At 40.4% G+C, this 124,513-nt stretch overlaps 2 protein-coding genes across 3 annotated transcripts; both read right to left on the reverse strand.

The window, feature by feature from the left end:
* Window positions 1-7,141: 7,141 nt before the first annotated feature.
* Window positions 7,142-75,487, reverse strand: coro6 (coronin 6). Its single transcript, XM_084073309.1, has 11 exons — window positions 75,334-75,487; window positions 65,870-66,069; window positions 25,328-25,450; window positions 13,335-13,464; window positions 12,299-12,477; window positions 11,843-11,962; window positions 10,981-11,085; window positions 10,481-10,626; window positions 9,861-9,918; window positions 9,068-9,295; window positions 7,142-8,161 (listed from the first exon to the last, which is right to left on the reverse strand). Exons 2-11 carry the CDS (start codon window positions 66,065-66,067, stop codon window positions 8,039-8,041), a joined length of 1,410 nt encoding a protein of 469 aa, XP_083929435.1. The 5' UTR covers window positions 66,068-66,069; window positions 75,334-75,487; the 3' UTR covers window positions 7,142-8,038.
* Window positions 75,488-79,367: 3,880 nt separating this feature from the next.
* Window positions 79,368-121,523, reverse strand: ssh2b (slingshot protein phosphatase 2b). 2 transcript variants are annotated; one of them, XM_084073281.1, is made up of 15 exons: window positions 121,300-121,523; window positions 113,735-113,778; window positions 93,171-93,283; window positions 92,767-92,831; window positions 92,192-92,313; window positions 91,992-92,057; window positions 90,694-90,759; window positions 89,797-89,991; window positions 87,437-87,530; window positions 87,119-87,247; window positions 86,003-86,049; window positions 85,457-85,603; window positions 84,593-84,793; window positions 83,366-84,485; window positions 79,368-82,839 (listed from the first exon to the last, which is right to left on the reverse strand). In XM_084073281.1, exons 1-15 carry the CDS (start codon window positions 121,360-121,362, stop codon window positions 81,448-81,450), a joined length of 3,864 nt encoding a protein of 1,287 aa, XP_083929407.1. In that variant the 5' UTR covers window positions 121,363-121,523; the 3' UTR covers window positions 79,368-81,447. The 2 variants fall into 2 exon arrangements, with proteins under 2 accessions (XP_083929407.1, XP_083929408.1); XM_084073282.1 differs by lacking the exons at window positions 113,735-113,778; window positions 121,300-121,523 and adding an exon at window positions 98,986-99,285.
* Between the last annotated feature and the right edge of the window lie 2,990 nt (window positions 121,524-124,513).

Raw genomic sequence — 124,513 nt, forward strand, 5'->3', positions numbered from 1 at the left:
GATTTGCGTTGTACCGTTTCAGGTTATTGGCATTGCGTCATTTGCGGGTAAAGCTTCATCGCATCAGGCCACATCACATACGATCATGTGACCACTATGTGATGTGGATTTATGTAATTTTGTGATTATTTCACGACATTTGCGGATAGCTCGTCATTCACATCGTTCGGCAAATGTTTGTTTAGGTCAGAACAGGAAGAGATGTAGGCCTATCATTCACATTATATGCATTTAATCACTTTGGTTATTGCTGTTGCTTGTGTTGTATGTTGTGTACTAATGTCATTCATAGTGTTGTATGTTGTACACTAATGTCATTCATAGTGTTGTATGTTGTGTACTAATGTCATTCATGCTGTTGCTGTATTGCTAACAAATATTGGCACAATTGATTTTGCGTTGCGTCATTTGCTGGTAAAAGCTACATCACATAATGATGATAATAATAATAATAATAATATAATATGGTCATAATATGACCAGTATGTGACGCATGTCGGCATGTGCATCACGTATAGTTTCTCGTTATTTGCGCGGTCATTTGCGAGCAAAGCTTCACGTATTTTGCGGACAATGCTCGTCATTTGTGAAGCATATCAAGAAAGGACTGGACCAGTGTTTTTTATTGGGTGACGGCCAGCGTTCATGCGATTTATGTCTCGTATCGCTGCGCGTCATTTGCGTTGCGTAATTTGATTTGCGTCGTGTGTCTCAGGATTACACGTCCGTCAGGTAAGTCTTCATCACGTTAGCCACATCACATAAGCCCATGGTGTAGTGTAGTGTAGTATGTGATGTGCATTTATGTGATGTATTTGTTGTGTAATTTCACAACATATGCGGGTAAAGCTTGCGTCGTCTTATCATTTCACGGCACATCCGTCATGTGCAGGTAAGGCTGCATCACGTCAGCCCACATCACATATGACCATACAGGGCCGTATGTGATGTGGATTGATGTGATGTATGTGTTTTGTCATTTCACAACATATGCGGGTAAAATATAGTTTCTCGTTATTTGCGCGGTCATTTGCGAGTAAAGCTTCATGTATTTTGCGTACAATGCTCGTCATTTGGCAGAAGAATAATGAAATTAAGGACTGATGCTGGACTGAGACTGAGAAAATGAAGCAAAGAATGCTGCTGCCATGGCGTCATTCAGCCTTGTTTAATTTACGTCAATCGTTCACAAATGACATGAATTATGAGTCTCCCTCTCTCTCTCTTATCTCTCTATCTCTCCCCCCGGTGAGTAGGTTGTGGCGGCTGTGGCTCAGGAGGTAGAGCAGGTTGTCCAATGATCCCGTGGGTCGGCGGTTCGAATCCCGGCTCCTCCTGTCCACATGTCGAAGTGTCCTTGGGCAAGACACTGAACCCTACATTGCCTCCAATGAGTCGGTCGGCGCTAGCTTGCCACCATTGGTGTGTGAATGTGGGAAAGGTGAGGATGCTGGCGTCGACTGTTCGCCGCTTCACCTCCCAATGCCCCCCCCCCCCCCCCCGTATGAATGAATGAACCATTGTAATGTGCTTTGAGCACTTGGAAAATTAGGTTGGTGAATGTTATGCACATTATAAAGTGCTTTGGTTACAGCCACCGTGACGCTGTGTAAGAGGCAGTTCAGTCACTGTAGACTCTATTACTTCTGGAAATAAAATGAACATTATTCATAACTGCGTATTTGCATTCTATACAGTAGTCATAACTGTGATTGCATTCTAAATATTACAGTCATAACTGTGTGATTGCATTCTAAACGTCATAACTGATGTCATTCAGAATTTGTAAGCTCTATATTTAACTGCTACCAGGCATTGAGCCACTCTAGAGGTCCCAAACCTTTTAGGTCGGGACCCAAACTAGTGAAAATAATAGATTTGCAAGCTCACAACGAGCTTGTAAATCTATTGTCACAACCTCTTTTTTTTGTTTCTAATTTATTGCTTAGATTTGTTTTGTTTTCATGAAATGCACATGTTCTATTTTTGCGTACGTTTTATGTACTTTCAATTCATTTTAATTTTACTATTTGACCCCAGGATAGAACAGTAAACTAATGAATCTGGATCTGAAATTAACAATAAACAAACATTGGCAAAAACACACTGGGATGTAAACATTTCAGTGTAAGAGTATATAACCTTTTAGCTCAAGACCCAAAAGAGAATGTGATGTCTCCCTGGGACCTAGTGAAAATTTAATTATTTTTAATATTTTAAGTACAATTTATTTGATTTGTTTTAAATAAAACTATTTTATAACCCTAACCTTTATTTAAAAACTTTTAGGAAACTAAAGGGAAAAAGAGGAATATGTACTGACTGTAGCTGGTCTCAAAAACAAAGCAAAACTGGCAGAAATAAAGACTCACTCCACAAAAACCTTAAGGAAAACTCCTTAGACGGAGACTTAGAAAATCTATTTTTATTTTATTTGTTTCATGATCATACAGTGCTCCAAGTGTTCAAAGTGAAAAGTGCAGCAACACACATTTAGGTCATAGGACCATCGTCAATGCTATATCATCAGATATAATCATATGCGTTTAAAGCTTCATTACGTCAGTCCACAGCACATAATGACCGTAGCGTATGTGTGGTGTACTGTAGTGTAGTATGTGATGTGGACTTATGTCTCGTATCATTTTGCATAATTTGATTTGCGTCTCGTCTTATCTTTTCAAGACACTTAAGTCATTTGCAAGTCTTCATCACGTCAGTCCACACCACATATGACCATAGGCCATGTATGTGATGTGGATTTATGTGTTGTCATTTGCGGGTAAAGCTTCATTATTCACGCTGGTCAGTAGGCGACGCACTGACGATGGTCCTTTGACCAAAACGTTTGCTGCTGCATTTTTCACTTTGAGCACTTGGAGCTCTTTATGAGCATGAAAAAATAAAACGCTAATATATTTGCTTAGTCTCTGTTTAAGGAGTTTTTCTTAAGGTTTTTGTGGAGTGAGTCTCTTCTTCAACCGATTTTCCTTTTGTATAAAGATGGTAACATGGCTACCCATTTATGGTCTGTAAATGATTACATTATTACAATTTTCCAAAAAGAAAATTGTTCGGAGCAGTCAAGATTTTATTTCACACTTCTAGTTCTGTGGATATTTTTGTTTTTTGATAAAGAATATGATCTATATATAGTTTACCCGATTAAAATAATTATCAGGTTTTTATTAAAACAAAGTAAAATAATTTCCACAGAGCTTTAAAATTGTTGAATAAAATATAGTTCCTCTAAAAATTATCTTAATTGTGAAACTTAATTACATGTTGCACATGTACAGAGCGTTAATCGATAGGGTTATGTTTTCATCTGCTGTAGTTGTAGATCTTTGAAATGTGTAAACCAGTGCCTCTCAACCTTATTCTGGATCTGACCACTTAACATGGCAGCCGTGTTAAGTGGACAGATGGGTGGGCCTTTTCAGAGCATGCTTTAAAGGCCAATCAATCCATTGGATCTAACTTAGTACGACGTTATTTATTTGGTAACTTTTTTATATTAAATCTTGATGTTTTTGCCAATTATTTAGGCTGAGAACCACTGGTTTAAATGTCAACTAAATGTAAGTTGTATGTTAAACAAATGAGAAAAATAAATAAATGTATGCTAATACCTTTTTTCTTTTTCCCTACTTTATGGAATTGCTTCTCTTTTTTTAATTTACTTTATGAAATTCGTGTGAGCTTGTAGATCTTCACTCTTGTAGATTTTCATTTTCTTTTCTTTATGGAATTTCTTATTTAGCATTTTCTTAAATTACATTCTTTTGATTATTTTCGTGACATTGATCTTGTACATCGGCTATTTTCACTTTTTATAATGTTTTTTGGACATCAACAATATTCCAATGTGTCATATCTGCTCCATGCAGAACAAACTGATGTCATTTTCAAATGTACTTAAACATTACAATGTTCAATGAACTGTAATCCACGGGCCAATCACCTGCTGGAAGCTTTGATTGAATACTTAAATAACAGGTTTGGGGGAGGGGATTTATTTACTCATGACCCAAGAAAATGTGTCCACGACCCACTATTGAGTCCCGACCCATAACTTGGGAAACAGTGGACCAGGGTCCATTTGGTTCCATTTGTTGTCTTAAAGGTTCCTTTGAAAAATGAACTTTTTAATTCCTTAAATATTTGTATCATTTGTTTTAATTGTAGGAAACTAAAAGGAAAAAGAGGAATATTTACTGACTGTAGCTGGTCTCAAAAACAAAACAAAACTGGCAGAAAAAAAGACTCCCTCCACAAATTCCTTAGACGGAGACAAAGAAAATCTATTTTTGTTTTATTTGTTTCATGTTCATAAAGTGCTCCAGGTGCTCCAAGTGAAAAGTGCAGCAACACACGTTTAGGTCATAGGACCATCGTCAGTGCTATATAATCATTTGTGGTTAAAGCTTCATTACGTCAGTCCACATCACATATGACCATAGTGTACGTGAGTGTAGTGTAGTGTAGTGTAGTGTAGTATGTGATGTGGACTTATGTCTAGTATCGTTTCGCGTAATTTGATTTGCGTCTCGTCTTATCATTTCACGTCACTTCAGTCATGTGCAGGTAAGTCTTCATCACGTCAGTCCACATCACATATGACCATAGGCCCTGTATGTGATGTGGATTTATGTGTTGTCATTTGCGGGTAAAGCTTCATTATTCACGCCGGTCAGTAGGCGAGGCACTGACGATGGTCCTTTGACCCAAACGTTTGCTGCTGCACTTTTTACTTTTAGCACTTGGAACACTTTATGAGCATGAACAAATAAAATGCAAATATATTTTCTTAGTCTCTGTCTAAGGAGTTTTCCTTAAGGTTTTTGTGGAGTGAAAACATGGCTACCTATTTATGGTCTGCTCATGAATTTTCCATGGAAAGTCATTTGGGATCAATGTAAGTAGGAAAAAAAGGCTGTTATTCTAGTCCGGGCTTGTCCTTTAACATGGCAGCCTTAAGTGGATAAACTAAATTGGTAAATGGATGAACTATGACGGGATAGATGAGGGGGGTCAGCAACAGTTTTGTGCAAATATTAATTTGAATATCTGTTCGTTTATTGTATCTATTATCTGTATTTTGTTTTAATTTTTCTCCTTTTTATTGTTGTACTGTTAATTATTGACATATTTTGTGCTGTTGTTTTCCCGTTTTCTTATTGGTCGTCATGACTTCATAGGCCTGTCAAAATTACATAATAGCATTAGTCTTTGATGGATAATATCATTGGAAATGATGTAATATTTGCACAAAAAATATTTCAGTTGTAATGTATGTTTTGTTTTAACTTTGTTTTGTTTTTTTAATTGTATTGTTTATGTATTGCTTTCTTTTTTTTATAAAGGCGCTATATCACTAAACATTACCGTATCTAATCTCAATAGGCTCATTATCTGTAACTGTACAGCTGTGCTGCTTCAGGAATTCTATGTGACCAACAGCGTAACTCATCATTGTCAGACTCCACCTCAGCCTGTAGCACTTCGACGCATTTTGAGCTTGTAGATCTGCTATTTTCAAATAGCTAAAGTTTAAATAGGGTTAATGTTTGTATGTTTTGTAGTAATAATCAAAATCTACAAAGTAACTAAAGGTTTCAAATAATTGTAGTGGAGTAAAAGTACAATATTTGCCTCTGAGATGTGGTGGAGTAGAAGTAAAAGTACTGAAAATTGAAAATACATTTGTTGACCTGGCACCTATAGTTTCTATGTACAGATTATTCATTTATTATACTGTTTAGACTGATGCTAGGTTCTTGGTTTACCTGTGATCCTAGTGTATGTGTTTACCTTGTTTATTGTAAATCACTCTGGATAAAGAGTATAGATGAATATCTACATTGAAAATTGTGAAGTGACTTTACTGTTGAAATGTAAATGAGTGAATGTTACCATGTGATTGTTTTAAATGAGTGTGAATGTTACCATGTGATTGTAATAAATAACAACACAAAAACAAAGGCTCTGGTGTGGTTCTCCTGGTTTACTGGGATGGGGTTCAAATCCCTGCAGTGCCCTACTCATAGTGTTGTATTTACCATTTATATGGTCTGTTTTATTTATGTTCATAGTGTTGTATTTACCCTTTCTATGGTTTTATGTTTTATTCTTTATGTTCTTTGTGTTGTATTTACCCTTACATGGTTTGTTTTATTCTTTGTTCATAGTGTTGTATTTACCCTTATGTGGTTTATTTTCTTTATGTTCATAATGTTGTATTTACCCTTACATGGTTTATGTTTTATTCTTTATGTTCATTGTGTTGTATTTACCCTTACATGGTTTGTTATTATTTATGTTCATTGTGTTGTATTTACCCTTACATGGTTTGTTTTATTTTTATATTCATTGTGTTGTATTTACCTAGTTTATTCTTTATGTTCATTGAATAGGGTTGGGATCCTTCATTATCATTATAATTGTTGATGACCAAATGGACCATTACAGGTCTGTAACTCTTTAGTGTACAAATGGAACCAAATGGACCCGTTATGGTGGTCCTTGAAATGTAAAAGTTTGAGGACCACTGGAATTGTAATGGATACTGTTCCAAATGCTAACGCAGCTACAAGCTCTTAGCCTGTCTCAAAGTGGGGTCCGGGGACCCCCATGGGTCATTGGCGGGATTTCAGGGGGTTCCCAGCTAAAGTAGTTAAGGTAGCATCATAAACATTTTAACCACTTTATCCATTTATACGTTTGCTATTCAAAAATAGCAGATCTACAAACTCACAGCGCGTCACTTCGTACATATTATGTTCTCCAAGCCTTCGATAACAATTGTCGCATTTCCATCCTATAACTCAAGGAGTGCATTGCTTGCTGATTAACCACTTGAACCCCTGTGTCCCTATATGGGCATGTCATAATAGGCGAACATTCGCCAAAAATAGTCAAGAGTGTTGAAAATAGCTGAAAATAGATCTACAAACTCACGACGCGTTGCCTTGCACTGTGAGCTTATAGACCCATTTTCCACCTATTTTCGGTGAATAGATTTGGTGTAGAGGGAAAAAAGGGGGCAAGTATTGCCTGCAGGGAAATAAGGAGATGGAAAATATCAATGATCAAACCAAGAGGATGAACGAGGCAAGTCTTTTTAAAAAAGGTTGTTTTTTTATTTACTGTATTACTGATATCCTCACGTGTCTCATCTATATCCCTTTACAGAACACACAAAAATGTTCACTTTTTTTGGTTTTCACATTTGATATAAGTTCTTTTTTTTACTTTTTTGCTTTGTCACTATTTACATTCTGAAACGTTTGTCAGAGACTCAGAGAAATGCATTTTATGACGTTGGTCAGTGATATTCAGATAAGGGGGCGGGGCAGGGTTTGTGTGTGTATGAATGCGAGTCTGGATATTCGCTGTGAAGTCGGGATTTGCATGTGCGTGCGTGCGTGTGTGTGTATGTGTGTGTGTGCGTGTGCGCGTTTGGTGGAGGTGCACGTATATTTATGGCGTTATGGCTCAGAGAGTTTATATTAGGAACCAAATTTCCGAAATTTGTTGCAGACATTCGTTGCAAGACAACTGATCAATATACAATGTACACAGTAAAATCCCCAGTGTTAATTTAGCTATTTGTAACTCTGAGAGTGTTCAAATGTAATGTTAAATTAACTCTATGGATTTTACTGTGTATGGTATGTTACCTACTTGCAAGAATTATCATCCATCTTCCTTTCTCGCTACCCTTCTTGCCCATTTCAGAAGACTTTACCACTTATTATTATTATGTATTTATCACTTATAAGGTATCAATCAATAGCTTTGAATGGGAAGTTCAGCCATAACGTCATAGAGTTGCCACAGGGGCCGGATGGTTAGAGATTACAAGGCAGTAGCGGACTTATTGAATGTGAATGCAGGGCCAATGGTTCCTGACAAAAATATGAATATACCGTAATTCAGATCAGGTCTTTAGCAGGTGTGTGTGTGTGTGTGTGTGTGTGTGTGTGTGTGTGTGTGTGTGTGTGTGTGCGCGCGCATGTGGGAGGGTGTGTGCATGTCATTCAGTGCCATTGGTGTACTGGGAGAGCTTATTCTCCAGGTCACAGATTCTCTTCTCCTGAGACAAAACTGTGGCCTTCAGATTCTGTATCTCCTCCAGCAACCTCTCAATCAGCTGAGGCTGGAGAGGAGAAGATAGGAGAGGAAAGGATGGGAGGAGAGATGGGGAGTGGAAAAGACAGGAGAGGAGAGGAGAGGACAAGAGGAGGGCAGAGGAGATGACGAGAGGAGGTGAGAGGAGAGGAGGGAGAATAGACAAGAAGATGGGAGATGAGAAGAAAGGAGATGTGAAGGAGGAAGGGAGAACCAGAAGGACAGTTGAGAAGTTTGAGGTAGAAAGGTTAGAAAACGTGTAAGACAAGGCAAGAGGAGCCAGGGAGAGGTACAGGAGAGATGAGAAGGAAATTAGAAAAAATAGCATGAGAAGAAAGGTGGAGAAGAAAAGAAATAGGAAGGGAAGGAACAAAGGCAGGACAAAAGAACAAAAGAGGAAAGGACAGGTCAAGGATAAATCAAACCAGGGAGGAGCTTGAAGCAAAGCTTTAGGATAAAGTAAACAGGTACAAAAGGAGGAGAGATAAACAGAAAAGTGTTCAACCATGACAGAAAGATGAATATTTGTCATATAAGGTAACCAAGGCATGATAAACATCATCTGAATATAATATTATTGAATGTTGGCTAACATATGACCGTACCTGTGGTCTGGCATGTTTAGCCCATTGAGTACTACTACTCACATTATACGTGACACTTGACAGAACAAAAATAACCTATTACTTTGTCTATTATTGTGCATATTCTGTATTTTTGCATAGACTATAATGCCTAGCAACTTCGTAGCAGGCTCTGGTTTACATTGCAAGAGCGTTTGTGTAAGGGAGCTTGTTGGCAAGTTTTGCAATGGGAAACAGGTTAGTGCTAAACAACTTCTTGCTACAGACGCTACTTCTGACAAGGGTTACTATTATGGAGAGCGGCTAGGCATTATGGACCATGTAAGACAACTGAAGGCTAGACAACTTACCGGCAGACTGTTGGCGTCGCAGGTGGACATGCTGCGACGGGTCGAGGGTCTGGAGTCCAGAACGTTCTTCTTGGACACTTTTAGTTCGCGACTCTTGGGCGGCACGTAGCCCTGCCTCAAGGACACCAGGATGGGGTCGTCATCCCGGCCTTCCAGCCACTCCTCTGGCTCCATGGCTGGCTCTGGCCCTGCCGTGTCGGGGTACAGGTCATCCTGGAACAGGTCCGACTAGTCGAGAGAGGAAGGGCGGAGAGGGAATGAAGAGGTACATTTATTTTGTGTGTCATCGAATCACGTGGGCACTGTGATTTGTTTACATAACGTCAGGGTGACGATCGCATGGGACAAATTCCCGACACGAAAGAAAAAAGGAAAATAAGACGGGTAAGGGGAAGCACAATGGTGCGACCGAGTGAGTACACAGTAAAATCCTCAGTGGGAATTGACAGTAAATCTGCAGTTGGTAAGTTTCATGTCCATGACCCGGGTGGGTTGTAGCAGATCTACATGCTTGTAGCGCGGCACTCGGTGCCACGCTATGAGCTTGTAGATCTGCTATTTTTGAATAGCCAAAATATAAAGTATGGATAAAGGGGTTCAAATGATTGTGACGCTTTATTAACACATTTAGCTGCTGGTAGCTCTAATGCCTGACAGCGAGTCGCAAGTTTGATTCCGTCCTGAGCCCGATGACCTTTGCTGCGTGTCACCTCTTTTTAGTTTGAGATTGGTCCACTTTTGTAGGGATACACATAGTGTCTGGCCTCTGTGGAAAATGTTTGTGTTTACGTACCTTTCTGGGAACTGTCATTGTGATCGGTTCACACTTCTTATCAAGGAGCTTGTACAACCTGAGAGGAGAGGAGAGGATTAAGCCATTAAGACCGGGAAAGAATCTGTGTCATTTTAGATTTCTTTGGCGATTCAAAAATAACAGATCTACAAGCTCATTACATTACTACGAGCTTGTAAATCTTCTATTTTAGAAAAATCGAACTTTGAATATATATATTATTTTTTAACTCAAATCTTTGCTTCTGGTGGGGGTCCCTGGAACAAAATATTATGAGATGGGAGTCCGCGGCCAAATACATAATTAATAAGTTTGGGGGTCCTTGACATGAAAAACGCTTGAGAACCACTGATATTATAGCAACATACGTTTTTTCAAAAAACTGATTTAGAAGACATTATGTAGAATCCCCAGAAGCAAAGATTCAAATTAAAATGTTAGCTTTAAAAAATATATTGATGATACTGACATCATTACGATGGTGTGCCGAATATAACTTTAACACCGTTATACAATGTTATAAATCAGACTTGAAAAAGTTTAGTCTTGTCACAAAACTCTGAACTGTCTGAACTAGGCTTTATAATGTCACATCATTGTACAGCAGGGCGGTACGTTACCTGGCGATCTCACACTTGGTGACGTCCACACCTCTCTTAGGCATGAAGCCCATGCCTCTCTGTGGTTCCTTACTGCTGAAGGTACTTAGGTAGTGCACAAATGGAGGCTCCTCTGTTATCTCAAAGTAACGGATACTGCTGTCCCCCTACAAGCATACACACACACACACACACACACACACACACACACACACACACACACACACACACACACACACACACACACACACACACACACACACACACACAAATGAACATATGTACAATGTATACATGTAAATAGCACAAATGCTTGTGAACATATTGTAGACACACATGGTATCCCTATTTGTCATACAACAAAGTATACTGTACACTGTAGGACTTGTGATTAAAGAAAGTGAAAACGTGTTCTCAGAGGTTCTGGTTAAAATAAACATACATTATGCTTACAAACATTTATAATGTTGGACTTTGTCAGGGAACACCTTGTCCATAATGAACCTGGCAGTGATTGGTACCTTTCCAGAGAGGTAGACCATGTTGGCATCTGGGTCATAATATGGTAACATGACTCCGTTGCTTGTGTCCAATTCCAGCAGTGCAATAGGATCCTCGAAATTAGTCTGTGGAGAGGACAAAAACATTATTAATGTTTTGGGGTAATTATTTTGTGTCCATATGGTTTAGTTTTATTCAAAGGGACCGAATTTAGGACTAAAATGTCTGGTTTTCTTCAATATTTGAGGAATAATGGCATTTTGGTGTAACTGTAAAACGTTGTACAAATAATTTAAAAAAGGGGAAATTATTAATAAAACACCCAACCTTTTATTTACAACTCACTTTACATTCTTGCAAATCTCAAAGTGCTACAGGGTTTAAAAACGGCATAGGCAACCAAACAATTACATGGGACCCTACTAGGCTAAACTAAAGGGTCAAATTAAATACTAGGTAAAAACAGGGCATAGACAAAAAAAGGCCCAAGAATAATTAAGAAAACGCTTTGTTAAAAAGGTAGGTTTTAGAAGGTTAATTTAACTACCGTAAAAAAAAAAAAGAAAGAAAAAAAAAGGACCCCTTTAATAGGTCTGGATTTCACTAAGTGTGCACTTGTTTGCATGTGTGTTAATGTGTGCACATTTGTATGCAAATGGCTAAGAGGGCATGTATGGTCATTCCAGATGTGTTACAGCATACAGTATGTGTGCACAGTACAGTGCATGTGCATTCAATGGACCACAACGGATGTGGATGATTTGTGGTGTCCTTTTAGCATAACCTTCGACAGTACTACCTGTACTGTTAAAAACTGCGTTGATAAAGTATGCAATCAATCCATCAATGTACAGAGCGTGCACAGTGCATGATGCCCATTACCGGGTCCCAGAGTCCCAGCTCTCTCTGGCTCATCCTCGTGAACCCTGTTGTGAAGATGTTTCCATCTCTGGTGAAGATAGCTCTCATTGGTCGAATCCCCTCGTGTGGAGCCAGACGTTCCTATTGGTCAAGCAGGGGAGGGGGAGGAGACATCACCAAAGGCTAATTTACACTTTGATTTAATTGTCAAAAAGATACATAAAAGATACGTCATTTTTGTCAGGGTTGAAAGGGACAGACAAACAGAGATTCATGACCCTCTCCACAGGGTGCGCTAAAAATGTCTAGTACCGCCTGATTTATACTTGGATGCTCACTAGTGTCACATACCGAAAATAGCAGATCTAAAAGCTCACAAGGTGTTGGGATGCAACGCGTTGTGTGCTTGTAGATCTGCTGTTTTGCTTGCGCAACACCAGAAGTATAAATCACCCTTAAAAATACCGACTGACTCACCGCGACCACCTCCCTCTTGCGGGGGTCGCAGACACGCAACCGTCGGTCCTTGCAGGTTGTGCAGAACAGGCTGCCGTTTCGGTTCCAGCTGACGTTGTAGATGAGGTCCGGGTGGTCGTCCATGGAGATGAGGGGCTCCCCCGTGCCCACGTTCCAGACGATTATCAGGTTATCACTGCCTGAGGGTGGAAGGAGGGCACATGGGAGAGACATGGACTTAAGGAGGGAAAGGATGAAGCTTTCGGTTGCAGGGTGTGAACATCTAAGGCTATGTTTACAATGGCAGCCCACATCCGATTTTGGGCCTATCCAGATTGGAATCAAAACAAAGCAAAGCAAAAACACATAGAAACAGATATTTGTGAATCAGATTTGAACTACATTCCGAGTTGGTGTCAAATGTGATTCGAATCGGGCTTCGAAAGAAGACTGGACACTCAGACACTGAAGCCTGATTAAAAAAAAAATAATAATAATACATTTTATTTATAACGCACTTAAAAATGTAGCAAATCTCAAAGTGCTAATATATCTTGTCATACGACACAGTATAAGTTACCCACGAGTCACGCCTATGTCATTACGTTGTTACCACAGCAACCAACGCAGATAGATCAACAACGTCTGAATACACAAATGGTCTACCTCTCTGGAAAGGTACCAATCACTGCCAGGTTCATTATGGACAATGTGTTGGACAATGTGTTCAACATTATAAATGTCTGTAAGCATAATGTATGTTTATTTCAACCGGAACCTCTTGAGAACACGTTTTCACTTTCTTTAATCACCAAAGTCCTACAGTGTATACTTTGTTGTATGACAAATAGGGATACCATGTGTGTCTACAATATGTTCACAAGCATTTGTGCTATTTACATTTATACATTGTACATATGTTAATTCATGTGTGTGTGTGTGTGTGTGTGTGTGTGTGTGTGTGTGTGTGTGTGTGTGTGTGTGTGTGTGTGTGTGTGTGTGTGTGTGTGTGTGTGTGTGTGTGCGTGTGCGTGTGTGTGTGTGAGAGAGCGAATACCCGCAGTGAGTAGTATGTTGCGTGCGGTAGGGTGCCAAGTGATGATGCCAACACGTTTCGAGTGTCCCTCCAGGACCACGATGGGCTCTGTGACAGGAAGATTCAGCAGCTTATCTGGGATCTGCCACACCTAGCAGGACACACAAAACACTGTTACAGTACACACGGATGGACTACTGTGCGTGTGTGTGTGTGTGTGTGTGTGTGTGTGTGTGTGTGTGTGTGTGTGCGTGCACGCCCGCCCACGCACAGTAAAATCCTCAGTGTTAAAGTTGCAATCCATAACTTTGATGTCCTACCACCACAGATTCTAACCCTGGTCTCCAACATGAGACACCAAAGTCAACCCCTGCTTGAAATATTGCACTTAATGAGCTTCAGGCAGTACTGCTTGTCAACAAGTGGGTGTTCCACCCAGCACCAGGCTCTAAACGTCTCAATGGAAAAGTAGGAAGTCCACCTCCAGCCATAACAAACTCTACCATTGGTTAAAATAACATTGGAATCATTAAAATAAGGTATGGATTGCAGCTTGGATTTAACTCTGATAGTAGCTGAGGATTATGCTCTGTGTGTGTGTGTGTGTGTGTGTGTGTGTGTGTGTGTGTGTGTGTGTGTGTATGGGGGGATCAAATAGATTAATTTCAATCCAGAAGTGCAAGGGCACCTACAGTAGATTTCACACGTTAAGGCGACAAAGCCACATTTCTACATACTGCACGTGATATGGTTCATCCACTTATTTGGACGTGTGCCCTGGGGTTCGAAAACAAACGCACACACACACAAGCCGCACGCGCACACGCTGCTCTTAAACCCCTGGACTCGCCTGGCACGGCCCCGCACATAAACAGGTTCTAAAGATAGCCATTTTAAACCACAGATTTATACTTTGTCATATGACGGTGTCGCATGCTCAAAATAGGCAATCTGAAAGTTCACAACATATTGCGGATGCGACACGTTGTGAGATTATAGATTGGCTATTTTTGGTCCGCAACGTCATCATACAAACTACTAGGCTTTAGACAAAGATGAATCCCTCTAAAGCGGGTGATATCACAGTTGGAGTGCCGCCTGCCATGGTCCTGGTAACGGCTACAGAGCCACTCCAGGACAGCTGCAAGCCACCGTCCACTTATAGCATGTTGTACGTAAAGATTAAAGTACACACTTGTTGTTCTACCACAAGCATAGCCTTTTTATAATTGTTCCATTAAAAGTATGGCTATACAAGTCGGCGCCGGCAGGCCACAATATGTGACAATGAGTGACATGCATTAAAAAAACAAGTAAATATCTTTAAATGTTTTAATGCACAGTTCATAATAAACTTACATACACTCTCACTCCGCACTCACACTGAACGGTGAATGCCCACACACAGAAACACGCACACAGATGCACCCACGTTCCTTACATTGTCCTTGTGATGTAATATATTATCTATAAACTCTCACACACATGCACACACAAAACAAAGTCAAAGGTGATGTATCACTGAATATCCCTGCATCTTTAAGGGTATTGATTGATGTACTTTATTTAGTAAGACATGAGAACAACAGTACATGGAAGTACAAATTCACAATACGAGGTCTACTAAACTGGAAGACTCATTAAAGCACTGGGCTTGTTTCAAATGAGTTCCCCACGCACACAAATCATGATGACATATAAGAGACAGACAGATATACACACTACTACACACTACTACAAAAACTAACTACCACACAAGATCACAGTTTTGGGCCCAGCCACATACAGTAGTTATCACCATAACAACTACAGCCCATGGCAGCAGCCCAATTACTGTCAGCCTTATTTGTCCTCCATTGTAACAGGGCTGATTAAATGTACTTATTGATATTGGTCATACTCATAACTAGGCTGATGATGGAAAAAGGTTCAATAGTGATGAACAGCTATTTGGGTACTTTAAGAATGAGTATATATTGATATTATCAATTACACTTATCTCCACCTGGCCAGAACAGCAGGGCGGCGATTATGGCAAGCTAATCTCAACTACAACACACACGTGCACGTGTGTCGGACGCAGATGGAGAAAGCGAGTGAGACGAGTGAAAAAATAAAGCTCACAACGTGTGGCGTTGCAAGATTGGCTTTTTCTGCAAAGGTACTTAGTGTAGAGCGAAAACACGAGGGGGCCTAGACAAGTATAGAGCCTTTTTGGGAATCCGGTCAAGTATAGTGTTTAAGTGGTTAAAATCATGCCAAGTCTGAAGACAGAACAACTGAAACACCTTTTCACTGCTATAGAGCACGTCGACGTGACACAGTTTCATGCTGAGCCATGCTGGTATGTGAAAGAAAGTATGCTGGGTCACAAACATTGAGCTTTTGCACAGACATGCACAGGCGGATGCACGTTATGCTAAACTAAACTAAACTAAACCACAGGGGTTCTTGTGGAGTTTCCAGGGGGTCTCCAGCAAACTGAGCCAACAGTATTAACACTTCAATTCTATTTGATTTTACCGCTAGTAGCTAAGCTTAAAAGTCTTGACAAAACTTCTCTTATGGGGGTACCTAATACAAAATCGGTAGCACTTTACAATAATGACCCGTTATAAAGCATTTATAAACGTTTATAAGTAGTTTGTAGACTATTAACAAATCATTAACAACCTGTTTGTTGACATTTGTAAATGATTACTAAAACCTTTATAACTACAGTTACAAATCATTTGTAAAGTATTAGTAAGTAGTGAACTATTCATGAATAAGCCATTTATATAAATCTGTAAAAGATTATTAAATCATTTGTAACGACCCATTCTAAAGCATTTATAAACGTTTATAAGCAGTTTGTAGACTATTAACAACCTGTTTATTGACATTCGTAAATGATTACTAAAACCTTTATAACTACAGTTACAAATCATCTATAAAGGTATTAGTAACTATTCATGAATAAGCCATGTATAATACATCTGTAAATGATTATTAAATCATTTGTAACTGATGTTACATAATATATACAAGCTATTGGTAGCTCGTTCATGTTTAACATATGCTTTGTTAAACATTCCTAAAGTATCTATAAATCCTTAGTACATGTTATTATGTGCCCTATAGTAAAGTGAAGACAGTTCATCATTTACAACTGTCTGTTAATGTGTTTGTTCATGTTTAACATGCTTTGTAAAACATTCCTAAAATATCTATAAATCCTTTGTACATGTTATTATGTGCCCTACAGTAAAGTGAAGACAGTTCATCATTTATGACTGTCTGTTAATGTGGACTTTCTCCTTACCTGTTGCAAACTACCTGGCTTTCATGAATGCAGACACCAAACAATTACTATAATTATCATTCATGTTAAGCAAATGATGCGTAAGACATTCGTAAAGAGTATGTAAACCATTTGCAGACGTTATCATGAGCCTGAGCCTAGTTGCTTCTTTTGGGCTTGTTTTCATAGACCTGTCCGCTTGTTTCTTTTGCAAAATCTGGCAACACACTGATTACCTGCATTACACCTGCAGTAGCCTACTAGGGAGGAAGTGAACAGTGATGCAGTTGCAGACTGGACAGAAATATGTCTAATTCATGTTTTATGTGTTTTAACTGTCTTGTTGCAGGTGATCGAGGTAACATAAAATGGCTAATCTTACACACATGAAGTAGCATTATGACTAGGGGGTATTTTGATGGTGGCTGTTTGTATCCACAATGTTTGTTTTGATGTGTAGGCTAGTAATGTCCTCCATGCTTAGCAGTTTAGCTTAGCAGCTAAAGCTAACTTGCACTGGGAGGTGGTGACTGCAGAGGCTCCAAGCTGCTACTCTGTGATTCTGTTGTGATTAATTTATTTGTTTAAATGTCAGTGTGTGTGCTGTGGCCAAGAGTTGCTACATTTTATATCTTAATAAATTGTTGTATACTTGTATACTATATAACGTTACTTTTGCCACTTTTTGATGTCACATGTTTTACTAATCACTGTTAAACATGAAATAATAATGCATAGTCTTCACTTTACAACAAGGCCCATGATAACGTTAGCAAATGGTCAACACACTCTTTACGAATGTCTTACGAATCATATATTAAACATGAAAGATAATTCTAGTAATTGTTTGGCATCTGCATTCATGAAAGCCAGGTAGTTTGCAACAGGTAAGGAGAAAGTCACATTAACAGACAGTTGTAAATGATGAACTGTCTTCACTTTACTATAGGGCACATAACATGTACTAAGGATTTATAGATATTTTACTCTACTCAGAGTCATAAGTTTACAAAATGTACTAAAGTACAGTGAACGTCTGTGCGGTTTGTCTTCATCACTGAAAATAACGTACATGTAAACTGATATAAAACTACTGTCATGTGCAGCTGGGGTGAAGAAACACAACCATTTCACTCCTAATAATACCTATTTGATTTGACATCCTGACTTGCTGCTGTAGCTGAGGCTTGAACCTGTTACCTGCGGCTCACTAGTCAGTGACTCTATCCATTCACCTACAGCTGTTTCCTTGGAATCTGTGGTTCCGAAACATTTTGTTGTCAACCCCCCAAATTGACATGTATTTGGGCAGTGGACCCCAATGTGAAAAGATGTAGTGTCAGGGCCCCCCATGAAAAAGATTTATATTTATGCTGTAACACATTTTTTTAAAGTTATTTGTCTTGTTTGTTGTTCAAGTCAAAGCACCAGGAAGGCTGTACTTGTCAGCCATCTGTTAGCTCAATGGGTTGAGATGCAGTATTCATGATCCAGAGGCCATGAGTTCAAATCCCATTGATGTCTTTCCTATGATTCTTTCCTTTGCAGACTGGCTTCCAGAAGATCAACTGAAAACTACTAGGAAGGCTATGTTTGTCATCCAACTGTTAGCTCAATGGGTTGAGACGCAGTATACATGATCCAGAGGCCATGAGTTCAAATCCCATTGATGTCTTTCTTATGATTCTTTCCTTTGCAGACTGGCTTCCAGAAGATCAACTGAAAACTACCTGGAAGGCTGTACTTGTCAGCCATCTGTTAGCTCAATGGGTTGAGACGCAGTATTCATGATCCAGAGGCCATGAGTTCAAATCCCATTGATGTCTTTCCTATGATTCTTTCCTTGAGTGGGTTCGATTCCCACTCCGAGTCATGTGTCCCCGGTAACTTCGGGCAACGGATAAATTGACTGATATCCTTAGTGATGCTTCCCTTTGCAGACTAACTTCTAGAAAAACAAGTTAAAACCACCAGGAAACCTGTAACTCTCAGCCAACAGCATAGCTCGACTGGTAGAGCGTCTGTCCAATAACATGACTTGACTTGACTTGAGTGGGTTCGATTCCCACTTGAGTCAAGTGTCCCAGGTAACTTGGGGCAACGGATACATTTTTTAAAAAGTTACCGGGGACACTTGACTCAAGTGGGAATCGAACCCACTCAAGTCAAGTCAAGTCATGTTATTGGACAGACGCTCTACCAGTCGAGCTATGCTGTTGGCTGAGAGTTACAGGTTTCCTGGTGGTTTTAACTTGTTTTTCTAGAAGTTAGTCTGCAAAGGGAAGCATCACTAAGGATAACATGACTTGACTTGACTTGAGTGGGTTCGATTCCCACTTGAGTCAAGTGTCCCAGGTAACTTGGGGCAACGGATACATTTTTTAAAAAGTTACCGGGGACACTTGACTCAAGTGGGAATCGAACCCACTCAAGTCAAGTCAAGTCATGTTATTGGACAGACGCTCTACCAGTCGAGCTATGCTGTTGGCTGAGAGTTACAGGTTTCCTGGTGGTTTTAACTTGTTTTTCTAGAAGTTAGTCTGCAAAGGGAAGCATCACTAAGGATAACATGACTTGACTTGACTTGAGTGGGTTCGATTCCCACTTGAGTCAAGTGTCCCAGGTAACTTGGGGCAACGGATACATTTTTTAAAAAGTTACCGGGGACACTTGACTCAAGTGGGAATCGAACCCACTCAAGTCAAGTCAAGTCATGTTATTGGACAAACGCTCCACCAGTCGAGCTATGCTGTTGGCTGAGAGTTACAGGTTTCCTGGTGGTTTTAACTTGTTTTTCTAGAAGTTAGTCTGCAAAGGGAAGCATCACTAAGGATATCAGTCAATTTATCCGTTGCCCCAAGTTACCTGGGACACATGACTCGGAGTGGGAATCGAACCCACTCAAGGAAAGAATCATAGGAAAGACATCAATGGGATTTGAACTCATGGCCTCTGGATCATGAATACTGCGTCTCAACACATTGAGCTAACAGATGGCTGACAAGTACAGCCTTCCTGGTAGTTTTCAGTTGATCTTCTGGAAGCCAGTCTGCAAAGGAAAGAATCATAGGAAAGACATCAATGGGATTTGAACTCATGGCCTCTGGATCATGAATACTGCGTCTCAACCCATTGAGCTAACAGATGGCTGACAAGTACAGCCTTCCTGGTAGTTTTCAGTTGATCTTCTGGAAGCCAGTCTGCAAAGGAAAGAATCATAGGAAAGACATCAATGGGATTTGAACTCATGGCCTCTGGATCATGTATACTGCGTCTCAACCCATTGAGCTAACAGTTGGATGACAAATATAGCCTTCCTAGTAGTTTTCAGTTGATCTTCTGGAAGCCAGTCTGCAAAGGATATAATCATAGGAAAGACATCAATGGGATTTGAACTCATGGCCTCTGGATCATGAATACTGCGTCTCAACCATTGAGCTAACAGATGGCTGACAAATACAGCCTTCCTGGTGCTTTGACTTGAACAACAAACAAGACAAATAACTTTAAAAAAATGTGTTACAGCATAAATATAAATCTTTTTCATGGGGGGCCCTGACACTACATCTTTTCACATTGGGGTCCACTGCCCAAATACATGTCAATTTGGGGGGTTGACAACAAAATGTTTCGGAACCACAGATTCCAAGGAAACAGCTGTAGGTGAATGGATAGAGTCACTGACTAGTGAGCCGCAGGTAACAGGTTCAAGCCTCAGCTACAGCAGCAAGTCAGGATGTCAAATCAAATAGGTATTATTAGGAGTGAAATGGTTGTGTTTCTTCACCCCAACTGCACATGACAGCAGTTTTATATCAGTTTACATGTACGTTATTTTCAGTGATGAAGACAAACCGCAGACGTTCACTGTACTTTAGTACATTTTGTAAACTTATGACTCTGAGTAGAGTAAAATATCTATAAATCCTTAGTACATGTTATTATGTGCCCTATAGTAAAGTGAAGACAGTTCATCATTTACAACTGTCTGTTAATGTGACTTTCTCCTTACCTGTTGCAAACTACCTGGCTTTCATGAATGCAGATGCCAAACAATTACTAGAATTATCTTTCATGTTTAATATATGATTCGTAAGACATTCGTAAAGAGTGTGTTGACCATTTGCTAACGTTATCATGGGCCTTGTTGTAAAGTGAAGACTATGCATTATTATTTCATGTTTAACAGTGATTAGTAAAACATATGACATCAAAAAGTGGCAAAAGTAACGTTATATAGTATACAAGTATACAACAATTTATTAAGATATAAAATGTAGCAACTCTTGGCCACAGCACACACACTGACATTTAAACAAATAAATTAATCACAACAGAATCACAGAGTAGCAGCTTGGAGCCTCTGCAGTCACCACCTCCCAGTGCAAGTTAGCTTTAGCTGCTAAGCTAAACTGCTAAGCATGGAGGACATTACTAGCCTACACATCAAAACAAACATTGTGGATACAAACAGCCACCATCAAAATACCCCCTAGTCATAATGCTACTTCATGTGTGTAAGATTAGCCATTTTATGTTACCTCGATCACCTGCAACAAGACAGTTAAAACACATAAAACATGAATTAGACATATTTATGTCCAGTCTGCAACTGCATCACTGTTCACTTCCTCCCTAGTAGGCTACTGCAGGTGTAATGCAGGTAATCAGTGTGTTGCCAGATTTTGCAAAAGAAACAAGCGGACAGGTCTATGAAAACAAGCCCAAAAGAAGCAACTAGGCTCAGGCTCATGATAACGTCTGCAAATGGTTTACATACTCTTTACGAATGTCTTACGCATCATTTGCTTAACATGAATGATAATTATAGTAATTGTTTGGTGTCTGCATTCATGAAAGCCAGGTAGTTTGCAATAGGTAAGGAGAAAGTCCACATTAACAGACAGTCATAAATGATGAACTGTCTTCACTTTACTGTAGGGCACATAATAACCTGTACAAAGGATTTATAGATATTTTAGGAATGTTTTACAAAGCATGTTAAACATGAACAAACACATTAACAGACAGTTGTAAATGATGAACTGTCTTCACTTTACTATAGGGCACATAATAACATGTACTAAGGATTTATAGATACTTTAGGAATGTTTAACAAAGCATATGTTAAATATGAACAAGCTACCAATAGCTTGTATATATTATGTAACATCAGTTACAAATGATTTAATAATCATTTACAGATGTATTATACATGGCTTATTCATGAATAGTTACTAATACCTTTATAGATGATTTGTAACTGTAGTTATAAAGGTTTTAGTAATCATTTACGAATGTCAATAAACAGGTTGTTAATGATTTGTTAATAGTCTACAAACTGCTTATAAACGTTTATAAATGCTTTATAACGGGTCATTATTGTAAAGTGCTACCACAAAATCTTCTGAAATGGGGGTCTAGGGCCAAATACATTCGGGGGTCCTTGACATGAAAATGTTTGAGGACCACTGTGCTATTGTGTCATTTTAGTCCATAGATCCACAGCAGATACCGTTCCATGTATCCTACACATGTTTGTGTAGGTGACAAGACAATATACAACACTACTTTGCAATGTGCTCATTTTCCTAAGAGTTGTTATCATTGCCTGTCACTCTGGTTGCACTACAAACAGGGTGAAAAAGAAAAAAACAGAGATGGGGACTTCGTATGACAAGTAGCAAAAACAGCCAAAACGATTGTATTTAGTGTAGAAGCAGGGATAAAACATATCCCCACTGGCTATAAAGCAAAACAATACATACACAATAAACAGGGGGGAAAAAACAGCAACTCTCAGTCTGAATCATCGAAAGCCAAGGAGTACAAGTGAGTTTACAAGCGTGATTTAAACACAAGCAAGGTTTGAGACACTCTAACATGGGGTGGAAGATCATTCCACAGTTTGGGCGCTACAGTGGAAAAGGATCTATCCCCGGGCCCCAACCCCAAAACATTGTCATCACATGGCCCAGAGGCCCAGACAGACAGACAGACAGACAGACAGACAGACAGACAGACAGACAGATGGAGATTGGGCATCCTCCTCGAGGAGATTTACACTCCACTGGGTGCACCTTTATCTTTTCATCTGTGTTAATAGAATGCTTACAATGCTTCCATTTTAACCCTCCCAGAGTTAATGACAGGATTACTATGGGATCATTATCACAGGATCCCTATCAGAGGATTTTACTGTTTAACGACTCCCATGGACAAGTGTCCATTTCCTTCACACACAAGCATACTGAACACAGATGCGTCATACATGTTAAATAGATGTTTTTCCATCTATTGCCCAAAAATCACTTGACATGATGCAACAGCGACCCCAGCTGGAAAGCTTAAGACATTTCATGCTTGCCACAACTTTATGAATTACCATATTTATTCTAGGGGTGTGAGTCAGACATACGCAGTAAAATAGTCAATGTTGAATTATTATGAGAGTTGAATTAGGTGCTTATACACAGTGACACAGCTGTTCTCCGGATTGTGTCACGACACACACAAACACACCCACCCACGCACGCACACGCACGCACACATGCACGCGCACACGCGCACGCACGCACGCACGCACACACACACACACACACACACACACACACACACACACACACACACACACACACACACAGAGTGTGATGTGCGGTGTTGAGACGGGTCAGAACCACAGGATTTGCAGGCTCTAATCCTGTAAATGAAGGCCAGACAAGATCACACAAGGAACCACTGAACGTCATGGAATATGATGAACACCCACTGAGGGATGGAGAAGACACATGGTGTGAACACACTAATGTATTGATAGATGGGTTCTTCATCTGCCAGGCAGTCACGATGAACACACACACACACACACACACACACACACACACACACACACACACACACACTGAGCTAAGGACCACTGGGCCGACAATTATCTGAGTCAGCTGCACACCAAATATTTGTCACACGTACTTTACTGTCTCTCTTTAGCTATCTCACACACGCGCGCCCGCACAAGCCACTCTCTCTCTCTCTCTCTCTCTCTCTCTCTCTCTCTCTCTCTCTCTCTCTCTCTCTCTCTCTCTCTCTCTGTCACACAGACATGCACACACAAGGCTGTCATAAAGCAGTGGGAAGTGATAGTGATTTGTGGGTCCCAAGGTTAAATGGGGCCTCACATTATTAATGTCATCGCCAGAATGTTGTAGCCACTTAAGCCCTGCATACTTTGTCATGTGATGAATGGCAAAAAACAGCAGTACAAGCTCACATTTTTGAAAATATCCCCCAGTTTGACCCGATGAGGAGCCTTGGCTCGAAACGTTGTCATTGAATTACATTGGAGCAGATGAGTGCAGGTTTATTCTTTCTCTTCATGATCTTTTTCCAACCCAGCACCTCAAGCAAATGATGTGTATTCTATTAGTTTTTTCTTATGAAAATATTCCCCTGCATGCAATGACAGTGGTCAAGTGTCAATGTTACCGGACCGATGGGCCTTGGGGTCTGGGCACCTATAGGCTCAATGTAGCCTGACGGTGCATCACGGGTTCGAGTCCCGTTCCTGACGATCTTTACTGCATGTCTCTCCCCATCTCTCTCTCCCTGTTTCCTGTCTGTCTTCACTATACGTTATAAATAAAGGCATAAAAAGCCTATCAATGTTCAACATTGATAGGCATCAACATCAATGTTAATGAGGCCCAGAATTCCTGGCACCAGCCCTGCATGCACACGCACGCACGCACTACACACATTACACACATTTCGAGCAGTGTTGCCATGTATGCCACTTATTAGCGACTTTGGGCTTGTTTTTCAGTAATGTCGCTTGTAAATATTGGTAGTTGTGGGTTGCAGTCTTTTGGGCTTGTTTCTAAAGTGTAGTTGCTTATTGGGTTTGCTTCCTAAATTTTTTAACCAGTGGTTCTCAAACATTTTCATGTCAAGGACCCCCAAATTGAAATGCATTTGGCCGCGGACCCCCATCTGAAACACTTAAGATTTTTTTTTTTTAAAACATGTAACAAAATAGTAGATTTACAAGCTTGTTGTGCGCTGCAAGCTTGCTGCTATTATCTGCTATTTTTGAAAAGCCAATGTATAAAATATGGATAAAGGGGTTAAAATGTATTGACACGTTTTGCTGGGGACCCCCTGGAACCCCCTCAAGGACCCCGGGAGTCCCCAGACCCAACTTGACATACTTTGTCATATGATGAATGGCAAAAAATAGCAAAAATTGCAGATCTACAGTGCTGCACAAAGCTCACGTTTTTTTAAATGTCCCCCAGTTTGACCCGATGAAGAGCCTTGGCTCGAAATGTCATAAAATTACATCGGAGCAGAGAGTTTGCAGATTTATTCTTTCTCTTCATGATCTTTTTCCAACTGAGCGCCTCAAGCAGATGATGTGCGTATTCTGTTCCCCTGCACTGACTGTGGTTAAGTGTCAATGTTAATGAGGCCCAGAATTCCTAGCACCAGGCATGCGCGCGCACGCACGCACACGCACACGCACACACACACACACACACACACACACACACACACACACACACACACACACACACACACACACACACACACACACACACTTCGAGCAGTGTTGCCATGTATGCTTCAGGGACACCCACTTTTTTCCCAAGATCTTTTTGTGAAAATAGCAGAATAGAAGCTCACAACGTGTCGCAACGTGTAAAATCTGGCAATACTGATTTCAAGGTAGTCTTACCATAGCAGTGGTGTCCTCGGAGCCGCTGGCTATGATATTGTCATTGTGAGGGCACCAGTCGATATCAAGGACAGGTCCAGAGTGCCCCGTCACCAGCGGGTAGTTCTTATCCACACGACCTGTCTGCAACACACAGCAGAAACAAAACTCCTTGTTAGATACTGTGTACATTATCTTGCACTGGCATTGCTACAAGTCTCATTACTACAATAGCTCTGTATAACTGTGATAGAATCAATATTAGAATTGGTATTGGTATTAGTATTAATATTAGTATTAGTAAGCATAAATATTAATATTATTAGAAAACTACTTTAAAAATGTAGAAGCTCTTTATAATAAATACCGAGCTACACTAAAAGCTCTCTTTTAAAATAAGTAGCTAGTAGCCTACACTGTAAGTTACTTACTGTAGTAAAAGTAGCTAGGTACATTGAAGCGATGTTGTACCTAATGCAGTTGGTAATGCAGCTGAGGACATGTTATGACATCGAGTAGTTATTTAACAAAACATAAAACTGTGCAAAAGCTACAAATTATAGAAATTAGTGATGGTCAAATTGCTCCCAAAACTCAGCTGTTTTATGTGGATGTGCAACTGAAAATGTACTTTTTGTCAAGTTAGTACGGTCCTGAGTTCAAATCCCGCAAGGACATCTTTCTAACTTTTACCCTGGGCTTTTACCTTTATCTAATCTTTCAGAAAATTACACGCAAGTCAACAGAACAGGTAAGGACCTCTCTGGTGCAGTGGTTTAAATACAGCACTTGCGACCAGAAGATTCCCGGTTCAAATCCAACTGGCGCACTTTTTTTTCCCCCCAAGACTCAAGACCCAAAAGAGTCTTGAGTAGAACTAATTACTCCCGCGGAGACATCAAATTTCTATTTTGGGCCTTGAGTCTTGGGACTCAAGGCCCAAAAGAGAAATTTGATGTCTCCGCGGGAGTAATTGGTTCGACTCAAGACCCAAAAGAAGGTGAACTGACTGTAAAGATTCAAAATGTCATATATAGAATAGAAACCCCATTCAAACTTTAAAATGTTCATCTTACTGTGGACATGTTTGCCTGAAAGGGAATCTTTGAAATGTTTAATAGTTTTAGAATTGTACTCCTTTAAAAGTTCAGAGATTTATAATGGAGGTCGATGGACGAATTTGGGACCTCAAAAAAACACTTTCACCTAGAAACTCCATTCACAGTTCAAAAATTCCACCTTACTGTGGACATGCATGCTTGAGATTTTTTTTTGGGGAAATCATTTATAGTTTGGGAGATATTTAACTTTAAGCGCCCCATGCATTGTCGATGCGGCAATGGATATTTAAAGGGAAACGAGTACAGGCTACTAATCTTACATACTTACTGCTAGTAACCCCATTCATACTTTAAAATGTTCATCTTACTGTGGTCATGTTTGCCTGAAAAGGAATCTTTGAAATGTTTAATAGTTTTAGAATTGTACTCCTTTAAAAGTTCAGATATTTAGAATGGAGGTCGATGGACGAATTTGGGACCTCAAAAAAACACTTTCACCTAGAAACTCCATTCACAGTTCAAAAATTCCACCTTACTGTGGACATGCATGCTTGAGATTTCTTCTTTTGAAATCATTTGTAGTTTTGGAGATATTTAACTTTAAGCGCCCCATTCATTGTCGATGCGGCAATGGACATTTAAAGGCAGGCTTACAACTACATACTTACGCCTAGTAACCTCATTCATACTTTAAAATTTTCATCTTACTCTGGACATGTTTGCCTGAAAAGGAATCTTTGAAATGTTGCATAGTTTTAGAATTGTACTCCTTTAAAAGTTCAGAGATTTAGAATGGAGGCGGATGGAAGGTTAGGGTTAGGGTATAGGGACCTCAAAAAAACACGTTCACCTAGAAACTCCATTCACAGTTCAAAAATTCCACCTTACTGTGGACATGCATGCTTGAGATTTTTTCTTATGAAATCATTTGTAGTTTTGGAGATATTTAACTTTAAGCGCCCCATTCATTGTCGATGCGGCAATGGACATTTAAAGGCAGGCTTACAACTACATACTTACGCCTAGTAACCTCATTCATACTTTAAAATGTTCGTCTTACTCTGGACATGTTTGCCTGAAAAGGAATCTTTGAAATGTTGCATAGTTTTAGAATTGTACTCCTTTAAAAGTTCAGAGATTTAGAATGGAGGCGGATGGAAGGTAAGGGTTAGGGTATAGGGACCTCAAAAAAACACGTTCACCTAGAAACTCCATTCACAGTTCAAAATTTCCACCTTACTGTGGACATGCATGCTTGAGATTTTTTCTTATGAAATCATTTGTAGTTTTGGAGATATTTAACTTTAAGCGCCCCATTCATTGTCGATGCGGCAATGGACATTTAAAGGCAGGCTTACAACTACATACTTACGCCTAGTAACCTCATTCATACTTTAAAATGTTCGTCTTACTCTGGACATGTTTGCCTGAAAAGGAATCTTTGAAATGTTGCATAGTTTTAGAATTGTACTCCTTTAAAAGTTCAGAGATTTAGAATGGAGGCGGATGGAAGGTAAGGGTTAGGGTATAGGGACCTCAAAAAAACACGTTCACCTAGAAACTCCATTCACAGTTCAAAAATTCCACCTTACTGTGGACATGCATGCTTGAGATTTTTTCTTATGAAATCATTTGTAGTTTTGGAGATATTTAACTTTAAGCGCCCCATTCATTGTCGATGCGGCAATGGACATTTAAAGGCAGGCTTACAACTACATACTTACGCCTAGTAACCTCATTCATACTTTAAAATGTTCGTCTTACTCTGGACATGTTTGCCTGAAAAGGAATCTTTGAAATGTTTAATAGTTTTAGAATTGTACTCCTTTAAAAGTTCAGAGATTTAGAATGGAGGTCGATGGACGAATTTGGGACCTCAAAAAAACACTTTCACCTAGAAACTCCATTCACAGTTCAAAAAATTCCACCTTACTGTGGACATGCATGCTTGAGATTTTTTCTTTTGAAATCATTTGTAGTTTTGGAGATATTTAACTTTAAGCGCCCCATTCATTGTCGATGCGGCAATGGACATTTAAAGGCAGGCTTACAACTACATACTTACGCCTAGTAACCTCATTCATACTTTAAAATGTTCGTCTTACTCTGGACATGTTTGCCTGAAAAGGAATCTTTGAAATGTTGCATAGTTTTAGAATTGTACTCCTTTAAAAGTTCAGAGATTTAGAATGGAGGCGGATGGAAGGTTAGGGTTAGGGTATAGGGACCTCAAAAAAACACGTTCACCTAGAAACTCCATTCACAGTTCAAAAATTCCACCTTACTGTGGACATGCATGCTTGAGATTTTTTCTTATGAAATCATTTGTAGTTTTGGAGATATTTAACTTTAAGCGCCCCATTCATTGTCGATGCGGCAATGGACATTTAAAGGCAGGCTTACAACTACATACTTACGCCTAGTAACCTCATTCATACTTTAAAATGTTCGTCTTACTCTGGACATGTTTGCCTGAAAAGGAATCTTTGAAATGTTGCATAGTTTTAGAATTGTACTCCTTTAAAAGTTCAGAGATTTAGAATGGAGGCGGATGGAAGGTAAGGGTTAGGGTATAGGGACCTCAAAAAAACACGTTCACCTAGAAACTCCATTCACAGTTCAAAAATTCCACCTTACTGTGGACATGCATGCTTGAGATTTTTTCTTATGAAATCATTTGTAGTTTTGGAGATATTTAACTTTAAGCGCCCCATTCATTGTCGATGCGGCAATGGACATTTAAAGGCAGGCTTACAACTACATACTTACGCCTAGTAACCTCATTCATACTTTAAAATGTTCGTCTTACTCTGGACATGTTTGCCTGAAAAGGAATCTTTGAAATGTTTAATAGTTTTAGAATTGTACTCCTTTAAAAGTTCAGAGATTTAGAATGGAGGTCGATGGACGAATTTGGGACCTCAAAAAAACACTTTCACCTAGAAACTCCATTCACAGTTCAAAAATTCCACCTTACTGTGGACATGCATGCTTGAGATTTTGTCTTTTGAAATCATTTGTAGTTTTGGAGATATTTAACTTTAAGCGCCCCATTCATTGTCGATGCGGCAATGGACATTTAAAGGCAGGCTTACAACTACATACTTACGCCTAGTAACCTCATTCATACTTTAAAATGTTCGTCTTACTCTGGACATGTTTGCCTGAAAAGGAATCTTTGAAATGTTGCATAGTTTTAGAATTGTACTCCTTTAAAAGTTCAGAGATTTAGAATGGAGGCGGATGGAAGGTTAGGGTTAGGGTATAGGGACCTCAAAAAAACACGTTCACCTAGAAACTCCATTCACAGTTCAAAAATTCCACCTTACTGTGGACATGCATGCTTGAGATTTTTTCTTATGAAATCATTTGTAGTTTTGGAGATATTTAACTTTAAGCGCCCCATTCATTGTCGATGCGGCAATGGACATTTAAAGGCAGGCTTACAACTACATACTTACGCCTAGTAACCTCATTCATACTTTAAAATGTTCGTCTTACTCTGGACATGTTTGCCTGAAAAGGAATCTTTGAAATGTTTAATAGTTTTAGAATTGTACTCCTTTAAAAGTTCAGAGATTTAGAATGGAGGTCGATGGACGAATTTGGGACCTCAAAAAAACACTTTCACCTAGAAACTCCATTCACAGTTCAAAAATTCCACCTTACTGTTGACATGCATGCTTGAGATTTTTTCTTTTGAAATCATTTGTAGTTTTGGAGATATTTAACTTTAAGCGCCCCATTCATTGTCGATGCGGCAATGGACATTTAAAGGCAGGCTTACAACTACATACTTACGCCTAGTAACCTCATTCATACTTTAAAATGTTCGTCTTACTCTGGACATGTTTGCCTGAAAAGGAATCTTTGAAATGTTGCATAGTTTTAGAATTGTACTCCTTTAAAAGTTCAGAGATTTAGAATGGAGGCGGATGGAAGGTAAGGGTTAGGGTATAGGGACCTAAAAAAAACACGTTCACCTAGAAACTCCATTCACAGTTCAAAAATTCCACCTTACTGTGGACATGCATGCTTGAGATTTTTTCTTATGAAATCATTTGTAGTTTTGGAGATATTTAACTTTAAGCGCCCCGTTCATTGTCGATGCGGCAATGGACATTTAAAGGCAGGCTTACAACTACATACTTACGCCTAGTAACCTCATTCATACTTTAAAATGTTCGTCTTACTCTGGACATGTTTGCCTGAAAAGGAATCTTTGAAATGTTGCATAGTTTTAGAATTGTACTCCTTTAAAAGTTCAGAGATTTAGAATGGAGGCGGATGGAAGGTAAGGGTTAGGGTATAGGGACCTCAAAAAAACACGTTCACCTAGAAACTCCATTCACAGTTCAAAAATTCCACCTTACTGTGGACATGCATGCTTGAGATTTTTTCTTATGAAATCATTTGTAGTTTTGGAGATATTTAACTTTAAGCGCCCCATTCATTGTCGATGCGGCAATGGACATTTAAAGGCAGGCTTACAACTACATACTTACGCCTAGTAACCTCATTCATACTTTAAAATGTTCGTCTTACTCTGGACATGTTTGCCTGAAAAGGAATCTTTGAAATGTTTAATAGTTTTAGAATTGTACTCCTTTAAAAGTTCAGAGATTTAGAATGGAGGTCGATGGACGAATTTGGGACCTCAAAAAAACACTTTCACCTAGAAACTCCATTCACAGTTCAAAAATTCCACCTTACTGTGGACATGCATGCTTGAGATTTTTTCTTTTGAAATCATTTGTAGTTTTGGAGATATTTAACTTTAAGCGCCCCATTCATTGTCGATGCGGCAATGGACATTTAAAGGCAGGCTTACAACTACATACTTACGCCTAGTAACCTCATTCATACTTTAAAATGTTCGTCTTACTCTGGACATGTTTGCCTGAAAAGGAATCTTTGAAATGTTGCATAGTTTTAGAATTGTACTCCTTTAAAAGTTCAGAGATTTAGAATGGAGGCGGGTGGAAGGTTTTGGGACCTCAAAAAAACACTTTCACCTAGAAACTCCATTCACAGTTCAAAAAATCCCCCTTACTGTGGACATGCATCCTTGAGATGTTATACCTTTTAAAGATTTGTAGTTTTTGAAATATTTAACTTTAAGCGCCTAATGCATTGTCAATGGCAATGGATATTTAAAGGGAAAAGGGTACAAAGTTATCAAGGCTAAGTTAACAGAACAAGTCAGAACCTCTGTGGTGCAGTGGTTTAGATACAGGACCTGCAACCAGAAGGTTACTGGTTCAAATCCAACCAGGACAGGTTTCCAACAAATACCTGACTCTTGCACCTTTATCTGATCTTTCAGTGAACAGCATGTAAGACACCATAGAAAGTATGTACCATGATGGAGCAGTGGTTAAGATTCAGGCCTTATACACTGAAGGTCCTGAGTTCAAATCTCGCAAGGACATCTTTCTAACTTTTACCTGGGGCTTTTACCTTTATATAATCTTTCAGACAAATTCCACAGAAGTCAACAGAACATGTAAGGACCTCTGTGGTGCAGTGGTTTAGATACAGGACTTGCAACCAGAAGATTCCTGGTTCAAATCCAACTGGCACACTTTTTTTTTCTTTCCCAAGACTCAAGACCCAAAAGAGTCTTGAGTCGAACCAATTACTCCCGCGGAGACATCAAATTTCTCTGTTGGGCCTTGAGTCCCAAGACTCAAAGCCCAAAAGAGAAATTTGATGTCTCCGCGGGAGTAATTGGTTCGACTCAAGACCCAAAAGAAGGTGAACTGACTGTGATGATTCAAAATGTCATATATAGAATAGAAACCCCATTCAAACTTTAAAATGTTCATCTTACTGTGGACATGTTTGCCTGAAAGGGAATCTTTGAAATGTTTAATAGTTTTAGAATTGTACTCCTTTAAAAGTTCAGAGATTTAGAATGGAGGTCGATGGACGAATTTGGGACCTCAAAAAAACACTTTCACCTAGAAACTCCATTCACAGTTCAAAAATTCCACCTTACTGTGGACATGCATGCTTGAGATTTTTTCTTTTGAAATCATTTGTAGTTTTGGAGATATTTAACTTTAAGCGCCCCATTCATTGTCGATGCGGCAATGGACATTTAAAGGCAGGCTTACAACTACATACTTACGCGTAGTAACCTCATTCATACTTTAAAATGTTCGTCTTACTCTGGACATGTTTGCCTGAAAAGGAATCTTTGAAATGTTGCATAGTTTTAGAATTGTACTCCTTTAAAAGTTCAGAGATTTAGAATGGAGGCGGATGGAAGGTTAGGGTTAGGGTATAGGGACCTCAAAAAAACACGTTCACCTAGAAACTCCATTCACAGTTCAAAAATTCCACCTTACTGTGGACATGCATGCTTGAGATTTTTTCTTATGAAATCATTTGTAGTTTTGGAGATATTTAACTTTAAGCGCCCCATTCATTGTCGATGCGGCAATGGACATTTAAAGGCAGGCTTACAACTACATACTTACGCCTAGTAACCTCATTCATACTTTAAAATGTTCGTCTTACTCTGGACATGTTTGCCTGAAAAGGAATCTTTGAAATGTTTAATAGTTTTAGAATTGTACTCCTTTAAAAGTTCAGAGATTTAGAATGGAGGTCGATGGACGAATTTGGGACCTCAAAAAAACACTTTCACCTAGAAACTCCATTCACAGTTCAAAAATTCCACCTTACTGTGGACATGCATGCTTGAGATTTTTTCTTTTGAAATCATTTGTAGTTTTGGAGATATTTAACTTTAAGCGCCCCATTCATTGTCGATGCGGCAATGGACATTTAAAGGCAGGCTTACAACTACATACTTACGCCTAGTAACCTCATTCATACTTTAAAATGTTCGTCTTACTCTGGACATGTTTGCCTGAAAAGGAATCTTTGAAATGTTGCATAGTTTTAGAATTGTACTCCTTTAAAAGTTCAGAGATTTAGAATGGAGGCGGATGGAAGGTTAGGGTTAGGGTATAGGGACCTCAAAAAAACACGTTCACCTAGAAACTCCATTCACAGTTCAAAAATTCCACCTTACTGTGGACATGCATGCTTGAGATTTTTTCTTATGAAATCATTTGTAGTTTTGGAGATATTTAACTTTAAGCGCCCCATTCATTGTCGATGCGGCAATGGACATTTAAAGGCAGGCTTACAACTACATACTTACGCCTAGTAACCTCATTCATACTTTAAAATGTTCGTCTTACTCTGGACATGTTTGCCTGAAAAGGAATCTTTGAAATGTTGCATAGTTTTAGAATTGTACTCCTTTAAAAGTTCAGAGATTTAGAATGGAGGCGGATGGAAGGTAAGGGTTAGGGTATAGGGACCTCAAAAAAACACGTTCACCTAGAAACTCCATTCACAGTTCAAAAATTCCACCTTACTGTGGACATGCATGCTTGAGATTTTTTCTTATGAAATCATTTGTAGTTTTGGAGATATTTAACTTTAAGCGCCCCATTCATTGTCGATGCGGCAATGGACATTTAAAGGCAGGCTTACAACTACATACTTACGCCTAGTAACCTCATTCATACTTTAAAATGTTCGTCTTACTCTGGACATGTTTGCCTGAAAAGGAATCTTTGAAATGTTTAATAGTTTTAGAATTGTACTCCTTTAAAAGTTCAGAGATTTAGAATGGAGGTCGATGGACGAATTTGGGACCTCAAAAAAACACTTTCACCTAGAAACTCCATTCACAGTTCAAAAATTCCACCTTACTGTGGACATGCATGCTTGAGATTTTTTCTTTTGAAATCATTTGTAGTTTTGGAGATATTTAACTTTAAGCGCCCCATTCATTGTCGATGCGGCAATGGACATTTAAAGGCAGGCTTACAACTACATACTTACGCCTAGTAACCTCATTCATACTTTAAAATGTTCGTCTTACTCTGGACATGTTTGCCTGAAAAGGAATCTTTGAAATGTTGCATAGTTTTAGAATTGTACTCCTTTAAAAGTTCAGAGATTTAGAATGGAGGCGGGTGGAAGGTTTTGGGACCTCAAAAAAACACTTTCACCTAGAAACTCCATTCACAGTTCAAAAAATTACTGTGGACATGCATCCTTGAGATGTTATACCTTTTAAAGATTTGTAGTTTTTGAAATATTTAACTTTAAGCGCCTAATGCATTGTCAATGGCAATGGATATTTAAAGGGAAAAGGGTACAAAGTTATCAAGGCTAAGTTAACAGAACAAGTCAGAACCTCTGTGGTGCAGTGGTTTAGATACAGGACCTGCAACCAGAAGGTTACTGGTTCAAATCCAACCAGGACAGGTTTCCAACAAATACCTGACTCTTGCACCTTTATCTGATCTTTCAGTGAACAGCATGTAAGACACCATAGAAAGTATGTACCATGATGGAGCAGTGGTTAAGATTCAGGCCTTATACACTGAAGGTCCTGAGTTCAAATCTCGCAAGGACATCTTTCTAACTTTTACCTGGGGCTTTTACCTTTATATAATCTTTCAGACAAATTCCACAGAAGTCAACAGAACATGTAAGGACCTCTGTGGTGCAGTGGTTTAGATACAGGACTTGCAACCAGAAGATTCCTGGTTCAAATCCAACTGGCACACTTTTTTTTTCTTTCCCAAGACTCAAGACCCAAAAGAGTCTTGAGTCGAACCAATTACTCCCGCGGAGACATCAAATTTCTCTGTTGGGCCTTGAGTCCCAAAACTCAAAGCCCAAAAGAGAAATTTGATGTCTCCGTGGGAGTAATTGGTTCGACTCAAGACCCAAAAGAAGGTGAACTGACTGTGATGATTCAAAATGTCATATATAGAATAGAAACCCCATTCAAACTTTAAAATGTTCATCTTACTGTGGACATGTTTGCCTGAAAGGGAATCTTTGAAATGTTTAATAGTTTTAGAATTGTACTCCTTTAAAAGTTCAGAGATTTATAATGGAGGTCGATGGACGAATTTGGGACCTCAAAAAAACACTTTCACCTAGAAACTCCATTCACAGTTCAAAAATTCCACCTTACTGTGGACATGCATGCTTGAGATTTTTTCTTTTGAAATCATTTGTAGTTTTGGAGATATTTAACTTTAAGCGCCCCATTCATTGTCGATGCGGCAATGGACATTTAAAGGCAGGCTTACAACTACATACTTACGCGTAGTAACCTCATTCACACCTTAAAATGTTCGTCTTACTCTGGACATGTTTGCCTGAAAAGGAATCTTTGAAATGTTGCATAGTTTTAGAATTGTACTCCTTTAAAAGTTCAGAGATTTAGAATGGAGGCGGATGGAAGGTTAGGGTTAGGGTATAGGGACCTCAAAAAAACACGTTCACCTAGAAACTCCATTCACAGTTCAAAAATTCCACCTTACTGTGGACATGCATGCTTGAGATTTTTTCTTATGAAATCATTTGTAGTTTTGGAGATATTTAACTTTAAGCGCCCCATTCATTGTCGATGCGGCAATGGACATTTAAAGGCAGGCTTACAACTACATACTTACGCCTAGTAACCTCATTCATACTTTAAAATGTTCGTCTTACTCTGGACATGTTTGCCTGAAAAGGAATCTTTGAAATGTTTAATAGTTTTAGAATTGTACTCCTTTAAAAGTTCAGAGATTTAGAATGGAGGTCGATGGACGAATTTGGGACCTCAAAAAAACACTTTCACCTAGAAACTCCATTCACAGTTCAAAAATTCCACCTTACTGTGGACATGCATGCTTGAGATTTTTTCTTATGAAATCATTTGTAGTTTTGGAGATATTTAACTTTAAGCGCCCCATTCATTGTCGATGCGGCAATGGACATTTAAAGGCAGGCTTACAGCTACATACTTACGCCTAGTAACCTCATTCATACTTTAAAATGTTCGTCTTACTCTGGACATGTTTGCCTGAAAAGGAATCTTTGAAATGTTGCATAGTTTTAGAATTGTACTCCTTTAAAAGTTCAGAGATTTAGAATGGAGGCGGATGGAAGGTAAGGGTTAGGGTATAGGGACCTAAAAAAAACACGTTCACCTAGAAACTCCATTCACAGTTAAAAAATTCCACCTTACTGTGGACATGCATGCTTGAGATTTTTTCTTATGAAATCATTTGTAGTTTTGGAGATATTTAACTTTAAGCGCCCCGTTCATTGTCGATGCGGCAATGGACATTTAAAGGCAGGCTTACAACTACATACTTACGCCTAGTAACCTCATTCATACTTTAAAATGTTCGTCTTACTCTGGACATGTTTGCCTGAAAAGGAATCTTTGAAATGTTGCATAGTTTTAGAATTGTACTCCTTTAAAAGTTCAGAGATTTAGAATGGAGGCGGATGGACGAATTTGGGACCTCAAAAAAACACTTTCACCTAGAAACTCCATTCACAGTTCAAAAATTCCACCTTACTGTGGACATGCATGCTTGAGATTTTTTCTTTTGAAATCATTTGTAGTTTTGGAGATATTTAACTTTAAGCGCCCCATTCATTGTCGATGCGGCAATGGACATTTAAAGGCAGGCTTACAACTACATACTTACGCGTAGTAACCTCATTCACACCTTAAAATGTTCGTCTTACTCTGGACATGTTTGCCTGAAAAGGAATCTTTGAAATGTTGCATAGTTTTAGAATTGTACTCCTTTAAAAGTTCAGAGATTTAGAATGGAGGCGGATGGAAGGTAAGGGTTAGGGTATAGGGACCTCAAAAAAACACGTTCACCTAGAAACTCCATTCACAGTTCAAAAATTCCACCTTACTGTGGACATGCATGCTTGAGATTTTTTCTTATGAAATCATTTGTAGTTTTGGATATATTTAACTTTAAGCGCCCCATTCATTGTCGATGCGGCAATGGACATTTAAAGGCAGGCTTACAACTACATACTTACGCCTAGTAACCTCATTCATACTTTAAAATGTTCGTCTTACTCTGGACATGTTTGCCTGAAAAGGAATCTTTGAAATGTTTAATAGTTTTAGAATTGTACTCCTTTAAAAGTTCAGAGATTTAGAATGGAGGTCGATGGACGAATTTGGGACCTCAAAAAAACACTTTCACCTAGAAACTCCATTCACAGTTCAAAAATTCCACCTTACTGTGGACATGCATGCTTGAGATTTTTTCTTATGAAATCATTTGTAGTTTTGGAGATATTTAACTTTAAGCGCCCCATTCATTGTCGATGCGGCAATGGACATTTAAAGGCAGGCTTACAGCTACATACTTACGCCTAGTAACCTCATTCATACTTTAAAATGTTCGTCTTACTCTGGACATGTTTGCCTGAAAAGGAATCTTTGAAATGTTGCATAGTTTTAGAATTGTACTCCTTTAAAAGTTCAGAGATTTAGAATGGAGGCGGATGGAAGGTAAGGGTTAGGGTATAGGGACCTCAAAAAAACACGTTCACCTAGAAACTCCATTCACAGTTCAAAAATTCCACCTTACTGTGGACATGCATGCTTGAGATTTTTTCTTATGAAATCATTTGTAGTTTTGGAGATATTTAACTTTAAGCGCCCCGTTCATTGTCGATGCGGCAATGGACATTTAAAGGCAGGCTTACAACTACATACTTACGCCTAGTAACCTCATTCATACTTTAAAATGTTCGTCTTACTCTGGACATGTTTGCCTGAAAAGGAATCTTTGAAATGTTGCATAGTTTTAGAATTGTACTCCTTTAAAAGTTCAGAGATTTAGAATGGAGGCGGATGGAAGGTAAGGGTTAGGGTATAGGGACCTCAAAAAAACACGTTCACCTAGAAACTCCATTCACAGTTCAAAAATTCCACCTTACTGTGGACATGCATGCTTGAGATTTTTTCTTATGAAATCATTTGTAGTTTTGGAGATATTTAACTTTAAGCGCCCCATTCATTGTCGATGCGGCAATGGACATTTAAAGGCAGGCTTACAACTACATACTTACGCCTAGTAACCTCATTCATACTTTAAAATGTTCGTCTTACTCTGGACATGTTTGCCTGAAAAGGAATCTTTGAAATGTTTAATAGTTTTAGAATTGTACTCCTTTAAAAGTTCAGAGATTTAGAATGGAGGTCGATGGACGAATTTGGGACCTCAAAAAAACACTTTCACCTAGAAACTCCATTCACAGTTCAAAAATTCCACCTTACTGTGGACATGCATGCTTGAGATTTTTTCTTTTGAAATCATTTGTAGTTTTGGAGATATTTAACTTTAAGCGCCCCATTCATTGTCGATGCGGCAATGGACATTTAAAGGCAGGCTTACAACTACATACTTACGCCTAGTAACCTCATTCATACTTTAAAATGTTCGTCTTACTCTGGACATGTTTGCCTGAAAAGGAATCTTTGAAATGTTGCATAGTTTTAGAATTGTACTCCTTTAAAAGTTCAGAGATTTAGAATGGAGGCGGGTGGAAGGTTTTGGGACCTCAAAAAAACACTTTCACCTAGAAACTCCATTCACAGTTCAAAAAATCCCCCTTACTGTGGACATGCATCCTTGAGATGTTATACCTTTTAAAGATTTGTAGTTTTTGAAATATTTAACTTTAAGCGCCTAATGCATTGTCAATGGCAATGGATATTTAAAGGGAAAAGGGTACAAAGTTATCAAGGCTAAGTTAACAGAACAAGTCAGAACCTCTGTGGTGCAGTGGTTTAGATACAGGACCTGCAACCAGAAGGTTACTGGTTCAAATCCAACCAGGACAGGTTTCCAACAAATACCTGACTCTTGCACCTTTATCTGATCTTTCAGTGAACAGCATGTAAGACACCATAGAAAGTATGTACCATGATGGAGCAGTGGTTAAGATTCAGGCCTTATACACTGAAGGTCCTGAGTTCAAATCTCGCAAGGACATCTTTCTAACTTTTACCTGGGGCTTTTACCTTTATATAATCTTTCAGACAAATTCCACAGAAGTCAACAGAACATGTAAGGACCTCTGTGGTGCAGTGGTTTAGATACAGGACTTGCAACCAGAAGATTCCTGGTTCAAATCCAACTGGCACACTTTTTTTTTCTTTCCCAAGACTCAAGACCCAAAAGAGTCTTGAGTCGAACCAATTACTCCCGCGGAGACATCAAATTTCTCTGTTGGGCCTTGAGTCCCAAGACTCAAAGCCCAAAAGAGAAATTTGATGTCTCCGCGGGAGTAATTGGTTCGACTCAAGACCCAAAAGAAGGTGAACTGACTGTGATGATTCAAAATGTCATATATAGAATAGAAACCCCATTCAAACTTTAAAATGTTCATCTTACTGTGGACATGTTTGCCTGAAAGGGAATCTTTGAAATGTTTAATAGTTTTAGAATTGTACTCCTTTAAAAGTTCAGAGATTTATAATGGAGGTCGATGGACGAATTTGGGACCTCAAAAAAACACTTTCACCTAGAAACTCCATTCACAGTTCAAAAATTCCACCTTACTGTGGACATGCATGCTTGAGATTTTTTCTTTTGAAATCATTTGTAGTTTTGGAGATAGTTAACTTTAAGCGCCCCATTCATTGTCGATGCGGCAATGGACATTTAAAGGCAGGCTTACAACTACATACTTACGCGTAGTAACCTCATTCATACTTTAAAATGTTCGTCTTACTCTGGACATGTTTGCCTGAAAAGGAATCTTTGAAATGTTGCATAGTTTTAGAATTGTACTCCTTTAAAAGTTCAGAGATTTAGAATGGAGGCGGATGGAAGGTTAGGGTTAGGGTATAGGGACCTCAAAAAAACACGTTCACCTAGAAACTCCATTCACAGTTCAAAAATTCCACCTTACTGTGGACATGCATGCTTGAGATTTTTTCTTTTGAAATCATTTGTAGTTTTGGAGATATTTAACTTTAAGCGCCCCATTCATTGTCGATGCGGCAATGGACATTTAAAGGCAGGCTTACAACTACATACTTACGCCTAGTAACCTCATTCATACTTTAAAATGTTCGTCTTACTCTGGACATGTTTGCCTGAAAAGGAATCTTTGAAATGTTTAATAGTTTTAGAATTGTACTCCTTTAAAAGTTCAGAGATTTAGAATGGAGGTCGATGGACGAATTTGGGACCTCAAAAAAACACTTTCACCTAGAAACTCCATTCACAGTTCAACAATTCCACCTTACTGTGGACATGCATGCTTGAGATTTTTTCTTTTGAAATCATTTGTAGTTTTGGAGATATTTAACTTTAAGCGCCCCATTCATTGTCGATGCGGCAATGGACATTTAAAGGCAGGCTTACAACTACATACTTACGCCTAGTAACCTCATTCATACTTTAAAATGTTCGTCTTACTCTGGACATGTTTGCCTGAAAAGGAATCTTTGAAATGTTGCATAGTTTTAGAATTGTACTCCTTTAAAAGTTCAGAGATTTAGAATGGAGGCGGATGGAAGGTTAGGGTTAGGGTATAGGGACCTCAAAAAAACACGTTCACCTAGAAACTCCATTCACAGTTCAAAAATTCCACCTTACTGTGGACATGCATGCTTGAGATTTTTTCTTATGAAATCATTTGTAGTTTTGGAGATATTTAACTTTAAGCGCCCCATTCATTGTCGATGCGGCAATGGACATTTAAAGGCAGGCTTACAACTACATACTTACGCCTAGTAACCTCATTCATACTTTAAAATGTTCGTCTTACTCTGGACATGTTTGCCTGAAAAGGAATCTTTGAAATGTTTAATAGTTTTAGAATTGTACTCCTTTAAAAGTTCAGAGATTTAGAATGGAGGTCGATGGACGAATTTGGGACCTCAAAAAAACACTTTCACCTAGAAACTCCATTCACAGTTCAAAAATTCCACCTTACTGTGGACATGCATGCTTGAGATTTTTTCTTTTGAAATCATTTGTAGTTTTGGAGATATTTAACTTTAAGCGCCCCATTCATTGTCGATGCGGCAATGGACATTTAAAGGCAGGCTTACAACTACATACTTACGCCTAGTAACCTCATTCATACTTTAAAATGTTCGTCTTACTCTGGACATGTTTGCCTGAAAAGGAATCTTTGAAATGTTGCATAGTTTTAGAATTGTACTCCTTTAAAAGTTCAGAGATTTAGAATGGAGGCGGATGGAAGGTAAGGGTTAGGGTATAGGGACCTCAAAAAAACACGTTCACCTAGAAACTCCATTCACAGTTCAAAAATTCCACCTTACTGTGGACATGCATGCTTGAGATTTTTTCTTATGAAATCATTTGTAGTTTTGGAGATATTTAACTTTAAGCGCCCCGTTCATTGTCGATGCGGCAATGGACATTTAAAGGCAGGCTTACAACTACATACTTACGCCTAGTAACCTCATTCATACTTTAAAATGTTCGTCTTACTCTGGACATGTTTGCCTGAAAAGGAATCTTTGAAATGTTGCATAGTTTTAGAATTGTACTCCTTTAAAAGTTCAGAGATTTAGAATGGAGGCGGATGGAAGGTAAGGGTTAGGGTATAGGGACCTCAAAAAAACACGTTCACCTAGAAACTCCATTCACAGTTCAAAAATTCCACCTTACTGTGGACATGCATGCTTGAGATTTTTTCTTATGAAATCATTTGTAGTTTTGGAGATATTTAACTTTAAGCGCCCCGTTCATTGTCGATGCGGCAATGGACATTTAAAGGCAGGCTTACAACTACATACTTACGCCTAGTAACCTCATTCATACTTTAAAATGTTCGTCTTACTCTGGACATGTTTGCCTGAAAAGGAATCTTTGAAATGTTGCATAGTTTTAGAATTGTACTCCTTTAAAAGTTCAGAGATTTAGAATGGAGGCGGATGGAAGGTAAGGGTTAGGGTATAGGGACCTCAAAAAAACACGTTCACCTAGAAACTCCATTCACAGTTCAAAAATTCCACCTTACTGTGGACATGCATGCTTGAGATTTTTTCTTATGAAATCATTTGTAGTTTTGGAGATATTTAACTTTAAGCGCCCCATTCATTGTCGATGCGGCAATGGACATTTAAAGGCAGGCTTACAACTACATACTTACGCCTAGTAACCTCATTCATACTTTAAAATGTTCGTCTTACTCTGGACATGTTTGCCTGAAAAGGAATCTTTGAAATGTTTAATAGTTTTAGAATTGTACTCCTTTAAAAGTTCAGAGATTTAGAATGGAGGTCGATGGACGAATTTGGGACCTCAAAAAAACACTTTCACCTAGAAACTCCATTCACAGTTCAAAAATTCCACCTTACTGTGGACATGCATGCTTGAGATTTTTTCTTTTGAAATCATTTGTAGTTTTGGAGATATTTAACTTTAAGCGCCCCATTCATTGTCGATGCGGCAATGGACATTTAAAGGCAGGCTTACAACTACATACTTACGCCTAGTAACCTCATTCATACTTTAAAATGTTCGTCTTACTCTGGACATGTTTGCCTGAAAAGGAATCTTTGAAATGTTGCATAGTTTTAGAATTGTACTCCTTTAAAAGTTCAGAGATTTAGAATGGAGGCGGGTGGAAGGTTTTGGGACCTCAAAAAAACACTTTCACCTAGAAACTCCATTCACAGTTCAAAAAATCCCCCTTACTGTGGACATGCATCCTTGAGATGTTATACCTTTTAAAGATTTGTAGTTTTTGAAATATTTAACTTTAAGCGCCTAATGCATTGTCAATGGCAATGGATATTTAAAGGGAAAAGGGTACAAAGTTATCAAGGCTAAGTTAACAGAACAAGTCAGAACCTCTGTGGTGCAGTGGTTTAGATACAGGACCTGCAACCAGAAGGTTACTGGTTCAAATCCAACCAGGACAGGTTTCCAACAAATACCTGACTCTTGCACCTTTATCTGATCTTTCAGTGAACAGCATGTAAGACACCATAGAAAGTATGTACCATGATGGAGCAGTGGTTAAGATTCAGGCCTTATACACTGAAGGTCCTGAGTTCAAATCTCGCAAGGACATCTTTCTAACTTTTACCTGGGGCTTTTACCTTTATATAATCTTTCAGACAAATTCCACAGAAGTCAACAGAACATGTAAGGACCTCTGTGGTGCAGTGGTTTAGATACAGGACTTGCAACCAGAAGATTCCTGGTTCAAATCCAACTGGCACACTTTTTTTTTCTTTCCCAAGACTCAAGACCCAAAAGAGTCTTGAGTCGAACCAATTACTCCCGCGGAGACATCAAATTTCTCTGTTGGGCCTTGAGTCCCAAAACTCAAAGCCCAAAAGAGAAATTTGATGTCTCCGTGGGAGTAATTGGTTCGACTCAAGACCCAAAAGAAGGTGAACTGACTGTGATGATTCAAAATGTCATATATAGAATAGAAACCCCATTCAAACTTTAAAATGTTCATCTTACTGTGGACATGTTTGCCTGAAAGGGAATCTTTGAAATGTTTAATAGTTTTAGAATTGTACTCCTTTAAAAGTTCAGAGATTTATAATGGAGGTCGATGGACGAATTTGGGACCTCAAAAAAACACTTTCACCTAGAAACTCCATTCACAGTTCAAAAATTCCACCTTACTGTGGACATGCATGCTTGAGATTTTTTCTTTTGAAATCATTTGTAGTTTTGGAGATATTTAACTTTAAGCGCCCCATTCATTGTCGATGCGGCAATGGACATTTAAAGGCAGGCTTACAACTACATACTTACGCGTAGTAACCTCATTCACACCTTAAAATGTTCGTCTTACTCTGGACATGTTTGCCTGAAAAGGAATCTTTGAAATGTTGCATAGTTTTAGAATTGTACTCCTTTAAAAGTTCAGAGATTTAGAATGGAGGCGGATGGAAGGTTAGGGTTAGGGTATAGGGACCTCAAAAAAACACGTTCACCTAGAAACTCCATTCACAGTTCAAAAATTCCACCTTACTGTGGACATGCATGCTTGAGATTTTTTCTTATGAAATCATTTGTAGTTTTGGAGATATTTAACTTTAAGCGCCCCATTCATTGTCGATGCGGCAATGGACATTTAAAGGCAGGCTTACAACTACATACTTACGCCTAGTAACCTCATTCATACTTTAAAATGTTCGTCTTACTCTGGACATGTTTGCCTGAAAAGGAATCTTTGAAATGTTTAATAGTTTTAGAATTGTACTCCTTTAAAAGTTCAGAGATTTAGAATGGAGGTCGATGGACGAATTTGGGACCTCAAAAAAACACTTTCACCTAGAAACTCCATTCACAGTTCAAAAATTCCACCTTACTGTGGACATGCATGCTTGAGATTTTTTCTTATGAAATCATTTGTAGTTTTGGAGATATTTAACTTTAAGCGCCCCATTCATTGTCGATGCGGCAATGGACATTTAAAGGCAGGCTTACAACTACATACTTACGCCTAGTAACCTCATTCATACTTTAAAATGTTCGTCTTACTCTGGACATGTTTGCCTGAAAAGGAATCTTTGAAATGTTGCATAGTTTTAGAATTGTACTCCTTTAAAAGTTCAGAGATTTAGAATGGAGGCGGATGGAAGGTAAGGGTTAGGGTATAGGGACCTAAAAAAAACACGTTCACCTAGAAACTCCATTCACAGTTCAAAAATTCCACCTTACTGTGGACATGCATGCTTGAGATTTTTTCTTATGAAATCATTTGTAGTTTTGGAGATATTTAACTTTAAGCGCCCCGTTCATTGTCGATGCGGCAATGGACATTTAAAGGCAGGCTTACAACTACATACTTACGCCTAGTAACCTCATTCATACTTTAAAATGTTCGTCTTACTCTGGACATGTTTGCCTGAAAAGGAATCTTTGAAATGTTGCATAGTTTTAGAATTGTACTCCTTTAAAAGTTCAGAGATTTAGAATGGAGGCGGATGGACGAATTTGGGACCTCAAAAAAACACTTTCACCTAGAAACTCCATTCACAGTTCAAAAATTCCACCTTACTGTGGACATGCATGCTTGAGATTTTTTCTTTTGAAATCATTTGTAGTTTTGGAGATATTTAACTTTAAGCGCCCCATTCATTGTCGATGCGGCAATGGACATTTAAAGGCAGGCTTACAACTACATACTTACGCCTAGTAACCTCATTCATACTTTAAAATGTTCGTCTTACTCTGGACATGTTTGCCTGAAAAGGAATCTTTGAAATGTTGCATAGTTTTAGAATTGTACTCCTTTAAAAGTTCAGAGATTTAGAATGGAGGCGGATGGAAGGTAAGGGTTAGGGTATAGGGACCTCAAAAAAACACGTTCACCTAGAAACTCCATTCACAGTTCAAAAATTCCACCTTACTGTGGACATGCATGCTTGAGATTTTTTCTTATGAAATCATTTGTAGTTTTGGAGATATTTAACTTTAAGCGCCCCGTTCATTGTCGATGCGGCAATGGACATTTAAAGGCAGGCTTACAACTACATACTTACGCCTAGTAACCTCATTCATACTTTAAAATGTTCGTCTTACTCTGGACATGTTTGCCTGAAAAGGAATCTTTGAAATGTTGCATAGTTTTAGAATTGTACTCCTTTAAAAGTTCAGAGATTTAGAATGGAGGCGGATGGAAGGTAAGGGTTAGGGTATAGGGACCTCAAAAAAACACGTTCACCTAGAAACTCCATTCACAGTTCAAAAATTCCACCTTACTGTGGACATGCATGCTTGAGATTTTTTCTTATGAAATCATTTGTAGTTTTGGAGATATTTAACTTTAAGCGCCCCATTCATTGTCGATGCGGCAATGGACATTTAAAGGCAGGCTTACAACTACATACTTACGCCTAGTAACCTCATTCATACTTTAAAATGTTCGTCTTACTCTGGACATGTTTGCCTGAAAAGGAATCTTTGAAATGTTTAATAGTTTTAGAATTGTACTCCTTTAAAAGTTCAGAGATTTAGAATGGAGGTCGATGGACGAATTTGGGACCTCAAAAAAACACTTTCACCTAGAAACTCCATTCACAGTTCAAAAATTCCACCTTACTGTGGACATGCATGCTTGAGATTTTTTCTTTTGAAATCATTTGTAGTTTTGGAGATATTTAACTTTAAGCGCCCCATTCATTGTCGATGCGGCAATGGACATTTAAAGGCAGGCTTACAACTACATACTTACGCCTAGTAACCTCATTCATACTTTAAAATGTTCGTCTTACTCTGGACATGTTTGCCTGAAAAGGAATCTTTGAAATGTTGCATAGTTTTAGAATTGTACTCCTTTAAAAGTTCAGAGATTTAGAATGGAGGCGGGTGGAAGGTTTTGGGACCTCAAAAAAACACTTTCACCTAGAAACTCCATTCACAGTTCAAAAAATCCCCCTTACTGTGGACATGCATCCTTGAGATGTTATACCTTTTAAAGATTTGTAGTTTTTGAAATATTTAACTTTAAGCGCCTAATGCATTGTCAATGGCAATGGATATTTAAAGGGAAAAGGGTACAAAGTTATCAAGGCTAAGTTAACAGAACAAGTCAGAACCTCTGTGGTGCAGTGGTTTAGATACAGGACCTGCAACCAGAAGGTTACTGGTTCAAATCCAACCAGGACAGGTTTCCAACAAATACCTGACTCTTGCACCTTTATCTGATCTTTCAGTGAACAGCATGTAAGACACCATAGAAAGTATGTACCATGATGGAGCAGTGGTTAAGATTCAGGCCTTATACACTGAAGGTCCTGAGTTCAAATCTCGCAAGGACATCTTTCTAACTTTTACCTGGGGCTTTTACCTTTATATAATCTTTCAGACAAATTCCACAGAAGTCAACAGAACATGTAAGGACCTCTGTGGTGCAGTGGTTTAGATACAGGACTTGCAACCAGAAGATTCCTGGTTCAAATCCAACTGGCACACTTTTTTTTTCTTTCCCAAGACTCAAGACCCAAAAGAGTCTTGAGTCGAACCAATTACTCCCGCGGAGACATCAAATTTCTCTGTTGGGCCTTGAGTCCCAAGACTCAAAGCCCAAAAGAGAAATTTGATGTCTCCGCGGGAGTAATTGGTTCGACTCAAGACCCAAAAGAAGGTGAACTGACTGTGATGATTCAAAATGTCATATATAGAATAGAAACCCCATTCAAACTTTAAAATGTTCATCTTACTGTGGACATGTTTGCCTGAAAGGGAATCTTTGAAATGTTTAATAGTTTTAGAATTGTACTCCTTTAAAAGTTCAGAGATTTAGAATGGAGGTCGATGGACGAATTTGGGACCTCAAAAAAACACTTTCACCTAGAAACTCCATTCACAGTTCAAAAATTCCACCTTACTGTGGACATGCATGCTTGAGATTTTTTCTTTTGAAATCATTTGTAGTTTTGGAGATATTTAACTTTAAGCGCCCCATTCATTGTCGATGCGGCAATGGACATTTAAAGGCAGGCTTACAACTACATACTTACGCGTAGTAACCTCATTCATACTTTAAAATGTTCGTCTTACTCTGGACATGTTTGCCTGAAAAGGAATCTTTGAAATGTTGCATAGTTTTAGAATTGTACTCCTTTAAAAGTTCAGAGATTTAGAATGGAGGCGGATGGAAGGTTAGGGTTAGGGTATAGGGACCTCAAAAAAACACGTTCACCTAGAAACTCCATTCACAGTTCAAAAATTCCACCTTACTGTGGACATGCATGCTTGAGATTTTTTCTTTTGAAATCATTTGTAGTTTTGGAGATATTTAACTTTAAGCGCCCCATTCATTGTCGATGCGGCAATGGACATTTAAAGGCAGGCTTACAACTACATACTTACGCCTAGTAACCTCATTCATACTTTAAAATGTTCGTCTTACTCTGGACATGTTTGCCTGAAAAGGAATCTTTGAAATGTTTAATAGTTTTAGAATTGTACTCCTTTAAAAGTTCAGAGATTTAGAATGGAGGTCGATGGACGAATTTGGGACCTCAAAAAAACACTTTCACCTAGAAACTCCATTCACAGTTCAACAATTCCACCTTACTGTGGACATGCATGCTTGAGATTTTTTCTTTTGAAATCATTTGTAGTTTTGGAGATATTTAACTTTAAGCGCCCCATTCATTGTCGATGCGGCAATGGAAATTTAAAGGCAGGCTTACAACTACATACTTACGCCTAGTAACCTCATTCATACTTTAAAATGTTCATCTTACTCTGGACATGTTTGCCTGAAAAGGAATCTTTGAAATGTTGCATAGTTTTAGAATTGTACTCCTTTAAAAGTTCCGAAACTAACAATTTACCGAAACTACAGTTTCAGGCAATTTAGAGTTGAATGGTAGTACTTTGTAGTGACTTTTTTTTTTTGTCCCTAACATTCATCGAGCTCTGGACTTAGTACATTTTTTTCCGTTTCGGTAGTGACACTACCGAAACGAAAAAATAATTGTTCCCCCAAAAACCTGTTAGGAGTACGTTTCAGGCAATTTAAAGTTGATTGGTAGTGACTTTTTTTTTGGTCCCTAACATTCATCGAGCTCTGGACTTAGTAATTTTTTTTCCGTTTCGGTAGTGACACAATGGTGTCACTACCGAAACGAAAAAAAAATTGTTCCCCCAAAAACCTGTTAGGAGTACGTTTAAGGCAATTTAAAGTTGATTGGTAGTGACTTTTTTTTTGGTCCCTAACATTCATCGAGCTCTGGACTTAGTAATTTTTTTTCCGTTTCGGTAGTGACACTACCGAAACGAAAAAAAAATTGTTCTGCCAAAAACCTGTTAGGAGTACGTTTCAGGCAATTTAAAGTTGATTGGTAGTGACTTTGTTTTTGGTCCCTAACATTCATCGAGCTCTGGACTTCGTAAAAAAAAATTCCGTTTCGGTAGTGACACTACCGAAACGAAAAAAAAAATGTCCCCCCAAAAACCTGTTAGGAGTACGTTTCAGGCAATTTAAAGTTGATTGGTAGTGACTTTGTTTTTGGTCCCTAACATTCATCGAGCTCTGGACTTAGTCATTTTTTTTCCGTTTCGGTAGTGACACTACCGAAACGGAAAAAAAATTGTTCCCCCAAAAACCTGTTAGGAGTACGTTTCAGGCAATTTCAAGTGGATTGGTAGTGACTTTTTTTGTGATTTTTTTTTTCCGTTTCGGTAGTGACACTACCGAAACGGAAACAAAATTGTTCCCCCAAAAACCTGTTAGGAGTACGTTTCAGGCAATTTCAAGTGGATTGGTAGTAGGGCTGTCAAAAAAAATCGATTCATGAATAAATCGCGATTCTTAATGCCACGATTTTAAAAATCGATTCAAAATATTAAAATCGATTTTTTTTTTTTTTTAAATATTTTTTTTTATTTTATTTTTTTTTAATTTTTTATTTATTTTTATAAAATCGCAATAAATCGCAGAATCGAATATCAATTAATCGCATAATCGCAATTTTAATCGAATCGGCACCCTAGAAAATCACAATAAATCGCAGAATCGCAATTTTAATCGAATCGGCACCCTAGAAAATCGCAATAAATCGCAGAATCGAATCGAATATCAATTAATCGCAGAATCGCAATTTGAATCGAATCGGCACCCTAGGAATCGATTTTGAATCGAATCGTGAGGTAAGTGAATCGTGACACCCCTAATTGGTAGTGACTTTTTTTGTGTTAGGAGTACGTTTCAGCAAATTTCAAGTGGATTGGTAGTGACTTTTTTTGTGATTTTTTTTTCCGTTTCGGTAGTGACACTACCAAAACGAGAAAAAAAATTGTTCCCCCAAAAACCTGTTAGGAGTACGTTTCAGGCAATTTCAAGTGGATTGGTAGTGACTTTTTTTGCGATTTTTTTTTTCCGTTTCGGTAGTGACGAAAAAAAAATTGGTGACGAAAAAATTGGTGACGAAAAAAAAATTGGTAGTGACGAAAAAAAAATTGTTCCCCCAAAAACCTGTTAGAAGTACGTTTCAGGCAATTTCAAGTGGATTGGTAGTGACTTTTTTTGTGATTTTTTTTTCCGTTTCGGTAGTGACACTACCGAAACGAAAAGAAAAAAAAGTTCCCCCAAAAACCTGTTAGGAGTACGTTTCAGGCAATTTCAAGTGGATTGGTAGTGACTTTTTTTGTGATTTTTTTTTTCCGTTTCGGTAGTGACACTACCGAAACGAAAAAAAAATTGTTCCCCCAAAAACCTGTTAGGAGTACGTTTCAGGCAATTTCAAGTGGATTGGTAGTGACTTTCTTTGTGATTTTTTTTCCCGTTTCGGTAGTGACACTACCGAAACGAAAAAAAAAAATGTTCCCCCAAAAACCTGTTAGGAGTACGTTTCAGGCAATTTCAAGTGGATTGGTAGTGTCTTTTTTTGTGATTTTTTTTTTCCGTTTCGGTAGTGACACTACCGAAACGAAAAAAAAATGGTTCCCCCAAAAACCTGTTAGGAGTACGTTTCAGCAAATTTCAAGTGGATTGGTAGTGACTTTTTTTGTGAATTTTTTTTCCGTTTCGGTAGTGACACTACCAAAACGAGAAAAAAAATTGTTCCCCCAAAAACCTGTTAGGAGTACGTTTCAGGCAATTTCAAGTGGATTGGTAGTGACTTTTTTTGTGATTTTTTTTGTGATTTTTTTTTTTCCGTTTCGGTAGTGACGAAAAAAAAATTGGTGACGAAAAAATTGGTGACGAAAAAAAAATTGGTAGTGACGAAAAAAAATTGTTCCCCCAAAAACCTGTTAGGAGTACGTTTCAGGCAATTTCAAGTGGATTGGTAGTGACTTTTTTTTTCCGTTTCGGTAGTGACGAAAAAAAAATTGGTGACGAATAAAAAAGTTGTTAGTGACGAAAAAAAAAATGTTCCCCCAAAAACCTGTTAGGAGTACGTTTCAGGCAATTTCAAGTGGATTGGTAGTGACTTTTTTTGTGAATTTTTTTTTCCGTTTCGGTAGTGACACTACCGAAACGAAAAAATAATTGTTCCCCCAAAAACCTGTTAGGAGTACGTTTCAGGCAATTTCAAGTGGATTGGTAGTGACTTTTTTTGTGATTTTTTTTTTCCGTTTCGGTAGTGACACTACCGAAACGAGAAAAAAACAATGTTCCCCCAAAAACCTGTTAGGAGTACGTTTCTGGCAATTTCAAGTGGATTGGTAGTGACTTTTTTTGTGAATTTTTTTTCCGTTTCGGTAGTGACACTACCGAAACGAAAAAAAAATTGTTCCCCCAAAAACCTGTTAGGAGTACGTTTCAGGCAATTTCAAGTGGATTGGTAGTGACTTTTTTTGTGATTTTTTTTTTCCGTTTCGGTAGTGACGAAAAAAAAATTGGTGACGAAAAAATTGGTGACAAAAAAAATTGGTAGTGACGAAAAAAAAAAAATTCCCCCAAAAACCTGTTAGGAGTACGTTTCAGGCAATTTCAAGTGGATTGGTAGTGACTTTTTTTGTGAATTTTTTTTTCCGTTTCGGTAGTGACACTACCGAAACGAGAAAAAAAATGTTCCCCCAAAAACCTGTTAGGAGTACGTTTCAGGCAATTTAAAGTTGATTGGTAGTGACTTTTTTTTTGGTCCCTAACATTAATCGAGCTCTGGACTTAGTAATTTTTTTTTCGTTTCGGTAGTGACACTACCGAAACGGAAAAAAAAATGTTCCCCCAAAAACCTGTTAGGAGTACGTTTCAGGCAATTCAAAGTTGATTGGTAGTGACTTTTTTTTTGGTCCCTAACATTCATCGAGCTCTGGACTTAGTAATTTTTTTTCCGTTTCGGTAGTGACACTACCGAAACGAAAAATAAAATGTTCCCCCAAAAACCTGTTAGGAGTAAGTTTCAGGCAATTTAAAGTTGATTGGTAGTGACTTTTTTTTTGGTCCCTAACATTCATCGAGCTCTGGACTGAGTAATTTTTTTTCCGTTTCGGTAGTGACAAAATGGTGTCACTACCGAAACGAAAAAAAAATGTGTTCCCCCAAAAACCTGTTAGGAGTACGTTTCAGGCAATTTAAAGTTGATTGGTAGTGACTTTTTTTTTGGTCCCTAACATTCATCGAGCTCTGGACTTAGTAATTTTTTTTCCGTTTCGGTAGTGATCAATGGTGTCACTACCGAAACGAAAAAAAAAATGTTCCCCCAAAAACCTGTTAGGAGTACGTTTCAGGCAATTTAAAGTTGATTGGTAGTGACTTTTTTTTTAGTCATTTTTTTTCCGTTTCGGTAGTGACACTTCCAAAACGAAAAAAAAAATGTTCCCCCAAAAACCTGTTAGGAGTACGTTTCAGGCAATATAAAGTTGATTGGTAGTGAATTTTTTTTTGGTCCCTAACATTCATCGAGCTCTGGACTTAGTCATTTTTTTTCCGTTTCGGTAGTGACACAATGGTGTCAGTACCGAAACGAAACGAAAAAAAAATGGTTCCCCCAAAAACCTGTTAGGAGTACGTTTCAGGCAATTTAAAGTTGATTGGTAGTGACTTTTTTTTTGGTCCCTAACATTCATCGAGCTCTGGACTTAGTAAATTTATTTTTTCACCATTGGGTCACTACCGAAACGAAACCGAAACGACAGTTAAATCCGAAAAAATCACTAAGTGTGTAGGCCAAAATCGTCCCCCCGAAAACCTGTTAGGAGTACGTTTCAGGCAATTTAGAGTTGATTGGTAGTACTTTGTATTGACACTTTTTTTGGTCCCTAACATTCATTGAGCTCTGGACTTAGTAAATTTATTTTTTCACCATTGGGTCACTACCGAAACGAAACAGAAACGAAAGTTAAATCCTAAAAAATCACTAAGTGTGGAGGCCAAAATCGTCCCCCCGAAAACCTGTTAGGAGTACGTTTCAGGCAATTTAAAGTTGATTGGTAGTGACTTTTTTTGTGGTCCCTAACATTCATCGAGCTCTGGACTTAGTACATTTATTTTTTCACCATTGGGTCACTACCGAAACGAAAGTTAAATCCGAAAAAAATCACTAAGTGTGGAGGCCAAAATCGTCCCCCCGAAAACCTGTTAGGAGTACGTTTCAGGCAATTTAGAGTTGATTGGTAGTACTTTGTAGTGACACTTTTTTTGGTCCCTAACATTCATCGAGCTCTGGACTTAGTAAATTTATTTTTTCACCATTGGGTCACTACCGAAACGAAACCGAAACGAAAGTTAAATCCGAAAAAATCACACAAAGTGTGGAGGCCAAAATCGTCCCCCCGAAAACCTGTTAGGAGTACGTTTCAGGCAATTTAGAGTTGATTGGTAGTACTTTGTAGTGACACTTTTTTTGGTCCCTAACATTCATCGAGCTCTGGACTTAGTAAATTTATTTTTTCACCATTGGGTCACTACCGAAACGAAACCGAAACGAAAGTTAAATCCGAAAAAATCACTAAGTGTGGAGGCCAAAATCGTCCCCCCGAAAACCTGTTAGGAGTACGTTTCAGGCAATTTAGAGTTGATTGGTAGTACTTTGTAGTGACACTTTTTTTGGTCCCTAACATTCATCGAGCTCTGGACTTAGTACATTTATTTTTTCACCATTGGGTCACTACCGAAACGAAACCGAAACGAAAGTTAAATGCGAAAAAATCACTAAGTGTGGAGGCCAAAATCGTCCCCCCGAAAACCTGTTAGGAGTACGTTTCAGGCAATTTAGAGTTGATTGGTAGTACTTTGTAGTGACACTTTTTTTGGTCCCTAACATTCATCGAGCTCTGGAGCTCAGGACATTCAAAGTTAAAAAATTCCACCTTACTGTGGACATGCATGCTTGAGATTTTTTTTTTTTTTAATGATTTGTAGTTTTGGAGATATTTAACTTTAAGCGCCCCATGTATTGTCGATGCGGCAATGGACATTTAAAGGCAGGGCTACAACTACATACTTACGCCTAGTAACCTCATTCATACTTTAAAATGTTCATCTTACTGTGGACATGTTTGCCTGAAAAGGAATCTTTGAAATGTTGCATAGTTTTAGAATTGTACTCCTTTAAAAGTTCAGAGATTTAGAATGGAGGCGGATGGAAGGTTTTGGGACCTCAAAAAAACACTTTCACCTAGAAACTCCATTCACAGTTCAAAAAGTCCACCTTACTGTGGACATCCATGCTTGAGATTTAAAAAAAAAAATCATTTGTAGTTTTGGAGATATTTAACTTCAAGCGCCCCATGCATTGTCGATGCGGCAATGGACATTTAAAGGCAGGCTTACAACTACATACTTACGCCTAGTAACCTCATTCATACTTTAAAATGTTCATCTTACTGTGGACATGTTTGCCTGAAAAGGAATCTTTGAATGTTGCATAGTTTTAGAATTGTACTCCTTTAAAAGTTCAGAGATTTATAATGCAGGCGGATGGAAGGTTTTGGGACCTCAAAAAAGCACTTTCACCCAGTGACTTTTTTTTTGGTCCCTAACATTCATCGAGCTCTGGACTTAGTAAATTTATTTTTTCACCATTGGGTCACTACCGAAACGAAACCGAAACGACAGTTAAATCCGAAAAAATCACTAAGTGTGTAGGCCAAAATCGTCCCCCCGAAAACCTGTTAGGAGTACGTTTCAGGCAATTTAGAGTTGATTGGTAGTACTTTGTATTGACACTTTTTTTGGTCCCTAACATTCATTGAGCTCTGGACTTAGTAAATTTATTTTTTCACCATTGGGTCACTACCGAAACGAAACAGAAACGAAAGTTAAATCCTAAAAAATCACTAAGTGTGGAGGCCAAAATCGTCCCCCCGAAAACCTGTTAGGAGTACGTTTCAGGCAATTTAAAGTTGATTGGTAGTGACTTTTTTTGTGGTCCCTAACATTCATCGAGCTCTGGACTTAGTACATTTATTTTTTCACCATTGGGTCACTACCGAAACGAAAGTTAAATCCGAAAAAAAACACTAAGTGTGGAGGCCAAAATCGTCCCCCCGAAAACCTGTTAGGAGTACGTTTCAGGCAATTTAGAGTTGATTGGTAGTACTTTGTAGTGACACTTTTTTTGGTCCCTAACATTCATCGAGCTCTGGACTTAGTAAATTTATTTTTTCACCATTGGGTCACTACCGAAACGAAACCGAAACGAAAGTTAAATCCGAAAAAATCACACAAAGTGTGGAGGCCAAAATCGTCCCCCGAAAACCTGTTAGGAGTACGTTTCAGGCAATTTAGAGTTGATTGGTAGTACTTTGTAGTGACACTTTTTTTGGTCCCTAACATTCATCGAGCTCTGGAGCTCAGGACATTCAAAGTTAAAAAATTCCACCTTACTGTGGACATGCATGCTTGAGATTTTTTTTTTTTTTAATGATTTGTAGTTTTGGAGATATTTAACTTTAAGCGCCCCATGTATTGTCGATGCGGCAATGGACATTTAAAGGCAGGGCTACAACTACATACTTACGCCTAGTAACCTCATTCATACTTTAAAATGTTCATCTTACTGTGGACATGTTTGCCTGAAAAGGAATCTTTGAAATGTTGCATAGTTTTAGAATTGTACTCCTTTAAAAGTTCAGAGATTTAGAATGGAGGCGGATGGAAGGTTTTGGGACCTCAAAAAAACACTTTCACCTAGAAACTCCATTCACAGTTCAAAAAGTCCACCTTACTGTGGACATCCATGCTTGAGATTTAAAAAAAAAAATCATTTGTAGTTTTGGAGATATTTAACTTCAAGCGCCCCATGCATTGTCGATGCGGCAATGGACATTTAAAGGCAGGCTTACAACTACATACTTACGCCTAGTAACCTCATTCATACTTTAAAATGTTCATCTTACTGTGGACATGTTTGCCTGAAAAGGAATCTTTGAATGTTGCATAGTTTTAGAATTGTACTCCTTTAAAAGTTCAGAGATTTATAATGCAGGCGGATGGAAGGTTTTGGGACCTCAAAAAAGCACTTTCACCTAGAAACTCCATTCACAGTTCAAACATTCCACCTTACTGTGGACATGCATCCTTGAGATGTTTTACTTTGAAATGATTTGTAGTTTTTGAAATATTTAACTTTAAGCGCCCCATGCATTGTCGATGGCAATGGATATTTAAAGGGAAAAGGGTACAAAGTTTGGCAGGCCAAGTTAACAAAAAAGTCAGAACCTCTGTGGTGCAATGGTTTAGATACAGGACTAGCAACCAGAAGGTTACCGGTTCAAATCCAACTAGAACAGGTTTCCAACTACTACCCGACTCTTGCACCTTTATCTGATCTTTCACTGAAGAGCGTGCAAGAGACCATAGAAAGTATGTGCCATGGTGGAGCAGTGGTTAAGATTCAGGCCTTGCATATTGAAGGTCCTGAGTTCAAATCCCGCAAGGACATCTTTCTAACTTTTACCTGGGGCTTTTACCTTTATCTAACCTTTCACTGAAGAGCACGCGTGTGGACAGCATGAGCATGAACCGTTGTGGTGCAGTTGTTTAGATACAGGGCTTGCAACCAGAAGGATCCTGGTTCAAATCCAGCCAGATCTTTTCTCCAACTTTTACCTGGCGCTTTTACCTTTATCTAATCTTTCAGTGAATAGCATGCAAGTGAACATGATAAGTAAGAACCACTGTGTCAATCTCAAGCATACATGTCCACAGTAAGGTGGATTTTTTAAATTGTGAATCAAGTTAAAGTATGTAGGAGCAGAGAGGTGCCAAAGTTTTCAGATGTACGTTTTAAAACTTAAATATCTCAAAAACTACAAAACATTTCAAAGTAAAAAGTTCAAGCATTTGTGTCCACAGTAAGATGAATTATAAAAAGTGTGAATGGAGTTTCTAGGTGAAAGCGTTGTTTGAGGTACCAAAACTATTAAGGGAGTACAATTCAAAAACTACGAAACATTTCAAAGATTCGAATTAAGGCAAACATGTTCACAGTAAGATGAACATTTTAAAGTTTGAATGGGGTTTCTGGGCGTAAGCATGTAGGACTAGTAGCCTGCCAAAGTTTGTACTTTTCCCCCTAACATCTGAAAAAAGAGTGACGGTCAATGGCAAAATGGACAAGAGTTTCTAGGTGAAAGTGTTTTTTTGAGGTCCCAAAGTCTTCCATCGGCCTTCCATATTTTTTTCCCTTTAAATGTCCATTTTGCCATTGTCCTACATACTTACACCTAGAGCCCCCATTCAAACTTTAAAATGTTCATCTTAACGTGGACATGTTTGCCTGAAAAGGAATCCTTGAAATGTTGCATAGTTTTAGAATTGTACTCCTTTAAAAGTTCAGAGATTTATAATGGAGGCGGATGGAAGGTTTTGGGACCTCAAAAAAATACTTTCACCTAGAAACTCCATTCACAGTTCATAAATTCCACCTCACTGTGGACATGCATGCTTGAGATTTTTTCTTTGAAATCATTTGTAGTTTTGGAGATATTTAACTTTAAGCGTCCAATGCATTGTCAGTGCGGCAATGGACATTTAAAGGCAGGCTTACAACTACATACTTACGCCTAGTAACCTCATTCATACTTTAAATTGTTCATCTTACTGTGGACATGTTTGCCTGAAAAGGAATCTTTGAAATGTTTAATAGTTTTAGAATTGTACTCCTTTAAAAGTTCAGAGATTTATAATGGAGGTCGATGGACGATTTTGGGACCTCAAAAAAACACTTCCACCTAGAAACTCCATTCACAGTTCAAAAATTCCACCTTAGTGTGGACATGCATGCTTGAGATTTTTTCATTTAAATCATTTGTAGTTTTGAAGATATTTAACTTTAAGCGCCCAATGCATTGTCAATGCGGCAATGGACATTTAACCCACCTTTCAGAATTTAGATGGAGAGTGAAAAAGTTCTTTAGGAGTTTTGAACCCTTAACAACCGGTTTAAAAATCACTGATTTATCTCACATGCTAGCTGGCATGGAAGATGCAACTAGGAATGTAATACTTAACTCGTCTTTTAGAATTTAGATGGAAAGTCAAAAATATTTTTTGGGTGTTTTGAACCCAGAACCTTCAGGTTATGAACCCCTGATTTATCATTTGAGCCATGGTTTGTACTCCTGACATCACATGCCATGCTAGCATGCAAGATGCAATTGAGAATGTAATGATTAACTGAGAACGTAATACTTCACCCACCTTTGAGAATTAAGACGGAGAGTGATTTTTTTCCTTCTGGAGTTTTGGTCAACCTTAAACCTTTAAAACCTTTAGAACCTTTAGAACCTTAGACCTTTAATAGAACCTTAAACCTTTCAAACCTTAAACCTTTCAAACCTTAAACCTTTAGACCTTTAAAACCTTAAACCTTTCAAACCTTTCAAACCTTTCAAACCTTTCAAACCTTTCAAACCTTTAGAACCTAAAACCTTTAGAACCTCTTAAACCTTTATCACTACTAATACTTTAACATCTTTAACACTTACAACTATCAATACTATCAACATTCCTAGTGATCCCACACTGTTTCTTCAGGAACAGTCCTTTCTAGTTATTATTATTGTTACACTATAATAGTATATATTCTAAACAAATAATAATAACTTACTTTGTTATACCTTGCTATTATTTCAAACTATTGTGCATCTCCTCTGCTGTATAAAATGTTCTTGCGTCTTTTCCTTCTACTGTATGTCAAATTCAAATTCAAAATAAATAAAAACAAGAATGACAAGTCATAATAAAGCCGCATGCGGCAGGCTTTTTTGGCCCCAATCTTGTCAACAACACAACATTTAACTACAAAGAAATGAAGATGACAAAAGACAGCTAATGGTTGTCAGGTGATGGACAATTAACACGTTGCAGAATGAATGAAAGATGCAATCAGAGTGATGCACAGCGAGCCACACAGTATAGGCAAAATAATAATAGTATTGAAATAGTAACTTTAAGGCTACTAATCATTTATAGAGTTCTCAACGGGCCTGAAAATGAAGGCTCGGCCCTAACTGGGCCCGACTGGGCCGGCCCGGGGCTCGGCCCGAACCCGACTATTGCCATCATGTTAGGCCCAAAACCCGAAAAAAAAGAAAAGAAGATTTTTTGTTTTATTAAATATTTTTAATATTATTATTCTGTTCTGAATATATATGTATCTATTATGAAGATGGCGCTGACGGCAGCGGACATTAACTTACACTGTGCTTACACTGTGCTGATTTAAATGAAGTTAAATCCTTATCTTGCTCACGCACCTCTGTGCAATGTGATGCATCGTCTGCATTTCTCTGCCTCTCTCGACCGAGTCTTTGTCTCCCCCCCCCCCCCCTGACTGTTTGAGACCGACTCAAGACTGTTGTTAACCTATTAGCTTAAGTTTACACGCGTTGGGTGAACACTTTTATAATACTGAACTAAACGCGGGTGGATTACATTGTATTGTGAAAATCAGAAAGCACCGTTTCTGCCACTTGTGTAACTTAACGCAACACGACGGCATAGAGCACGCCGGTCAGTTATCGTAACTCACAAAAACACATTGAACAGCCTGTTATACCTTCAAATTAAAACCATCTGAAAACGTCAACAACGACACATGTGTAGTGTACTGCGTGTATGCACGTTCTCGCGCGTGGCTTGCTATATATGGAAAACTCGCTCCTGCGTTCTTCAATTGATTTCTGAACGAACCTGACCACTGAATGTACACTATTGTTGAAGGCTGGTGTACTGTAGACCGAAATTGCCGTGGGTTTTTGTATTAAAAGGGCCCTTGATATGGATGCATCATGCGGTAGGCAGTAGCCCTGAAACATGAATATGAACCATGGCTACATATGCGGAAATGGATTACAAGAACGCTCGTCCCCAAACACACTCGCCCGGGTCTAATCCGGCGGCCTCTGTCCGCGAAATGAATGGGGGTGAGTGTGTTTTGGGGCGAGTGTTCTGTTTACCTCGCCCAGAATCGCTTTTTTTTTACTCTCTCTCACATGGTTAATACATTTGATTTTGGGATGTACAATACATGAAAATTACGGGATTAATAACGCAACTTGCGTCGAGAACTAATGGAGAGTGGACATTACCGCGTTTGGCTAAAAACAGTTAGTAACATCATACAAGCATACAAGCTAACTATTAGCCAAATTCGGCTAGCACTCAGACGAATCCACTGAGAGAGGCGTGTCTAGTCCCATAGCTTGGGAGGACGAGTATCCCATTGGCTTAAACGACAGCCAATCACGCAAAAAAAGTGTTGCAAACATGAATACATGTCGGAAATCTGTCGGGTCAGAGTCAGACTGAATACAGAGCCGCTATGCTTTTCAGCATGCGGCTAAAAAGAGTCAAATTCCTCATACAGTAGTATGTGAACAATACAGCACCTGGCCAATAAACTGTTTCTGATTCTGAGAATTGAGAAAGCACAACCTATAGAAATGCTTTTACTGTAGGTCTTTAGAGGACTGAAGATGCTTATGAAAAAAATCTATGCCCGAATAAACTGTTAAAAATAAATGAAAATCTACCCTGTCCAAATCCACTGTGCCATGGTGTTTGCCCAGAGCGAAGGCAAACCCAGCTGCGTGAATATGAACGCTTAAAGGCATAGTTCACCCCAAAATGACTTATTTTCTATCAATTAGTCACCCCAAGGAACCGCTGCCTACCGGTACCCTGCAACGAAAACTACAAAAATATCCACAAATTCAAGTCTCCATGGGGGTGACTAATCGATAGAAAAAAGTATTTTTTTGGGTGAACTATCCCTTTAATATTATTATTCAACCCTTACGGGTGATCACTTCCGGGCTATTTAATCTGTGAACACATGTATCCATCACACACACACACACACACAGACACAGACACAGACACAGACACAGACACACACACACACACACAGACACACACACACACACACACGCACACACACACACACACACGCGCGCACACACACATACACACAACATAGATTGGCTATTTTCGGTGCACGTCTGCACGACACCGGCATGCAACTAAGAATAAATCAACCATAACTCAAACCCCAACCTCTAAACCTAAACTCTATGCCTAATCCTAACCCTAACCCTAATCCGAATCTGTTCCTAGTGAGGACCAGGAAAATGGTCCACACAATGTCTATTTCTCAAATTCTATTATACTTGTGGGGACATTTGGCTCTTACAAGTATAGTAATACACACACACACACACACACACACACACACACACACACACACACACACACACACACACACACACACCAGAGGTGTGTATTTATAGCTTAGTGACGGGTCGTTGAAAGGGGAGTTTTTCTTGTGGCCCATTGGGGACTCGGTGCAGGGGCGCTAGAGCCTAGCCTGCTGTGTATTAATAGCCTGTCTGTTCACCAGGCCCTCGAATATATTATGTCCATATGTCTGTCTGTCTGTCTGTCTGTCTGTCTGTCTGTCTGTCTGTCTGTCTGTCTGTCTGTCTCTCCAGCTAACCTGCCCTTTACCAATTCCGCCTGCTGTTACAGTGACATTACACAACTCTTCTGACCTTGCTGAACCCATCCCACTGTAGATTTAATACTAAAGGATTTAACAAAAGAGGCTCATCATGTCAGGGTTAATTCAGAACCCTGTGATTTTTCATCGCAACGTTCTATCGCTTTGAGGTCATACTGTGTAATAACGTTACATTTATTTTTGTGATACCTCCGTTGTCATTACAGCCTTTGTCTATATGGAAGGACCACTAACAAAATGAATGCTGCAGCGTCCTATGTGCCCAAGGATAATTTGGAACACAATGAGTTGTCAGAAACTGTATTCATACAAAATACTAAATTAAATACATTTCCGGTACATTTCCGGTACATGTCATTTAAAAATAGTGTTTAGAGAAGTTGTCAAAAACAAATTCATGTGGAATGGTTATTGTGAAAATACCAGTAAGATTATATTTACAAAAAACCTGTATTTAATTTAAAAGGTTACACAGTATGACTTTAAATGTATGCTCCGTCGTACCATGGTGCCGATCTACAAGTTCACACTGTGTCAGAGTTGCACAGCTGTGCCAAACATTTTTTACTTCAATGTATATAAAAAGCACAAATCCGTTTTTTAAGTCAGGCTTCTTGGAAAAGATTCAAAGTGTACTATGGAGTGAAGAGATACTACTTGTGATTTTTACAAACTGACTCATAGACATAAAATCACTGATGTATAAAAGTATTCTTGATACAGTTTCTGCTACTTTGGAATTAGCTAGACATCACATGCAGCCACATTGTTATTACCAAATACAATGCTATTAACTATACAATATGCTTAACTTGTGTCTTTTTCACTTGAAATAAAGGCCCAAGCTGGAAACCCTACACAGCCAAATCCTCCTCAGCGTTAATTTACCCCTTAGGGGTCCATTTGGTTCCATTTGTAGACTCTGACTTAAATGAACGCTGAGGACTTTACTGTGTACTCAATCTGTTCCTATGAACCAAGCTCTGCTCCAAAACTACAGCTGTCTGTGATCCGTGAGCTAGCTAGTTAGTTAGTTACAGTAGTTAGTTAGTGACTGTCCATTGAGTGGCATAACAAATACTTGTATGTTACACAGCAGCACATGTTCAGTATGACACAAACTACACAATGGCTACATGACCAGGGGACTTGAGCACATCATTTGATACTATGCCAGGCAGGTGTCTGTCTATCGTGTATTTTTAGCCAAAGTTAGGATCTATCGGAAGTCCTGGGAAACTTTAACATCCAAATGACTCAGCACTGCCTAATACTGTAAGTCTGTTCTGTCTGGCCTCTGTTGCTCTGTTCCCATGATTGGATTTTTATTTCAGTGACACAGTCATACTTCCCCAGTGTGTCTAAAACTTGGGCTTGGGGCCAAGAGAGGGGACCCCCTGCACTTAAAATAGGGTCCTTTGAATAAATCTGTGTCAAAGTAAACAACTACAGTAACAACAAGAAACCTTCTTCCTGTGAGCTGTTATTGACCTGCGTCAAGAGCTGGTTGACGCCTGTCAGCCACAAGAGGGCTAAATATTGTTTGTAACCCTGTGTGCCTACAAAGGAAATCTAAAACCAACCTGGATTACATTTTCATGCATTTTAAATATTGCGTATATTTTTCCTGTGCTCTCTTTCTGCCCTCAGTTGTGTATGACAGAAACGTGATGCTGGCAGAGTGGGGGAGGGGAGGGCAACCCATGAGTATGGGCTGGAGAGGTGACTGACTGGGACAGGGAACACAGAGTTCTAAAGCCGTCTTGACTCTATCATACAGACAGGCAGGGAAACCCTTTCATGAACTCTGGATTAAGAGCGTCTGCTAAATGCTTAAACTGTAAACATGGTACATATCACATACAAAGTCATCTCAAAGTTATCGTCTGGTTACATTTGTACACACTCTGAGTTGCAAACGGATACATTTAACAGTGAGGACTTTGCTGTTGTGTATATCAAGTGAATGGAGCTAGAAGGGGAGTGGAGCTCAGTTTAAGAAGCAGCATTTGAAGAGCTTGTTTGCTAAATTAAATATTTACTCCTTAAACTGCAAGTTCATGGGTCAGATATATCAATAAAAAACAAAGGATGTGTTTCTCAATGGAGGACTTTAGTTTGCTACAGTAGTTTCGCCGCATACGCTAACTACAGTAGATCTACAAGTCAGTACCATGATCTAAAAAAATCCTACCTCTTATTTATGACTGGACATCTTCGTGCTCCTCCTTTGCTCTCATAGCATATCAATAGTCCATATAACCAGAGAACTGAGACCCATGTTTGTAGTAAATGATTAGATTAGGATTCAGATTACTTTATCCCAAGAATGGCAATTCACCTGCAGCCTACCCAGTGTGCTTAGACTGGTAGCCTAGTTGAGTGGTTCTCGACCTGCGGGTTGGGACTCCCAGGGGGGTCCCCAAATGATTTTTGGGGGTCCCCAGATGATAAGCTTAATGTGCAACATTGTTTTCTCACTCAACAGTAAACAAACCAACATACAGTATACGTGTATACAGGGTATCTGCACATTTCTAAAGTGATAATTTAAGGACTTTTAAGAACTTTTTTAATACAGTACTCCAAAAAAATAAGACTAGAGTCAAAAGTAATCAACCAACTATACTATAAAGATTTCCAAACATTGGCCAAATTGTGAAATATTACCTGAGAAGAGAGACAAAATTATGAAAATAGTCAATCTACATGCTCACAATGCCTCGCGATCACCTAGCATGTAGATCGACTATTTTCACTATATTTATCTGTGGAAACTAGTCAAACTAAATGTAATGCCTCAACTCCTACAATTCCAAGTGCTTGTCAGGGTGGGGGGGGTCCCCAGTTCAAATATGATTATTTTGGGAGGTCACGTTCTGAAAAGGTTGATACTGGCTTAGTTGAGTGGTTCTCAAACATTTCAAGGCCCCCAAATAGATATGTATTGGCTGCGAACCCACTTTAGAGACAATTTTGTGCCTATGCTGAACTTAGGTCAAGATTCAATTGATCCCCTGAGCAAGCAGGCATGCTCTATTAGCTCAATGGTCAAAATGTCTGCACTTGTGCAGGAAACCGGGTTCAAATCCGGGGTAGAAGAGGAAAGTTATATACGTAGTTACATAGTCCAGCTTTAAGTCACAGCATTCTTCATGCTAACGACATTGAGCACATGTAACATCTGTTTTGGGGTTAAACGATCAATCGAAATATGCGATTAATAAAATGATATTTTAGTTGTAGAATAATCGGTTTAGTGATGTATATTACCATGTAAATAGCCTATTTATGTGTTATTTACAGCTTTGTCTTTGTGACATATATAGAATCAACCTTATTGTCACATCACAGGTTTACAGTTACTTGTAAAGAAGTGGGGGAAATTAAATTCTGCGCAAGCAAATACATGAAAACATAAAAGGACTGCTAGGTAATCATTCAGCAATTTCAAGATGTCTGGGTTCAAATAGCATATGAGCATGTACTATCATTCTTTACTTTATTACCTACCTTATGCAGTCATTTTATGTTCTAAGTTAACACATCGGGTGCCAAACACGGTCTGAACCGTGTGTTTACTTAGTGGCGGTTCCGAAGCTTCGGTGCCGTTCACGGTCTGAACCGTGATTTCAGTATTTTTGTTTTTTTCGTTTTTCTCCGCGCGGGCGGGGCTAGAGCAGCTCTGGGAGCACCCATTGTAATCCTGCGAAGGAAGTGCCAGATCGCTCACCGGAAACACTTTTTTTTCCCCCATCCGCTTCCTGTCTATTTCCTACTTTGAAACGCCTATATCTCCAAATCTGTTTCCTGTGGGGAAAAACGGTCATGAGCGATGCGCGATCCCCCCCCCGTTGTAACCCGCGAGTGGAATGTTATGGTTCCAGCCTGTAGCCAGGCTCATGGCAGAACATGAATCGATGCTTTTTTTTGCGTGGATTTGCTTGTAACGCACGCGGACATTTTAAACAGCAAAGCACAGTCAATGGGGAGAATGCTGGCACCCACGGTAAGTTGTTATGAAAAAATGCTGGCACCCGATGTGTTAATATCGTTTGAATAATCGAAGATAATGGACAGATTAAACAACCACAAAAATTATAATTTGCTGCAGCGCTAGATCAGTACCAAACAAACATGAAGCTGCAGCATAAGGTGAAAAGTAAAATCCTCAGCATCTCATGGGTCCATTTAGTTGCACTTGTGTGCTTGATTGTGCAACATGCTTTGAGCGGCTATTGAGCCCTAACTCACCTTGTTGACGGGTATCACCAGGAACGCCCCTCCTCCGCTGGATTCCACGATAACCGCCAGGAACTTGGGGTTGACGGCGCAGAACGTGCTGTCCCACGTCACCTTGGAAACGCGGATGTCGTCGTACATCTGCTCGGTCTTGACACTCTGGCCGAAGACATGGCGGAACTTACTCTGCCGTACAATGCTGCGACTCATCGCTGTGTTGATCATAGAACACATGGAAGCAGGAAAACAAGACCGGTCATAAAGGCAAGTAAGGCAGTGAGGAAGAAGTTATATGGCTGCTTATATCTAACTTTGATATTTTACCATCACTTATAATACTTCTACAATACATTGTGATATTTGACAGCTTGTAAGAGCCTAGATGTCTCTATTGCTGTTGTTGGTACAGCCTGTCTTGTTATGGTTCAGTTTGTCCTTGAAGCAGCTACAGTACAACCATGATCTCTGCCCTGTGCTCGAGGCAGAACTACCGTACCACTGACATTGAGTGTTATTGTACTTCTCCCCATGATATCATGTACATAAAGCTTAACTCATCGCCACCCAGAATATTGTCTCGATTGCTGGATCAATTGCTGATTGATCCAGAATTCCACGACAGCAGGATGGGGTGAGAATTGAGTGGGAGTGGGATTGGGGAAAACAGTCTATACAGGATTAGGAAAATCATAACTGAGTCTAAAAAAAAGAGTTTCAATAATTTTCAGCAAACATTCATCAATGAGTGGCAACAGTGGAAGCCATTGTTCCACACGTCACACATTCAGACACACATCTTTCAGTAGGAAATGTTGAACATTAGTCTTATGGTTTGCACTGAGGAAAAGATGTTAATGAACATATTAAATTCGGTCTGACACACTTTAAGTTCAAGCTGCTTTCTCATGTACTTTATTTATAATAACTAGATAGTGATACAAATAAAAATGCATTGTTCATTCAATAAGCTGCGGTTTTACCAGTTCAAATCGTATGGAGATTTGCTTTCAAGTCTTGAGCCAAGTTGAGTCTTAAAGCAGTCTCACAGCAGAGGAGACCAAGTTAAGTTGCAAGTCGTGACTTTCACATACCAGACCATGCTGTAATTGGTGGTCTAGCGTGTTTAGGCCATTGACTATGGTTCGTTTCTTTTCAAGGAAGCCATTGGATTCCATTAATTCCAGTATGGTATGACATTTTTAAGATGGGGTATTATAATGGCGTGGCTATATAGATCTCAGATGTGGATCATGTGTGGAACATATATATACACATATAACACATATATAACATATATAACACATATAATGCGCGCGCGCACACACACACACACACACACACACACACACACACACACACACACACACACACACACACACACACACACACACACACACACACACACACACACACACACACACACACACACACACACACACACACACACACACACTTCCAGGCAGCTTGCCTCCGACGACCCATGCCATCCTACTATAATTCTAGTAAGCTGACGGTGGGTGGGTGGATGGATGGGGTCTTGGGTCTCCGATCAAACTGCGCATGCGTCGTTGTGTGCCAGGTTTCGCGAGAGAAACAAGCAGCGAGGTCTATGAAAACGAGGCCAAACCAAACGAACCCTATAACACCAACATTGGCCCTAAAGCGCTTACAATCGGCGGACATGGCAACACCGACTCTACACCATAGACCCCGCCCACTCTCTGCTGTGGAAAGTAAACACTCCAGATTTGTTTCCCCACACACGATGCACATTAGCTCCATAAAGAACGGTTCTATGTCGTTCTCTTCCAGGATCGGGCGAACGTCCGCCAAGGCTCCGCTGTTTACCCTTTTGTATACATCGTATCCCAAAACTAATGGTAGATTCTAAACCGCACGGATGTTTAAGGTTTGGTCGGCTGCATAATATTTTAGGTCGCCAGCGAAACTACCCGTTTAAATCGCTTATTTAGTCAACCTGTGGCCATGTTTCCCATTGTAGCCAAACCGGGAGCAGTAGTGGCAGCGGACGTAGGGTTTTTTTCCGGGTTCAATGGGAAACATGGCCACAGGTTTCGCGAGAGAAACAAGCAACGAGGTCTATGAAAACGAGGCCAAACCAAACGAACCCCATACCACCAACATGCAACCTGATAATAATGTCCAAAGCATGTCTGTGTATGTTTACATCCATTACTGTGTTGGCGTTAGTTGGGATTAATGTTTATTAGCCAAACCAAGTTACTATGAGCCGTTAGCGTGATGCTAAGCTAACGGACGTTTGGCGCTAGCATGCGGCTAACGCTAATGCTAACGTCGTCATCGTGACTTAATCAACAATGTAAACGTTTCATCAACACACTTTATGAACCTTACTGTGGTTAATATTATCAGTGCTACCCAAGTAGTCCATTGAAAAGTATTATTTTGGTGTATTTTGTGTATTGTAACTTGGACACTGTAACTTAATGGTAGCTGGGGCGACGCGTTGTTGGCTCATGGTTCAGAATGCCTCATGGGTATTGTAGTCATTTTCTGCTATTTCGGTTCTACTGTGATAGACTGTGCTACATTACCTGCTGTTTAATTGTGAATCATATATGCTATGAATATATGGTAATACAATGTTTATTTTCCTGTATTTCCAGGTTTATGACCTGAGTCATCTATGACCTGTGTGTCATCTGTGTGTCCAGTACTTTGTACTGTGTTGGTTAAAAAAGACAAAACACGAGTTGTGACAAAGACGTGTGATTCTCTGATTAATGTTGTTAGTGGTGTAAAATGCCATCAAAAATATACTCAAGCCTGCTGCAGGGCAACAGAAAATAGCAAGCCTATTTTGCTCTTTTATATAGCAAATTTTTATATATATACGAGGGGACGCGCGCCCTTCACCGGGTATGGTGAGTGAAGGGCGCCCTTCACCGGGTATGGTCTAGTAAATATAAACAAGGCAAATAATGGTCTACGTTTTTGTACGATATGGTCCTTTAGGTCCGGCTCGAGTCATTTGAACCCTAGTGTACCTATTCTGGGGGGAAACATTCAGCAGAACATTGGATCAGTGTAACATAGTATATACTTACATGTATAAAAACTCATTTTTTTCAAGGTTTTAAAGAACAAAATACTATAACATTTTCTTTTACATTGTTCTTTTGTATTAATGTTATATTATCATTAAAACGTGGTGTTTTGGCAATTATTCGGGGGCCCACTTGCAATACCCTAGCAGCCCATCCAAACAGTGGTCCCCAGCCCACAGGTTGAGAATCAGTGGTGTAGAGGGACAAAAGGAGCAGCACTGGTATAGAGTAGTGGTTCCCAAACAGTGGGTGGGGACCATTTGTGTTTCGTGGACCCATTTTTATGGGGTTTTATCCCTTTTTTACTTCTTCTTATTTTTTATTATAAAATACATTACAAAAAAACGTAGTGTAGGTGGGGTTGGCGAAAGGGCCTACTCTGTGTGGTGTTTGCATGTTCTCCCCGTGTCTCCTAGGGTAGTTAATACCCTCACAAAAACATGTAGTAATCCTGGTCGCTATACCGCCTCCCCCATGACAGCCGGGGCGCCTGATGGAGGGGAAAGGAACTGGTTGGAATAATGTGTTCCTTCCACGCGCTACGTCCTACTGGGAAAACTCCCCCCTGTCAGATGACAAGAAGGTCAGTTGGCTCTCATGCATTGAAGGAGGCATGAGCTCGGCTCTGGGCTCCCTAGGCTGGCGGGGGGAGTGTAGCGCCCAGGATCACTTAGATAATTGGCACCGGGTTAAAAAGGGTTATAAAATTGTGGGATAAAAATTAAAAAAAAGTAGTGGTGAAAATAGCAGAACTACAAGCGCACAACACAACGCATCGCGATGTCTTCCCGGGAAGACATCAAATGGGAACCACTGGTATAGAGCATATAAGTACAGTATGTATGGTGTAAGTGGTTAAGTCTCTACCAACTACAGCCCTGGTCTCATCATGTAAAGCGTCCTCTTTTTCCAGAGTTTTCCTGTTCTGCATGTAAGGACAGTAAAAAGTGACCCCTAAAGTATCCCCTAAAGGATAACAGAATATCTTTAATCTCTGCTACGCTGTTACCTGTACTTCTAACTTATGTTATGCAGGATAGTAAAACTCTTTGCTTTCCTTGCTTTGTTTCTCTGCTGCTGAACATCTTTAGGGTAGCTTTTGATTTTGACACATCGTGTCTATTTTTGCTGTGTCATTATTATGTTCCCCGAGGATACAGAATGAGTAGTAGAGCTGTGCTAATTACTTTTACTTAAACAGTTCTGCAACACAGTTAACACATTTCACAGCCATGTCTGATACTGGTCTATAGTCATTTTGTACCACTATGGATCTATTTTGTTTTGTTGCAATAGATACTCTATTTAAAAGCTATTATTAATACATGAGGGTTTGTTTTAACTCTCTACTGTGCTATTACAGTACGTTGTTGTTCTTGTCATCTTGCTGTTATGCTGTTGTCCCCGGCAACAGGCCAGAGAGGCTATAAGCCTCAGGAAAAAAAAAGAAAATACACAGGAGGCATTCTCGAACTATGATAGACATCAGTGCAGATATTAATAGCCGATTGTCCCACCAAACACTGTGTGAGAGCCAAATTTCAAAGAGACACAAGACACAGTGGAAAAACCCAGAACCAGAATGCAACCTCATGTCACAAACAAAGACGCTGTAACTTTGTTCCACGTTTCCTTAGAACCAAATGGAACCAAGTGGAACAAATGGACCGAACGGGGCAGACGTTTGCAAAAAAGCAGATCTGCAAGCTCACGACACGTGTTGTGAGCTTATAGATTGGCTATTTTCGGCAAGAGCTTTGGTGTAGAGGGGGAAAAGAAGGAGACTGAAGTATAGAACCCTGGGGGACCCCAGTTTTAATCTAAAGAGTTATTTCACTTTATAACACTTCTGCGGTCATTTTAACAAATACTTGGGCTTTTGTGTACACCCCAGACAGTTTTCATGTTGCTTGATTCAATATTTTGATATTTGACATTCATTTAATCAGACACGCCCCCTTCCTATATACTGTTAGTCCATTGAACTTCAAACTACATTTTTTCATTGAGTTTAAACTCATTGAAAACCCACGTCCTTGGTTCTGGTGACTTATATTGTCCTTCGATTGTGTGAGGGCACCATGTTTTGAAAAAAGTAGCTGAAAGAACACACATTAGATTCTATTCTAATGTGTGTTCTTTCACACATTAGATTGCATTTTCACATGCGAGTTAGAAGGACAATATCAGTCACCAGTACCAGGGATGTGTTTTCAATAAGTCTAACATAGTTAGAAGTTCAATGGACTTATATAGGATGGGGGTGTGTCTGATGAATTGAATATCAAACAGTGGTGGAAGAAGTACTTAGATATTTTACTCAAGTAAAAGTATCAATTCCACAATGTGAAAATACTCTGTTACAAGTAAAAGACCTGTGTTCAAAATGTTACTTGAGTAAAAGTACAAAAGCTTTGGCATCAAAATGTACTTAAAGTACCAAAAGTAAAAGTACTAAAATGTTTGAAAATAGCCTATGCATAAAATAGGGCTGAAGTGGTTAATGTGTGTTTCATAATATAATATATATATAACTAAGTTTTCAAATAATTGTTGTGGAGTAAAAGTACAATATTTGTCTCTGAGATGTAGTGGAGTAGAAGTAGAAGTATTGAAATTTGAAAATACTCCAGTAAAGTAAAAGTACCTCAAAATTGTACTTAAGTACAGTACTTGGGTAAATGTACTTAGTTACTTTACACCACTGATATTAAATATCTAAATATTGAATCACGCAACTTAAAAACTGTCTGGGGTACCCACAAATGCCTGAGTAGATGTTGAAATGATCCCAGAAGTGTTTTAAAGTTAAAGGTAGGGTGTTAAATAGCTCTATATTCTGATAGTACTCATTGCTATAGAGTGTTTGTTCAGTTAAAGGAGTCTCCCATGTGTCTCCAGCTCTTTATTAAACAGAAAATGCATGTTCAGTGCTCTCTCCTGATTGGCTTAAATGTTGTGACCTGAAAATGTACTATATTATGTTTACTAAAGAGACCCCTGTGACCGAACAAACGCTCTGTAGCAATGATTACTATCAGAATATAGTACTTTAACCTTTTTAACAAAAACAAAAATCACTTACCCTTCCTTTAAACACCCCTTTGAGTGGTTAAACACAAACAGTGATGGGATCATGACACCTACGTAAGTGATGTGATGTGACACTTCACCCACCGAGTGGAATGTGAAGTTCACAGCGTACGATTGGTAAATCTAACATATGCATCTGAAATATGACTTTATGACCACATGGACGTATATAGTGTTGACCAGTGGTGTAAAGTAACTAAGTACATGGACTCAAGTACTGTACTTGAGGTATTTTTTTACTTTACTGGAGTTTTCCAATTTGCAGTACTTTTACTACTCCACTACATCTCAGGGCAAATGTTTTACTTTTACTCCAGTACAATTATTTGAAAACTTTAAGTTAATAGTTACTTTGTAGATTTTGATTATTATTACAAAACATACATTAACCACTTCAGCCCTATATACATGTTGGCCATTTGAAAATAGCAGATCTACAAGCTCACAATGCGTCGCGATGCGATGCACTGTGAGCTTGTAAATGGTGCATTTATATGCTATTTTCAAAAGATGTGTATACATTGTATACATTTGAAAACTTTTGAAATGGGACATTCTGCATAATGAATACTTTCTACTTTTGTACTTTAAGTATATTTTGATACCAATACTTTTGTATTCCGGACTTTTACTTGTAACAGAGTATTTTCACATTGCAGTATTGATACTTTTACTTAAGAAAAAAACGTGAGTACTTTTTCCTCCACTGAATTTGAAATATGACTTTATGAGCACATGGACGTATATAGTGTTGACACTAAAGGCCCAAATCAGAAGTAGGCCGGTTCCACTCCCTGAAGGCACTTGGTAACTGGGTCAAAACTCCTCTTTTGGAACTGTGGATGACCATGAACCACCACCACCTGGCATGGCTGGCAACCAATCACAGCGGGTTTCAGAACACCTGCGTTTTTATAAGTGGGAATAAAAAAATTGGGGGGAAAAAATATATACACATACTGATACAGTATATATTTAACCACATGAACCATAGTGTCGCTATTCTGGGCATGTCGTAATAGGCAGACATGCAGGAAGAATTGGTGAACATATGGCAACGATATTGTTGTTAAAGAGATGGTGGTGTAGAGGTAAAAAAGGAGGGGGGCAAGAATAGACCCCGGACAACAAAAGGGTGTAAGTGGCAATTAATGTGGATCTAGATCCAGATTATGACAAACATAATCAAGGAGGATTGCAACCTCACATACCCTTTTATTTTGCCCCAAAAACAAACATGGATTATGAGGTGAGAGCAGAGAAATTGGTCTGCTTATTTGCTTGGATCTGTACACAGACATTCTGTATGTCCAATAACTAGTTCTTTCAAATGTTATGTTTCAACATGTCAGTTATGTTGTGTATTACTGTTATGCTGTGTATTTCCAAGAGGCTTTATAGTGTTGGCACACTGTCAGTCAAATTAACTTCCCTTGGTCAATAAATACACCATGGAATGGGAAGGACACCATGTGCATTGATTTCTAATCCCCATACGTCTCGCCTTCGGGATCGAACATAATAAATAAAGTGCTTTGTGTTTAATGGAAGTTTGTATCTGCTCACACACTGCTCAGATCCCAACCCCCCCTCCCTCTCCCTCTCCCTCTCCCTCTCCCTCTCTCTCTCTGGCAGAGTGAAAGAATGACACGGCCACTTTCCTAATATAGACATGCCACACTGCCCTGTAGGCTACACTGTCCAAAGCCTGAGTGTTCATTTCCCCCCCTGAGAGCGTACCGGTGGAACCAAAATGGACCCTTTGCACACCCTCGGAGCTACGACTCAGGATTTCAGAGTGCATATATAGCACCCTGTCCAACCAGGCTCTTCCTTCCACAACCCTCCAGCTCTTTTAAGTTAACGATAGGGCAAAAATGTTGACACATTTTGTCCAGAACTTACAGGCACTAACCTGATTACAAGCGCACATAAAGAGAGATAAGTAGAGAGACAGATTCTAAGTTATTGATGATCATGAGAAAGTATAGTTATTGAGAGGGGGTGGGTTGGGGTGGGTTGGGGTCAGGTGGTGGAAAAAGTACTCAAATGTTTTACTTAAATAAAAGTATCAATACTGCAATGTAGAAGTACTCTGTCGCAAGTAAAAGTCCGGAATTCAAAATTTACTTGAGTAAAAGTACAAAGGTATTGGTGTCAAAATGTACTTAAAGTACCAAAAGTAAAAGTACTAGAATGTTTGAAAATAGCCGATCTACAAGCTCACAACGCGTCGCACAGCGACGCGTTGTGTATTTTCAAATAGCCTAGGTATAAAATAGGGCTAGAGTAGTAAATGTATGTTTTATAACGTAATCATTTATATCTGCAAAGTAGCTAGTAGGCTAACTAAAGTGTTCAAATAATTGTAGTGGAGTAAAAGTACAATAAATTTGCTTCTGAGAGGTAGTGGAGTAGAAGTAAAAGTACTGTTAATTGGAAATACTCCGGTAAAGTAAAAGTACCTCAAAATTGTACTTAAGTACAGTACTTGAGTAAATGTACTTAGTTACTTTACACCACATGGTTGGGGTGGGGGTCTCCCCTCTCCCTGGTGTACAGCATGTCGTGCTCAGTTCAGAAGCCCACGACAGCTGCCACCACGACTCTGAGGACTATAGTATGAGAGAAAAGTGCAGTGTCACACAACAACTGTCCCTAAACTGTGGGAATGTGTGAGTGTGTGTGTGACTGACGACACACTGTTAGATCTGTGCTATCTGTCTGCGTCTTTATAGGGCACTGGTTCTCAAAGGGGTCCTTGAAGGAGTTCCAGGGGGTCCCCAGCTAAATGATGGATAGTTAGGCACCGAATGGACCCTTATGGGTCTGTAACTCTGAGAGTGTACAAATGGAACGGGTCCATTTGGTTCCATTTGTACACTCTCAGAGTTAAATGAACATTGATTTTACATATACATTGGGGTCCCAGATATGAATGCCATTAAATGGGGGTCCGCACCATAACCTAGTGCATGCCAAACTGGGGGTCCTTGAAATTAAAATGGTTGAGAATCACTGCTAGAGCCGTAAAAAGATCTTCTCTTATGGGGGTCCCCTGGCATATCTTTTAAAATGGGGGTCCGCGGGCTAATAAGTGTCAAGTTGGGGGTCCTTGACATGAAAAAGTTTGAGAACCACCGCTTATAGGGGATTCCACAGAGACGCACTTTTCCTTCACTAGCAGTGCAGCATAACGGGACTGACGCACCTAACGGGCTCTCTGCAGCAGCACCCCACACACAACACCATAATAATATAATTACAATAATTATAATAATAATAGACACTCACCTCAGGTTATGGAGATCTGAACCTCCGGATTCTCCCGATTCCCCCCTGATTCCCTGGATAATAGCCTTTAGATGCCTCGGTCCCCGTTTAGTCCTCTTTTATCAAGACTAAAATGATCCAGTTTTCTAGAGCCGGCGCGGGACCTGCTAAACAGGGGCACTGAGAGAGGGAGAGGGAGAGAGAGAGAGAGAGAGAGAGAGAGAGAGGGGGGGGGGGGGTTGTCGTCTATTTTAGAACGGACTGTGTCAGTAGTGGACAATCTGTAGCGCGCGTGAGGTCAGTGTCGCTATAGTGTGGACCGCGTAATATTGTTGCACAGCTATCACGCGTGTGGACCACCACGGGGTCCATTGTGTCGCACTGTGCGTATATAGCCTCGATTACCATGCGTTGTTTTGTTTTTTGTTTCATACAATGTGCGTGTCGTGACCTGACGTCGCACCTTGCGCTTCTTTTTTGTGAAGACACACACAGTAGCCTAACAACAAGCAAGGAACACAGTACAGAAAACACAATACAAAATACAACAAAACAAACCCTAACACAGGGGTCTTCAACAGGTATTCAACAGCAGGGACCCCCCCATATCGTATAAAATTGTGTTTCAGATTCAACATTTTTTGTTTACGTGGTCTGCTCTTTTTTCCCTCTACACCTATGCCTCTTTGCCAAAAATAGCCGATCTACAAGCTTGCATGCAGCAAGGCCTTGTGAGCTTGTAGATCTGCTATTTTTGGCCAAAGTTCCCCTCAGAAAAGGGATGCTAGGGTTCAAGTGGTTAATGTGAAAAAAAAAATCATATCACACAAAGATTTGGGGGACCCCCTGTAGTAACTCTGAGGACCCCCTAGGGGTCCCGGACCCCCTGTTGAAGACCCCTACCCTAGCATATAGCCTATGCCCACCCGCCCGCACGCCAGCCCTGAAGATTAAAATAAGAATAATATTAAAAATTAAAAATGTATGTATTTTAATATTTTTTTAAAGAGGAAAATGAATCAATTACAGTTAGAGTATTAATATATGAAAGAAATGGTACAGAGTTCTAAAAATATATATATTCAAGGAACCTCTTGTTGTGAAGAAGGATGTGGAGGTCTTCTAGCCAGGATGACCTTGTGCTTCTTAAGTATGTGTGTGTGGGGGGGGGGGGGGGCTTCTTGATTGGGAGGTGGGGATCCCCAATTAGGCTTATCCACTGCAGCCTGCGCATACACGATGTATTGTGTTGATGTATCGCGATTTTATTGCTGCTTTTCAGTGATATTACATGATGTAAAGACCTAAAGTCCATTGAGCTTTTAACCATGTTAGACTTATTGAAATCACACGATCTCCTTGTTTTGAAAGAAAAAAAGTAGCTGAAAGAACCAGCGGTAGAAAAAGTACCATTTTGCCCCTACACAAAAGCCTGAATAGAGGTTAAAATGACCCCAGAAGTGTTTTCAAGTTAAAGGTAGGGTAAGTGATTTGCAATTATTCAAATAATCGCAAAATGGGTCCATGTTCTGATAGTGCTCGTTACTATAGACGAATCCACAGACGCGCTGCCTGTAGCTGCCTGTAGGCGGCCATTGCTGCGGTGTCGCGTCCGCGTAGCGTTGACACTTTAACCACTTAAAGGTAGGGTAGGCTATAAGTGATATTGTGTATGCCTACCTTTAAACCCCAGCAACCAGCATCCATGATATTCTGGACATAACTTTGGCTGAAAAGAGCGAAAACTGAAAATACACTAGAAGAGACCTGAGGGACTGAGCCCTCAGCGTGCACACGTGCCTTTTGTGTTGTCCCTCCCATTCCTCCGGTAGAGGGCGACACACATCACCTGAACAAACGTTTAGTAGTAAGCAGTGGTGTGAAGTAACTAAGTACATTTACTGTAAATGTATATAGGGCTGAAGTAGGTAATGTGTGTTTTGTAATAATAATCAACATCTACAAAGTAACTGGTAACTAAAGTTTTCAAATAATTGTAATGGAGTAAAAGTATAATATTTAATATGTAAAAGTACTGAAAACTGGAAATACTCCAGTAAAGTAAAAAATACCCCAAAAAAAGTACAGTACTTAAGTTAATCCACCACTGAATCTAATACTGATATATTGCCCAGTCCTATGTGCAGTCCAGTACCAATACAGCAATGTACAAATACTGCACTACAAGTAATAATCCTGCATGGAAAATCCCACTTAAGTAGCGATATTTTTTTGTTAAAATAAGTGTTAAATAGCTCTATATTCTGATAGTGTTTGTTCGGTAACAGGAGTCTCCATGTGTCTCCAGCTCTAAACAGAGGTTTTCAGGTTGGGATACCAATTTGATCCAATAACGATAGAGAACTCACACCGAGTACAGATTAAGCAAGTGGAATTCGAAGTGACGACAAAAAAATGAGAAGACAAATTGGAACTGGAACACTATCAAATTGAAGCTGATAAATGGGTACTCACTCCCTGGTTGGTTGGTATTTTGCAACCCATCTGAAAATGTATTTTCTGTTTATTAAAGAGCTGGAGATGGAGGGAGACCCCTGTTACTGAACAAACACTATATAGCAATGATTACTATCAGAACTATCAGAACAAAGAACGTTTTGTTCTAACCAAACATTACCCTACCTTTAAGTAAAAGTACATACAGTATGTATTAGTAGTTAAATGTAATGGTCTGGTCTCTCTGACTGATATGACAACATTAATACTGAAGCATCAGTGCGTAAGCAGCTTGTTAACGCTGTAGATGGAGCGTGTTTGAACTACTTTATAGGCTACAGTAGTTTATTAGTGTGTAAATAAACCATAACAACCATTTCACCACTTTCCATCTGGCATCCCTATTTTGGGCATATCACCTATAGTGATATGCCCAAAATAGGTGGTTTCATGTCAGGTTCTTGTTTATTTCAGGATAGATCTGAGGATTCAACTGTGATTATGGCAGAATATGAATTTCTAGGCTAGGCGAGAATAGGCCTACATGGACAGTGGACTTATCTTGACTTAATTCTTTTGTGATTTCAAACCAATCCTTGACTTACAACGAAACATTTAGGCAGACAATAATTGATCCTTAGGAACAACTTGTTAGACAGAAAACCACACATTTGATTCTGTAACTAAATAGTAGGCCTTTTAATGCCCATTGTGTTATTTGACATTCAATACAGAGCCAAAAAACATCACAGCACAAGTGACTCCCCATTACTGGGTTAGACTGTTCTGAAGAGTTGTCATTGAGCATACGGTGCCTTAGGCCCATGTAGCCCATTTAACAATTGTTAGGTTTAGATGTGTCCTTCATATCAGCAATTGAATTGAGTCTGGCCATTTTAATGCACTAGGCCAATGGTTCCCAAACTTTTTATCTCAAGACCTAAAAGGGACATTTTTATATCTCCCCAGGACCCAAACTAGTGAAAATAGCAGATGTACAAGCTTTGCGCCACGTTGCGAGCTAGTACATCTGCTATATTCACTACTTCTTAAAAGTGTTATTTTGGGGGGGGAGAAATGTATAGAATTTCTTTGATTTCTGCACTTATTTATGACATTCTTTTGAAAAAAAAGTCTTGCAACCCATAAGATTGAGTCCGAGACCCACAAATGGGCCCCGACCCAGTGTTTGGGAAACAGTGCACCACTAGACTGATTTGAAAAGTTACTTCATCAGTTTCCCAGTATAACTAATTTAAGGCTTAAATGTCATTTTTCCTTCTCCTGTAACTTGTTAGAAAGGGAGGGTGCATACAGGTACTGAGAGTAGGTGACCTACTTACGCAATTTCTTGGTAATAAAGTATTTGATCATTCTATATTACAGGTATTCTTGAAAAAGTGTCAAAAACATTTCATGCTAACCAGTTGGTACACAATAAATCATCTTTATGGGTCTTTATCCATTAATCTCATAAACATGACTAATCTGAATGTTTGCAATTATATTTGTCTGTCTTCGTGGCTGGCAGGCCAACTATATTAGTGTTTATTATATCTTCTAACACAAAAATGGATAAATGAAACTATCACACTTGCAATAATCTAAAAATCTTTAATGGTCACAGTTGAAGCATGTGATATAAAAGAATATTTACAATGATAGTTTAAAATGAGGGGGGGGGTACACATCTTTTTGCACAGAACACCACATACACACAACACACGCACATAGCTACTCACTAAAAGCATGCTCCCCAACAGCAGAAACCATACATTTAAAGAACACGCATATACATTACAAAATAAAGATGGGAGTAAAGTGCATGATCGACAGACCTCCCCGTCCAATTTCTGATAAAAACTGCAGGGGGATACTGCACTTGCCATAGGCACACCCCTGATGTGTACAAAAGGGACAGATCAATTACACATGTACTGTACACATCCACATGGGGAAAATTGTGCTACACAGTTTCACTCACACACACACACATTGTGCTACACAGTTGCACTCACACACACATTGTGCTACACAGTTGCACTCACACACAGGCGCAGATCAACAGCTATAAAACCATATTCATATCATTATTATGATAAACGCACTACAATATAAACCTTTACAAAAGTAAAAAAAAGAAAAAAGAAAAAAAAAACGCTCACTCCCAATAAATCCATGTTCCACAAACTCTCGCCAACCATTCTTCTCACACTCACACACACACACACACACACACACACACACACACACACACGCACACACACGCGCACAAGATTTAGTGGCATTAAAACTGTTCTAGAAATGGGAGAAGTGCTTATTTAAGTTTTCTGAGTTGTGAAATTGACTCAATTGAAATTGAGTTTGTGGATGGCCTTCAGTGACATTCCAGGAATCCAGAGCCGGACATTGCAGCTGATGAGATTTGGTGCAGGCCAACTGAGGTAAAAGTGTAGTTGACAGTTTAAACTAAAATAAAAACAGAAAAACGAAACAAACCTACAACAAAACCAGCCTCATTGTATTTCAGTGTTCCACTAGTATACAACCAGCTTGCTAACTCGACCTGTGTATTGTATTCATTTGTTGTTTCATGAGATAAACCCATCAGCCTGGCTTTGGTAGCTCTCTCTCTCTATACTTGCCACTTGCCTTTTCTGCAGTCTAAAGATGACAGAAAAGCTTAGACATTGCGTTTCACTCGCCATGCTGACCTACAGACAGCCTCCGGGAACACGGTGGCTCAACTGAGGTTCAAGTTGAGATTTATGTTAATAAAAATATCCACATCTAAAATCACCCTCAGCTTATGAGGTCCAAATCTTCAAGCCTAGCTCACTCCGACTGTGGCTCACCCCAAGAAAGTCATTCATGAGAACGACTCCTGGACTTTGATTTGGAACGTTTTGATTTGGGGGGGGTAGAGAAATTGCAAAATTACATTTTCCATATACCACTATCTTTGTGTCGTTTGTCAATTCTGGCCTCATAGTGCTTCTACATTATGTACTAATCTTGTAGACTATTTCCAAAGTTAACAGATTTCCTGCTACCACTTAAGCCCTATAAACTTCGTCGCGTGACTTATAGCGAAAATAGCCAAATCTACAAGCTCACAAGGCATCGTGAGCTTGTAGAAATATTCCCAAATTGCCGATCTACAAGCTCACGTGTTGCAATGCTGGGCTGAGGCAAACATTAAGTTTACAATGGAGAAGAAAATAACATAACGTTAAGAGTGAACATGAAAGCTTCAATGTAATAAGAGCAGAATCATACTACGTGTATAGTTTTGAGGATTATTTTGATGCGTTTTGAATGATTTGGCATGCAAATGTTTATATGAAGTCTTTATTTTTTTCCCCCACGCGTATTAAGCCAGATTTATAGTTTGTCGTACAATGGTGTCATGCCAAAAATAGCCTTTGTACAAGCTCACAAAGTGTTGCATCTGTGATGCGTTGTGAGCTTGTACATCTGCTATTTTCGTAACATGACAACATCCTACGACAGAGCATGAATTACACTTTATTTGGAGGTGTGCTAGTAAAACTACAGGCCCAAAACTAAACATATCTTTTAAGGCAAGGAGGCAATTTCTTTTCTCCAAAATATGCACTTATGTTTCATCTCTACCTCTCAAGAGCACACAATCACACATACAGAAAATGGCGAGGATCACATGGTGTGGTAGAGGGTGGTAGTCCGTTTCTTCAGTCTCCGCAGAGGGTGTGTCCTACCATACTGCTGCCTCGCTGCCACGGAGATCAGTCCGGGCGACTGCAACAGGACTTGGCCAGAGTCGGGGACTTTCCCTCTCGGTTGGTTCTGGTGGTGCAGCGGCGGGGGCAGTCCCGAAGGGGCTTTCCCGCCATCACAGAGTCTCTCCGGCCCGGCCCTGAGGTCTCCGGGCGGAGGCGGCTGGGAGCCGTGGACCCGCTGTTTCTTGGACTCGTCGACGGGAGCGTGGATTTGGGGTTCGGCTGAGGAACGGACAGACGAGGCGTGGCTCAGCTCCCACTCGCTCAAGTCATTGGCCAGCAGCTCCAGGCATCCCAGCTTTGCCAGAGAAGCCGAGCGCTTCATCAGAGTGGAGGGAGGGGTGAGGCCTGCTTGGCGCATCCTGGCTTCAACCTCTCGGGCCCTCTGCCGGATGCCGTGGGCTCTCTTTTGCGGGGTGACGGCCAGACCGTGGTCCCAGCCCCGGTCCATGCGCCTATCCCTCACGGGTCCGCCAGAGCTCACTTGCCTCAGGAAGGCCCCCAGCTCACGCAGCGTCTCCCACGTCTCCCTCATGATAATGTCCCCCTGGGGACAGTCTGTCGGGTGGTCCCAGTCCGTGCAGGACTCTTGCTCCGTCACGCCCTCCAAACACAGGAAATCCACAGAGGAAAGCGGAGTGAAGGTGGACTGCACGGAGGGGTAGAAGGAGGGGCAAGGGAGACGAGGTGACAAGGCAGAGAGAGATCTACCGTTGGCAGGGAGTTTGTGCGTGGCAGTGCTCCGGTCTTCGCCGCGGAGCGTCTCCCCCTTAGCTGCAACAGTGCTCTCGGCCTCCATTGGACTACACTTCCCAAGAGCATCACACTCCTCCTCGTCTTCCTCCTGCACAGTGCTAACAGCGGACCCCTGCAAGCAGAAGGCTGTGTCCTGGGGGTCGGCCGTTGTCTCCGGGGGAGGCCCGGCGGCAGGGAGGGGCCCGAGGAATTGGGACCGCCGCTGAGTGCATGATGATGAGCCGAGGGGGGCGGAGGGGGGAGACAGGGACGGCGCCGGCGAGTCGTGCTCCTGTTTCATCCGCTGCTCAAGCTGCCGTGTAACGCGCCGCACGGAACCCCGTGTCCAATCACTGGAGAAAGGCACAGTGTTGGACTCGTCCTCCTCTTTGTTCTTCACTTCCTCTCTCGTCTCTTCAGGTTCCTCCTGCGGTAAAGCTGCCCTTTCCGCCGCATCCTGCTTTGGCCTCCTCACTTCCTGGTCCGGGGGGCCCTGAGGCCCTGGTTGGCAGGGAAGAGGGGTCTGCTGCGCGGCTGCTTTCAGTTCTGTGACCAGCACAGGGTCTACCGTGTCCTAAGAGCAAGGGAGATAGAAATTAATTAGTTTAAGGAGAAAGTGTTGGTGGCACATTTAGCACACAATTGCACGATCGATAAACAGCAGGGACAATACTGAAATCCCAATAAAGTTATGTAGGTGGCTGGTACCCTGCTTGCAGTTTCCCATTTTAAAGCCACTGGGTGGCAGTCTTTAGAGCAGTGGTTTTCAAAGTGGGGTCCGGGGACCCCCAGAGGTCCTTGAGGGGTTTCCAGTGGGTCCCCAGCAAAATGAAACAGTTTAATTTCACTATTATTTCACCCGCTACAAGTTAAACCCACCAGAGAATGTACTGTATAAGAATGACTATTCAGATCAAAGATCAAATGCATTGCGATGCAACACGTTGTGAGCTTGTAGACCGGCTATTTTTGAAAGTTTCTTTATATTGGTTACATTTGCAAACAGATCTTAAGCTCTGCTATACAACATTTTTATTAAGATCATTAAAATGAAAACTGAGGAGTTTGCAGAGTATGTAACCACTAAGCAGCATTATTACCTTTAACTTCTCTTCTTCCTCTTTCTGTTCTTCACTAGCGGAGTCGTCCTGAGGCAGTGGTTGCTGGTCCTTCCCAGGAGCGCGTAGCTGGGGTGTCTGCTGCGCTGCCTGTGTGGCCGTGCACTGACTCTTCCCGTCCAGAGCCAGGCCCTGGAACTTCTCCCTGGCGCTGAAGAAGTCGATGTTCTCCACGGCGAGCGTGGACGACACCTTGAGGTCCTGCAGAGTGGCACTGGGGTGGTTGATATCATCACTAGTGGGGGGCTGGTCGTCTGCTAAACTGTCCAACGACGGCTCCGGTGGCTGCTCGTCACAGTCTGCTTTCGCGGCAGGCACCAGTACGGACTGGCCTTGGGTCGCGGGGATTGTGCTTGGTTTTGGAGTCCTCAAGGAATCAGGCACTGAGGGGGGCATCTGTGGCTGGTGGGTGGGTTTCACTGCAGGAGAAGGGCAGCACAGCTCCTGTGGTGCAGCGGCCTCGTCCACGCCGGGTGTGGTCGGGGAGGGGGCGTCTGGGACGTGGTGGATGGCCGGGGGCGGGTGTGGCACCCCGACGGGGACGCTTTCAGTGATGGTCACGGTGGAGACACCAGGCCTCTGCGCCTGGGGCACCACTGTGGCCGCCCTCGGCTGGGGAAGGGGAGGCGAGGAGGAGGAGGAGGACGACGACGAGGGGTCTTCCTCCGCATCACAGAGGCCGTTGGAAAGAGGAGACACAGGCGCTGCCAGTTCTTCAGGACATGCTGCCTGGGCGACCCCTGCCTGGAGGTGATCTGTGGCGTCGACAGACGGAACCGGGCTTTCGCCGGGCATGGGGTCCTTGTCCACGGCTTGACCGTTGTCCGCAGAGGAAGGTTCGACTTCTGAGAGGCCGTCCGACAGGATGCAGGCGGCGGGCACACTTGCCGGCCGTGCCGGCTGACCGCGCTCGGGAGAGGGAGTTCTCAGCGGCAGGAGCAGCTCCTCGAGGGAGGGTGGCGCCGAGCTGCCGGCCTGGTTACGAGGGTCGGAGCGGCCCAGACTCTGCGCCTGAGCTGCGGGGGGTTTGGCCAGGGGCTCGTGGTGCTCTGATAGGTCGCTGTCAGAGTGCGAACGCCACAGCTTGTTGTGCCTCTGCTTACTGAGGGGGAGACAGTGGAGACCATATCGTTGATGCCTGGGTTGATGTGTGGGTGTAATGTATATGTATATTTCTGAGTGTGAGTATGAGTGTGTGTGTGTGTGTACCTGGCCAGCAGTATGCCCTGATACTCCTCCAGCTGTCTCATGAACGAGGGGTTCGGCTTTGTGACGGCACGCCGCTCCTTGACATAATCAAACGCCCGTTCCAGGTCCCAGCCGTACTCTTTCATGGCGTAGGCGATCACCGTGGACGCAGAGCGACTGACGCCCATCTTGCAGTGCACCAAGCACTTGCCCCCGGCTTTCCTGGAAGAGGAGATTGAAGACAAGTCGCAGATCAGATGCGCGGCCACAGCCAGTCAGCGTTCACATTTGCAGTCAGCAGATATTTGTGAAACATGATTCGAGGTTGAACAGAAAAGGGGAAGGACAGGGGAAAGGAAAGCACAGAAAGCAGAAATGCAGAGAACACAGAAGTGTCTGTGACACACTTTATATCTTATCTCAGCAGGTACTTGTGTAAATATGTAGATAACTTGGTTGTTTCTTTTTGTTCTCTTGTTTGATCTCCTTTCCCACCCACCTGTTCTTCCCCTTATTTTTTATATGGAAATAACGTTTCGATGGGAACTATGCACGAAAATGAGTTTCACACACTTTTTTACTTCTGTAAACCTGTGATGTGACAATGAAGCTGATTCTGAAGGTATTTTTACTTTGCTTGAGTACTTTCAATTTGCAATACTTTTACTTCTGCTCCACTAAACCTCAAAGGCAAATATTGTACTTTTACTTCACTATAATTGTTTGAAAACTTGAGTTACTAGTTAGTTTGTAGATTTTTTTTATTATTACTACAAAACCACTGCAGACCTATATATACTTTGGCAATTAGAAAACAGCTGATCTACATGCTCACAATGTGTCTCTTTGCAAACTTGAGAAATTCTTCCATCACTGTTGACTCACTTAGCTCTGGATATAAACTTGTAGGTGTCATTCCAGTAAGCCAGCAGGTCTGTGGCTTCCTCATCATAAACGCGTATGTTGTGGTACTCAAACATTCCGGGGAAGAAGTTGTCAATCTCCCTTGTTACATTCAGAATGTACTGAACCCTGAGATGAGGGAAAATAGGTAGATATATAGGAGAGAAAGAGTTAACATTGTGAAGTATTAAGTTAACATTGATTATATTAGGAAGTTTCAATCCAAAATAAGATATCCAAACACAAGGGAAATGTTGGATGCTAAACTGTTAGTGTACTATACTACAATGCTAATGGGACTGCTGGCACAAAAGTCAAATGCATTTTGGAAAATACATTCTATTGTTCCATCAGAGGACTGTTGCTTGTCAAACACTATAATTTCTCAAGAGAATATGGCTATTTTTCCTATTAACTTTTCAGTGATGAATTCAATGTAATATTCCTATACCCCAAATGAATAGTGATGTTTTTGGAATGAGAAAGTGCCGATACGGGACAAAGGACATGTTGTAAAGTGTTTCTTACCCGCTGTTTTGCAGCTCCTCCATGTTTGATGCGTTCCACTCGGATCCCTGCAGGAAAAACAAATGCAATCCTCAGACTAACTCATTTCCTTCAACAGAGCCTTTCATAATGCAACACAACATGCATGCTCTGAGCCAAGCTAGCAAAACGTACCTTGAAATTGTGACTTACCTAAAAAACTAACCTCTACTATCTCTTACTTTACAGATTAGAGGAAAAGTAATGCTGGATCACTCTGCCTTCTTTTCCATTTTTTTCTCTTAACCCATTAAGACCAGGAAAGCATCTGTGTCCTTTTGGATTTTAGCTATATATACAGTATATAGCAACAAGTTTTTCAGAAACGTCTTAGGATCTTAGGAGAATAGCCGATATACAAGCTTGTACATCTGCTATTTATTAATGTTTTGATTGAAACATCTTGAAAGTACATTTTTTAACAAATCTTCTCTTCGGTGGGTCCATAGCGCAAAACATTTTTAGATGGGGGGCTAGTGGTCATTTTGGGCAAGAAAAGGTTTGAGAACTACTGATTTAGAAGGCATTTGTAGAATCGGCCTCAGGTCTTAATGGGTTAAAGCTGAACAAACTTTCTACCAGTGAGCTAAAACAGAACACCCGCCTGGAGCTAGGCAAGAGAGACACTGCGCTCAATATAGACCCTTCTAAATTTGTCAATATAAGAGCAGGGAGGCCACCTCCAACCACTGCACTGAAGTAACCACATTACATGCAATCAATGACAATTGTTTTGGACTAGCATTCTGAATGTTCCTTCAGCAACACAGGTATTTACAGTAGGGCTGACCTTCGATTATAATTTTGTAATCGAAGTTTTTTGGCCAAAAAACTATCAAACTTCGAATAATCCCATCTGTGACCGATTCTGTCGGAAGTTCCCAATGGGCGGTACTGACGGGGCGCATCCGGTGAAAGCCGGAATTACACTCAATATCAAAGAAAATATCAAAAAAAATATAAAATTTAGAAAACGGCCAATTACTCGATTTAAAAAAAAAGGTTTGAATCTTGTGCCATCGAACGAAGCTTCGAATATTCTAGTTATTTGGGTCAGCCCTAATTTACAGGGGTTCTTCCCTCCTGGTGTGAACCTACCAGGTAGACGTGCTCAAAGATCTTGGTGGGACTGTCCATCTGGCCCAGGATCACGATCATCTCGTTGTCAATGAATTCCTTAAACTCCCGCAGGTTGCAGGTCATGTGCATCTCCAGCTCCGTCCGTATCTTAGCAACACACAAGGACGAAAAATAAGTCACAATCGGTCACGAAACCGCACAAAGATATCAGACGCCGTTATCACACACACAGTAAATTAATAATGTATCCAATTGTAACTATCCATTTGTTCCATTTGAGTGAAATGAACAGACAGGATTTTACACAAACACACACACGCACACACACACACTTACCTCCTTGCTGGTGATGTTCTCAAGGTCCTTCTGCATCATGATCTCCCTCAATCTGGTTTTGATCAGACGCTCTGTGCGTTCTCTCTCTGTAGGTCTGTGTGGACACAGCAGGCAAGCAACATGAGAACCATGCAGGGCCATTTAATGTGCACTCCGATTGCCTTAACATCGTTTCATGCCAGACCAATAGGTCCATAAGACTGTGAGTCCCGTCATGATGGCTCCTGAGTGCATGGTGAAATCCTCAAGGATTGACTAGAAGCTAAATTAATCTAACAAAATGGGGGAATAACGTGGCAGTGCCATCTACAGGACCACATAAGCACTGTGCAACAAAACAATATTGTGATTGTGGATCTTTGCGCTTAAAATGTTTTATTTTTGATATTCTGTTAAACTTTTCTGTCTTTATTTTGGATAGTACAGTACAGACGGAGAAGAACAAGGGAGAGAGAGAGACGGGGAGTGACGCAGCAAAGGTCGTTAGGATTGGGAATCGAACCCGTGACTCGCTGTCAGGCTGCATTAGAGCCTAAATGTGGTATGCGCCTCAACCACTAGGCCATCGGCGACCCCGATCTTTCCACTTATTATGGAACTATATATACTCTATATCTCTGCTCAAGAAAGTGGGTCAAAAGTGCGTGTGAGGGCAATCTATATACATGATTTCTTCAGCTAAACATCTTAAGGTTCTCTCTTTAATAGCCTTGTAAACCAAGGAATGTGTCGTACAGGAGTTACATAACTCAGATTTTAACTGTATTTAGAGAGAATGTGTGAAGAGTGCAGCGGACTGAAGTGGTTTCACTGGGCTGAGAGTCCGGCCACAACAGGGGCAAGACATCAAGAGCTCTTTCCTGTACACATTTCTGCCATGACCATGTTCAGCCGTGGTAGGCCTGGGAGTCAACCCTAATGTGCGCAATAAACTTGTATGTTTTTTGATGCCATAAATGGTCTCCTTTAATTATCAATAAAACAAATTGATAAATAAAATCTTCCATATTCTGTTTGTAAATGCCCGTTTATAATATTAAAGGAGTAGTTCACCCAAGAAATTACTTATTTTCTATCAATTACACAACCCATGAAGCCTTGAATTCATGGAGGTTCTTTTGTTTTTTCGCATTCCTAAGCCAATAATTTGATGACCGGCAGGACTCCGGTAGGAGACTCAAATAGTCTCCATTGAGTCTCTGCCGGTCACCAAATTAATTAATTAATTGATAATTTTTTTGGGGTGAACTATAAGTGTCGATAGATGTCATACAAAAAGTGTTGGGAGACACAGAGGCATTTATGCCGTCATCTCCATGGTTACCAGCTGAACGCCACAGGCTAGCTTGTTTACGTTAAGGAAACTACTGTACTCTCATGAACAGGGTTTGATTTGACAGAGGAGGAAGACGATTCTAAAACGGTTTCCATTAGAAGAGAGAGAATGTGCCCAATAAACCAAGTTCGGAGGGAAATGGATGAGGACTAGTAAGTTTGTTATTTCAGGAGTTCAGTCCATCATGTGCAACCGTATAACTTTTTGACAGGTACAGACACTGTCAGATGGCCAACACTGTGTAAAGACACAGTCAGTATAAAACAACTTTAACCCATTTAGACCGGGAACTATACCTTTCAATCTGTGAAACCCTTTTGGGGTAGTTGTTGGGTATTATACAGTAAAGTAAAGTTTTTCAGAAAACATAGGTCAGGATTTAGAAGGAGCTTTTAGAATCGGCCTAAGGTCTAAATGGGTTAACCCATTAAGACCTGGATCTGTGTCATTTTTAGATTTGAGCTAAAAAGCATTATTTTACACTCTGGCTATTCAAAAATAGCAGATAATATACAAGCTCATAGCACGGCACCGAGTGCCGCGCTACGAGCTTGTAGATCTGCTATTTTAGAAAAATCGTGAAAATGTGTGCAAATCTTTTGAATATTTATATTTTTAAAGCGAACATTTTTAACTCAAATCTTTGCTTCTGGGGGGTCTCTGGAACAAAATATTTTGATGGGGGTCTGCGGCCAAATACATATCATTTTGGGGGTCCTTGACATGAAAAAGATTGAGCAACACTGATATAGAAACATACGTTTTTCAGAAAACTGTTGAGATTTAGGAGACATGTAGAATCGGCTTCAGGTCTCAATGGGTTAAGGGCTGTCCCAAAATGCATCGGTTCCCCCGATCCCATAGTGACTTCTACACTTGATGCATACATTTAGTTATGACGTACCGTCTTGTTTTGGGACTGTTTGTTTATGGAATATCGTCTTGGTTTGCCATTCTAATCTATTTGTACCACAATTAAAAAACAGTTTCCCCAACGTTTGAACGCGTAGATGAGATGACTCACACGTCGGAGAAGAGCACAGGGGAGTCGGCGCGGTGCGACTCGACGTCCTGCATGGCATTCCACTCGTTGATGCGCGTCTGGTCGGAGGAGACCCTGCTCTGGTAGTAGCTGACCCACGTGAGGAACAGACTGCCCGGGAAGTAGTTATGGCAGCGGGCCACCTCGCATGCTTTGTGGAGCGACTGGAGCGCCGACCTGGGCATCGATAAGAGGGAGAGGCGGGGGGGGGGGGGGGCGGGCAGATAGGGTGAAAGAGTGGGGTAAGAGAGGGAGAGAGGGGGAAGGGATCATGAGAGGACAAAGACAGAGTGGTTAAGTGTCATGCAGTGGTGGAAAAAGTACTCCAATTCTTTACTTAAGTAAAAGTACCAATACTGCAATATAAAAATACTCTGTTACAAGTAAAAGCCCAGAATAAAAAATGTACTTGAGTAAAAGTACAAAAGTATTGGCATCAAAATGTACTTAAAGTACCAAAAGTAAAAGTACTAAATATTTGAAAATAGCCGATCTACAAGCTCACAACGCGTCGCGAGTCGCGACGCGTTGTGAGCTTGTAGATCAGCTATTTTCAAATAGCCTAGGTATAAAATAGGGCTTAAGTGGTTAATGTATGTTTCATTATATCATAGTTTATATCTGAAAAGTAACTAGTAACTAAAGTTTTCAAGTAAATGTAGTGGAGTAAAAGCACAATATTTGCCTCTGAGATATAGTGGAGTAGAAGTAAAAGAATTGGAAATTGGAAATACTCAAGTAAAGTACAAATACCTCAAAATTGTACTTAAGTACAGTAATTAAATAAATGTGCTTAGTTACTTTCCACCACTGGTGTCATGTGACGCATGCTTTAAAGACCGTGATGCCGCACTGATCCACCAAACAACTGGAACTCACCACATGGCCTGCACTGACACGGGCTTGAACACATGGACTCTGTTATCCGTTGACACACTGAAACCCCTGTGGGGGGGAGGGGGGGGGGGGGCAGGGGGCAAAGAGGAGAGGTTAGACAGGGGTGACAGAGACGGAGGAGACGGGTGTCCAAAGGGGACATGCCAAGGCTCCATTTCTGTCACGCATTCAAGAGGCACTATAGGAAAACTCTTTGCCCAGTGACAGCTGGTTTGAAGTGGTTAAAAAAAGTTTAGGCCAGGGTAAAGAATTTGCCTCTGTATTGGGAAAATCACAAAATCCCAAGGCACACCTGGGCTAGTCTCAGGGCACACTGTTAGGGAACCACTGGATTGGCCTGTCTGGTATTTAGAGGTGCATCTACAGTTAGGGCTGTCACAATTTAATATTTAAGTTGACAATTAATTGTCACATAAATAATTGCCATTAACGCCTTAATTGTGTTTTTGGCATTGAATAAAAGTTATTTTTGTTTGCATTTTAGGCTTCATAATAAAAAACTTGCACTGGGCAGATATGACAACTTAAATAAATTACTGACATTTATTAATTGTACCCTTTCAACAAAACAGAAATAGCTGATCTACAAGCTTACAGCGCATCGTAAGCTTGTTGAGCTGCCATTTCTGCTATTTTTGGAAAATGTTTGAAAATGTATGAACATTTTTCACCATGGAAATGATTATGACGATTATGCTAAAATAATTGTGATTATCGTAACACATCGGGTGCCAAACACGGTAAAAAACGTGTTTTCAGAGAGTCGCGCTTAGGTACCGAACACGGTAAAAAACGTGTTATCAGTCTTTTCGTTTTTTAGTTTTTTTCCACAAGGGGGGGGGCTAGCGCAGCTCTGGAATGACCCACGGTGACTCTGAGAAGGAAGGGACAGATAGATGGATCACTGTGCCAAAAAACATGGCTCCCCGTCCGCTCCCGTTCTCCTTGATGAAAATCTCTGTATCTCCTCAACTTTTTACATTGGGGAAAACGAGTCATTTTTGCTGGGCGATTACTCCGTAACGGCGACTCGCGTGAGAGATGTCATTGTTCCAGGCGTTAGCCAGGACCATCGATCGTCGTGCACGCATCCATTGTTTGCGTGTGGGTGCTCGCCGTGGAGTCCACAGCTATAAACAGCACAGCGTTACAAACGGTGAGATCTCTGGCACTCAAAGTAATCCGTTTTAATAAAGCGCTGGCACCCGTTGTGTTAAATAGTTGCTATATAGGCCTATCTACAGTACACCCATATGTGCGGTTGCCATGAATTAGCTTACCCATCTCCGTCTAGGTGTATCAACGTGTCACTCCATAACGCCAACACCAGCCCGACCGAACATGAGCTGGAAGAGACCGAGGGCAGACAAGCACAAGGTCAGGTGGATTGTTCAGTTTTGTTAGGATGGTGAAGTCAAATGACTCCGAATGACACAAACGCTGATGTGATAATATTTACTGGTACAAAGTACAACCCCACCTGTCTGTAGGACTGAAGTCCATGCCCAGCACCACGCTTTCTTCTGTGTCCTGCCGGCCATTGGTGGAGACCACCACCATGTAGCGGGTGCCTAGGAGCTGAGTGCTCTCCAGACGCACCGCCTAGAAACGTGTGGAGGAAGAGGAAGTGAGAGGGAAAAGAGCGTAAAAAGTGTAAAGTTAACAAAAAGTAAATACTTTTTTTTTTAATCTACAAGCTTGTCGATCTGCCATTTGTAGCATCCGTATGATGAACTACAAAACAGGGCTCATGCTGCATTCACACCGGCAGCTACAAAGATACGGGCTACCATCCTCGACATGAAAATACAAAGATACATCAGACATTTGTAGCTGCTACAAAAGCTACAAAAAGTTGAGCTGTTTTTAACTTCAACTACAAAAGGACAAAGCTACAAATATGCTGTGTAGCTTTGTATCTTTGTATCTGCCAGTGTGAAAGCAGTATTAAGTATTAAATGTACCCTGGAGGGTACATTTCCCTTTCTGCAAGTGGAAACTGGATTTGAAACTGGATTTGTGTATATATGTGCGTGTGTGTGTGTGTGTGCCCACCAGTTTGATGTTGTCCTCTGGTCTGAGCAGCGTAAACATGGTCTGCAGATGCTGCTGGAGGTCTCCTAGTTTAGGCACAAACAGACAAGGAACATTTGCTCAGCTTTCATGTTTTCAGCTCTACCCTGAATAAGGCGGCTTAGTCTGTCTGAAACTCCGTGTCCACAATACATTTTTGGCAGCTACGAGTGTGCAGTAACTCTTTTATTCTTCAGTGTTTATTTCGTTGGCTGGCACATCGCAAGGACTGGCATCAATGCGTTGCACCCTTGGTAACTGTGTTCCTCTACCTCACATTTTGTTTTTTGTGCGCATGTAAAGCTCTTATATGATGTCATGTGGGTCACTGGAAAGGCACATTTCCGTCCTTACGCTTTAGCCCATAGAAAACCCCATCATCTCACCTGCATGTTTGCTGCGGAGCTGTGAGAAGCGAGAGGCGGATGACGGAGAGGAGCCGTTTCCCCGTGGCAAGAAGAGGGCAGCTCCTTTCACTGTCAGGAAACTCTCACTGATGCTGGACAGAGAAAAACAGAAAAGATAGGATGAGCAACAAAGAAAAACTAGAAATTAAATCCACACCCAAGGCAGGGAAAGAGACGTGAATCAGAGACCAAAAACACACGAATATTTCCACATCAAACTATTCACATACAGTAGCTGGTGCCTTACCCAAATAGGTTTCTTTTACTCGCCGTGACATATTGACCTCGTTCCTGCGTGACAGGACCTTGAGTGTACAAATGTACACGCTCTTGAGTTACATATTGGACACACGAACACTGAGGATTTTACTGTGTTTATGGGTGTCCCTCCCAATTTCAAAGAGTGCAGACATGTAAAAACTAAGTTTTCCCTCACGTTGTGTTCTTTCCCCAAGTGAGGAGTTGAATTAATAACGCAATATCCCTGTTTGTTTTAATTTAGGCTACTTGAGAAATTGACAATGTCTGTGGAACAACTGAAATGAACTGCATGTGTGGAGATATTGGCAAAAAAAAAAGCTTTGACTGTAATTTACTCCCATGTTTTCTAACAAAACACAGATAATGTCCTGAATAATCAAGAATGGGAAATTACGTGCACGTGTGCTCATGTTGCACAAAGATGCAAGTGTGTGTCTGTACACACAGCTGGTTGTAATAATGTGCTGGCTTAACTGTACTGGACATGGGTCATAAAATGACAAGAGGCAGGAGGAGAGAGACTCAACGAGGGGGACAGACGGAGGGTTCAGGGACTCTGGGGTCATAGCAGACGAGGGTTGTCGGGAAAACAACAGAATGACTGGACCCGGACACCGGGTTCGATTCTCAGAAGGAAATAAAACTTATGGATAACAGCTTTAAACTGTTCTCTTGCAACCAAACAGAACGAACAGCTAATCTCTATATTAGCTCATAAAAGGCGGGTCTCTCTCACAACAATTCTGACTTTACAAGCTTTGGCAGAGATCACATCAACTTTATGGCTCATGGATAGATAGCTCAACTTGGCAAGTTGGCATAGAGTGGGGGCAGCTGGAGCCGAACACATTTGGAGCGGCTGTTAAATGAACAATACAATTATACAGTACTAATGGTAATGGAACTTTGACGCCTGACGTATTAAGCGCTCATCAAATTGCTCTGACATTTACGAGGGTTATTTCCATGCCGGGGGAAATTAATTCAAGTTGTTGTGGATAAGAATGTCCCACAAACAAAGAAAGATGGAACAGAACATTGTTTTTAAGCTTTTAGGGAGATGGGTGTAATACACAGTAAAATCAGGAGTGTTCAGTTAACAAATGTAACCTTAATGGACCTTTAACTCAATCAGTGCCACATGACGTCTAAGATGTCCGTTTTTATCGCCATTGTTAAGCCCTGAGCGCCACGTGACGTTTAAGACGTCATAAAAAATAAAAAGAAATTTAAAAAATGTTTTTTTAAACTTTTTTTTTGGGGGGGGGGGGGGGGATGTTCTGAACCCAAAATGTGCTGCTCCATCACTCTTTGTTTAATTTCTTACTGAAAAAGGCTGTATCTCGGCTCCTGAGCACTTATTTTTTTACAATTAATTTTTGGCTCTGGCACTGGGACAACACAGCCAGAAATAAGTCTGGCACTGAATTAGTTAAGGGTAAAATGAACACTAAGGATTTTACAGTGTTAGCCCAACAACCCCATTGACCTCTTGCTGTCCCTGTCAAAATGTTGGGGGTGGGGGGTTAGGAGATAAATATAGGCTGAAGGCTAAGAAGGCCGTATGGGAGCACAGGGGTTCGGAAAGGGTTGCATTCTATCACCTTCTCCTATGGAGAGACAAATGACAATCACATAACAGCGAAAGGAGTTTAAAAAAACAACAGACTGGTTTTATGCAAACGCCTAGTTTTAAATGGGTGAGATAAGAGTAATAATAATAGTATAAATGGCAACACACTTCAAGACGTCATCGTCAGTGTTTGTTTTAAGACTCCGTGGCACTAATAAAAAAGGACCACAATGGAAAGCACACACTTTTTTTTGTTCAATCAATTAATGAATTAAACCCGTGAACTCATTGCTAAGCCAGTGCTACCGCTGTGTATAAAAAAAATAAACACCTACGTTATTTATTCAGCTATTACAGTACTCCCTGTGTCAATAGGCCCAGATCCTACAGTGCTTTGTGTGATACGAGTTATGTTCAATTTAGGCATTTGGCAGGCGCTCTTAACCAGAGCGACTTACAATAAGCAAGGTAATACACAAATACTTTTGGAATTTACATTAGTGCTGCTAGCCTGCATCGTGCACCTGTTGTGTGTGGTACAAACAACATTGACCTGTAACACCCATCTTCCTAAAGCCTACACAGACCAGAAACACCGACCATACATGTGCGAGCCTGCAGACAAGGAAAGAAGATGTTATTGGCTGCTTACCATGGAATTCCCACCACACACACACCCACACACACACACACACACACACACACACACCTTGCCAGGATGCTGTAATTAAGCGCCGTCTCTGTACTTCCTTAATCCGTTCAGACCGGGAACGCATCCGTTTCATTTTAGATGGCTTTGGCTATTCAAAAAAGGCAGATATACAAGCTCATAGCGCGGCACTTGGTGCCGCGCTATGAGCTTGTAGATCTGCCATTTTTTTTAAATCGTGAAGATTTGCGCAAATCTTTGAATATATATATTTTTAAAGCAAACATTTTTACCTCAAATCTTTGCTTCTGGGGGGTCCCTGGAACTAAATATTTTGAGATGGGGGGTCAGCGGCCAAATACATATAACTTTGGGGGTCCTTGACATGAAAAGGTTTGAGAACCACTGATACAGCAACAGAAGTTTATTTTCTAATAAACTTCTTACAAATGATTTAGAAGACATTTGTAGAATTTGTCTCAGGTCTGAATGGCTTAATAAACACTGTTTTCCCTCCCCAGCACGTCAGCAAGCATCGGTTACGTATTTCCATGGAGCTGAAGCAGGGCTCTGCTAACAGGAACTAGACTTTGAACTCTCTCAAGCTTAGATAAGCATAATCACTGGTCTTCTTCGGAATGGGCAATCTTACTAAGAACACAGGGGAAGCCACCACCGTGTGAATTGGGCGTGAAATGGGTGTACAAACTATGTATTTAACCACATTAACCCATATGTGGCATGTCATTATAGGCGCAGGTTAAAACAGATCTACTGGCTCACAACACGTCATAATGTGTGAGCTTGTAGGTCGGCTACTTTCAAATAGCCAAAGTATCAAATATGGCGTAAGTGGATGAAAAGTGTTCATTTGTTACTTAAGACATCATGTACCATCTATCTATTGACACATTCACCACATCCTGAATGAGTCTTTCTGCTATGATGCCCTCAGGTGCATCTCTACCACATCAGCCACTTATTTTTTAAAACAACATAGAGGCCTGCCAACTGCATGCAACGCCATGAGTCACAGACAGGGCAGAGCAGGGTTCTCTCAAAGAGTAAGAAGGGAGGGAAGACTTTTCCTCACACCGTTAGGTAGAGTCTGATATCTGGGATATAGATATCTCTTTCAAGATTTTGCCTCCAATGTGATCGTTCCAGTGATGGTTTGCCAGTTTCAAATTTAACTGACCAGAGGTCCACAATCAACAATCAAGTACTAAAAGACTAGCCTGGCATTGCCAGACTGATAACGTGGATTCACTCTCACGTTCCTTCCCGGAACGTGATGCACTCTCACGTTCCTCCCCGGAACGCGAGAGTGCATCACGTTCCGGGCAGGAACGTGCATCAGTATGGACTTCGGAGTATGAGAAACCAGAAAATGATCGGGCCAATCAGTGACTGCGTTTCAACTGCTGTCCGTACAACAGTGAAACGCATTAAAATCATTTTCCTAAGTCATATCACAATGAGTCATTGTCATTGTGATAACACGGGACATAGGAATCAAATAAGTATTTCACCATGGGGATTAATCAAGGATATCTTAAAGCTGCAATCTGGAAATTATTTTAATGAACAAAAGTATAAAACCGTATTTTACCAATCTGTATGGTACATATAACTAGCACATCTGCAGTGGTAGGAGATGGTCTCTTCTGTCGAGAAATGGAGACCCTGGTGTCGGGGAAGACACGTTTACACAGCCTGTACTGCATGAGAATCATATGCACTAAGTAAGTGTTAAATAGCTCTATATTCTGATAGTCATTGCTAAAGAGTGTTTGTTCAGTAAACAGGAGTCTCCCTGTCTCTCCTTCTCTGTAAGTAAACAGAACATACATTTTCAGGTAGGGATACCAATTGTATCTTCTCAGGAGAGAGAACTAATACAGGATGCAGCATTGGTTCTCAAAGTGGGGTCCGAAGGCCCCCAGGGGTACTTGAGGGGGTTCCAGGGGGTCCCCAGCTAAATGATGGACAGGGACCAAATGGACCCTTATGGGTCTGTAACTCTGAGAGTGTACAAATGGAACCATTTGGGTTCCATTTGTACCATTTGGGTTCCATGGGTCTGTAACTCTGAGAGTTAAATTAAAATTGATTTTACAATATGAATTGGGGTCCCAGAGACATACATGCCATTAAATGGGGGTCCGTAGCCTAATGCATGTCAAACTGGGGGTCCTTGAAATTAAAATGGTTGAAATCACTGCTAGAGAGCCGTAAAAATCTTCTATTATGGGGGTCCCTGGCTTATATTTTCAAATGGGGGTCCGCGGTCTAATAAGTGTCTATTTGGGGGTCCTTGGCACGAAAAAGTTTGAGAACCACTGGGATACAGGATCAACAAGTGAAATTGTAACTGATGAGAAAGAATCGGAACACTATAAAAATTGAACCCCATATAAATGGATACTCTTGCAACCCACCTGAAAATCTATTTTCTGATTATTAAAGCGCTAAGGAGAGATGGGGAGACCCCTGTTACTGATCAAACACTTTATATAGCAATGATTTCTATCAGAATAGAGCTTTAACCTTTTAAAGCGCTAAGGAGAGATGGGGAGACCCCTGTTACTGATCAAACACTTTATATAGCAATGATTTCTATCAGAATAGAGCTTTAACCTTTTGACCATAAATCTTTTACTCTAAACATAGCTACTGTCAGCTGTTGTCTGCAGCGTCTGCAATGATGTCCAAAATACACGCTGAATGCTGCCAACTAGCCTAAATAAAATGGGAAAAGTAGTCAAAATGTTTTACTTAAAAGTATTACTTGAGTAAAAAGTACAAAAGTATTGGTATCAAAATGTACTTAAATTACCGAAAGTACTCATTATGCAGAAGCTACCAAGTAACTAGTAACTTTTGGAAATACTCCAGTAAAGTTAAAAAAAAAAAAAAACTCAAAATTGAACTTTGATTGATTGATGTACTTTATGTAGTAAGACATGAGAACAACAGTACATGGAAGTACAAGTTCACAATACAAGTTCTACTAAACTGGAAGACTCATTAAGCACTGAGCTTGTTTAGGATGAGATCCCCATGCACACAAATCATGATGAACTTAAGTACAGTACTTGAGTAAATGGCCTTTATGCCACTGCCTAAATATTGTCTGAAATGAACACATATCTAAACGAATCTGTCCACTGGTACCAGATTTTGCAAGAGAACGTCTATGAAAACCAGCCCAACGTCGCTTATTTATAAGCAGACATGGCAACACAGTGTTGCCAAGTCTGCTTATCATCCGCGACTTGTGTGGGCAGCAGACAGATCTGGAAACTTACTGATGGTCAGTCTTTCCTGGCAAGATGATCCCGCAACAACAGGCGCAGAAGCAGCCGACCGTGGAGCTCCGTGGCGGGGTGACGACGCCGGGAGGCATCGCCGTGTTGAGCCGTGTTGAACCACAACCAGCCGGTAAACGAGATAAATAGTCTAGTCCTAAACACAGGACGCCATGGGAACTCGCTGACCCGTTAAAAGTTCTTGGAGGGGTGGGTGTGTGTCGCGCCTATTTAAAGCGTAGCGTTCAGAAATGTTAAAACAAATAAACAATATAACTATAGTACGCGCTTCAAAACTCCCAGAACTCGAACTAATAAACAACAATAAAAGTATAAAGCAACGCTCAAACGCCACAGAACAGGTTTAATTTAAGTGAATGAAGAAGGTAGTCCTTATCACAGGCAGGTGCTGAGTGTCTCTGTGTCTGAAGTGTGGAAGGTCTGAATATAAGCATGGGGCTGCGGTACAAATCTACAGCTGGAGAGGGGAGGAGACGGCACACATATAAAGCCAATCAGAGACCGGAGACAGCACACACCAGCCAATCAGAGACCGGAGACACACACAGCGTTGTAAGGTCGACACAGCACAGAGAGCACACTGATCCAAGGTCGGTTTAGTGTAGCCATGGTTCACATGACGCCGAGTCCCCCTGGTTTATACTAGCGGTGTTCGATTTTTTTACATTGCCAACTCTCACATGTACATAAACGTTCAGATTTCAAATATAAAGTGCTTACCCCCGAGCCACGGATGTTACAAGGCGATCCGGACCGCGATAAGTATCCGCATCTCCCGTATTGTTCAATAAAAAGCATTTTAATCCCATTGCCGGCCATTTTTCCCCCTTTTTTTGTAATATATCAGAGTGCAATACACCTCCCAACCATTAGTGTCGCATGGTTGAAAGTATCTGAGATAATTTGGAGAAAATGGCCGGCAATCGGATTAAAATGCTTTTTATTGAACAATACGGGAGATACGGGTACTATCGCGGTCCGGATCGCCTTGTAACATCCGTGGCTCAGGGGTAAGCACTTTAAATTTGAAATCTGAACGTTTATGTACATGTGAGAGTTGGCAATGTAAAACAATCGAACACCACTATAAACCAGGGGGACTCGGCACCATGACTGTCATGGTACGACAGTCATGTTTCAGGGATAGGTTTAGTGTTGCTTTACGCCGCTGATAGAGCGCGACAGACGGGAGCACGGGGAACCGAATCCGATCCTAGGTCTGACTGTCACCCTCAAAAGGAAACATTTCTAACCGGCAACACCTGACACCGCGACGTGTCACGGTGTCACTCCACACAACAGCACAAAAACATTGGAATAAAGATTGAGAAATCAAACAGGACTCCAGCAGCCAGGCAACAACCCGTGAGCCTGGTTGTGTGACTGGGAAGGAACATGATCTGTCCATCACAACATGTCCCTCGGCCTCAATTTATGGCGTGGATTGATTGCACAGTTTGCACACTGAAGATAAATACATGATCAGTGCCACTGCCACCTGCCTGAATAGCAAAACATAAACAACAACAAATGGAAAAAACCTGACTGAATAGCAAAACATAAACAGCAAGAAATGGAGAAAAAAAAACACACACAGACATGATGGTTTATGTGTCCACAGAATCAAAGACAGTGGACTCACTTCACTCACTGAAACGTGAGAACATTTTTTATTCCCTTTCTTTCCTCTATTATAATTGCTATTATTACAAAATATATAATAACAAAGGCATAAGTCCTTCACACCAATAACCATCAACTGACCTTTACCATTTCATCTAAATGTCATTCACCTAATGATCATGCACGTTACGTGCATTTTTTTTTATTTGCTTACGTGCAGCACGTAAGCAAATAAAATAAAAAAAGAATGATAATAGCTCAGATTTAGCGCTTTTCTAAGAACCAAAGCCTTTTTACATAAAAGAAAAGGAACCAACTTTATTAAGAAAAATAAAGAAAAATATAATAATAATCACCTCAGCTTCCTGCTCAACACAATACATCATTTTCCTACCCCACCCATCTAACCCTTCATCTGTTTCTCTGTCAAAAGCTTCTCCTTCTTCTGCCCACTCGTCTCCCTTTCCTAAGTGTCATTTTCATGAACCCAACGTCTGCTCAATCGCATCCCACTCTCCCATAATCATCCGTCGGTACTCGCTCCTCTCTTGTTAAAAACATGGCCAAGTGGGACCCTGGGTACCCCTAGTCCAGTGGTTCTCAGTCATCATTACCAGGTCAAGGACCCCAAAATTGATATGTATTTGGCCACAGACCGCCATTTGAAAAAGATTTTGTGCCATAAGAGAAGATTTGTCGACATGTTTCGAAAACATAAATTATAAGTAATTCAAATGGAACTGCCTCAAGGACCCCTGGGGGTCCCTGGACCCCACTTTGAGATCCAGTGAACTAGACTGTGAGGCAGCAGGTCCACATTATGCACAATGTCATGGGTTCAATTTAGAGCCATGTTGCATCATGGCATCTCTTGTCTTCGCTCGCACGTTCCTGTCATAAAAAAGTCACAAATGCTCATCTTTAATAAATACCATCATTTTCCCATTGCATTTCATTCAGCATTTCATTCAGAACTCTTTCATAATCATTGCCCTAGTAACCCAGGCATATTTTGTTACATCTTTTGTCAAAAAGGAGTGCCTGTGAGTCTCTGACCCTGCTTGGAATTGTGTCAGTTAGAGGGGCTTCAAGCGCTTTCTGTTCTTCCTGACCTACTTTGAATTGACTTTGGATAGCAGTGTAACTGCAGTGCCTAAACGGTCATGTGAAACAAACACATCAGTGGGCCAGGCCAGGCCAGGCCAGGCCAACCCATAGGCTCCCCAGCCCCAGACAGAACACTCTCGTCACCATGTGTATGTGATGCTGAACGGTACGCGTCTCCATGGTTTCATCTTCCTGTCCTCTGATTTGACCACTGACATTCAAACTGTTCAATGACAGCTGGCGAAGCGCGGAATGCCGTTGCACACAGACACCGGAGACTCTTTTGTTGTACTAAACAGTAACTGTGTCACCACACACACACAGTCACCGTAGCGATCAGAGCGCCACATAAACAACACAGGGATACCCAAGGACAGTCTCTTCACTACCTTGTCCACGTCACTAAAGCGTGTTCACTTCATGGCCATTTTAACAATTTATTTGTGCAATGCTTTCCCCTCAATCTTCAATGAATCTATTATATCGATGAATTCGACCAAGACAAGTTTTTTACTAGTCGTTTTCTATGCTTTTGTCCATTCAGCTCTCTTGTATCTAGATATAACCCTTTAATTCTGTCAGTCAACAACTTTCAATAGCCAGTAGTCATTGTGAAATCTACATTAGAATGTTGTTCACCTCACCAACCTGAAAAGGCTGGTCTCTGCATGATTGTATGCAGCAGCAAACACGATTTTTACAGATCTGTCGATTCAATCAAGTTTCATCAACTAATCGGCAAATTCCTATGACTTTTAGTCGACCAATAATTCCTTTAGTTGAGGTCAGCTCTTTATTGTCCACATAGAAATGGTACAAGGACACAGATATTGAAGGTGCAGTATCGAGTGCTGTAGGTGTTCACAATACAAAACATAGTACAGCAAAGTTCTCAGATGTAGTCTGCGAGTAAACGAGTCGGCATCTTTACCTTAAAATGGTATTTTGAAGTGGTTGTTGTTTAATGACCTTGGTCATGAAGGCTTCCTCTAGGCTAGAGTCATGGTGCAGGCTACCTCTAAAACAAACACTTCTTTGGACTCTTCACTGACCACTACAACATCTGGTGCATTGGCAGAAAGATGGGGAAGAAATGCCGTTGTTACTATTGCAGAGATGGAACATGGAAGGTTTAACCCAGGAATGCTTGTACATTCTCACTAAGGATGTTAAATGTTTTGATATGTCCACTCCATTGCTATGAGGTCCACTATTCTGTTGTGATATGTTACTGTACATATATACATACACACACACACACACACACACACACACACACACACACACACACACACACACACACACACACACACACACACACACACACACACACACACACACACACACACACACACACACACACACACACACACACACACACACACACACACACAGGGTGTGATTTTTAGCGGCGCTAGCCGCTCTATACCTGACTTTGTCCGTGTGCGCCAACGTTCTGATTGGTCAGGTGCGTCAACAAAGTGATTGGTCAAGCTTCACGTGACACATGGCTATAAAACACATTATAAACACATATCGATGACAAAATGTATCAAAGGCGCCGCTACCTTCACACAGGGTGTGATTTTCTTTTATACTTGTGATTTGTAATTAAAAACACAAAACTAGGCAATCTACAAGCTCACAACTGCGACGCGTTAGGAGTCTGTAGATATTTACGGTGTGCAACCCCTGTGCACAACTAAGTATAACTCAGTGTTTACGGTCAATGTGGCAATATCCTCATATGGAATGAGTGAGAGACAGAACAATCAGCAGAGGGAAGACATGCAAGCTTTCCCTGAAGTTTTAGTCCAGTCCAGGGTTGTTAGATCCACCCATATGTGTTAGCAGATGCCTGTGTCCACCGTATGTGGCCACTGACTTGATGGAGCTGAGGGGGTCAGTTAAAATGTCTGCTGAGAACCTCATAGTTCCACAGTCAGTCCATGCCCACTCCTGTCTGATAGCATTCATCTTCAGAGGCAGTGGGTAACTGTCAATCGAGTGCACCCTGGATGTGAACGCAGACAAGATGATGTTAACTTGCTCCTTCCTTCTGCAATGTTTTAAATCCTAGATTAAAGGACAACTTTGGTTTTTTACAACCAAGGTTTATATTTTAGCTTGTAATTAAAGTTATTAAAAGATGAGTGTTACATTTTTTTAATTTACTGCTTTCTATAGTTTTAGCAATTTTCGCGATATTTTTTACAGTGTGTGTCCAGTGGGCGGGGGCATTCTGTCCGGTGGTTAAATATGTCTTTTTTTACACAATAACCCAGCGTTTTCTTTATTAGTATTTACAGAAGCTTGTTTCTAGCCCCCAATAACTCACATCTGGCCATCAAAGACCACAGGACCTTTTTTATTGTGTAAAAAAGGCATATTCAGCCACCGGACAGAATGCCCCCGCCCACTGTAAAAAATATCGTGAAAATTGCTAAAACTATAGAAAGCAGTAAATGAAAAAAAAATAACACTCATCTTTTATTTACTTTAATTACAAGCTAAAATATAAACCTTGGTTGTAAAAAACCAAAGTTGTCCTTTAAGTGCATGTGTCATGGAGAGAGTATCAGCATACATGTATGGGTTTCATTGCTACTGTCAGGGCATGTATCAGCTTTTCACACTCACTCACTCTCACACACACACACACAATAACTATCCTGTTAATTATGTCAACCTTATCAGCTGTTTAGTGCCGCATGCATCATGTATTAGCAGGAAGTAAAGTCGATTTGATTATTTACTAATCAAGCCCTGTGGCGTGACAAATGGCGTCGTGCTCATTGTTATGCTGACTGCATACAGTATATTAGGTAGCAGAACAATTTCGTTGCCTTTTCCTTCTTCTCTTCTCTGCAGAGGTACGGCACATAAAATATGTGTTCTCAAATGTTTTAATTTCTCATAACTCTGAGAGTGTACAAATGGAACCAGAGTTACAGACCTTTAAGGGTCCATTTTAAAACCCGTCAAGGAACCTGTCCTTGAAATGTCTTTAAAGACAGGCATAGTAAAAGCAAAACCAAGCACCAAATCATTGTTTCATTCACCCGTGTGACCTCACCTAGGTTATATTATGGTTTCATATTTTATCTTAGTTTGTGACTCAAGTCATTTAGAGTCTACTAGTCTAGACGTCCCAGTCTCAATCAACATATGCACCACACCTCATGCCTGTTGTGTTGACAAATTTGACAAAGACTATAATTAAATTAGACATTTTCAGTTTTAGTTAACTCTATTTAACCAGGGACCTCACGTGTTCATTCTTAATTCTGACTCTCCCGCTGTCCTTCAGTGCCTCCACTGACGACGTCACTGCTCCGACTGACGTCCCCATTCCTCCGACGTCACCCATGTTAATCGGTAGGCACTGCAGTGCTCTGCACTTACGCAGGACAGCAGCAGTGTTGCAGACGTGTGACTGGTGATGCGGAATCCACCGACCTCTATGACAAGACAGCTGCACCTACGTAGGCCAACGCCAGTGAGATTCTTCCGCACAAAGCTCTTTGAAAAGCACACAAAATGTGTCACTTCAATGAGCAATATCTGGCATTCTCAGCATATTAACGGTTTTTAGTTTTAGTCTTTGTCAATTTGGTCTAATTTGTCAACACAACAAGCATGAGGCGGCATTGGTGCATATTTCCATTGAGACTGTGATGTCTACATGAATGTGAGACTACTGTCTTCACAAAGGGATATTTGTATTGCATACTGTATGACTAACTTCTTAAATCTTGCCCCTGAAAAATACACCCATATTATACATAAAAAACAAACATTAAAATGAAAGGAAAAATATAAAACTAATATGTTATGCTCTGTAAAAAACAAAAACAAACATATAACCTATAACTACATGTGTGCAATTTAAAAACTGTTCAATTAGAGTTGTGTGATCAACCAGAGACAGAAAGGAAACGTCTATAACAATTTTATCCTATTAGTGGTTGCCTGTCTGAATTTAAACCATATCTTACACTGTATTGTCCCTGTCTGATTACAGTCTCACAAGGGTTGGACGGTCCAGCACAAATCACATGGGATCACTTATAACCCAATATTTAAACAAGGCATGTGTCACTTCTGCCGTGGTGGACACAGTGCATTAATGCGACTGATGTCCTCTTCTAACCCAATCAGTGAGCTTGTAGGCAGCTATTTCTGCCGTGTGACACCATTGCATGACAAAGCAAATGATAGCCTAAAGAAAATTTAACCATTTTAAATCTAACCACTCAAGAGTGTTAAGAGAAGGAGTGCAGTGTAGAGAGAAAAAGGAGCCGATAAAGTATAGAGCCACCCTACTGAACTAAGTATATACAGTAGGGTTTACGTGGTTGAAGGCTTTTTGTAGCTTTTTAATGATGACACTTTATATTATTTCATTTTAAAGGGGGTGGCAATGTCAAAACAAAATCTTAAAACATGGCCCTTTTCATATCCACACTTCCAAGTTCCAACTTGCATGTTTAGCACCAATTTCTTGGCCTGATGTCCTCTATTCATCCATTATGCTTTTTTCTTTTAAATCTCAATGGATTCATTCATTCTTGAAAGGGAAAAAGTGAAAGCAACCAGCAGTAAATCTCTCAACAAGCTGCAACATGAAGCTGACCACACTGTGGGAGAGATGGACTGACAGTCCACAGTGGAAGTGAGAAATGTGCTCTGATGTTCTCAAGGTCGTAAGTGCCCACTTCATTGGCCAGAATATTCGTCATGCTGGCAAATATACCTTCTCACCAGGGGTGACTAACTATATCCATATATATCTATTTATTTATATCGATAAAATATAGATAGATAGATAGATAGATAGATAGATAGATAGATAGATAGATAGATAGATAGATAGATAGATAGATAGATAGATAGATAGATAGATAGATAGATAGATAGATAGATAGATAGATAGATAGATAGATAGATAGATAGATAGATAGATATAGATAGATATATATATATATATAGATATATAGATATATATATAGATATATAGATATATAGATATATATATATATATATATATAGATATATAGATATATAGATATATATATACATTTTGAGCATGTAGATCGGCTATTTTAGCCTATTATGACATGGCCAGAATAGGTTAAACATAGGTTAACCTATTTAGGGCGGGAACCCCTATTTGTAACTATACCTTTCAAGACAGGAACCCCTTTTGGGGTTGTTGTTGCTATGTACAGTATATAGCAACATCATTTTTTTTCTAAGGTTTGGAATAAATATACGTTTTTCAGAAAGGTCAGGATTTAGAAGGCGTTTTTAGAATCGGCCTCAGGTCTAAATGGGTTAAACAGTAAAGAAAGCTAATGATGTCTGAACACACAAATTACATAAAGTGACCTGACCTGATGATGAAGCCCTTCCCGAGTGTTTAATAAAGCACAGGACAGCATTCTGTACGGTGTGGACATTACCCGTCCTTACTTTGACTTTTATTTTGGTCCAGCACCGGTTGTATCAAGAACTGTGGGGATGTGCATTATCCTATCTCTTTTGGTACTTAAAGAGTAGCCTACAATTATGCTGTTATGGGACAATCAGGAGGCTATTCCATTGACGTTTGCTGTCCATATTTGAGAAAGATTTCTTGGAAAGCGTTACTGAATTAGAGTGGGACTGTTGATTGGTAGGACATTCATATTGAAAAGACACTTAGGATGCTATACTGCCTTGGACCTTACACAGCAAAAGAGTTTACATTTTATAAAATATAAAAATGTAAACTCTGATAGCTTACAAATGGACATTTGGAAATTATGGATGAATAAACACTGAGGATTTGACTGTGTACACGGTGACCATCATGTAACTACTGTAACTGTAAAGCCCAGACCACATCAAGGATTCGCAATGCGACAAAACCGTAGCAGAACGTTGCAGAGGTAGGCCGGTCACAATTATTACATAATCGTCAAAATCGCGATTATTTGAGATAATTTCAATTCTTTTTGCATAATCGTTTCCAGGTTGAAAAAGGGTCATATATTTTGAATTTTTTTTTTAAAATAGTGGAACTAGCAGATCTACAAGCTCACAATGCGTCGCATCGCGACGCATTGTGAGCTTGTAGATCGCTAGTTCTACTATTTTGTAACAAATTGTGAGAAAATATTAAATATGCTGTATTTTGGCCGCAATACAATATTTATTTAGATATATTTATCGGCCAGTGTCAGTCATTTCTTTGTGTATTAACGTTTTTTTGTCATATCCGCCCTCGTGCAACTTTTGCTTACAAGGCCCAAAAGCCACACAATTAAATCGTTAATCGCAATAACATTTGTAATCGTGACAGCCCTCGTGACAGTCTGAATGACCCCGTTGGAGGAGGTCACCGAAAGCATCGCAAGTGATTCAACTTGTCCAATCTCAAACGAAACCTGTCCAGTCGTAAAGCACAGTTTTAGGATTCTGTTGCAAGTGGTTTCATTTTGCGAACCACTTAAGCCCCATCATATAATATGGTTGGACGGAGTCCCTCAGGGCTCCATGCTAGTAGTGTATTTTCTGTTTTCGCTCTGCATTAAATATCTTCGCTGAAAGTTTTCCCTCAGAATATGGATCCTGGGTTTACTGTTTAAGTGGTTAAGTAACAGTTACTCAAGAGCAGTCTTGAAAGAAATCCACTTTTCAAGCTTGGCCTGATGTCACATAATAATATTAGAGATTGATGGATTGTAGATACAATAAGTGTCAGTTTCACAGTGCTAAGCAATTCTTCTTACATAACTTTTAACACGTTTTTGCATTGAGTGTGTGCCGTAATTCTGCATAGGTTTTGCATATATAAAACAAATCAACACTCGCACACTGAGGGCTCCAATGCGACAGATGCTTTATTGCACCACGACAACAAAAAAGCTGTGACGTTTCAAGCTCAAAGCTCTTCCTCAGACTCATGTGGGCATGTCGTTTGCCTTTTTTTTTTTTTTTTCAGCCAATCATTGTAACATGAAGCTGTAAGAATATACTCAAAGCATTAGCAAGATCCAGGTTTTATTATTTCTCTACTAGGTCATGACTCGTACACCTTTCCTCCTTGGGACATGCAGCTTGCGTCACACACAGCATGTTCCAGTGTTCCAAGGAGGGCTGACTGTGACACACAAGTTTGTGTGTCACAGCCGTTCACAGTAAACAAACCTGTTCCCCAGAATTATGTGATTGCAGCGTGTTTACAGTTTATAGCCATTTTAACCCATTAAGACCTGAGGCCGATTCTACAAGTGCCGTCTAAATCAGTAGTTCTCACACTTTCAAGATGTTGAAAAAATGTTTAAAAAAATAGCAGATGTACAAGCTCGCAGCGCGTCACGGCTGTGAGCTTGTACCATTTTTTAATAGCCAACGCTAAAATCTATAATGACACAGATGCTTTCCCGATTGTAATGGGTTAATGACCGCACACATTAAAATCTTCAGTGCTAGTTTAGCTCTGATTAGTGTAAATGTAACCACAAGGACGCTTACGGGTCCATTTGATTACACTTGTGCACTCTTGGAGTTACAAATCAATAAATCAATACATTAATTAATGTATCTTTTTACTATACATTCAGTAACATGGTAATATGGTTGCTATACATTTTCTTTTTTACCCAATTCTATTTTAGTATAACAGAATTGGTTGCGAGCCTTGCGGCATTTGCTGATAGTAGGTATAATAATTATACCTCACAAATATTATATCAGCAAATGAATGCTATTCTAAAATACTGGAACAAAGCTTTTCAATTTGCTGTCATAGGTTTTTGCCCAAATGGTGCTTCTGTCATTCTGCTTTTTTTAACTTTGCCAAACAGCGCTGATCGGTCATTGCCGTTAGTCCTCATGTCCATGATCAGTATGGATGATTGACTACAGGTGACAGCAGCAGCCCCTGTGTCAGGCACAGTGATCCTGACTTGAAATGACACCGAACTACTAGCTCTCCAAGAACGACTGCAAAGCAGAATCACCTGGAGTGCCTGTCTGCTTCGCAACACCTCACCCACATGCACACGCGCACACACACACGCACGCACTCACACACAGACAGACACACACACACATTATAAACATTCCATACGTACCCCAGGCCGTACATGTGAAACCACATTCTTTGCAACTGAATGCCCACTCAAATGTGCTGACAACTACACCATAAAATCCGGAGTGTTCGTTTAACTTTTAAACAAAGTCACTCAGGACTTTCTTGTGTGGCAAATGGACCGTCTGTAGTCTTCATCCATCATAAACTGTCAAGAGTATACAAAATAAACCCAAAACCTTCCCATTTAGGGCAATATTTAACAATAACGTATTCACTCCCTATCCAATGTGAATGAAAAAAGTCATTTATCACAATAAAGTGTTAATTTAACCATTTGCAATGTAACCCATCACATTATACACAGGCAAAATGTATTGCACGTGCTCATGTGTAAAATGTCAAGACATGAAGGCAACCGTTAGGTTCCACTGTAAATGTCACCCTGTGGAAAAAGGGGAGCCGGAGAGTGTTAATAGAGGAGTGTGAACTGTGTGAACCCCCTCTGATGGTGTAGTGATCTCCACCGGACAGGAACATTTGTTCCGTGAACACACGAAAAAGGACTGTGTTCTTTTAACCCTTTAAGGCCGGGAAGGAAACGCATGTGTGTCATTTTAAGGTTTCTTTGGCTATTCAAAAATAGCTGATATACAAGCTCATACCGCGGCACCAAGTGCCGCGCTATGAGCTTGTAGATCTGCTATTTCTAGAAAAATCGTGTCCCTGGAACAAGATATTTTTAGATGGGAGGGGGTCCGCGGACAAATACATATAATTTTGGGGGTCCTTGACACAAAAAGTTTGAAAACCATTGATAATAATAATGAGCACCATAAGTAAAAAAAAAAAAAAAAAAAACTTTAGGAAAAAAAAATGTTAGGATTTACAATACATTTGTAAACTTTTTAGTGCTACGAGCTTGTATATCTGCTATTTTCATATAGCCAAAGAAATCTTAAAATGACACAGATGCGTTCCCGGTCTTAAAGGGTTAAAATGTATTTATTTTATAATTAACCTGAGAAAATGACACTGAACATGAGAGACAAGACCCTGGACATACAGTAAAACAGCTTGATTTATAATTTGTTGTGCACCAGTGCTGTGTGCCACACACCAGAAACAGCTGATCTACATGCTTGCATTGCGATGCGTTGTGACCTTGTATTTCGTCTATTTTCGGGGTGTGACACGGCACGCAACCAAATATAAATCAGGCATAAGGGAGACAGACAGGAGGCCAGTGCAGAGCAGGGCAGAGCAATCATTTTGAATTAAAGTAAATCACCATTGAATCTAATTCACTTCTCATTCCCGTGCGCACACACACACACACACACACACACACACACACACACACACTCACACATGCCACAAAACACACAGACGCCTGCCCAGAGCTCCACCGTTTGAATATAGATTTCACTCCCAGCTGCACAAATACAGAAAGCTCTCTCAGTTCGATAGCACACACAGCTCCAATGACCAGAGAAACACGCTCTAAACCTGGGCGTGGCCAGTAAATCTCTGACCCACGATCAGCTCAGCAGTGTAACTCCCCTGACCCAATTATCAAATCACCGACACAAAAGGGGAGGTGCTGCCCTCTAGTGGACAGCCTGAAGGACTGCAGTTCGTCATACTTGTAAACTGGTACATTCAAGGGTTAGGCATTCGGGATGAGGTTGTCCAGGGCCAAATAAAACAATGGGAGTGTAGGATGACTGCAGCAAAGAGTCAAGACTGGATTCACGCGTATCTAGAACAAATAAACACAATGTGCAGCAGCAGGAAACTGTTATTTGATAGCCGATGATGAGCCTGGACTCGGTTTGCAACTGTGGCTGACTGGAACAGGATGAACCTGATTTTCAGCACACACAGCCAGCTAGCTCCCATAGCCCCTAGGCCGTCACAATAGCCACGATGGCCCTTTGTACCGTCAATGCAAGCACTGTACGGGCGCCACACATGGATGCAAGGGTATCATGTGACGTGATGTCACAATTTGCGATGTCAAAATGACATTGTTTTTTTTTTGTTTTTTTTTTTAGCCCATTAAAACCAGGAACGCATCTGTGTAACCACTTTAACCTTTATTTTATCCTTTGGCTATTCAAAAATAGCAGATAAACACGCTGAGCTTGTACATCTGCTATTTTTAGAAGAATCGTGAAATGTGTGCAAATATTTGCATATATATACACATTTAAAGCAAATTTTTTAACTCAAATTTTTGCTTCTGGGGGGTCCCTGGAACAACATATTTTGAGATGGGGTCCGCGGCCGAATACATATCATTTTGGGGGGTCCTTGACATGAAAAAAGAAACCACTGATATTACAGCAACATAACTTTCTTTCAAAAAAACTGTTAGGATTTAGAAGACGATTTGTAGAATCCCCCAGAAGCAAAGAATTTAGTTAAAAATGTTCGCTTAAAAAAACAACAACTAATATTTGCACACATTTTCAGGATTTCCCCCCCAAAAAATAGCAGATCTACAAACTCATAGAGCGGCACTCGGTGCTGCGCTATGAGCTTGTATATCTGCTATATTTTAATAGCCCAAAGAAATCTAAAAACAGGACACAGATGCGTTCCCTGTCTAAATGGATTAAGGGATGTTGACAGGACGGGGGTCTTTAGAAATGTTTCCCATCGCAGATGGTCAGAGCTTTGTGTTGGCGGTCAGAAAGCATGATCAATAGGGGGCGGCAGTGGCTCAGGGGTAGGGGGCGGCAGTGGCTCAGGGGTAGGGGGCTCAGTGGCCGGGTAGAGTGAACTGGAAACCACAAGGTTCCCAGTTCAATCCCGGGCTGGGGGGCTCCCCCAGAGTTAGTGTCGAAGTGTCCTTGAGCAAGACGCTGAACCCCTAATTCATAGATATTCAACTGGCGGCCCGCGGGCCACGTGCGGCCCGCGAGGAGCTTCCTTGTGGCCCCTGGCCATATTCCCAAAAAAAAAAAAAAAAAAAAAAAAATTTTTTTTTTTTTTTTTTTTAATTTTCATAATTATTATTTATTTTAACTTTGATTTATGTTATCAAAGTTAAAACAGTACAAATTATTTATCCTTCATTAGTTCTTGAAAGGCCATCTTTCATTGGAACTTAACTTAGAACCTTAAATAGAACCGAATTAGACCGAATTAGACCCGAAAAAAGGTTGATTTATATTGGTCAAATAGAACCGAATTAGACCGAATTATACCCGAATTAGACCCGAAAAATTTGGCGCGCGTGCGCGCGCAATTTGTGTGCGCACATGCACGCGCGCTGCGCGCGCGTGCATTTGCGCTGTGTGGCCCCCGACTCCAAATTATTTTACAGTTGTGGCCCCCTGCCTAATCTAGTTGAATACCCCTGCCCTAATTGCTCCCGATGAGCAGGTTGGTGCCTTGCATGGTTTCCTCCGCCATCGCTGTATGAATGTGTGTGTGAATGGGTGAATTTAATGCACAATCTATGTAAAAGCACTTTGGATAAAAGTGCCTTACAAATAGTGATGTCACAGAGGGACACCTGTCCAGCAGTGATGTCACAGTGTGGGTAGGCCAGTCACAATTATTACATAATAATCGTCTAATCGCAATAATTTTAGATAATCGCAATTATTTTTTGCATAATCGTCATAAATCGTTTCCATGTTCAACATTTTTCACACATTTTCAAATATTTCTGCTGTATAAAATTGTTAAATATGTCAATAATTTCTTTGTGTATTTCAGTTATTTGTAACATCTGCCCTGTGCAATTTTTGATTACGAAGACTAAAAGGCTTCATATGTTCCAATGTTCAATGCCAAACACACAATTAACTCGTAAATCGCAATCATTTGAGAGACAAATTAATCGTCGACTTAAATGTGTTAATCGTGACAGCCCTGTGTGTGGGACAGTGGGACACTTCTTACCTCCTTGGATGAGATCGACGGTCATCGTCCCCACTGCCGGACTCCTGGGGAGAGCAAGGGAGAGAGAGAGAGAGACACGCGGAATCAGAGAGAGATTAACATTTTACAAAAGATGTATATCATTATACAGTATCAGCGTAAAATATGACTGGAACGCATCTGTGTCACATTTGGTTTGAGCTAAAAAGCATTATTTTACACTTTGGCTATTCAAAAATAGCAGATATACAAGCTCAGATATACGAGCTTGTAGATCTGCTATTTTTGAAAAATCGTGAAAATGTGCGGAAATCTTTGAATATATTGTTTTAAAGCGAACATTTTTAACTCAAATCTGTGCTTCTGGGGGGTCCCTGGAACAACATATTTTGAGATGGGGGTCGGCGGCCAAATACATATCATTTTGGGGGTCCTTGACATGAAAAAGTTTGAGCACCACTGATATAGAAACTAGCTGCGAAAATAGCAGATCTACAGGCTCACAAAGGTGAGCGTGCAGATCAGCTATTGTCAGCAAAGAGATTTGGTGTTGAGCAACAACAAAACAAGGAGGGGGCCTGCCTTGTATAAACCCCTGGGGTACTCCAGCCCATAGATATACATAAAGGCTAGATGGCTCAAGGGGGCGTCGCAAGCGTAGCTCAACCGCGGCCATCTTGCGACAGTCATTCATAACATTATGTCTATGATACATGTACTATTGAAATAACCATAGCGTGCTCAATTTCCGTCCCATTTTCAAACGGTTTGGTGTGTTGTAAACACCAAAGATGCAGTTATGATACTGCATACTTATAATCATGTCTTTTAAAAAAAAAATAACATTAAGTGTGCAGTATCATAACTACATCTTTGGTGTTTACAACACACCAAACCGTTTGAAAATTGGATGAAAATTGAGCACGCTATGGTTATTTCAATAGTACATGTACCATAGACATAATGTTATGAATGACTGTCGCAAGATGGCCGCCATGTGGCAACGTCGTACTCCATTGGCCAGCAGCGCGGGTGAGTCATCTAGCCTTTATATATATCTATGCTCCAGTCAACAAATAGGGTTTGAGTGTTCACACGGCCGACCTTCCCCTAACTAACCACACCAACTGCGCCTAACCTGAACTTGTTTCTCTCGACCAAACGGCGTCGTTTTGTGGGCGTTCCAGTGGCTGATTATCAGTGGTGTAAAGTAACGAAGTACACGTACTCAAGTACTGTACTTAAGTACAATTTGGGGGTGTTTACTTTACTGGAGTATTTCCAGTGTTCAATACTTTTACTTCTACTCCACTACATCTCGGCGGCAAATAATGTACTTTTAGTCCGCTCTAATTATTTGAGAACTTTATAGTTACTAGTTATTTTGTAGATTTTGATTATTATTACAAAACATACGTTAACTACTTCCGCCCAAGCTCACAATGCGTTGCGATGCGACACATTGTGAGCTTGTAGATCTGCTATTTTCAAAAGATTTTTATAAATTTTGAACTTGTGAAATGGGGACATTCTGCATAATGAGTACTTTCTACCTTTGTACTTTAAAAAAAAAGTACATTTTGAAGTATTTCTACACTGTGGTATTTATACTTTTACTAAAATATGTGAGTACTTTTTCCACCACTGCTGATTATCCACTACCTATTTTATGTCCAACAGGTGAATTACATCCTCATGACTAGTTCCAATCCAAACATTACAGTACATATTGACATTTGAAACATCATGTGACATCATGAATTACATTTTTATTAAAATTCCAACAGCCAAGTATGTTATGGGTGACAAAAAGGCAACACAAAGGGCTGCATTAATTACACGTCAGACATACCGTATGAAACGGAATGGTTTCATTTTAGAAGGGGGAAGTCCAGAAGGAAGCCACGCAGTAAAGCCCCGGGTGTAAATTTAACTTTGAGAGAGTGTACGAATGTAACCAAATGGACCCGTAAGGATCACTTTGGTTACATTTGTACACTTTAGTTTCAAGAGTTCCGAATTTTACAGCACACTGACAGGATTTGACTTACGTTGCAAGCTAAAGCGAACACAATTCCTTCTTTTGAGCTTAATTTAATAGTTTCTTACCGGGTGAAACGTTCACGTGACACCAGCACTCACAGGAATGTCCTCAGGGCTATTTTATTTAGTTGGCATGGACACTTGGGCAGCAACAGTACATGCGTGCATTTGGGCACAAAAGCCAGCAAAAGCTGAGGAAGGCTTTTGTGCTGGTGGAACGCGAATATTTACCTGTATGCAGCTGCCCGTGCCAACTAAATTAAAGTGCCTTAAGGACATTTCCGCGTGGGTTGGTAATTTGGTATTCTCTTTGATTGAGGATTTTACCTTAGGCCACGTAAAGTGTTTTACGGCAAAATAATCACCCCATCAAAACAAAACAAAAAGTGTACACACAGAGACACATGCAGGTACATGAACACAGAGAGGTGGAAGCGAGCAGATCTCTAACTACAGAGCAGACTAGGGCACCAGTGGAAGAGGAGGGACATAAGAGGGAAGAGCAACACAACTTAGTTCACTCACACTCTCCAGGAAAATGACCTCAGTCTGTTTTTAAGGTGTGGCCGGTCAGAGAGAAATATATTCACACATGCACAGACACACAAACAAAACAAAAAAAGGGGGGGGAGAGGGAGGGAATGAGCTAGAGAGACAGACAGAGAAAAAAAGATATGACCGCATTTCAGGAAACTGCGAAATAAAAAGGCCTCTCAGATTCACACAGGCGCTAAAATCTTGAGTATTCATTTCTCAGATAGGGTAAAACTGTAACCACACATTCATTACATTCGTACACTCTCTGATTTACACATGGATAAACAAACACTGAGGATTTTACTGTATAGGCTTACTGGCAGATTGTTTATCTACCAGTAAGAGAACTACTACTTTTAGTGGGTGCACTGTAAAATGGCATAATTTAACATCATTCTTTTTTTTTTTTACAAAACCAACCACCTGCCCTATAGAAAGGAAGCCTGCTGGCTGAATGGCTGATCTGGCTGATCGTGATGAAGCGATGATGTTGAACTGACACGATGCCATGTTTTGTTCAGACATGGGCTCTTTTGCATCGGTACAAACAGTGGGCTGGGTCAGTGAATACTTGTGTATTCCACAATAGATGTCTACCTTTAAAAACGTGGTACTATAGGCTACTATCTCCATCGTGCTACTGTAGCTCAGATAGTAATAGGCGTAGCTGAGAAGAGCCAGTGATTCTTCGGGAGGACAAAGTTTGCATGCATGCAAAATCTCTGAAAGGGCTTTTTTTTACAAACTTTATGGAAATATATGAGGTTTAATGGACTGCCAAGGGATCAACAGCATCCTGTGAGGCAGCCTGAGGTGTGGAGGTTAGTCAGCCCTACCCTTGTAGTCACAAGTTCTCCAGAATATGAAGGAACATCAGGTTAAGACTAGCTAAGATTCTCCCCTCAAGGGCAAAACCGTGTGTGTGTGTGTGTGTGTGTGTGTGTGTGTGTGTGTGTGTGTGTGTGTGTGTGTGTGTGTGTGTGTGTGTGTGTGTGTGTGTGTGTGTGTGTGTGTGTGTGTACCATTTAAACCCTATAGCCTTTATATCATTTGTAGACTGGTGTCCCCTCGAGGGAATCTATACTGGGGTCCCCTCCTTTCTCCACAATATACAAGCTCACAACGCATTGCAGGCTTATGGATCGGCTATTTTCACTGAATGTTGTCCCCCAGAATAGGGACACTTGATCGATTGAACACTTTATTAGTCAGAAATGTAAACGGCACAGTCAGAGACATTAGGACTAACACAGGGCTAACTTGTTTCCAAACTTTCCATCGTGGTCCTAAGGTTCAAGGGGTTAAAGGCCCTTACTGTTGACACATACCAGTGCAGTTAGACAGGTTCAACACAAGGTAATCAGCCAGCAGACATCACATGAGACACCTCACGAGAGACCTCAACCACACATGACATTTACAACAACACCCAGGAAAACATTGGCCTGTGTACTCACTGGTGTATGTTCATGTGTCGTAGACTCGTAACTAACTGGTAACCGGAAAAGCCTAAGCCTTCCCTTCCAAGAAAGCCACTACTACCCCCAAGAATCCCATCTTGCTGCCCTGCCTCCCTCCATCGTCTCTATCGCTAATAAAGCGTCTGTAAAATGTGCGGCTGTAAGGTCAACGTCGTGTGGAGCAAAATAGTCACTAAAGAAACTAACTTGTGGAACCTGTTTGGCTCTAAGAATTCCGCAATGTCAATGACAGGATGCCATCCATGAAGAACATGATAACACACAACATGTTGTGACATATTGTACTTGGACAGTGCTGTGACATATTGTGCTTGGACAATGCTGTAAAGTAACTAAGTACATGTACTCAAGTACTGTACTTAAGTACAATTTAGTTTTTTTTTTACTTTCTTCAGTATTTACAACTTTCAATACTTTTACTTTAATATATATGCACTTTTACTCCACTACAAGTATATGAAAACTTTAGTTGCTCTGTAGATTTGTATTATTATTACAAATGCACAATGAGTACTTTTACTTTTGGTACTTTAAGTATATTTTGATGCCAAAGCTTTTGTACCTTTTGAATACGGGACTTGAATACGGGACTTCTACTTGTAACAGAGTATATCTAAATTGCAGTATTGATACTTTTACGCCAGTAAAACATGTGAGTACTTCTTCCATCACTGTACTTGGACAACGAAACGCCATCGCGGTTTTTGATCTCGAACTTCACGGGCAGGAGCAGGAGAACCGAGGGGGGTGGGGGGGGGGGGGGGTTTAGGTTGGCTTCAGGTCGGTCCATATCATTTGTACAACAAGGTACTTTGGTCCTCGTCAACAAGAAGCGATAAAACTACACTGTCAGAGTGACCTATAAAAAGACAGACAGACAGACATTCAACGTCACACATGGGACAACTAACAGGAAGTGGAAGAAGTTGTGTGGGGGGAAACACACACACACACACACACACACACACACACACACACACACACACACACACACAAAGTCACAGTCACACACACATGCTGCACAGGAACACACAGACAGTGTCTGTTCATTATTTTTCACTGCCTGGGGTGTTTCTGTTGTAGAACATGTACAAAGTCACAACAGGACTGCCACCTGCGCCTGTTTTGCATTGACACTGACAGACACACAGACACACACACCTCCCAGTCCCCTCCATTTCAACCAGACAGAGAGACTGATACAGTACAAAGATTTGTTTTTAAAAAGGTACAGATGCTCACATCACACACACACACACACACACACACACACACACACACACACACACACACACACACACACACACACACACACACACACACACACACACACACACACACACACGTACGTGACACACACACACACGTACGTGACACACACACAAGTACATAAGTTGTTTACATACCAAGGAAAGACAGACAACAATACCTACAATAACGCACGGAGGACCAGACACCCGCATTCAGTCACAAGGTGCTTATTACTAGTGGAGGAGCAGGAAATGTTTCTTGGCATCTTACTGTACAGAACATTTAGCCACACTAAAGCCTTGTTTAGGTAATATACAAACACACGTCTTCAGATCAGAGCTGGCAAAACGTTGCTATTTAATTGATTTACATCATCATAACCATATGATGATTGTGCATACAAACAATATCAAGTGTTTCTCACTCTTGGGGAGGGTGCATTTTCAGTTCACTCCTCGTGCCCGGGGTATACATTAGCCCAGGGGTCTTCAACAGGGGGTCCGGGACCCCTAGGGGGTCCTCAGAGTTACTACAGGGGGTCCGCCAAATCTTTGTGTGATATGATTTTTTGTTTTGCCTTAACCACTTGAACCCTAACATCCCTTTTCTGAGGAGAACTTTAGCCAAAAATAGCAGATCTACAAGCTCACAGCGCTGCGAGGCGTTGTGAGCTTGTAGATCTGCTATTTTTGGCAAAGAGGTATAGGTGTAGTAGAGGGAAAAAAGACAATTTTATATAATATAGAGGGGGTCCCTGCTTCATCTCTCTCTCTCAGCTAGGGGGTCCTTGGCCTGAAAACGTTGAAGACCCCTGCATTAGCCAAACTCCAAAAATTCCCAAACTCCAACACTTAGAAAAATGATCACCTGCACGGAATGTAATGACAGAATGTAGCTCATAGCATGTCTACAAAAACTTTGCAGATAGAAGGAGGATAATCCAAGCTTTCCGTACAGCTGCAATGTTGGTGAGTTTATTTAATACAATCAGATCGGACTTTTCTGTTTGGATGAATGGGCTGTCAAGGGTTAGTATGGCAAGCACTAGATTCAAGATATTAAAAATAGGATCTAAGAGTTGCTTGCGGCTAGGTATATATATGCACAGTATATGAAGATCTATCACAGTGGTTCTCAAACTTTTTCATGTCAAGGACCCCCAACTTGACACTTATTAGCCCGCGGACCCCCCATTTGAAAAGATATGCCAGGGACCCCCATAAGAGAAGATTTTTTTACGGCTCTAGCAGTGACTCTCATACATTTTAATTTGAAGGACCCCCAGTTTGACATGCATTTAGGCTACGGACCCCCATTTATTGGCATTTCTATCTGTGGGACCTCAATTTATATAGTAAAATCAATGTTATTTTAACTCTGAGAGTGTACAAATGGAACCAAATGGACCCTAACGGGTCCATTTGGTTCCATTTGTTAACTCTCAGAGTTACAGACCCATAAGGGTCCATTTGGTTCCTAATCTATCATTTAGCTGGGGACCCCCTGGAACTCCCTCAAGTAACCCTGGGGGTCCCCGGACCCCATGATCTATCATACCACAATAAAAAAGAACCCCCTGACCACCTTGAGGATCTGAATACTAGCTGGCAAGTGTCTATTGTCCTCCCCAGAGCAGGAAGACAGACAGACATACAGACCATTACAACGGACTGGTTACAATGTTGCTGATCTTTGGACGATACATAATATACATTTTTACAGTTGCAACTGTAACAACTCAAAAACGAACACGCATGCGCAAGAGTACAAAGGCAAAAGGAAAGGCAACAGCTTTATGACAGCAGAGCGAAAACAGCGGAAATCGGGCCCTACAACCAGTGTTGCCAGGTTGTGCGAGAGAAACAAGCAACGAGGGTCTATGAAAACAAGCCCCGGCCCAAAGAAGGCCACATGAGCGCTCTAACCCTATATACATTGGCTATTTGAAAATAGCCGATCTACAAGCTCACAGAGGGCTTGTAGATCTGCTATTTTCAAAGAAAAATCTTGAAAAGAAGTGAACATTTTAGGAATATTTTCCAATCCACAAAATCTTTTATGATGAAACATAGGAAACAAGCCCAAACAAGCAACTACACTTAAGAAACAAACAAGACCCAAAAAAACGCAACCACCAATATTTACAAGCCACTTCACAGAAAAACAAGCCCAAAGTCACTTATAATAAGCGGACATGGCAACATTGGCTGGAGGGTGGGGGGGGTTGACTTGAATGTCGGCTATCATTATTATTATAGGCGCTTTGCTTCTTACCGAGACGCAGGGGCTGGAGCTGGTGCTGGGGGTCGGAGAACGCTGCACGGTAACCAGCGCCATTCATTCAGTCAGCGGCTGGGAAACGGATACCTGAGCGGAGAAAGCGACGACGGCCAGACGGACATAATAATGGTTTATATTGGTGGAGCCCGGGCGGCGGGTTGAGACGGCTTGCTTCTCTCTCTCTCTGTCTCTACTCTCTCTCTCTCTCTCTCTCTCCTGTCTCCTCCCCGGCTGGTTCCGCTCTCTCTCTGCCGAGCCTTCTGCGCGTGCGCAACGGCGTCCTGGCTGTCAGTTCCCATTAACCGTTCGTGTGCCGCGAGACCACGCGTTGCCATGTCCGCTTATCATAAGCGACTTTGGGCTTGTTTTTCTGTAAAGTTAAGCTTGTAAATATTGGTGGTTGTGTTTTTTTGGGGGGGCTTGTTTCTAAAGTGAGGTTGCTTATTTGGGCTTGCTTCCTAAATGTTGTTTAAACCAGTGGTTCTCAAACATTTTCATCAATTTGTCCACACACAGACCCCCCCCATCTGCAAATATTTTGTGGGACACCACTCCCCCTCCCATACAAGATTTGTGTTTTTTTTTTCAACATTACCTCTTTTTTTCCCCTAGATTTTTTTATTTTTATTTTTAAATAGCAGATCTACAAGCTCTCAACGCGTTGTGAACTTGTAGGTCGGCTATTTTCAAATAGCCGTAGACCCGTAGTAGCCTACAGTCGCTTCTTTTGGGCTTGTTTCTTTCGCAAGATCTGGCAACACTACCAGAGACAAGCTGCAAAGACAGTACACTGTAGGATGAAAACCCTATGTGAAAACCTCGTATGTCCAAAACTGTTACTTTTCAGGATTCAAATAAAAAAAATAAAAAGCAGATCTACAACAAGCTCAAAACGCATCGCATCGATCTGCAGTTTTTGCTACTTTTGTGTGACACTGTATTGTGAGTAAAGTAGGCCATCGATTTACGAAAAAACATTTAAAAAATGAAAATATGGAGAGATAAGAGGTTTCTGCCTGACAGCAACGACATACACAGACTGGGATCAGTCCATGTTGAGGTTTTCATATCCGCCCTAGAGCGGATACGGAAACGTTCTGTGCTCGTGTGTGTGTGTGTGTGTGTGTGTGTGTGTGTGTGTGTGTGTGTGTGTGTGTGTGTGTGTGTGTGTGTGTGTGTGTGTGTGTGTGTGTGTGTGTGTGTGTGTGTGTGTGTGTGTGTGTGTCATAGACTGTATAAGGTGTGTGTATGGAAATTACCGGATACAGTAGGCGGGCTCCAGACTAGATCTGACTACAGAGCAGAGAATAGAAACCAGGCTTTCCACACGGGTACACAGCAAGAGCAAAAATCCTGGTTATTTTTTTCCTTAACCACTTGAACCCTAGCATTCCTATACTGAAGAGAACTTTAGCCAAAAATAGCAGATCTACAAGCTCACAACGCCTCGCAGCGCGAGGCGTTGTGAGCTTGTAGATCTGCTATTTTTGGCAAAGAGGCATAGGTGTAGAGGGGGAAAAGAGCAGACCAAGTAAACATAAAAAGTTTTATCTGAGACTCAATTTTATACAATATAGAGGGGGTCCCTGCTTCATCTCTCTCTGAGCCAGGGGGTCCTTGGGCTGAAAACGTTGAAGAACCCTGCTCTGGTCATTTGGCTCTGAGTCTGACAGTGTATGTAGCCAAAATTACCAAATGGACTCTTAGGATCCTTTTGGTTATATTTGTGCACTCTCGGAGCACAAATGGAAACATGAACACTGAGGATTTTGCAGCGTAGTACTGTTAGTTCTGTCCCTTTGGACCCAATAACTAGGAGTGACAGTATTTATTTGCATTATTTTGTATGACAATCCCAGCAGTCAGTCAGTCTGTCCCTTTGGCAATGAATGCCCACTTTAAAGTCTGTGTCTGTTCAAGAAAAGCGCTGCCCAGCCATTTTGTATGCTCAGTCCTTACTTTGAGGACCTCTAGGGTTAATATTGCTGGGACTGAGAGTCATATGATCTATCACACATTGAAGTGGGTGTAGTAGGCCTATTGATGATGGGAGAAAGTCAGAGGATATTCAGTGAGACCTGCGGTGTCACATGCCTGCCTGAACCTGCACTGTCTGCTACTGTAGCATCAGCATGCTCTGCCTGTAAGGCACAGATCAGATATGGGGCAACCTCGCCTACCTGCATGCACGATCAGATGTGAACTGTGTGTGCAATAATCAGCGGCATCATCATTTTTTTACACACACACACACACACACACACACACACACACACACACACACACACACACACACACACACACACACACACACACACACACACACACACACACACACACACACACACACACACACCAGTGTTGGAAAGTAACTTATTACATTTACTCAAGTAGCCTACTGTACTTAAGTACAATTTTGAGGTACTTTTACTTTACTTGAGTATTTCCAATTTTCAAAACTTGTCCTTCTACTCAAATACACCTCAGAGGCTAATATTGTTACTAGTTACTTTGCAGATTTTAATTATTACAAAACATACATGCGACGCGACACATTGTGAGCTTGTAGATCTGCTATTTTCAAAAGATTTTTTATACATTTTATACATACCTTGTGAAACGGAACATTCTGCATAATGAGTAATTTTACTTTTGATACTTTAAATATATTTTGATGCCAATACCTTTTACATTTACTCAAGTAGATTTTGATCACCAGACTTTTACTTGTAACAGAGTATTTCTACATTGCAGTATTGATACTTTTACTTAAGTAAAAACCACCACCACCAGAAGCATAATAATACATCCTAAATATCCAACTATTTATATTTCCCTCCCAATTCCCCCCATTGCATCATGTTCATCCATCTGTCCATCTCTGCATTCAGAGTGGTTCTGCTTGCATCAGGGTGATTACAGATGAGATGAAGATTGTGAGAGAGATAATAGTTTGGATGTATGGGGAGTTAAAAAGCAGCAGCTTTAATCACAGGCAGAGTCACCATGGCTCTCTGATCTTATTTGAGAGAAAGGCTTTTAGCAGTTTAGCACAAATGTGAGGTGTGTGTTCTTAACCACTTAAACCTTTATATACTTTGACCGGGGTCTCCCATGGGTCTATAGGGGTCTGTGGTAACAGGAAAGGAAGATTGATGGGCACCTCAATGTTAAATTCTGATTGCAGGTTTAAGACTGTACATCTGAC

Source organism: Gymnoscopelus microlampas (assembly GCF_963454915.1).
Source record: "Gymnoscopelus microlampas genome assembly, chromosome: 12".
NCBI lineage: Eukaryota > Metazoa > Chordata > Actinopteri > Myctophiformes > Myctophidae > Gymnoscopelus > Gymnoscopelus microlampas.

Bases quoted from the DNA above. Each gene is read 5' to 3' on its own strand.
- ssh2b (XM_084073281.1), bottom strand. From the start codon at position 121,362: ATGGCGCTGGTTACCGTGCAGCGTTCTCCGACCCCCAGCACCAGCTCC. The intron at 93,284-113,734 runs GTAAGAAGTGTC...TTCTCTGTCCAG, and splicing joins CGTCGATCTCATCCAAGGAG to CATCAGTGAGAGTTTCCTGA. The intron at 82,840-83,365 runs GTAATAATGCTG...CCTTGCTCTTAG, and splicing joins AGGAAGAAGAGAAGTTAAAG to GACACGGTAGACCCTGTGCT.
- coro6 (XM_084073309.1), bottom strand. From the start codon at position 66,067: ATGAGTCGCAGCATTGTACGGCAGAGTAAGTTCCGCCATGTCTTCGGC. The intron at 13,465-25,327 runs GTAAGACTACCT...GTGTCCTGCTAG, and splicing joins CCGAGGACACCACTGCTATG to GTGTGGCAGATCCCAGATAA. The intron at 11,963-12,298 runs GTGAGTCAGTCG...CTTGACCAATAG, and splicing joins GCAAGAGGGAGGTGGTCGCG to GAACGTCTGGCTCCACACGA.